This window comes from Eretmochelys imbricata, chromosome 8 (assembly GCF_965152235.1).
Source record: "Eretmochelys imbricata isolate rEreImb1 chromosome 8, rEreImb1.hap1, whole genome shotgun sequence".
Taxonomy (NCBI): domain Eukaryota; kingdom Metazoa; phylum Chordata; order Testudines; family Cheloniidae; genus Eretmochelys; species Eretmochelys imbricata.
Genome location: NC_135579.1, coordinates 9,546,275 through 9,690,453, shown reverse-complemented (window position 1 = coordinate 9,690,453; position 144,179 = coordinate 9,546,275). Strand labels below are relative to the sequence as shown.

The 144,179-nt window shown below is 41.5% G+C and overlaps 3 protein-coding genes across 5 annotated transcripts; 2 read left to right on the top strand and 1 right to left on the bottom strand.

Annotated features, from left to right (window-relative positions):
- The first annotated feature begins 839 nt into the window (after positions 1–839).
- MYOT (myotilin) lies at positions 840–15,168 on the top strand. 2 transcript variants are annotated; one of them, XM_077824796.1, is made up of 9 exons: positions 840–1,276; positions 5,272–5,422; positions 7,189–7,290; positions 9,717–9,766; positions 10,439–10,574; positions 11,946–12,153; positions 13,585–13,750; positions 14,333–14,466; positions 14,996–15,168. In XM_077824796.1, the coding sequence occupies exons 1-9, from the start codon at positions 840–842 to the stop codon at positions 15,166–15,168; spliced, it is 1,557 nt and encodes a 518-aa protein (XP_077680922.1). The 2 variants fall into 2 exon arrangements, with proteins under 2 accessions (XP_077680922.1, XP_077680921.1); XM_077824795.1 differs by having other exon boundaries at positions 5,269–5,422.
- Positions 15,169–21,663: 6,495 nt separating this feature from the next.
- Positions 21,664–41,582, top strand: PKD2L2 (polycystin 2 like 2, transient receptor potential cation channel). The gene is made up of 14 exons (XM_077824680.1): positions 21,664–21,748; positions 22,914–23,015; positions 23,966–24,099; positions 26,396–26,652; positions 27,606–27,827; positions 28,472–28,700; positions 30,358–30,528; positions 33,140–33,321; positions 34,073–34,193; positions 35,315–35,416; positions 36,597–36,688; positions 38,446–38,527; positions 39,462–39,586; positions 41,465–41,582. The coding sequence occupies exons 1-14, from the start codon at positions 21,664–21,666 to the stop codon at positions 41,580–41,582; spliced, it is 2,022 nt and encodes a 673-aa protein (XP_077680806.1).
- Positions 41,583–50,584: 9,002 nt separating this feature from the next.
- FAM13B (family with sequence similarity 13 member B) lies at positions 50,585–128,452 on the bottom strand. Of its 2 annotated transcripts, XM_077823720.1 has the most exons (24): positions 128,192–128,452; positions 113,418–113,584; positions 111,935–112,125; positions 111,231–111,443; positions 106,383–106,560; positions 105,718–105,862; positions 98,899–99,056; positions 88,386–88,427; positions 86,821–86,976; positions 83,123–83,258; positions 72,534–72,601; positions 71,743–71,797; positions 71,142–71,289; positions 67,245–67,310; positions 65,887–66,097; positions 60,896–61,025; positions 60,131–60,212; positions 59,590–59,819; positions 58,993–59,076; positions 56,970–57,065; positions 56,240–56,323; positions 55,981–56,153; positions 55,409–55,510; positions 50,585–54,066 (listed from the first exon to the last, which is right to left on the bottom strand). In XM_077823720.1, the coding sequence occupies exons 3-24, from the start codon at positions 112,089–112,091 to the stop codon at positions 53,943–53,945; spliced, it is 2,838 nt and encodes a 945-aa protein (XP_077679846.1). In that variant the 5' UTR covers positions 112,092–112,125; positions 113,418–113,584; positions 128,192–128,452; the 3' UTR covers positions 50,585–53,942. The 2 variants fall into 2 exon arrangements, with proteins under 2 accessions (XP_077679846.1, XP_077679847.1); XM_077823721.1 differs by lacking the exon at positions 67,245–67,310.
- Positions 128,453–144,179: the final 15,727 nt, after the last annotated feature.

Below are 144,179 nucleotides of genomic sequence, written 5' to 3'. Positions count from 1 at the left end.
GACCTTAAAATGAGGAATATAGCTATAGTCCTATAATGACAATTCTGAAAAGTTTTTAATTCTTTTGGTTTATTTTTTTAAAAACTTATCTACTATAGTTAACAAAACTCTAGTAATCGGATACAGACCCCAATTCATGCTTCACTAGCAGTGTAGTGAATTGATGAATTCCATAGCAAAAATACTGAATTCTGTGCTATACAGAAAAAATGCTAGATTCCGGGGTGCAGAATTATATAGACCACAGTTCCTTGATTGAGCTGACTGTGGCAGTTCACACCTTCTTAGAGCTATCACTTCAGGATGCCCGCAGATTCAGGCAGGCGGCACCCTCAGGTCATGCTTGGTTCATGTTTTCAAGATGATCATTGCAACTCCATTACTTTGTGACAGAACTTAACATGCTGTTCCAGAGAAGACACCCGTGGTGACCAACGAGCTAAGCTTGAATGGGGGAGTAGAACTCCATATGATGATCAGAAATGTATTGTTCATATAGCTCTAGAATGGCTTAAAATAGAAAATTCAGACATGGGTTATTGATTTATTAATATTTAATAATCAATCTAAAGAGTATGATGCTCATGCATCTGAGTGACTGCTCTCTGCTACACAATACTTACAACTCAAATTGTAACATACAATTTATGTTATTTGTATTGTCTTCCTAAAGGAATAATCCACATCAAGACAGCCCCTTTCCATCGAGCTAGGGATTCCATTCTACCCAGGAACCTACCCAAGAAAGTTTTTGTGGCCTATCATCTAATTTTTACCAGCCACCAACCCAAAGCCCACTGTCACCTACAAAAAGCCAGGACAATCACGAAACCTCCCCTATGAGTGTCAGTAATCTCCCATCCATGTCCTCAGTGTACCAACCAAGCATGTTTAACTACGAGCGTCCAAAACATTTTATCCAGTCTCAGAATACGTGTCAAGGGAAACTGCAGCCTCCGGGACCCAAGACATCTGCACTGTCAAGCAGTCAAACCAAACAGTCATCAATTCTAATCCAGCCTCGTAACTCTAGCGAGCAGAAGTTTTCTTCGTCTTCATCGCTGAGCTCCCCAATCTTTCTCTCCTCGTCTTCCCATAGCTCCCATAAGGAATCTGCATTTCCCATCACACCTGCATCTGCACAGTCTCCTGCTACCTCCTCATCTGGGCAAAGGCTTTCATCCATGCATAACCAGTCCCCTGCAGCATTCCTCTGCTCAGTGTTGCCCTCACAGTCTGATTATAATAGCCAAGCTCCTTCTACTGTGGAATCTAAGTAAGTATGTACAGGCTTCTAACTTTCCCCTGCTTTGAATTAGTTGTGTGTGGGTTTTGTGCTGCTCCAGGTTTTGACCATGTCCATATATTGGGTGAAATCCTGGTTCCAAGGAAGCCAATGACTAAACTCCCATTGGCTTCCATCCCTCCTGATCCTAATTGCTTTACTCACGCAGGCATGGGCCCATGGTGTCTGGGTGGGAGAAGTATTTGTAAATTAGAAACTAAACTGCAAATTCTTTACATACCCCTCCACTGTGCATTCATTTGTTAGCACGAGAGCAAATCTACACTTAAATGCTGCATCAGCGCAGCTGCATCACCTTAGCACTTTAATGAATATGCTCTAAGCTGATGGGAGACAGCTCTCCCATCTGTAGTTAATTCACCGCCCTGAGAAGCGGTAGCTGTCAGCACTATCTACACGGGGGGGCTGATAGAACTATGTCGCTCGGGGGTGTGGATTTTTCACACCCCCGAGCGACCTAGTTATACAAATATAGGTCTAATGTAGACCAGACCTGACATGAGCAGTCTACTTTGTCGTTATGGTGGAAACTAATCCCATAAGGGCAGCCAAAGCAAGGGTTGGGCACTCATCTTAAATTGCCTACATTAAATTATTCTCTGATTTCATTCAATTTCAGAAAACAGGAATTCTGTGCGAAAAGAGTGCTCCTTGTGAGAGAGCTCCCATGCAGTAACTATAATGTTTCATAGCAAAATACAAAGGTATCCCCCAAGTCCCTCTCACTTTATGTATCCAGAGGTTGAGAAACTGACCCATGGTAACACTTTTCAGGAATCCCATTTCAATGATTCTGAGGTGTAAGTGACTTGAGAGCTTCTCAAAGTTCTATCCCTTGAAACTAAGGACCAGCGTCTCCTCCCTGATGTGTCTCTCTCAGATTCAGTGCCATGCTGAGGCAAGACACTCAGTGACCTCACTGGGAGCTCATATGAAGAGCAAGGGAAGAATGTGCCCTAGCAACTGCATTGAGGAAAATGGAGGGAAGTGTGTTTTGTTTGCTATTTTGGGCATAAAGCTGGATTAAATGCTCGTATTCATGAAAACTAAAGCTACCAGCTTCCTTGAACCACAACTGTGGTGTGATTGATAAAGTGCAGGTATTATTAATTAGGTTAGGTGTAATTCTAACTAGCCCCATACTTCTCCTGAACTACACTGTTCTAATTATCTCACTGTGTGAGATAATTAGATACGTGCCTGTGACGACCACAATTATACAACCGAATACTTTGCAGCTCCACTATGTCATATGTCTGTGGATATCTAAATGCTTTACAAATAGTAAATTCAATACTCCATGAGACAGGTAAGCGTTATCCCAATAATTTTACAGATGGGTAAACTGAGGAACACTGAGGCTGGGTAACTTGCCACGGTCATGCAGCTATTTCAAAATAGTCAAGCATCAGGAAGAGATATGTGAAATCCAGGTTCCACTTCCCCTGCTCTGACCACTAGGAAGTACTCAGTGGGGGAAGAAGAGCATTTGGAATGGTGTGCACTGAAAATAAGCTGTTGGGACTCTTGCTCTTTATGGAAAAAACATAATATGAAGGAAATGTAGGGGCATGATGGGTTCCAAATACCCATGTTAGAATATACACGGTCCTGCTACACACTTACACTGTTGCTCCGGTTGTATTCTGTCCGCTTCTACAACTAAAGCACCACCAGCGAGCTCACAAAATTATTCCAAGGGACGCTACCCTATTCCTAGGTTTCAGAGTAGCAGCCGTGTTAGTCTGTATCCGCAAAAAGAACAGGAGTACTTGTGGCACCTTAGAGACTAACAAATTTCATGAGCTACACAAAAGCTGATGCTCAAATAAATTTGTTAGTCTCTAAGGTGCCACAAGTACTCCTGTTCTTTTTACCCATTCCTATGCCCTACCCAAGCCTTCTAGCAAGAAATGACCAGAAAAGGACATTGCCTATGTAAATCATCTCAGCCTTTGCCAATAGCCTGATCCTGCAATCCTCACTCATGGGGCATCCTTGCCCAAAGGAGGTTAGTATACTCCACCTCAGTGAAGTTTGCAGGATATGTCCCCGAAAGGGACAGAGACTGCTCTGCAGAGGCTTGGGTACTGTATCCCTGAACCCTAACATTTTACCCCAGTAATTCCCTGGGTAGTGAGAACTCAAACGAAAGGCACAACCACATCTCTGTGTGTATATTCACTTGTTCATCTGGTTGTCACTTGAAGGATCACTAGATGCAGATTTTTTTTCCCCAAAACACTTGTCCAGCTGTGGATTTACCCTACAGAAAGAGTTGTGGTAAAAATGCACCAAGACAACATCCACCATTAGAACTAGGTGGAATATAACCATATAGTCCTTCCCAACCTTGGCCGTAACTGACACCATCTCTGAGCCGTCTCACACAACCCAGACTATGGCTGGGTATCAAACTGTAGCCTAGGAAAAGAATGGCCCAAGTTCCTCCTAAGGAAGGAAGATGTGATGAGTGGAGGGAAGATATCTCACTTGTGTCAATTTTTTTTTCTCTCCTCTACCTTTGGAAATATACAAAGTTAGGTTTTTAACCCTTTCTTGGGTGTGATATTTGGGGTTATTTCAGACCCTCCTCCAAAACCCCTGGGAAGGGAACAGAGGGGAACCACATGATGCAAACCTCTGTTTCTTAATGCTTCCTTCATCTGGAGGGGTGGGGGTGGCACGGACAAGTAAATCTGCAAAGCTCAGGGATCTATGGGTCACTCTTCTCCCAATCCTTCAACGTCCTGTGTCTCTGGTCCCCCAGGGCTGTGGAGTAAAAGCTGCTGAGCAGCCCCTGCAGCTGCTAATCCTGCTCGTCACCACTGACATCCACTCGTGGCTGGTGGGCCCCACCGCAAGAAGAGGGGAGTGGTTGCCCTCTCTTCCCTCCCTCCCAAAAAAACCCCTTGGTCCCCTCTACTACTATTTCTGAGCTACACAACTCCAGCCACTTGGGAACTCGCAGCAGGCCCTCTGCCCCACCTGCAGAGAGGGGGGTGAGCAATGACAGGCGTGCCTAATCCTCCTCCCTGCTATGCTGCCAGCCCACGTCTACCTTCTTTTTGCTCCCCTTCTGCCCAGGTAGTCGGAGGGAGCTTTGGGGCCCCTGATGGCTTTTAAGGGGCAGGAAGGGGATAAAGGCCTTGCTTACACTGGCAATACATAAAGAGAAAAGGCCCCCATCTTTGATATGCCAATAATATACAGGATTGCAGTGAAACCCCTACCTCTGATGATTGGTTCACAAGGGGTGTTAGGAGAATAATTTAGTCTTTGGATTATTCATCCCACACAGTATATTTGGTGACCTGCACCCTATTCTCTTTGCCCCATGGATCTTGCCGTGTGCGTGTGTGTGTATTTCCTGCTGGCTGAAGGCATGCACCCGCATTAATTTTCATGCCACCTGTACTGATCTAGTTCTTCCTGGCAGTGCCAATGGCAAGCTCTTGCCAACTATTGTTGAATTAGCACTGCCCACCACGAGAAGTGTTGAGTCGATGGGTGCTCAGGGTGCAGAGGGACAAAAAGACTTAGATATGTCTGGTAAGATTTCTCCCTGTACAGACCTGCAATGATCAAGGAGATCAGTGATGTGTATGCAGGGAGGTCTTCTAGCCTCACTGCACACCTGACAGCCCCACCGAGGGACCTTCTACAAGGTTCAGGTGATAAGGGTGATCTATGCATGTCTGGTACTTGTGTTGTCTACCAGGTGACTTGGCCTAGTGCAGGCCCATTTCCCTGAACTCTGTCTCAGTAACAATACTTGGCATGTATAATGGTTTACCTGTCCCAAGCACTTTACAAGCTGATTCATAGCCAATGTTATAGCTAATGGACGGCAAATATAAATTTGAATATTTATATATATTCTCTGCCTAGATTTTATGCAGTCCTAACTCGTACCTAGTCTAGCTCACAGGAGTGACTTTCTGTCTGTCTCTTGTATAAAGTAGTTACTCAAAGCCAATGTATACCAAACAAGCTAGCACCAAGCCAACATACAAGACTTCAGATCGAGAGATACAAGGAACAAAAGAAGCCCTCATTCAAGACCTGGAAAGGAAACTGCGAGGCAAAGACAACCTTCTTCACAATGGCAACCAGGTAAGAGAGAACCTCTTAGTGCAAAAACAATGAGGAGTCCTCGTTGTTTTTGTTTATACAGACTAACACGGCTACCACTCTGAAATCTGTCTAAGTGCAAAGAATCCACTTACTCTGAATTTCATTAGAGGACTTCTGGCAATTCAGAGACTTACATTCAACTGCTTCAATTAATCACATGTTGGTTTTCATCTTTGCTAGCCCCTAGAAAGCAACTGTTTGTACTAGAGGGGCCAGAACTACTTCAGTCATAACTGCAATGGCTGCAGCTGACCAGAAGCCCCAGCGAATGTTAGCTTTAGAATGTTTATCCTGGTTTCCAGCTGTAGTTTATCAATCTAGTCAGTAGTGTTTAATTAGTAACACTGATAAGTAAAAGTGACCAGTTGCCCTCTGATAAGTGGCTGCTGTCTTGTCGCAATCTTCCCTAAAGCTCTTTTTAAGAGGGCATCTAACAATGTCCCACAGTGCTTTGTATTAGCTTACTGAAAAGAAACTGAATCAAGACTAATTTTCTTCAGACAATCAGAACACAAATGTCCGGGTATCTATTTCAAAGGGAAACCATTTTCTGTAAAAAAAAGTCTCTTCATCCCAGGCATACATTTGCCTAAATTCAGGAGGCTCAAAATGCAGCTCTCCTGAGCCATGAAATCCAAACTGTAGAGGGTTTTTTAAAAAAAAAAAAAACCAAAACTCTCCAAGTGCAGTGTCACCAAGAAAGAAGCAGGCAGACCTGTAGTGAGCTGGTTCTAATGTGTTGTGGAAACATTCCTATTGGTCTGAGAATTGGTAAAAGCTTAGCAGGTAAAGGCTTGATGCTGCTCTCATTGAAGTCAATAGACGTTTTACCATTAACTTCAATGGGAGGGAGAGCAGGCCATACAGATCTATAATACAAATTACAAATCTATTTGGGGAGAGAGAGAACCTGAATCTTTGGCCCAATCTGACCTAAGAATGTCCCTTGGCAGAAGTGCGTCTTGCAGCATTTAATCTGGCTGAGTATGAACACTGCACAGCTTGACACCTGCATTACCATTACTGCCTAGCAGCCATAGGCATAGACCTAACTTCTGTTTTAACGTGGCTTCTAAACTTGGGGGGAACTATCAAAGTTCAAACCAAATTCTGCTTTTACTTACCCAAGTGTAAATTGGGTGTAAATGCAGCCACGTCAGCCTCTCTGCTTCTACCGTGAAAGAATTTAGTCCTTACCTAGTTAATATTTACTCTTGCTCAAGAGAGAACACGCAGCACTTCACAGGGTGGATTTTTTTTGGTTGTGTGTAGGTTTTTAGCACCTACCACACAGTTAGTGCCTGAAAAAGCTACACAGCTGGCGGACTTGGAAAGGCGTCCTAGTGCTAATGTAAGGGGACCCTGGAAGCTTGTTCTGATCTCCCAGTTAGTGTCATCGGTGTTAGTTATTAATCATCCCTGGCCATCCTCCTCTTGAAGGTTCTCTGCAACAACGGGAGGAGTGGGAGGCCAGAGATGGCATTTCCAAGACCTTGATGAAAAGACAGTTTAAACATATACGTGTTTGGGTGCTATATAAAATTGAGAATGAGCTCAGCAGATTCCAAGACATCAGATCCTTTGGTACAGCCACAGGCATGCAGCAGCCACTTTCCTTTCAACAGCTCCATGAATGTTTGGCATATTAATGTGCCCTAACTTGACTGTGAGTAACCTGAAATTGTAACAAACTCAAGTGATAATAAATCACCTTTTAACCAGAATTGCTCTCCCACTGCTTTCAGCGGCTAACCTATGAAGAAAGAATGGCTCGCAGGCTGCTTGGACCAGAAAATGCTGCTTCTGTGCTTGTAACGCAAAATGAAGAAAATGTACAGAACTCACAGGTAAATGAAAATGGTCCAAAACGAGTGTCCATTGTCTGTTTAAATTTTCAGTCACTTGTATTGGAATGGGGTAGGGGGAATAGGTCTCTTTATGGAGTACAAAAAAGGAAAAATCAAGACATCTATACTGATAAAAAACTTCTGTATAGCATCCACTATCTGAGGATTTCAAAGCACTATAGGAATATTAACTAAAGCCCAGTCAGAGGTATTTAGGTGCTTAACTCCCAATGGGAGGTAGGTGCCTATAGACCTTGGAGAATCTGGGCTTTAACCCTTATATCACTCATCAGGTAGGAATATACAGGAATTCCATCTCTGGGGAGGAACATAACAGCTGTTTCACAACAACATTGTATGATTGTTTCGGACAGGAGTGATGACTAATACAATAATCAATTTAAATGGCAGGGGGATTCAGGTACCTAGTATGTAACTGCCCGAGTTAGAACTTGGCTAGGACATTGGGATTAACTAGTGTTATGAATAGTGACATGACCACAAGAGGTCAGCATCTGGGTTTTTTTTTTTTTTAAACATCCTATCCAAAAGATGCATAATTAATGCTAGCTGCTAGGATGACATTGGATACAAGGTTAATACAAGGAGGAAGAAAACTCAGTACCCATGAAATAAAACCGAAGAGGAAGATAGAAGAATGTGTAAAATACTGGATACTAGAGAAGTTGATCCTGTATTGGGCACTGCAGGTAACTGGGGATGTGTAGCTAAGATGTTAAAAAAGCATATCTGATTTTTGGATTTGTCTGCTCCCCGCACAAACAATATCCATTGGCTGCTATATCATACAGAACAGGGTAGTCAGACACTACCTTCGGTATTTCTCTGGTCCAGATTACTGGAAAGGGCTATGGTGTGCCACCAGAAATCTGCATACCCAGGAGAAACCATCCCAGTTTCCAAGGATTGCCTTCTGCAGTATGTTACTAGGGTAACCTGCAATATATCAGCTGAAATATCAGTTTCATCAGAGAAAACTGATGATTAGGAGTCCAATTGCAAAACGTCTATAGACTTCAATGCAGAGTAGAAACCATAAGCTCAAACACTGGGGAAGAAATCCTGATATGTCTGTAATAAAGCTAATTCCCACACCCAATAGTTGTAGAGAAGAGCGCACCAAAGAAGCATGTTACAGTGTTGTTTCCCATCGTCTTGATCAAAAGACCAAGAAAGTGATTGCCATCAATCCTGGCGCAGCTAGTTCTGCAGCAGTCTGGGGCATGCTCTACAAAGAGCAGATGGGAGGTTGAGTCATGACGGCGAATTCGGTGATCTTGCATGCATGGCTTCAAATTGTTCTCAAAATACCCCTAATCGGTGACCCATCCAACCACTAGTATTCGTTTTACTACTTCGGCCAGTCTGTAGAAACTGTGGACAAACTGATGCTTTACAGCTGAATCTTAAATGAGCATGTATTAAGGAGGACACTTGCATTTGTAACCAGTGGGCATGGAGTGTGAAAGTAGGGTTCAGTCCTGCACGGTACTGAGCAGCGTAGCCCAATCTAGTAAAACAGTTAAGCACAGGCTTAAAGTTAAGTTGTGAGTAACCCACTAAATTTAATGGGACTGGTCATGTGCTTGAAGTTAAGCACATACGTAAGCGAACCACTGGATTGGGCTAACAAACTTAGCACTGTGCAAGATCAATGTCTTACTGCTTGACTACTACTGTGATGGGAACTTAAATACCTAACTTTCTATATTGTCATTCCTATATTTAACTGGCTCCACTGCTAAAATGGTGGAAATTCTCTCACTTGCTGGTATTAAACACCATTGTATCTGTTCCTCAGAACCCTAAAATAGAGAAGTCCTAGTAGGATCCAACCTTGGGTGCTTGTACTTTTCTAGTAACTTGATGGGGACTTATCCGAAAGCTTAGCTGGTGCTGTGATCTAGCAAGGAAAGTATTTTCCATCTGAACACGTGTTCATGGGTATTGGTACCATTTGTGAGCAGGCACAACAAAGCGTTCTTGCTGGTACCATATCAAAGTGACTTCATTTCTATTCCTGCTTTACTGAAGGACACCCTGTACCTAGCTCCCGTTTCAAATATTCCAGTGCGAATAATCCCCTCTAACAGAGGTTATAGGTTTGCCAAAAAACTTTCAGCCGAAAGAAATGATTGCACTAGTCACCTGTGCAATGTGACGGAAAGCTGTTCTAAACCATTAGTAGCGTTTGTTCCTAGCCAAGGCAGTACTCTGGGATGAAAATGAGTAAGTGTATTGACTCATGATGTCCATCTCTTTATATTTTATAATAAAGACTCCAAAAGTGCTTGCAACAATTGGCTTTTGAAAGGCAAACTGCTCTTTATTCAACATGTGTTTTCAGTTCAACCTCTTGGTAAATTCTGCATTGTTAACTTATTTTGATGTTTTGCTTTTCCAAGCAGCAGAATTCAGAAAACACAAGACTACAGGTTCCTACACCACAAATCAGGTAATCTTTGAATCTATACCCAGATACTTTTGTTACAACATCCCCCTCTCAATGTTTCCATGAGATGTGAGTTCTGATCCAAATTGTGTGTGTGTGAGAGAGCGAGAGCGCTATTAAATCAGCTACATTCACTTCCTTTCATAGGCATCAGCATAAAAGTTTAGTTAAACTTCAGTTTGTAGAATAATCAAGGTGACAGTTATTTCAGTTATTGGAGTAACTTCAAAGGTAGGTTGGTAACCCACATACGTCAAGCCAAACTATCGGCTAGGGATTCTAGAAAGTACATCATACACCTTCTGTGTAGTGATGTAAGGAATAACTGTAGGGTATGGGATATGATGCAAGAATCTTTGGGCCATGCTGTAAATGCTTTGAGACCTAAGGCCAAAGATAACTGCTCTTTTTTGTGAAGCATGTATGCTGACTGTTCTATTCAACACAGTCTAAGCTAGTCAGATAGCTGGTTGGCTATCATAATTCACCAAATAGAAAATCGGGGGGGGGAGAATCCACCCTATTGTTTTGTCTTTGGAGGGATAACAACATTCTTGGGTCTATTAATATAGCCTGAGTCCCTTTTTAAAGGGTTTTGTTTTTTTATTTAAAGGTAACATGTCCGTGATCGTGTGTATACCTTGTTGTAAGGAACTGTAAATGTGCACATTATAGGAGCAGACCATCCTCAAGAGGGGAGAGGAATGAGCAGGGCTCAATCCAGGAGAAGTTTTTTCAACCACGTTTTGTGCAAGTGCCTGAAGACAAAATAACTGTTGAAGAGGGACGATTTTGCAGGATTGACTTCAAAGTAAGACCGATGTTCATACAATCAAAACTGTAATTTGTCTGTTGGTAATTACTATATGCAATACATACAGGTGTCACTGCATCTCAGAGACCTCAATCCTTATGAACTGGAGTGCTACCTATCTAATATGACTGGCTGTGCAAGTACAGTATCCATTCCAAAGAGCTTTACAAATTCTAGTAATGAGAGAAGTTTTGCAATCTTCACATTAGCTCTGGAAAAACCTGAAATTTGACTGAGTGTAGCCATATCTTCACTCTCAACTAGGATTTATGAGGTAGTGGCTAAAGCGGAGTATGCTCTATAAATATATGAACTGCTGTCCTGCAAGAGGACTTTTTAAATGCTACTGCCAAAATTAGGGCCCTAATTCAGGAAGGCATGTAAGCAGGTGCTTAAATGCTTTGCTGAATAGGGGCCCTAATTGACTCAGTGGGATGTAACCAGGTGCTTAATTGTGCCACAAATACGAATAGACTCCTGAATTGGGGCCTAGCTGCCTGCCACTTAAGAGCATTTAAAAAGTCCTCTTTGAAGCTCGAAATGTCATCTTGATTGAGCATAGAAGGCATCTGCTCATAGAAAAAGCTATTTTTGAAAAAATAAATAGTTGAAACATTTTATTAATACATTTAAAGTGAAATGTGCATAACAATTATACTTCCACAAAGTTCTTCTAACAACTCTATGGTAAGAAAGTTAGCTCTTGTGTTGTAGGCCATATTTAATGCAAATGTTTTGTGTGCTGATCCTATCTTGTTTTTTCTGATTCTGTAAATGTAAAACTGGAAGAGGCATCAAGTAGAGGAATTTGAAGTAACTTTCTCCCAAGTTTGACATGAACTCTGACACCTCAGTATGAAAGGCTGTTCTTAATCTCTAACTATCTTGGAGATTAAGTAGTTGCAGTTGAGTATATTCCATTACTATAGCATTGTATTTAATGATAATAAAACTGGTTCAAAATGTGGCCTTATTGAGGACCTTCTTAGAGACTTCTGAGATAAAATGGTAGGCTTGCCCCTGTGAATGCACACCCACAACGAACCGCACTGACTGAAATGGGACTTCACACGTCATCAGGAACAACACAGGTTTCTATGAGCAGACTCCATTGTCTCATAACTAAAGTTCATGTCTCCAAATCCACCAGACTACTCCATAAGCTTCATAATTTACAAAGAAAACCAGTCCTGGCTGGAACTTCCAAGGGTAGAATCCTGGCTTGGTCCTCTAAGCTAATAAAACTTTCCGTAGTGGAGGGACATAGATGGCTTTAGATTTAAACATGAACAACTACAGTACCATAATGGTTTAAGATTGTATTTGTTCATGATTGTGGGTTTTTGTTTTTTTTTTCCTGCTTCACAGGTCAGCGGGCTACCAGCTCCAGATCTGGTATGGTATTTAAATGGAAGGTTGGTCCACCCAGATGACTTTCATAAAATGATAGTGTCTGAAAAGGGCTTCTACTCACTCATTTTTGAAGTGGTCAGAGGCTCTGATGCAGGGACATATGAATGTGTAGCCTCCAATCGTGCTGGAGAAGCCTCCTTTACAGTACAACTGGATGTAACTGGTAAGATATATGGCTGTGATGGCTACCTGGAAATCTTTATTCTCCAACTGTGTGTGCCCAAAAGTCTACTAATGCCTTTCTTCATGTACCTGAAAGACCTTTACAAACTTATCGGGATGTCTGCTTTTAGCTTTGAAAACTTCTACTTCATGATGTCCAGGTTTAAGAACTACTGTGGAAAAATTCTTCGTACCAAATGTGGGGCTTTGGAAAAATTCCATCCCAAGTTGATTTTTTTTTCTAAGTTCTCAGCATTGATTCAGAGCTAGGCCAATGTTAAAACTCCCATTGACTTCAATGGGAGCAGAGTTAAGCCAGTGCTGAGAACTCTCGAAAATTCCTCCTTGGCTGTTTATTTCATCAATTTCATATCTGGAAACGGCAAAAAAATTTTTTTGCCCAAAATACAGAGATCTGATCATCATCCATACCACACTCATTTTCCAAAGTTATTTATAAACTAATAACGTTTGAACATGTTGAAGGAAGAGATTAATTTTTCAGAAGATATCTTTACCTCTAAGACAAATGTGCATTCCAGGCAAGACAAGTGGTGAAATTCTAGCCCTGCTAAAGCAATAGCAAAGTTCTCATTGGGTGAAATCCTAGCCCCATTGAAATCAAAGACTGTTTGGGCTCACTTAAGCCCCAATCATGAAAAATCTTATTCACATAAGTAGTCTTCACTCATGCAAAAAGTCTCACTGAGCGCTGATCTGTGGCCTTATTTATGTCTGCATGGATTACTGCTTTCTTCATTTGTGTGGGGTTGAGTGCTTTTAACGCAATTTTGTCTCTGATTCCACCTACATTGTGTCTTCCAATCACACCTTAATATTTTTCCATTCAACTTATGCTCAACAAATATTGAACACCGTTTGGTTCCATTGCATAACCTTCTTCCTACTTCCTTGCATATAAGTAGGAAAAAAAAAGAGTTGAGTTAAAACCCACTTAACTTACTACATTCCCTTGCTGGGCAAAATTTTCTTATTTAAACACCATTCTTCAAACACATGGTCCGATATCCTCCTCTAACATCACGAACTGTTGGATAAGTAGTATATAGCCACAGTTTCAACAAACCAGAAGGAAGCAACTTTGTTAGGAAACTTAAGAACTTTGCTTACAAATTCTTTCCCAGCGCAGATGTTGCTGGCATGATTCGAGCTACAGCATACACAGGGCCTTCATTTGCTTTCAGGACCGTATTCACAGCTGGTGAAAGCTGGTGCAATTCCCTTGCCTATTTGCCTCCCATGGAGTTAAATCATCTGTGCATTTAGCTCTCAATCTGGACTACCTGGTGACTACTGCTTGGGCCCTTAGGTTAGGGGAAGGAGACTTTGGGAGATGGAGATCAAACTCGAACAACACTTGCAGGGGTATATTTTCATGCAATCTACTACAACCTTCTCTCTTATAACTTAGCAAAAGAACATCAGAAAGCTCCAAGTTTTATCTTCAAACCACAAAGCAAAAGAGTTTATGAAGGGGATTCAGCCAGACTGGAATGTCAGATTTCTGCCATCCCTACACCACGGATTTACTGGAAAAGAAACAATGAAATGCTACAATATAATACAGACCGAATAAGGTATGTAACTAAAACTGGCCAGTGGTGTAGCAGAAAAAATAGCCAATATATGAAACACAAATAATCCAGTCTCTAAAGATGCAGCATTTGCATTTACCAGCTGCATGTGTCCGTAGCTCGTGAACAACAAACATGGTGAACGGGTTGGCTGGGAGTCAATCCCACTGTGGTGAAGATATTCCACTTGAATGGAGGGAAAGAGAGCTCCCTCTGACCTCTTACTTTATAAATACACACACCCAAAATGCACAACTTGCTCACTAGCAAGCACAGATTTAAGACTGAAATACTTTAACGTGTTTGGCTGTTATCTCTGTTTGTACAGCACCCACAAAGGAGCCCTGATCCTGACTTGGGGCCTGTAGGTGCTACCATAATACAAATAATTAACTAATCAAAGAATAGCAATAACACTTGTCGAGAGTATAATCCAGTGCACCATTTTTAAAAAAAATTTTTGCATCACTTTTGATCTCTAGTCTCCTGCAAAAATTGTTTATTGCTCTTTAGGGTCTTCCACCATGAAAGACATCCCTTAAGTCAACTTATTTCTTTGCCCCTCATGCATTTTTAATTTTTCAGTTTGTTCTATGATAATCCTGGAAAGATTTGCCTCCTAATCCATAACGTAAATAAGAAAGATGCCGGTTGGTACACAGTATCTGCAGTCAACGAGGCAGGAGTGGTCACATGCCACTGCAGACTGGATGTTGCAAGTAAGTACTGTATATAAATGTCAAACTAGAATTTATATTATGAGTTAATATGATGGGTAGGAATTCTTCCCCCTCATTCAGAACAGATCCAATCAAGTTGTAAATACTAGATGGACGTGTGTTCCCAAAGATACTATCAGACACACAATACCCCATAAATAATGACTCAAAGCAGCCAAAGAAACTTCCCCCATTAAAAGAGCACCCAAATATACTGGGGATGGTTCTTCACAAATTGCAAATATTCTGTCACCACCACTCTCCGTGCATTTTTGTTTTTAACTATCCCCAATTCCCTTGGTATCAAGGGAGGGTGGGGTGGGGAGACTATGATCCCTTCCAACTTCCCTATCGGTCTTCAATGTCTGAGAGCTGGGACTTGCAGTTGCAGGTGAGCTCTCCCTCAAGGGCCTATTCAATTGTGCAAAGGACAACAGTTAACAACTGAGCTGGCATGCTGCAGCTCCTTCTCTTTTGGGACTTTAACAATCTACAGTAGCCGAATGAGGCATCTCTTGGTCTGTTTCAGCTCATACATACAGGCCAGTTCCAACCCCCAAGCAGTTGAAGGTTCGACCGACTTTTAGCAAATACCTGGCATTCAATAGTAAAGGACTGGATGTGAAACCAGCTTTCTCACCAGAAGGAGAGTTTGAACGGCTGGCTGCTCAGTCTGGACTGTATGAAAGTGATGAACTTTAATGTGAAAAGAGGAGGAAAACGCACTTATGTAACAGACCCATATCATAACTCCCCATATATGTAGTTAAGTGGCGGTTGCTCTAACTAGCAAACATACCTACATATTTTATTTATAATTTGACTCGTGCACATTTCCTGCTGTTCTAATTTACCAAGGTAGTACTCTATTTGTATGGATTGGTGAATATAGCAGATAATGCTCAAATGTTGTATTTTAACTGTAAAGCCTAAGAAACCAGGGCAGTTGGTGATGCTGAAAGTGTAGGTTTAACTACATCTTTGCTCAGTTACAAGGAAAAGCATGTTTATTTGTACTGCTTTCTTAATATCACCACTCTCAGTAATACAACAACTTTGCTGCCTGAATACTAAAACCAAATAGATTTGAATGTTTTTATGTGGGTTTATGTCAAATGCAAATAAAGTACTAAATATAAAATACAGCTTGTGACTGTTCTGATTTATTAAAACCAGGAATTTTAGAAGTTCCGTATCAAACAGCTAGTAAGCTTGCAAAGATGGAATTTTTATTCTTTATCCCCACAACACTGTAGCTTCTTTTGGCAATACAAACTATCTAGTTACCTGCCTTCTGACAGTGCTTTGTAAATAAAGCTGCAAGCACAGTATTTGTGAACATTTGTTCAAGTAAAAAGCCTTCAGGATTCACATCCCTTCAGATTTGTTTTCCTTGAACGTTCACAAGTGACCTAGTTGCAAAAATGATTGTGGAAAGTGGCAGTCTCACAGATTTGTGTACCTATTAACCAAAGGTTAGAATTTTAATGTAAAGTATTTGGGGGCCATCTCGAAACCTGCTTTTGCTCTGCCTATTTGAGTTTCAATCATCCAATAAAGCAGCAGAAACAATATACCATGTGACTTGAATGACCAATCTCACACTCCATAAACAGAGAGGAAATAACTGATTACATACAGTAGACGACTTAGAATTCAAGTAGCCCACAGGGCTGAAATGTGTTGCATGTTGTCCACAACTTGTTCAACAAAAACTGTGTTTCATGCCTAATTCACAAACTGTTTGAACTCTGCCCTTTTCAAACTATTAACTTTTTAATAGCAGTTGGCGGATTGAAATTTTTTTTCTTCTTGGATCCATAGAGTAGAGCTAGACTTTGTACTCTGCAATTTCCACCTAAACAGATGAACAGTATTCATTGGAAGGGGGGGGGGTCAAAACTACTCACAGAATAGAATATATGGCGACCAGGAAGTCTGCACCGTGGGCTGCATGCTCAGTAGTGGTAAAAACCACTGCACATGCTGTGACAACAGCAACACCGTACCTTTCCTTCCACCCCACTGAATGGGCTGTTAAGTTACAGCAGCTCAAGTGAGCCATTGCTCTTTCTGTTCTCTAACTATGGCTGGCCCTAGTTGGGGAACTAATCTAGTGTAGACTGTTGTATATGGGACTTGGGTTGTGTTGTGTGTGGATTTGGTTTTTGAGAGGAAACTTAAATCTTTCTGTGATTATTATTTGTATTACCATAGTTCCTAGAAGCCCCATTCTTGGATCAGGATTCCATGGCACTAGGTGTTGTACAAACAAAGAACCAAAAAAAAAGGTAGTCCCGGGGAGTTTACAATCTAATGAATAAGCCACTTTTTAATCCAACTCTGTCACTGCAGGAGAGATCTTTGCTGTCTGTAAGACATTGTCCATGTCCCACTCTAAACACTGCAGTCTCTCTGTTCTGTTTTATACAACACCTAGCACAAAGGGCTTCTGGTCCATGACAGGACCACCTAGGTTCTAACTCAATACAAAAAAAAAAAAAAAAAAAATTATGTGCAGGCTCTATCTACATGCATATAATTTCTCTTCTAGGCTAGTTATTAGACATTGTCTGTCTGATTCTGCTATTGGAAAATGAGATGTCCTCCTACTCACCAAACGTTTTGTTGGAATTTATTAATCAGCAACCGCCAATTCTTGGCTTTAGAACTGGAAGGACTAGTTCTGCCAAACTCTGCTCTGACATCTATTCAGACAGAATTGAGGACGCTGGAGCAGGCAGCACACGAAACAAAAAACCCTGTTGGAACAAAAGTTGCCAAATGTGGAAAGTGTGTTTTTAACCTTCTGAGGAAATGACAAACTGATATGGTGTGCGCTTTTATGAAAAGGACAAGCCCAAAGCAATGGTTTGTATATTAAGAGCCCTTCACTCTCACTGAAGTCGGCTTGTGCTCTCCTCTCCTCCTCACTCTGTCACTACACAGGATTTTCATAAGTCGTCTGACCTTCTTGAAATTGAAAAAAAGGCACCCAATCTTAGTCCTTCAGGCTAAGAAATAGTAGGTGCGATGCTGAAGCTCAGATAGATGATAATAATGGTCCCTTCTGGCCTTAAATTCCATGACAAAAATCTTTATTCCTCTTTCCCTGTGGTATTGCAAAAACAAAACCAGACACCCACCCTGAAAACAACTTAAAATCAAGTTTCATGATAACATTGACCCCTATTTCACTCATCAAAAGTAAATGCTAGCTGGAGCAGGAAACGGGTGATTTCATCAATGACTATTACACAGGCACATTTACGCAATAAAAATTACAAGTATTTTGATGCCCGAATAACTTTTCCGAGAGAGTGAGCTGATGCTCTGTGTTGTGCTAGCTCATTTTTATGAATGTACCAGAATAGCAAGTATTTTTTACTGAGGCTCAATTATTTGGATTAAAAAAAAAAAAAAAGAAAAAGAAAAAGACACACAGCAGATAGGGACTCAAACCAAGTTTCTCTCTCACATGCTGGTCTTTTACCATTAGAGATGGCTGTTGAAACAGCATATATATGGTAGACAGAATAGTGATTTCCTAATAATGCAGCTTATATCAAACCGAGAAAGAAGTAGCCTGGAAACAAAACTGTAAGAATGGGGGGTATTTTTGTGGCACTAGCCTGTATTGTGGAGTCCAGACCAGACCGGCCTGTCTGATGGGGCACCCCAGAAGGTATGAAAATTCCCAATTATTCATTTTTATTTATTGTGCTCTAAACAGATAAGCCATGGGGGCTACCTATTCACCTGTATCACAGTAACTATACCAGGACCCTGAACGCATTACAAGGTGCTTAAGCTCATTGCTTAGAATGTATTTAAATCTAAGGAAATAAGTTTGTTAATCACCACATGGATGTATATTTTTCCAGTTGCTTTGTGCCTTTCATCTCAATTCATTTTATGGTTATGGTCTAGACTCTGATGATACTCCAAGTGTTTACAGTGGGGTAAACAAGAGCTGAATGTTGTCCTATACCATTGATTCTCCAACTTTTGTACTGGTAACCCTTTCACCTAGCAAGACTGAGTGCAATCCTTCTTAAATATATTTGTGTTTTTAATTTATAACACCATTATAAATGCTGGAGGCAAAGCAGGGTTTGGGGTGGAGGGTGACAACTCACTCCCCCCATGTAATAACCTCCCAACCCCCAGTTTGAGAACCCCTGCCCTATACCATAACCCAGGGGTCAGCAACCTATGGCACACATGCCAAAGACAGCACACAAGCCGATTTTTAATGGCACACTGCTGCCTGCCGGGTCCCAGTCACCGGCCCCGCTCAGCCGGCTGCCGAACCCAGGCCGGGACCCCGGCAGGCAGCAGTGTGCTATTAAAAATCCTGTCTGCCCCGGCCTGCTCTTCTCCACCCCCCCACAGGGTCAGGGTGAAGAAGCTTGGTCCTTCTGGCTGCTGCTACAGAGCAGGCAAGGTCCCCCCTCCCGCGCCTCTTCCCCCAGGGTGGTGGGTTCCTGCCCCATCTCCTCTCCCTCCCTGCCGCCAATCAGCTGATGGCCTTTGCAGGTGAGGGGGAGAAGCGGAGCTGCAGCGCACTTATTGCTCTGGAGAAGAGGCGGAGAAGAGGTGGGGACGGGAACGGGGCCATGGGGAAGGAGGTGCAATCAGGGCATATCCCCTCCAGCCCTGTGCCGTGAGCCGCTCTGGGAGCACCCCCAGGACCCTCGCCCACACCCCCAGCCCTCTGCCCTGACCACTGCACCCCCTCACACACCGCATGCCCTGACCCCTGCACCCCCCTGGCCCTCTGCCCTGACCCCTGCACTCCCTTACATACCGCATGACCCCTGCACCCTCTCACACGCCCCCAGCGCTCTCCCCTGACCCCTGCACCCCCCTCACACGCCCCCAGCACTCTGCCCTGACCCCTGCACCCCCTCACACGCCCCCAGCCCCCCCACATTCCCACCCCCACCCTGAGCACCAAACAGGAGCTCCTGCACCCCCCCCCCCACATTCCCACCTGCACTCCTTGCACCAAATGGGAGCTGCCCAGGTAAGCACTCCACATCCAAACCTCCTGCCCCAACCCTGAGCCCCCTCCCTCATTCTAGCTCCTGGCCACACCCTGCACCCCAACCCCCAGCCTGCTCCTTCACCCCCAGCCCTGTGCTCAGTGCACTCCCTCCCTCAGCTCAGTGCAGAGAGAGAGAGGAAGAGGAGGGGGTAGAACCAGGGAGAAGGTAGGTACCCACTCTGTGTGGGCAGGGCCGGGATCCCAGACCAGCCGCAGTCTGACTGGGGCCTGTAGCTGGAACCCCGGCTGGCAGGAGCCAGCGGATGGAACCCCAGACCAGCAGCAGGCTGAGTGGCAGTGGGCTGAGCCGCTCAGGGGTCCCGGCCGCTGGCCCCGCTCAGCCCACTGCCGGTCTGGGGTTCTGGCTGCTGGCCCCTTGCCAGCCGGGGTCCCGGCCGCTGGCCCCGCTCAGCCCGCTGCCGGTCTGGAGTTCTGGCTGCCGGCCCCTTGCCAGCCGGGGTCCCGGCCGCTGGCCCCGCTCAGCCCGCTGCCGGTCTGGAGTTCTGGCTGCCGGCCCCTTGCCAGCCGGGGTCCCGGCCGCAGGCCCCGCTCAGCCCGCTGCCGGTCTGGGGTTCTGGCTGCCGGCCCCTTGCCAGCCGGGGTCCCGGCCGCTGGCCCCGCTCAGCCCGCTGCCGGTCTGGAGTTCTGGCTGCCGGCCCCTTGCCAGCCGGGGTCCCGGCCGCTGGCCCCGCTCAGCCTGCTGCCGGTCTGGAGTTCTGGCTGCCGGCCCCTTGCCAGCCGGGGTCCCGGCCGCTGGCCCCGCTCAGCCCGCTGCCGGTCTGGAGTTCTGGCTGCCGGCCCCTTGCCAGCCGGGGTCCCGGCCGCTGGCCCCGCTCAGCCCGCTGCCGGTCTGGAGTTCTGGCTGCCGGCCCCTTGCCAGCCGGGGTCCCGGCCGCTGGCCCCGCTCAGCCCGCTGCCGGTCTGGAGTTCTGGCTGCCGGCCCCTTGCCAGCCGGGGTCCCGGCCGCTGGCCCCGCTCAGCCCGCTGCCGGTCTGGAGTTCTGGCTGCCGGCCCCTTGCCAGCCGTGGTCCCGGCCGCTGGCCCCGCTCAGCTGGCTGCCGGCCTGGGTGAACGGAACCCCAGGCCGGCAACACGCTGAGCGGGCCTGAGGCATAAGATCAGCATTTTAATTTAATTTTAAATGAAGCTTCTTAAACATTTTGAAAACCTTGTTACTTTACATACGACACTAGTTCAGTTATATAATATATAGGCTGATAGAGAGAGACCTTCTAAAAAACGTTAACACGTATGACTGCCACACGAAACCTTAAATTAAAGCGAATAAAGGAAGACTCGGCCCATCGACCCCTGCCACAACCGCTGAAATTAAGCCGCCTCTGGCGTGAGAGGGCAGAGAAGTAACTTGCTGCCCAACAAGGGAAATGGTGACTGAGGGCGCTGTGGAAAACTCCAGTCTTTTAAGGACATTTGGCACTTCTTGCAAGTCCACAAAGAGCCTCATTTCTGGCTTATCTGAAGGATCCACAGCCGAGAAAGTACAGAGCCTTCAGCCTATTTACCTTGGCGGCCGGGAGGACAATCAAGGCACAGGCTCACAAGGAGCCCGCTTCCAAGCCAGCAGGATCCAGCCCCAGTGAGGGCGGAGCACAGCTCATGACCCCAGACAGCAGCCAGGGCAGACCTACGGCACGCAGGGAGCAACTTCTTCCCATGCCTAAGAGGGGAAAGGGGGCTCCGTGCGGGAAGCCGCCCCGGCCCCGGCCCCGTGCGAGCGGACGCGGGCTCAAGTCGCCTCCTGACACCACTCAGCTCCCTCTGTGCACGGCTGGGTCTCCCCGACCATGGCTGCTGCCTGGGTGTGGTCGCTGGCCAGCCCTGGCTGGCGGGGTTCTCCAGAGGTCAAGTCCGGCCTCCTGCGCTGAGGCGGGACCAAGCCAAGCGGGCCCAGCCCTGGCCGGCGTTTGCCCAAGCGGGTCTTCAAAACCGCCGGGGATGGGGGATGCCACCGCCGAGGGCGGAGCTTCGCTGTTTGGCTCCCCGCCCGGCGGCGCGCCTCGCTGCGGGCCAGCCCGAGCCGCCGCGGGTTCGGGGCCGGGGCCCGGGTCAGGCTCGGCCGAGCCCGCACAGTTCGGCCCGGTCGCCGCGCGAGCCGCGGGGTGGCGGTTCGGAGCCGAGTCCCCGCCATGGAGCACCCCAGCGGGCCGGTCGGCCTGGAGGCGGCGGAGCCCCGAGCCGAGCGGCGGCCCTCCGGGACCCGCAGAGTGGGCGGTGGGTGGCTGGGGGGGCGGCGGGGCCCAGGGCAAGGAGCCACCGGGCCCAGCGTCCCGCGGAGCTCAGGTCCCCCCAAACAGCCCAGGCCCCCCCGTGCACCCCAAGCTAGCCCAACCCCCCCCACCAGCCCAACCCCCCCGGGCACCCCAAGCTAGCCCAGCCCCCCCGAACAGCCCAACCCCCCCGTCCACCCCACGCTAGCCCAACCCCCCCACCAACCCAACCCAGCCCACCCTCCGTCCACCCAAGCTAGCCCAACTCCCCCGTGCACCCCAAAGTAGCCCAATCCCCTCAGTCCTCCTCCATACACCTCAAGGTAGCCCAGCTCCCCTCCCACCCTGGCATTGAGCTAGCCCAGCCCTGGCCCTGTGGACCCCAAACTAGCCCAATCCCCCCCCAGCCCCCCTCCATACACCCCAAGCTAGCCCAGCCCTGGCCCCAGGCACCCCAAACTAGCCCAGCCCAGCTTCTGTTCACCCATCTAAACCAGCCCATCCTTGATGGCTACCATGTCCCTTCACAACCTGTGGGGTCTGTCCCTGCACCTCCCATCATTGTGAGCCCAGCTCAGCCCAACCCTGCCCGGATCAGTCTGGAAAGAGCAACCTACCCATCCCCTGCTGAGCTCATCCAGCACCCTTCAGACCCAGCCTCACCCATGGCTCCCTCTCCCCCATGCCCTTGGCCATTCCAGGCCTTGCACAGTCCAGCCTAGTCCACCTGTTATTGATTATTGTGTTTGTATAGCAACAACAACATGGTAGGCATTCTCGAGCTAGGTCCCTGACTAGGTTTAGAGGGACAGGGATGACTTAAAAACAAAGAAGAGGGGATGGGATGCAGCCAAAGCAGTGTCCACCCCCTTCCCATTCCTGCAAGTGCTTCACCTGCCATCCCATTCTTTGAACAATCCCAGCACTCAAAGGGAGGGAAATTCCCCAAGCATGCACATTCCTCTGATTTGAAAGCTCCTTCTTTCACTGCATATAAGAATTTCAAAACATATTTAGGAAACCTCAGGATTAAAAGGGGTTTCACTTTACAAATGTTAAAAGGCCTGGGGATTTTCTCTGCATAGTTGGAATCTGGTTTTAATTTTATTTTTTCTTTGAATATGTATGCCCCTCCTCTCCTTCCCTGCATTTTTATTTCACATGGTTAGGTATTGTGAAACCTCGTCTGACCTATAGCAGAGAGCTAGAAATGAAAACTACCCTTCAGGAACTGCTAATCTACATCATTTTCCTTACAGATCTATGTATATGTAAGTCCACCAATGAGCTAAATGAATTATAATGCATGGTTTTCAAATATTTTTTGGCTTACAAAGCTAGAGCTACACCTCTTTCAATGTATAACATTGGGCTAGGAAGGCTGAGAGTTACCACCACTCAGGGCTGGTCTACACTATTGCTTAAGTTGATGTAACTTACATTGCTCAAGGGTGTGAAAACGACATTCCCTGAGCGAGGCAGGTTAGGTCGACTTAAAGCGCCGTCCACACTGCATTGTGTTGGCAGGAGACGCTTTCCCACTGACACAGCTTCCGCCTATCACCGCGGTGAAGGTGAGATAGCGTTCTCCCGTCGGCAAAGTACGTCTTCACCAGACGCACTACAGTGGCTCAGCTGCGCTGATGTAGCATGGTAGTGTAGACATGCTCTCAACCTCCCACCCCTTTGACTTTCAGCTAGTGGTGTGGTTTCATTTGCAAGTGCCCCGCCAAAACTTTTCTTCCAGAACAACAGTTAATGAAGATAGTACCCCATTGTAAAACTGAAGTAACGCTTAACTGAAGTACCATCAGAATCTGGACTATAACAGTAAAATGAATTGAGATGAAAGGCACTATGAAATTGGAAAATATTATACACCCCTCTGGTGCTTAACAAACTTATTTCCTTTGATTTAAATACATTCTAAACAATGAGCTTTGGCACCTTGTAATGCATGCAGGGCCCCAGTATATAGTTACTGTGACAAGGTAAACAGGTACCCCAGGTGGCTTATCTGCTTAAAGTATTTTAAATGAAAGTGTATAATTTTCATTTGCTTTTAACAAACCAAAAGTACCTCCATTTTTAGGTTGTTTCCAGGCTACTACTTTTCCAGTTTGATGTAAGCAGCACTCTCGGGCTATCACTGTGCTACCGGCAGTTGTCTTCATCCTCAGGCCTCATTTTACAATCAAGCCCTTTCTTTCTTCCTTGCTAGTGACATTTGGCATGGTGAACACGGACATGTATTACCTGAACAAAGTTATGTCAAATCTCTTTCTGGAAACCTCTGGGTCTGAAACAGATAGAAGTTCCTTCAAGACCATAGGCAGCATGGTTGATTTCTGGAAGGTAAGGTTCTAATTTTAATTTTTTTGTTGGGAGCTGACTAGGAGGGCAAGCTTTTAGTGTTATTGTGCAGCTTCCAAGGTGTTAGCAACAGTGGAACATTTTGTATACAAGGCTTATCCAGACCAGAAGAGGCCTCGTGGTACAGAAACCTATGTAGTGTCTCACCAGCTAGAGAAGGGTTGAACTACTCTAAGTTTGTAAAAGTTCTGAGTACAAATATAAGCATTTCTGATAGACTAACTATAGGAGGGGATGTTCATAATTGTTCTTTACTACTCTCGGTTTTAGGACTGGGATAATCAGAGGAAAATAGAAAAGGGATTACTTTGATTTTACAGTTGTCTCGATTTTCAATTGCAAAGAAAGCGGCAAAGAGTCCTGTGGCACCTGACGAAGTGGGTATTCACCCACGAAAGCTTATGCTCCAATACGTCCGTTAGTCTATAAGGTGCCACAGGACTCTTTGCTGCTTTTACAGATCCAGACTAACATGGCTACCCCTCTGATAATTGCAAAGAAGTGACTTTCCTGGGGTAGGTTAGCACAGGACAGGTCCTAACAGCTCAGCCAAGAGGAACATTCCCCTTGATTATCTGGTTTGCCACTGGGATTCCACCTAAGGTATGTCTACACTGCAAAAATAAATAAATTCCTGAAGCAGCGAGTCTTAGAACTCGAGTCAACTGTCTTGGGCTTTCACCATGGGGCTAAAATTAGCAGTGTAGATGTTCCCTCTCAGGCTGGAATGCAGACTCTGAAACCTGGTGAGGAGGCAGAGTCTGAGAGCCAAAGCTCTCCGGTCTGAGTGGGAACTTCTACACGGCTACTTTTAGCCCCATAGCACAAGTCAACGTCAGTTGACCCAGGCTCAACTGCTATGGATTTTTCTTCAGTGTAGACATATGCTATGGCTATGGGTATGTCTACACTGCAGTAGCACACCTGCGGCTGGCCCATATCAGCTGACTTGGGCTCACGGGGCTTGGGCTGCAAAATTGCAGTGTAGATGTTCGGGCTGGGGCTGGAGTCCAGGCTCTGTGCCCCAACGTCTACGCTGCAATTACATAACCCACTGCCTGAGCCCTGCAAGCCCGAGTCAGCTGACACGAGCGAACCATGGGTGTTTTATTGCAGTGTAGACATAACCTTTGAGTCTAAGCTTTCATATAAAGCTGGGTGCAAGATGCTCACACAGATTTTTACCACTAGATGGGGGACTCAGCTCAGTTTGCTGTAGCGTCCAGGCAACATTAGAAGACACAAAGATTGTAATTCTAGGACTATTTTTTTTTCCTAGTTAAGATTTAAAAGCAGTGGAATCTGATAACATCAGTATGGGGGACCCATGCCGCACCTTTGATCACTAGTTGGATCCGTACAATTCTGAGCTCCCCCAACACATGTATTAATGCAAAGTCTCCGTCTTTCAAAAGACAGAGCAAATTGTAATATGCATTCTAGTGCCAGGCTGCATCAATCATATTTTTATTGGTTCTAATTAGCACTCACCTAAGCTGTAACATTCTTTATCAGCAGCTAAGTAGCTCTTAGAAAGGGGGGGAAAATTCTTTCCTGCTTTCAAAAACAAAGTCTGATCCTTTTGATCAAAGCTCAGTTGATTAATATAAGCCAGGAGCAAACCCTTAAGTACATATCAAAACTGGTCTTTGGAAAGTCAGATTTGATCCCAAATAACCAAATGGTCATTACAGAACTACATGTAAATGTCACAGTTCAGGGCAACTACACCCATATTCTCTCCATGGTCCAGCAAGGGCAACCACTCTAGGCTCCCAGCCATCATCTCTCTTGGGTGGAAACCTGCATCTTTCTCCCTCCTGACTGAGGTTTTTTTTTTTCCAGGCAGCACAGTTCCCTGCCTATACTGTGATATTCCCAGCAAGACAGTGTGCCCAATCATGCTAGTATCTGCACTTTGCTTTCTCTTCGAAGGCCATGAACAACATGATTGCCAGAAGCTGGGAATGGGCGACAGGGGATGGATCACTTGATTACCTGTTCTGTTCATTCCCTCTGGGGCATTGGCCACTGTTGGAAGACAGGATACTGGGCTAGATGGACCCTTGGTCTGACCCAGTATGGCTGTTATGTTCTTACAACCTATCACACTCCACTGTTCTTAGCTTTTGGAGAACAACTAGGTTTTCTGCCTTAACTTGTAATTTCTAGCCTTTTATCTGAGAGCTCTATAAGGAAGATTGGTATCTTAAAAAACTTGCACTGAAAGTGGCCTTTCCAGCTCCTCTTAATTATCTAATCTCATTGTGTTATGTAGTTTGCAGAAGGACCCCTGCTTGATGGTCTGTACTGGGACACATGGTACAACAACAACACATTGACTAGCTACAGAAACAGTAGTCATGTTTACTATGAGAACTTACTTTTAGGAGTAGCCCAGATTCGTCAGCTAAAAGTCCGCAACAACACATGCGCCATCTATCCCTATTTCCGAACATTTCTGAAAGAGTGTTACCATGAGTACCGCTATGTAGCTGAAGATAAATCTGATTTTGGTTTAAAGAATGGGTCTGTGTAAGTACTGTAGTCTTCCACTTTGGATTTTCTTACTATTTACTTTGGATATAGGTTTAGAAGACATGTAAGGTTTTTAAAATCCCATGACTTTCAATGAGAGTTGGACACTTAATTCCCTTAGATGTTTTTCAGAATTCTATCCATAAAACCTAAAAAATGCTCAGTGCAATTTCCATTGTCGTTGCTTTACTGCACAGATTATCTCAGTGATCTAACCTTGTTATTTCTAAATTGATACAATTACACACAAAATGGGACAAATTCTTCACTGATTTACATTGGTGCAGCCCCACTGATTTGGCACCACAGATGCACAGTTAAAAAAAAAAAAAAAATACTATGGGCTATGGACTATGGGACCATGGACCAAAAATACTATGGGACTATGGACCAAATTCAGCACTTGCATAAGATGTATGTAACTCCATTGATTTGATTGGAAAAGCATCAAATTATGGGAGGCCACTTCTGGTCTGATACTAATGCCATGCAGACAGAGGTAAAGCTGGCTTTTCAGACCTCCAGAAGAATTCTTCAGCCATTACTACACATTTTATTTTGGATCATTTAAATCCATTTAAAGAGAATGTAAACTGGATTACTATAATAGCAATAATCTGTGTGCAAACATGAGATGTTCCATTTGGATATAGAAGGTGTAAGCTATTATTTCATCTGCTTTATCATGGGAGAAATTCAAGCTCATAAGTGCATCTGTCTTTGAAGAATGTATTGACAACCCAAATTAGATATATGTAAATCTTCCAAGGCCAAGTCTCTATTCCATTTTTCCTAGTGAGGAAAGGATCATTTAGGAGCCTGGATTACAGTCCAAAATACAGTAGTGGTTGAGTGAAGCATAGGAACTGGAAAATAATTGGATACATTAGAAACTTCTTCCAATCCAATTTCCCATGAGCTGAGCTCCTTTATTTCCTTGTCTCCCACAGATGGACGTATTCCTCTGCCTCCTCATTAGCCCCCTGGCACTGGGGAGCTATTGGCCTTTACAGCGGCGGAGGATTTATGTTCACCTTACCTAAATCAAAGAGTGAGAGCATAAGGAAGCTTGCATTTCTCAGACGTAATGGCTGGCTCACTAGAGGAACAAGAGTCGTATTTATTGACTTCTCAGTGTATAATGCTAACATAAACCTCTTCTGTGTAGTCAGGTCAGTGCTTACATTTACTCCATCTGAAATCCCATTTACTAAGGCATTATACTTCTTTAAGAGTGAAATAAAAGGCGGTTTACCTCCAGCACACCCTGTTCTGGGTTTCTCACCCAGCAGTTGGGAAGACAGCTAATTCTTAAAACAAGAGCAAACGCTTGTACCCAGTCCTGCAGAGGGTGATGCCTAGCTGTATAGCTGATTATTCCCATGGGGCAGGACTTGACTGAGTAACTTTTGCACCATCAGAGCATTGGGTATTAGTCTTGTCATCAGCTACTGAAGGAAAAACACAGAATCCTGAACTTAGGAGTTGGCAGAGTGTCTGATCTGCTCAGACACCATTTAATTAAGATCAGTGCAAACAGATGGAATATTTTAACTGACAGCACCTATTTGGATTGCGTGCCACATGCTTTTCTTGTTTTGTCTTCAGCCTATTCCATTATACTCCCTTTCTGGATGACTGAGAATTATCTTTTGAGGAAGAGTTAATGGAAATGGGAGTTGTTAAGCTTGCTATTTTTACACAAGCATTTTCCCTTATTGGATCATGTTTTAATTTTAAGGACAAAGACTTAAAGTGATGCTGTCTGATCACTGAAACCAGTAACAAATACAATCCTGTCTAAATCACTTCACAGGTTGGTAGTGGAATTCCCAGCCACTGGTGGTGCTCTTCCTTCTTCGCAGTTTTACTCAGTAAAGCTTCTCAGATACGTCACTTACTACGATTATTTCCTTGCCTCTTGTGAAGTCATCTTTTGCCTCTTCATCTTTGCTTTCATCATCCAAGAAATTTTAAAAGTTAAAAAACTGAAAACAGAATATTTTAAAAGTGCCTGGAACTGGCTGGACATGCTGCTGGTGTCGGTGAGTACTACCCAGTCCTGGCTTCTACCTGCAGGTTTGAGATCTCCATCGGAAGCTACGAGTTTGGAACAAATGGCCATTGTGAGATGTGACACAGATGGCCAAGAGAGAAAACAGTCCTGATTCAGTTCTTGGTTACAATGGATCTATCCAATTTAATATAGTGACAAGGCCATGTTATCCAATGGGTAGGGCACTGAACGAGGGTTCAGGAGAGCTGGGTTCTCTACCCAGCTCTGCCATGGATGTGCCATGTAACTTTGGGCAAGTCACTTCCCTTCCTTGTGCCTCTCTTCCCTCTCACGCTGTGTTGTCTTGTCTATTTCAACTAAAAGCTCTTCAGGACAGGGAGTTTCTCCAGCTGTTTGTACAGCACCTGGGGCCTCTTGACGCTACCAAAATGTAAATCAGTGATGCTCAGTCTGAGGCTCGCGAGCCGCAAGTGGCTCTTTTCAGCACATGATATTAAAACACTGTGATTTAATTGTTAACCAATCAGGATGCTTTTACTATATTATTAACCAATTGTAGTTGATAAAACAACAATACTTGATCAGTCATTTTGCTGTGAGAATTTATATTTTATATATATTCATTCATTGTTTCATTTACTATTTTTATTATAATATAAAAATAGTAAACGAAACAATGAATTCACACTACTGTGACTCTTCTGGGTAATGTTGATTACTAATTTGGCTCCTGAACCACTGAGATCTGAGTATCACTGATGTAAATAATTAAAAATAAATCTGATAATACAGTTTCATAATTAATTTGTGACCAAACTAAACTAGATGTGGTCCGTGGGTTTCTGAAGCCTGATCCAGACATAAGTGGGAGTTTTTCCATTAAGTTCAGTGGACTTTGAATAAAGCCCCTGGCAAGCTGCCAACGCAGCCCTCAGGCAGGAAAATTTGAACATCCTTAACATACAACCAGAATGTTAGTTTGTTGTGGGGCTAAATCCTGAATCTGTGCTCAGGGCCGTACTGGCCCACGGTGTGGGTTTTCCCCACCCATACAACAGAAAACACAAGTCTCCACTGACAGAGTTTCCCTTAAAGAGTTTTGTTGAAGAGGTGGTTATGGGGTGTCACACCCCCACCTGACTGGTAGGGAATTCTGATCCCCCTCAATCCTCCACACTGCTTCCTGGTCCAACCCCAGCCCGCATAGGAGCCTGGTTCTGATAGGAATCTGTCTCATATGGCTCCCTCGCCCCAGATCCTCTATCAGAAGATGGTCCCTAGCAGACAATTCAAGGGGGAAGTAATTTAGTACTGCCTACTTACTCATCCCTTATACGGTTGGTGGGGGACAGTGCTCAGAATCATGCCTGTCTGACCGTCCAGAGCCTGGTCCTGTTGGGACATCCAGGGAGGGGCTTTACAAGGTCAAGAGGGCAGCGGTGAAGGAGGAGATGGCACAGAGGTGACACTTCCCCCCTTCAGTGGACTCCTTCCCTGAACATGCCAGCTTGACATCACACTTCCAACACATTCCTGTACTCATGTTTCCATTCAGTGTTCCTGATGAGTCTTGCCAAGCTATATAGAGTTTTAGGCTAATGATCATGCAGCTGGGCACGATTAGAGCATTGAAGAGGAGAGGGGATATCTGGACCATAGTCTGACTAGCCTCTGCTTTTATTCAGCTGTCTATCTTTGCCATTGCCTTCAATATGTATCGTACTGTAGAGGTGTCCTTGCTGATGGAAAGCCTGCTCTCTAATGCCTATGTGTATCCAGACTTTTATTTCCTTGCATACTGGCAAACCCGTTACAACAACATGATTGCTATCAATGTCTTCTTTGCATGGATAAAGGTACCAGTTCTCCATTTTTCTACATTGTACACCAGAATCATAGTACAGTACTGCTAAGTGTATTGTAAATCTTTGCTCTTACATCTTCAAGGCTGAACTGCAAAGGTAGAGCTAAAAGTGACAATTCTGTTTATAAGATTCTAGAAGAAAAACAGGGTATCTGGCTGTTTAAGGAACCATCCCCAAGGGCCAGTCACATGCTCAATCATTACACAACCGTTGTCCTTCTAAAGACAAGTTTCACATTTTGGATCCCATGGCTAAAAGGCCTGTCTCCTATACAGAATCATTGGCCTGCTAGACTAAGTGGGGAATAATTGTGCGCAAACAGTGTTTTAAAACTCATTTATTCCCTAGACCTAGTTTTTACAAGCTCTGAGCTGGCCTATACTGATGGCACAGCCATGATAGCTGAAACTGTATTTAAAAGCTATTTAAAAATAAAGTTCATTTTGTAGTGCACATAAGGTCTACTACTAAGTACAGTGCTTTAAAAGAAAGATATGGGCAAACTGGAGAAAGTCCAGAGGAAAGCAAGAAAAACGATAAAAATGTTTAGAAAACCTGACCTATGAGGAAAGGTTTAAAAAATTGGGCATGTTTATCTTGAGGAAAAAAAGACTGAGGGGGGACCTGTTAACACTCTTCAGATTAAGGCTGTTACAAAGAGGATGGTGATCAATTGTTCTCCACCTCCACTGAAGGTAGGACAAGAATTAATCAGCTTAATCTGCCGCAGGGGAGATTGAGGTTAGATATTAGGAAAAACTTTTGAACTATAAGGATAGTTAAGCTCCAGAATAGGTTCCTGTCAAGGTTCCTTCTTCACTCTGAACTCTAGGGTGCAGATGTGGGGACCTGCATGAAAGACCCCCTAAGCTTATTCTTACCAGCTTAGGTTAAAAAACTTCCCCAAGGTACAAACTTTGCCGTGTCCTTGAACAGTATGCTGCCACCACCAAGCGTTTTAAACAAACAGGGAAAGAGCCCACTTGGAGACGTCTTCCCCCAAAGTATCCCCCCCAAGCTGTACACCCCATTTCCTGGGGAAGGCTTGATAATAATCCTCACCAATTGGTACAGGTGAACACAGACCCAAATCCTTGGATCTTAACAATGAAAAATCAATCAGCTTTTTAAAAGAAGAATTTTAATTAAAGAAAAGGTAAAAGAATCACCTCTGTAAAATCAGGATGGTAAATACCTTACAGGGTAATCAGATTCAAAACAGAGAATCCCTCTAGGTAAAACCTTAAATTACAAAAAGACACAAAAACAGGAATATACATTCCCTCCAGCACAGCTTATTTTTACCAGCCATTAACAAAAGAAAATCTAACGCATTTTCTAGCTAGATTACTTAGTAACTTAATAGGAGTTGGAAGGCTTGCATTTCTGATCTGTTCCCAGTAAAAGCATCACCCAGACAGACAGAACCCTTTGTTTCCCCACCTCCAGATTTGAAAGTAGCTTATCCCCTCATTGGTCATTTTGGGTCAGGTGCCAGCGAAGTTACCTTAGCTTCTTAACCTTTGCCTCTGGCTGGGAGGGATTTTATAGCACTGTATACAGGAAGGTGGTTACCCTTCCCTTGAAATTTATGACAGTTCCCAAGGGAGCATGGCAGGGACATAGCATGGGAATACCCATCACTGGAAGGTTTTAAGAAGAACAGGGTGGACAGATACCTGGCAGGGATGGTCTAGGTTTACTTGGTCCTGCCTCAGTGCGAGGGGGAAAGAGGGAGGAAAGGGGAGAATGGACTAGATGACCCCCTGAAGTCCCTTCCAGCCCCGCATTTCTAGGATTCTATTATTCTAAAAGTGTCTGGGCCAGATTCTGTGAAGGCCCTGAGTTTGGCTTCCATTTGTACAGACAAAAATTACTCCTGTACTTTTCACTGATCTATATCTCTGGCTCAGACATTTGTAAAGTACCAAGCACTGTAGTAGATAGGTGGCTACGAATCAGAAGAGTGCAAGCATGAGGGGAAGCACCGGGAGAATAGAAACTGCTTTTTTTAAAGTCAGGCCCCAAGCATTTAAATAAGCTACAGCAGACTCTCTAATTCATGTGCCATTAATGTAAAGAGGGGAAGTTTGTGGCTCTTGGTGCCATTCAGTCCGCCTGGCTGCTGAGCATCACACAAGAATACAAATCCGCTTTTGAATACATGACTTGTCATCTTAGAGACTCAAACATTTGGGGGAGAAACCTCCTTATCAGCACCCCCACACACACACTCATACATGGATCGACCCTATTCTGGAGGCCTTGAATCATGGCTGTTAGCTGCTGCAAGCCAAGCTGTCTTGCCAGGAGTCACCATGTGCCACAGACTTGATTACAAGCCTCAGCATCCAGTAGGAGCGCAGTCCCCCTCAGTGAGCTTTACTGAGCAAATGTATTTGGCCACCAGCCCACAGAGCAATCCTTTCCCCACAAACACGTCCAGTCCAGCTCTAACTGAAGATTCATGCTATCAGTATTGATTGGACACCAGACTTAACCCGTAAGTAACTGTAAACAGGCAACACTCCAGTATCGTATTAAAGAATGTACAATATGTTTTGGTCACCTCCCAGTAATAACTTGATCTGTTCTCTTCCAGATATTTAAGTACATAAGCTTTAACAAGACGATGACTCAGCTGTCCTCCACTTTATCCCGCTGTGCCAAAGACATCATTGGATTTGCCATCATGTTTTTCATCATATTCTTTGCATATGCACAGTTAGGCTACCTGGTCTTCGGGTCACAAGTTGATGAGTTTTCCACTTTTCAGAACTGCATGTATGCAGCTTTCAAACCTTTGCAGTGCAGATACCCCATTTACTGGGCATGCAAACAGCCTCCCCTCAGCAGAACTTAAAAATACAGGCCCCCTGCCACTTATGCTACTGCAGTAATTGTACTCTCTTCAGGTAATACGAGCACTGCAAAGCTCAGAGCCCGGCAGCCCATCCACAACCCCTTCTGGATTTCCTCTAGAAAGGCATTCTCAACCATCTTGCTGCTGCTACAGCAGACCAGATCAGATTCCAGTTGGCACCTGGAATCAGGTTTACTGCCTCCAGTACCCAATATGCTTCCAAATCAACGGTATATGCAGAGTCTTGGCTGAAAACAGCCCTCATTCCTGACAGCAGGAATAATTTGTGCATGGGCATGTGGATAGGACTGTTGCCTGATCTGCAGCCCCAAATGTACTCAGAATCATGCAGAACACATTCCCTGACCTCTAAGCCATGCTCCATTCTGCCCTGTGGGTAAAAATCAGAGAGAACCTGCTGAGTAATCACTCTGATTTTACAGGTGCCAGAATCTTGGCAATGAGTTTCCATCCTGCACTGCCTGTATCAGCCATAATTTTTATTGCATGGGCATACGCACAGAGCTAGCCAGTGTTTGGCTTCTCCCTTTCTAAACATTTATCTTCCAGAAGTTCTTTAAATCAGTAATCAAAATACCTTACAAAATAACCCCTTTAAGACTTTAAAAGAAGGTCACACAGTCACAATATTTCTGTTATTTTTTCTCCAAGTTTTACACAGTTTCGCATAGTGCTGGGTGATTTTAACTTTGCAAGCATAGAGCAAGCCAACCGAATTCTCGGCCCCATTTACTTCATCACATTCGTGTTCTTTGTGTTCTTTGTATTGCTGGTAAGTGGTGTTTTAGTTATGAATAATAATAATACATTTACAATGAACACAAGTCATACTCAACCCACAGACTTCACTATGTGAAAGGAGAGCACACCAGACTTGGCCATGTCACTCTTATGGAGGGTTTTCATGTGACAGTGACTGCTAGGGCCTGCTGTGTCTATGCAAGCCTCTGTGTTTGCTTCAGAGTTAGCCCAGGTTCTTACCGTCGTGTTGCCTTTAACCCTCCTCCCATCTCACCTGAGTTTAATGGTGGTTTCAACCCAGGCTAGCTAGCCCAACCGGAGGCATGGGTTAAAACTCTGGATCCTGGCTTTCATTCGGGCTGGTAATCCACCCACTTTGCAGTGAGTGGACACAGATTAAAACACTTGAGTGCTGATAGTCTTCCAGTGCCTTCGCACAATTGCCCGTATTCCCAGAAGGAAAGAAGATCTCCCACAATTCACAGGGAAAGAATCAGAGTGACTCAGTTTACTGCAGCACAAAGAACAGTAGACCATGCCGTCAAAAGTCTATCAACACACAGAGGAGTGCAGCACCAGTGAGGACACAGTAACTCTGGTGTAGCTTTGCAGCACAGCTGCTCACACCATGGGCTAGGTTAGCCCAGGGCTCAGTGAAGACAGACCCTTGCTGAGCTAGAGCTGTCCTCCATCAAAGAACATCACAGCACTGAATACAGGGATAGAGGTAGGAAGAGGCAGTCTGTAGTTCCATCTAGGGTGTCACACCCTTGGTATGATTCTCCTTTCCTTGATCCTCTAGCTGCACCTTTGATTGTGTCTGTTACTTACACCAGTGTAAATGTCAGCAGAATTTGGCCCTTTTTTCTAACCAGTAATCCTTAATACAAGGACACCGGTGCCCAAATGGGCATAGTTGCTACCCCTAGTTTTCTAGAACTCTGCTGCAGCAGCATCTGAAGCTGACTTTAGTGTATGTCCCTGCCAAGCTCAGCACAGAAAGACTCCTGAGCACATCAGGGAAAAAGAGAAGCGGAGTCAGAATAGGGAAAGAAGGGTGCTAGATAAGAACCTAAATAGATCTGAGTAGACTCAGAGAAGCAGAAATAGAATTTACAAGAGAAAATCTCCAAATGCTTCCTTTCTATGCAGAACATGTTCTTGGCTATTATTAATGACACATATTCAGAAGTGAAAGCTGACTTTGCAGTGATACCAAGTAAAGAATTTGAGATCAGTGACCTCATTAGACAGGTAAGTACATACCTCTATAATGCTCTCGTTTAAAGGGTCACACTCACAATAGAAATATTTTTTCCAAGAAAAAAAAAATATCCACAGAACTGGTTAAATGCCTGTTCTGAAATCAGTTAGTCTGTAACTATTTAAGCATACTCTGAATGTGTTTCTGCAGTTTTAACAAATAGATGAAAGCTTACAGGGTACATCTCTGAGACCTCTAATGAGGGCCCTCGTGGAAAACTTGGGAAGACCAAACAAGCAGAAATTAAAATCTTTAACCCCCACCCTTCAGCTTTCAGGCTATTTTTATACAGCATAGAGGAGCAAAAAAGGGGTATAAACTGCTTTCAGCTTGAACTTTTCAGGTCACCTTTAGGCCTGAAATTAAGACCTCTTCTTCCCCTCCCAAAAAGGATGCATGTCAAGGAGAATACGCTGAACATTAAACAGTTGTGTAGGGATGATCCAGTCGAACAGACGACCCCAGGAATGGAATACAGCCATCCTGAGATCACTCCTTTATCAGAAAAATCACTATCCATTGGGATAAGGTTTGGGGTCTGCGACTGAGAATTTGGTCAATTGGATGTGTATGAAGTGTGCATTTTCATGGAGCTCACTGCAGGACCAGGGCTTCCAGCCGTGTTTGCTTGAGCTATCTGCATATATGTGCAGAATTAATTACTAGGCTCTTGCAACCATTCCATTTTCCTCTGGGGTTTTGTTGGCTTGAGTCACTAATTTCCCTAAAGCCGGATTCCAAAAGGGAGCTGGGTGCTCAGCTTTGCTGAGGAATTGGCCCACAACATGTAAGAACATTTTATACTAGGTTGTTCAGGCCCCACCAAGATGGCTTTATAAATCAAAGTGGTTTAGGTTCATAATTAGAGGGGAAAAGAGAAAACTTCTTAAGATTAAATCGAACATAGCAGAAGAAACAAGAGGCTAACTGGATTCACTTGTATATTGTCTTAGTGGATCCCACGAGGCCTTTGACTATAAAAGGCTAAATTTTCGGAGCTGAATGCAACACTCATAGGATTCATTTCTAAAGTGCCGATACCTCACGTTGAATTCAGGCATTACAAGCTTTTTGTGTCATGGCTTGTGAGGAAGCATTTCTCTCTGTAGAAGACCCGATTAGACTTTAACTCACTTGGTGCATTTTCCCCTTTCTTTAAATTGTGCTCAGAGTTACAATAAAGCCCTTGTGAAACTCCGGCTGAAGAAATCAAAGATGGAGGATTTGTATCCAGCAGGTGGAAGCTTGCAAAGCATGAAAACGTAGGAATCCAGCCCTGGCATTTTTTTCTTTAACTTTCAGTAAATTACTTTTAATCCATCTACTTAATTTTCAAATACACTCTAATATCTGGAGAATAGTGCAGGAGGAAGAGTGAGTGAACTCTGTGACCCAGATCCTCAAAGGTATTTAGGAGTCTAATTCCCATTGATTTCAGGGGCACGATGTCCTCATTTTCACTCTTCGTTTCCTGGGTACGACTCGCAATGATAGCAGCAGGAGGGCAGAATGAAGCTCTAAAGGTGTTTCGCACTGTAATTTGGTGATCATAGAAGTCAGAGATGGGAAGATCCTGCCTGTGCTAAGGGGGATGGACAAGATAAGATTGCTCCCTGGAGTATATTTTCATATGATCTCAGCCCTTATCCCTAAATCAGCCTTAATAGTCTTATTTAAAATAAAAAAAAAAAAATGCCTAGCTCTGTTATAGTGCTTTTCATTCAGCTCTCTCAAAGAACTTCAGAAAAATGATACCATTTTACCAGTGGGGAAACGAAGATTAAACATTAGATTGAATGAGTTAATAAATGAGACTATTAAAAGCTTTGGTTAAATTGCAGTGGTTGCCATTTAAGTAGTAAATATTTTCATCTGTGAAGAACAGAAAAATATTGTGACTTATTTGCACCGTGATATGGGGAGAAGAATCTTCCATTTTTAATAGCAACCTCTGCATAAATACTTACTGTAGCAACTATTGCTAACTCACTGTGCTGCCTACACCTTTCAGAAGAGCCCACTGTAGTCTTTGGCTGCTAGGACACACAGGGCCAGCTTCAGAATGGTTTCTTTGCTCGCACAAAGGAGAATGCATGCTCAGACATGCATTCATGTGGTGTCTGTGATGATATGCGGGCCCTTGGTATGAATGGGACTCTGCATGGTCCTTCAGTCATTACAAAATAAACTACTGATTTTCATCCTGAAGGATCTTAATGCTCTAACATCCTCACTGCCAGGAGTGAAGGTAAGAGTTCCCAGACTGGTTCTGGGGTGTTTTCTTTTTTCCCGAACAATAAAAAGGTGAAAGGAGCATCTACTCTCTCTCCTGAATGAAAGCTCGTTTCTGGCCTGAGAAGGGACAGCTGATATCCATCTCCTTGGGGAGCGGTTAAATATTGTCCCTTTCTTGGGAGTTTCTCATTAAAAGGCCTTCTTAGCACACTAGATGGATTGGAGCCATATTATTTATGTGGACCCATAGCCAACCAAGTACTAAACACTCCCCACCCACCCATGCCTTGATCCCCAAGTCTTGCGGGAAGCCTGAGGTCTTCAGCCCTGAGCAACAGGGCTAAGGTTACAGGCCCCCCAACCTGGGGCTGAAGCCCTTGGACTTTGGCCCCGCTGCCTGGGGCAGTGGGGCTTGAGAGGGCTCAGGTGTCAGTCCTTCCCCCTGGGATTGTGTACTAATTTTTGTTGTCAGAAGGGGGGGGGGTCACAGTGCAATGAAGTTTGAGAACCCCTAAGCTAGGTGGTTTTAGCTCTTGCATCTTCTCTGTCAGTAAAGTCCTCCTATTGGTACTATGACTGCCAAATTTCCTCTATTCAATGGCCCGTTCACTGTTATGAGGACTTACAAAGGTCCATCAGTGTGTCTTGTTCATTACTCTCACAAGACAAATAGTCCAAGCCATCAATCCATCTCACAGACCCGTCCTTTTTCTTGCTAGAGAGATTTCCCCCCATACCCTCCTGAGCCTCAAAGGCGTACTCTGACATGATTTTCCTTTTTTAGTATGATGGATAGCAAGGGGCATTCTGCCTCCAAAACAGATGATGCTCTGAAGCTTTCCAGAAGATCTAGTGTGGACGAGAAGGTAGACTTTCTTTCTCTTTTTTTCTTACCAAAAGGCATTGACGTTATTTTAGATTTTACTCGCAATGGTCACTAAGTGGAGAACATGAGGAGGGTTTCAGTTGTATGTTGATGTAACACGCTAACATTTTACATAATGGAAGTAGCATTCAAACTTGAACGCGGTGAAATGAGTTTTCTAGTTGTATTCTCTAGCCCTCAGTGAAAGGTCATCCACAGTGCCACTCTGTTCAGGGGAGGCCAGGCATCAGAAGAGCAGAGCTGCTGCCAGCTTGAATTAAGTGCCTTTGCAGAGACCGTAGGCTGTGGGAACAGGTTCTCAGCTAATGAGTGGATCATTTAACCAAATGTTGAAGCAATACAAGAAATAGAAAGCAAAATGCTATATAAGGGGCCTGACTGGATCAGAGCCCCGATCTGCTTCCAAGCATCAGAGAGAGCAAGTGCTTCCACAGGTTTTATTTTGTGCTACAGAAGGAAGCGAAGAATTCCCAGGGGGCTTGTAAAGTCCCTACTGAGGCAATAGAGGGTCACTGCTTCATTGCAACCTTGTTGCCTCCCCTTGAACTATTTAAGAGTCCATAAAAATGGAGCTTTGACAGCTGCTTAGTGGAAACTGCCTTGCCCCTGAAAATTCTTTTATTTTCTCTACTCATTTTGTAACATTCCCTCTCCAGGTAAAGCCATTTTGGGGCCTCTCCTAACTCTGAATGAATATTTATATTTATACCCTCCCCCTCCCACAGTTTTGGAAAGATCTGATGTAGAATTCCCTTTAAAAAGAAGAGACGAGACCGCCAAAAAGCCAGAGAGCAATTTTCCCCCTACAGCTGCATGCTTCCTCAAGTACCTACAGTGTGTGCGTGGGAGACAGCTAGCTCTTTATACAATGGGGCTTTTCTTCTGGAAAACATACCCTTTCCTCTGTTGAGCAGGGTTATCTAAAGTCACCACAGCTACAGCAGTGGAAGGAGAAGCTTAACCAGAAGTATCGCTCTGCTGAGAATAAGGAATTGGCCGTGGCTCCTCAGGACCAAGTCTCTCCTCAGGAATTTCAGCAGTATGTCTTTGTCATAGTTGGACAGAGTAGCACTAGCTACTGTGTCTGTTCTAAGTGGGAGGAGGAGGTAGAAGTGCTGGCCCCTTGCAGAGGAGCCTGGCAGGCTGCGGGGAGAAATCAGCTTGGCTCATCTCCCACCTCACTACACTTTCGTTTTTAATATTCATTCAGCTGAGGTGCAGCAGCCTATTCTCAATGGTCACCTGTGCCACTTTTTAACTGGGGTTTTGTACCAAGTCACCTGAGGGACAAGTAATCAGGTCAGCACCCGTTAGAAAGAGATTGTGCAAATGCACACAGGCCTCCTGAGAGAGAGAGCAGAAGGGGCAAGTGGGAAGATGAGCAACTTCTAAATCCTGCCCTTCTTAAAATCTGTGAGGATCAACTGACGTGTATTGTAACCAACATGACCAGGATGGGGATAGAACTCGCCACCTTCACTTACACAAGCAGAGGTTTCTAATCACCAAAGTTCCAGTACTATTCTGTGAGCAATAGTACGCGGCTGTGCCAGCGGCTAGACACCCAGCTTTGCATAGGGGTTGGTCTACACGGGAAAGTTAATCTAGTAGAAGGTAAGGGGTAAATTTAAAAACGCTATAACTATTCCAGTATAGCTTATTCTGAAGTAGTTACTCCAGTCAGTTTCCTCAAGTCTCTTCCACCAACAGAAGTCGGTGCAAAAAAAAGACATCACCTCACCCACCTGGTCTCTCTACAGCCCTAAGTTTGACATTCCATCCAGCAAAGGGCAGGGCAGTAGTCTCACTCACCGTCGATTACACCCACGCGGCTTAGCTACACGAGAAGGTTTTGCTTCTTTAAGCATACCAGCATTGTTAAAGCAGGAAACTGTAAGCAGTTACGCTGGTGCGTTTAAAGGTGCTTATTCTGGGCATGGCTTATTCAGGCTCAGGAATCTAAATCAGCTATACCCGGTATAAGACACCTTTATACTGCTAGAACTGCATCCAGAGGCTGGGTTGTACCAGTAAATCAGTTAAAACACACACACCCTATGCTGGAGTCTGAAAATCATGCTGCAATAAATAAGGACAGGAGTGGCTGAAGAATTCCCCTCACCATGGACCAGGTCCAAGGCCATCTGACGTTAACAGAAAGAATCCCACTGGTATCAGTGGGTGGGGATCTGGCTCACCATTCCTCATTGCCCATGTTTTACGTTTAGTTGTGGAGAACAGCAAGTGACAAAGAGAGAGAGGAACAATTTGGGGAACACTAAATTATTGGGAGTAAATAGATGTTTTATATCTACTGTACCGAGAATACGGGGCATAGGGGGTGAGGTATACCTCAGCGCAGAGACTGGGCAACTCCCTCCCCTCGTCGGCCCCGACACACCAGGCTCAGCAGGGAAGCAGCACAGAAGCTTGCTGTCCTGCCAGGGCCCCATTAAGTGTTGTGGGAAGGGACCAATATGCAGAGGTAAAGAAAGGGGTCGTGGTGACATCCCCCCCACCTCCCATTCGCTTGGAAGTGTCACAGTCGCTGCCTGGAGAGGTAAGCTGAGATTGTAAGCTCTTTGGGACAGGGAATGTCTTTCCAGTCTGCATTTATACAGCACCAGGGACAGGTCACTTACTAGGATCATCTGAGTATCTTTCACTTAATCAGTTCCCTGCCACTGCAGCGCTGTAAGACTATGGTCTAATTATTGTCTATGGCAGGCTTGGTGTGGAGGTGGCTGCATGGCCTGTGATATACAGGAAGTCCCGTCTGGCCTTGAACGCTCCTGGCCCATGGCTGGGATTACCACAATACAAATAACGAGGATGACTTTTACAAACAAACAGAGTTCTGAAGACCAGACAGTGCCCCCTGGGTACAATTTATCGGTGCATTTTTATTCTGTGCTAGACTTTTCAGATACGCGACGGAACTGGAGAAACGACTAAACGAGGTTAACATGAAGCTGAGCAGAGTTCTGAAAGGCATGCCTGACCTGAAAGGCTCTCCAGACAAGAAACCGAGATAGTGAGGTATAAAGGATGGGCCTGTTTGTAACCCCAGATGGGCTTATTTCTTTGCTGACTGAATTTCTGAGTCATCCACAGGAGTCTCTCTCTCTCTCCTAAGCTCCTGCGTTTCTAGACAGGAGGAACAGGGACCATTTCTCTTAACATTTTTCTTAAGTTGAAACAGAGAAATTCAGTGTTAACCCCCCTACCTCCCTGTAATTGTGAACCAATGTGTTCACCAGGACTGAGTGAAATTCATGCTCCCCCAACCCCCAGTCCCACTCCCACACAAACACACCAAAAGCCAGAGTTAGTCAGGCTCTGTTCAGGAATCTCTGATCCCCAAGCTGCAGGCAGGGCATGGAGCTGCAGGAGAACCCAGCTATGGCTGTTCTAGCCAACAGGCTGGATCAGGGTGGCTGCCTTTTCATATCCCCTAAAAGACATTTTGAGTCAAAGGATCCATGTAGTTGCAGATCCTACAGTCCCACTCTGGTCTGCATTCTACCACCTCCCCCCTTATATGGGGGCTGCCTGGAGACAGCCTTCATGGGGCCGTGGCTGCAGAGACTTCCCCGGTAGAGCTCCACCACTCAGAGCACTGGTCCGGGACTCAGCGAACCTCGATTCTATTCCTGGCTCTTCCATAAGCCTGTTGGGTAAACTTGGACAAGTTGCTGCAGTTCTGTGCCTCAGTTTCCCCCATCTTTGAAATAGAGATAATGATACTGACCTCCTTTGTAAAGCACTTTGACATTTACCGCTGATAAGAACTAGATAAAAGCATTACAGACTTTTCTGTGTTACAGCAGATCCTGCCCACTGAAAAGGATGGCCTTCCTTTGGCTCCCACCTCTCACAAATTAGCTTTGTCTCACCTTGTCCAACAAAATCTGATTCACCTATAAAACATCCAGTCCTTCTTCAGTTGAGCCAGTAGGGGGAGCTTTCCTCTTTGCTTGCCAAATCAAAGCAGCCAGCATCGATTTTAAACAGAGCAGCCTGTCTTGGAAGGTGGATTAGGGATTTTTTTTTGTTGTTGTGGGTCCCCCCCATGTATTTGATGCTCATGGGAAGTGCTGGATTGATAGTCCTGGGGACAGAGGTCTCTGTCCATCCATTAAACACACACCACACAGGCAGAAGCAGCACAAGCTTCCCCACTCCATTCTAGCCCAAACCTAATCTGGAGGGACCAATGCCAGGGCTCAGAAGATGCTTCCCTGCCTGCCTTGTCTCTCCCCACCCGCAACAGCTCATTCAGGTCTTTGCCATCAGTGGTACCCATCAGGGTAGACAGACACCACCAATACATTCCCCCATTGGATGGCTCAGGTGCAAGCTTTTAAAAAGAAGCCAGAGGTGGTTCACTTAAAACTAGCTGGTAATTGTGATGTGTTTGTTTGTTCCTGGTTACAGCTGCAGAGAGACAAATTGCACAAAACAAATCATAGATTCCAAAGCTTTCCAAGCATGCTGGCAACTGGCTCTTCCCAGCTACCTCTGAAAGGACAGAGACGCTAGGGAAGATGGAAGGCCATTCAACTACAGGGCCAAGTTCCCAAATGTCATGAAAAATAAAATAAATAAATAAAATCAGCTGATTTTTATCTGTATGCCTGCTAAATGACTGGCTTATTTGGCACACAGGATTCTGGCTGGCGGTAAAGCTTTCTATTGTTATCTAGTATCTAAATTTAACACGTTCTGACTGCCGCAGTTTATAATTCAGAGAAAGGCTAAAGCACTATACAGGGTGGAAAGGATTCGGTTCCAAGGTCAATGGCACTGGATAATCAAGGCAAGTTACACCTTACAGATTGTTCAGCGATCATGTCCTCTCTGACACACAGTCGCTGCACCAAGAGAGTTTATAGACAATCTCCATTGTCGTTGGTCTGTGCAGCACCTAGCACAATGGGGCCTGGATCCTTTCCTGGGGCTCCTAAGGCCTCACTCATCCCAATATTACAATCCCTGTCGCTTAGACATGCTCAGTGGTTCAGAAGTGAGGCAGTTAGAGGCAAAGCACATTTTAGAAACATTTCTCAATTTTATCTAGTGTGGAAATCCTCTTTACAACAAGGCTGCTGCTTCCGTTCAGCCTGGCATTTAACGAAGGTTTCAGGCACAGCCACAGCTGGTGAAATAGGGACTAAAAGGGAATGGACCATCCATCTTTGTTCAGATTAACCGAGTTTTTAAATGAGCTCCAAGACCCACATTTCAGATGGGAGCCTAGGAAAGAAACCAACAAGGAAACTTAAGTGAATGTCGGTTCACATTTCTCCTTTGCTGCCATGGTGGTTAATGGAAAAGGGAGCCCATCAACAATGGGGCCAGCCAGGAAGAACAGAGGCTAATTCCCAGCAAGGGAGGGATGAGGATAGGCAGGACCCATAGGAAGCAGGATTGCCACTCCCATACTTGCTTCCAGCCCCTCATGCAGAAAATCAACCAGGCACAGGTGTAACCTTCTCCATTCCTGGCACAGCCTGCACAACAGCTAGTCTCAAAGGCTGCGTGCAGTGTTGTTAGGACCCTGACCATCCCAGAATATTAGAGAGACAAGGTAGGGGAGGCAATATCCTCCCACCTCACAGGGTTCTACAGCTCGGGCTCCAGCCCGAGCCTGAATCTCTGCACCACAACTAAACAGCTCGAGTCAGCTGGCACTAGACAGCTGTGTGCTTTTAACTCCAGTGTACACATCCTCCTGTTTCCTAAGGGTTCCTATGTATTTTTCTCCTGAATGCAGGAAATCCTCATGGCCAATGTTCCCTTTACAGCCTGAAGAGAGACTGACAGAGCCTAGTTTCCAAGTAGGAATGTGGTGACTGACTCTGGCCAGACAGCAAACACACCAGCACCGAGCCAGGCTCAATGAGAGCATGATCCATTCCCACTCCACTCCCCGGTGTATTCCAGCTCTAGGCTCCTAGCCAGTTGAGGGTGCCAGTCGCCCCAAGGCCTGGTGCATGAGTGAGAGAGACAAGCATCCGCAGTCAGTAGAGAGAGAAAACACCAGCTTCAACTTCAGTTCTTACCTAAGCTAGATTTGAGCTCAGGCCTCCAAAAGTGAAAAAATTAAGAACACAAAATTCAGTAAGTCCTGGGAGTGCCAGCAGACAACTGCAACTCAGTACTGGATATTATCTAATCAGAAAGCCTGGTGAATATAGATTCAGGAAAACTAAAGACCTACTTTCAGAGTAACAGCCGTGTTAGTCTGTATTCGCAAAAAGAAAGGGAGTACTTGTGGCACCTTAGAGACTAACCAATTTATTTGAGCATAAGCTTTCGTGAGCAACAGCTCACTTCATCGGATGCATACCGTGGAAACTGCAGAAGACATTATATACACAGAGACCATGAAACAATACCTCCTCCCACCCCACTCTCCTACTGGTAATAGCTCATTTAATCTATTCCCCAACATTGCAGACTTGTTGCCTCGCGGTGTTTAGTAGCGCTTTGTCCAGTATAATAATATCTGACCCAAGCAACATCGTTACGAGGCTTAATGAAGCCCTGCCCCTAATACTTTACCACCATGCCATGGGATTCCATGCCCATTATGTAACCTTTAGAGTTTTAGATCTTTTTTCACTGTCTCTGCAAACTTTCAGGGGTGCAGTGTCACCCACTCAAGTTAAAAAAAAAAAATGAGTTAGACCCCACTTCCCTCCCTGCCCACAGTCATAAGATTCAAAATAAAATAAAAACCAAAACCTAAACTTATTATTTACCTTCTGGTTTTTGAGCCTTTAGGAAGCACGAGGATCATATTTCAAGGTTTCCCCTGGCAACTGTAGCCAGACAGCCAGCCCCCCTCTCAGACCAGCATTACTGGGAACACAAGGGAGTCAAAACAACAGGGCACTTAACATCAATTCCAGCACAGCCTTTGAAGCTGTGAGAAGCACAGGTGTGCTGCTACAATGTGCCTCTGGGAACATATACAACGATTAGGCTCACAGCAGACAGAGAAGCTGTGACAGACATGGCTCTTAGCCCCTACTAAATAGCGTGATGCACACACCCCAACATCCTAGGTGGGAAAATATTTACCCTAATAAAAGGAATGTCCAGTAGTCGAAACTTATTGTTTCTCTCGCTGGCAAGTGTAAACTACTCTTGCGAGAGCTGGCGTCACCCAGACAGACCAGCCCCAATTTGGCATAAGAAAGGAGAAAGAAAATAAAGGAGTACAGAGGTATAAGTATGGGACCTACAGCACCATGATTTTGGAGTGCTTTCACTATCTATCTGCTGGTCAGATAAGTGACAGCCTCCCAAGGCTTCTGCAGCTAAGAGGGTCCCTAAGCCTTGTCCCTTATTCGTCTTTCCGCGGAATTGAGTGACCGATCCTGGCTTGGCACCGATGGAATCGAGAGATGCAAGGAGGGTAAGAAGCACCCACACCTGATCTCCTATCTTTAGTGTACACATATTTTGAAATAGAGCTCTATACTTTGTTTTCTTTCTTTGGGATTGTGGCTTCAGTTTTGTAACTTGTTTGTGTGTGTAACATCTCTACATTTAAATAAGTAGGCCCTAGCAATTTTGTAACAACATGATTAGAATCTAGTTTAATAAATTTTGGTAACCATTTGTGCATAAGCCTGACTTGTTTCTCTGGTTTACTGTAAAGCAGCCAACACAATTAAAGAACCTCAGCCATTTTGGCTCTAAAGCCTGGCCATTAGGTGAGAGTACTAAGAGCCTAGCGTTGAGTTGTGCCGCCTCCACGGGGCAAACTCTTGGGGCACCTGTCAGTCAATCCTGGCTGCCCGCTGCGAAGGAGCTCTGAGCTCTAGCAGTTAAAGTCACGGATGGTATAAAACGGGCATAGCTGGCACCTCACCAAACATCCTTGTCCATCAGCTAACAGCAACCCAGGGGAGCTAGAAACTGCCTTCTCTTTTTAAGTAGAGGAGATTCTCATGTATTCCTGTCTCCTCCAAAAAAGTCAAAAGTTAATTTGCACCCAGATGCTACAGTGATTGATAAGCACCTGAATTAGGAAACTAATTCTCTTTCAGCTCTGGCTGATGGATGGCCTGGTAATGGCTAAATAGCGAAGTGCTATATAGCAGTAGGTAATTATTAGAATTATTAGAGAAGAATGAACTTTGCTCTCCTGTAGAGATGCGTCCTGTATCCAGGAGAGAGGCTTACCAGGTGGCCTTATGAACAGATGCTGTAAGTGGACATAAATCTGCCTTTTACTTCAGTTTTCTGCTGTAAAATGCAGCACTAACCCATTTAGAGTAGTTTTAGGTCTAAGCAAGAAGAGGCTGCTCATTAATCACATCTACCGAAATGCACCACTGGTTTGCTGGTTCCTACCTGAATATTTATAACCCAAGTGGTGTTCTTGCTAAAGACAGCATGGTACCAGCTATGGAGACTGCTCACACATTGAAGCACCAGTCACATTTCCCTGCCCCACCCCTCCAAGGGCAGGAAAGTTTGTGAAAACGACAATTACTCACTAGCTAGAGCGGATTTTAACCATTATTTCTTCATAGTTCTGCTGACCTAATCTTCCTAATGCCCCACTGTGTATACAAACACTGATGAAAATAAGGAATGGCCTTTCTCTGAGGCCACGCATCCCCTTCCACCCCTATCTCAACCAAGCAAAGTCTTCAGCAGCACTCCAGCCCAGTCAGCTGCCTGGCATTAGTGAGAATCCCACCATGAGTGACCAGAAGGAGTAAAATCCAGTCATGCTCATCAGGCATTTCTGTTCGCTCTCCCAGTGCATCCTGTTAATGACCCAATTCCCGTTATGAAGAGTCAACTCGACAAGGAATGCAATTCCTCCTAACAGGATCACAAACCCTTCACACACACACACAGCGAACAAACATTTACTACCTGTCCGGCCATCCCACAATTTTCTAATCTGCAAGTGAGGGAGGAACATATACACCCCTTGGCAGCAAGATTTTCCTTTTCAGAAGCAATCAAGGCTAAGAACCACCATTAGCAATTTGCGGTGCTCAGCTGGAAAGGAAGGCCAGCAGCTGTTTGCCTCATATAAATCACTGCAGCATGGCAGCTCAAAGCTATCAATTCCTGGTCATTGGGAAGGACACCTTCCTGGGTCATCAGGCTGAGCTGAGACTTCTCCTCCTTCTGGGGCAGAGGTAACAATCCTCCATAACAGTCCTTCCCCTTTGCTGATTGCCCGGGCTACTTCCTGGTCATTGGGAAGTGTCATTAGGGTTAACAAGCTTTGGCACAGTGCACCTGCCCAGTGCACCTGCCCCAGAAAGATCTGCAGTGGTGGGGGTGTCTAGGAGCTGAAACCAGCACTGGGATTAGTAGCTAAATACCTGAAGTACGAAACAGCTGAATGCCAGGAAGCATCATCTGAATCTTTGGTTTGGTTCTTGCCCCACTCCCCAAACAGCAAAAACACTGGAAATGGCCCAGACTCCTCTCCCCAGATTTGTCTTTATTACTAACTTAAACACTGCCAAAAACCTGAGGCCAGCCATTGTCCCAAGCCGGACTGATCAGGATGAGAGGGGTTGTTATCCTTCACTGGCAAGGACCAGAAGAAGATCAGCTCATATCAGTAACACCATCACCAGCCCAGTTTAAGAGGAAACCTAACACTCCAAACCCTTTCTGTTCCTACCATCCACTGAGGTTTTCCCCTTAATAGGCTTCTAGGGACAGGGCCTGGCTGTTCTTTGCATCTTGCCCTGGGCTTAAATAATAAACAACAGGGCTTGTACTATTTCAGCACCGAGTTACTGCTGTAGAACTGCCTTAGCTGTTTCTGGAAAAGGGCACAGGAGAAGCAGCTATGCATTTTAGTACCATATTACAGAATTAGGAAGGCATCTGCAATAGGGTCACTTACTTCATCCTAGTGTCAGGGTCGAGCCATGCCTCAGTTTCCTCTCGCTTTGGGTATTCCAGTGAGTTGATGATTCGGCCTCAGGCTGAGCTGAGACTTCTCCTCCTTCTGGGGCAGAGGTAACAATCTTCCATAACAGTCCTTCCCCTTTGCTGATTTTCCGGGCTACTTCCTACAACAGCCATCTCCTAAGTTGTAGGCCTTCTTTCCCACAGTCCTCTGGTCTACAGATCTCTCCAAGCCTTTGGCCACAGCTGCTTTCACAGGGCTCTCCCTTGGGCCCCATGCTGAGAGACTTCCAGGCGTTCCCTCCACTGTGGTTCTCCAACTGGTCTGAGTAACATATAGATCTTTTTATAGCCTGGCCCCCTTCTCCCAGCAGCCCCTGCTGCTAGTCTTCAGTCACCTGACCTTTATAAGGCTAGAACTTGCAACAAGCTATTTATTGTATTGGCCCAGGTCTGCCTTACTGTGACAGTCTCCTAGCACTTCCCCACCACCACCAAAGCATGAAGTGGTAGATTTATAGCTGGGGATTTCCCTAGTCCTGGATACTTGCCACTATCCTTGGCTATTTTTGTTTTTTCCCTTCTTGACTTATTTTGCTTTAATAGAACATTGTTACTCTCCACCTCAGGTGGTCTCTCCTCGCTACATCCCCCCAGTAGTCTCTCTGCAAGCTGCTTGGTTAGGGTGGCCAGATGGCCCTATTTTATAGGGACAGTCCTGATTTTTGGGTCTTTTTTTTATATAGGCTCCTATTACCCCTCCCCTCCCTCATCCCCATTTTTCACATTTGCTGTCTGGTCACTCTAAGCTTGCTGCCAGTGGCCATATCTAAGAGAACCTGGCAGTATTGGGCCCTTGGAACCAGTCAAGCCGCTCCAAGTTTATGAGCCACTGAGTGAATTTTGCAAAGCCCTTCTTTAGGCATCAGACCTACATTACTGCCTCATATTCAAAATACTGCCCCAAACACCAGGTGTTCAATCATGAGGCAAACATCCTAGGTTTTTTTAAAGCTCATGATTTTTAAGCCAATCACATTTTTTAGATTTTTCCCTCCACTTTTAGGGGAAGTTGCACAGGGTGTGTGTGATCATCACAGGGTCAGTCTGCATGCAAAATATGCAGCCTCCCTGTTCACTGACCAGCTGAGAGACTGTTACCCTCTCTTACCCCCTGGGCTGTGGGAACTACCATTTACTTGCTCTCTGACTTTCCATTGGCAGGCAGAATAGGCACCTGCTTGCTCATTCTTCCTGCATATTTTTTCAGTCTTTTGACCCACATTTGGCCTGTTTCCTCCCTTTCCTTCCCACTCTCCCTCTCCGCCCCATTCCTCTGCATGCCCCTTCCAGCTCTCCCCACCCATTCCCCCAATACACTCAATCCCCAGCATTCTCCTTCAGTCTCCCTCCCACCTGGTCCCGATCATGTTTCCCCTCCCTATTGCCCCCCAACAACCCCATCCCTACCACCTCCACATTCCCCTGGTCCTTGCCTGGCTCTCACATGGAAATTAAGGAGTCATCATCTGTCCTGAATTGACCCCTATTGGAAACAATAGGAGATGGTATCAGTCTTGGCTGGACAAAGTATCATTTTCATTGACTGAAGCCAGAGGCCTGCCCTACCATGGACAGGAATAGGAGATAACAAGTATTTTTGCAAAGGGTAGCCCCTTAGGGTACATCTATACTGCAACAGGAGACCTGTGACAGTCACAACTGGCCCAGGTTCTCATGGCTGCGGCTACACGGCTAAAAATTGCCATGTACACATATGGGCTCATCCCAGAGCTTGAGCTCTGACACCCAGTGGGACGAGTGGGTCTCAGCCCAGACTCCAGCCTGAGCATCTACCTGGCAATTTTTAGTTCTGGAGCCTGAGCCCTGCAAGCCCAAGTCAATTGACCCAGGCTCAGGGTCTTGGTGCTGCTGGTTTTTTATTGCAGTGTAGTTATACCCTCAGTTACACTGCTGCCTTTGATGGGTTTTACACCTGTGAATGTAGGCAGAACATGGCCATCACCACTGTTGTAACTAATAGCTGCCCTTCAGATCTACTCCATCTTTCCTGCTGTCATTTTCAGAATATCACAAGTATCCAAGAATAATTTCAAATAAATGAAAACAGTCAATGTAAAACTGTTTTGTTTAATATATTGCGCATAATCAAGATCTTTCTAAATACTATGCATTTTGTACTTCAAAGGAAATCTGCTATAGATTATGGATACTATTAAAGCTTTGGATTTTCTTAACATAAAAGTATTTCAGTTTTGACAGAACACTTTCAGAAAGGTGTCCACATTAATCTGCAAATATTTTATGAAGTTAAATTCATTCAGCATGTTACTAAAACATTTTCAAAACAAAATTAAAAACACAACTAAGTCTTCTGGAAGTCAAGACTATCTCAAATATTAATTTGGCAGCATGGTGCTAGTTTTTTTTATGCTGTTTACCAAAAATGGCAAAACAATGTTTTTATCCTTCAGACAGTTTAATTGGTTTCTCATGTATTAAAGTATTGTACTTTAAGTGTAATCAAGGAAGGTTTACTATGTGAACAGACTAGTAGATTTTAAGTTGTTTGACTGTGTATTTCAGAAGTTTCATAGTTGTTTTAATTAGTGTGAACAGGACTCCAGAAGCTTAAGGTGGGAACCAAGACAGTAGGTGACCTATTTCCTTAAACCTCAAGATACATGAACAGATTTGTATCATTACAGAAAGAGGAGAAAGTGTGATTCTGGAAGACCATGATCAAACGGTACAAGTCCTCAGAGACAAAATCCCGGTTTGATGAATAATCCCATGCAACAAGTATAACAGAATGGCTTGTTCACAAGACCAGAATACAGTCAAAGATCATCTTAGGTGTGATCGTACACAAACAGATGCTATTAGAAACCATCTCTGTAGAAAAAAATCCCTATGGTGCTTACACAAATGTACGCAATGGCTGTATTTGATGGCCAGGATGAAAGCAGGAGTGAGTAAAGTTGGGAGTGCATGTTTTATAAGTGAATACTAGTTCTGACCTCACTGGCAGGTGGTGAATTGTTTGACAGAACTATTTTTTTTTATCAAAAGTCTAGTCTAAGATTAAGGATCAAGCTAAGGATTGAGTGAGAATACAGGGTGAACCCAAAGGAATGTTAAAGGATCCCGCATTCTTTGTAGGACCTTGTATTGAAGAAAAATATCATGAAGGAAACTACTGCAATGGAATAGGACAATACAGGTTAAGGTACTTTTATTATAAAAGTTTATACAATGAATGCCAGACATAGCAATGCAATTATATCTGGTTTATTTATATATATTTATACATATATCTATATATTGATATATAGATATATAGTTTTTACTTGTACCAAAGTAAACCTATGTTATATCACAAAATGCCTAATTCTACCATTTATTTATTGCTCAACAAGGATGGCACAAAACACACTTGTAGCATAACTGTTGCCATGCTTATCTACTATACTGAATAAACAGCCAAACACTGCATAACACACACAAAGCAGCTGTTAATTCTGAATTGAAACAAGTCTGATCATTCACTCACTTATAAAAATATTGGAATCATATAGATTTAAGCATTATAAAGGAGGAATATATTATTTAAAACATTTAAATAGTGCATATTGACATTTTGCATGTGGTATATATAAAACACAAACATTCATGTACAACACCATACAGTACACATTAGTTTCGATGTTTGGATACACCCGCGTCTGCAGACTGAAGAAAAATAACTGAAGTGCACATTGCACAATGGAGTTGAATAAAATTGATAAATGGTCTCAAGATTAGTTTAACCTCACAATTCTCTACGGTCCACTAAAAATCAGCTTGCTGTATAAAAAGGCAAATCCACCACTGCACAACTAGTTTAGTTCTTTCTTCCAAATTCCAAAGTTACATGCCAATAATCACAGTAAAAAAAAAAAAAAAAAAAAAAAAAAAGGTATTTTATTCCACGCAGATGGCCTGCTGCACTAGAAATCCCATTCTGAACCTACTCCATGTGTTTACATGACAGAACTACTAATCTAGGAGGTTACATGCTAGTCAGTTCTTAGTAACTTTGTGAAAAAAAATTCATTTTTGGTCTTTTTTTAAGCAGTGTGAATAATATCGGTGTTGGCATTAGCTGGTCATAAAAACATGCAGTGAGAGGAGGTGCATGCAAAACATGGCCACAAACAGCTGATGCACACTGAAAAATCCATAAAGCACCAGTTAAAATTAACAGTTTTTGCCGAATCAAAAACCATTGTTGATGGCTGTTGTATTGTGTAGCATAAGCAAGCTAAATAATCATTCAACACAGTGGATGTGATAATCAAAACATTGTTTTAGTATCAATTCTGAAGCTGAATCATGCAAGGCCCATGTACTATTTGCTTATATCACAAGGGTTAAACCACTTATTTTTGTTCCCCAGCTGCATAACACGTTGTGATATACAGCAGTAATTTTTCCCCACTAAGACGGACACTGTCCATTCTCAGGTGCATTTTAACTACAGTGATTTTAGCCCTTCATAAATTTGTTTCAGATACAGCAAAATTATGTAATTGACCTAAGCCAGCTCTTATCTGCTGGAGCTGTAAATGTCTGAGCACCATCAGATTTCCCATAAACTGATATGTTTGTTTCTCAAATTTTCTGCAGGGTGAGATGCAGTATCCAATTCAGACAAAACACTATGTGACCACTATTTGATAAACAATAACTGATAAAATGAACAACAGTAACATAAGTCCTGTAGGCAGCATGTGATATAACTGTTCAGTTTTTCCAAGTTTTAAAAGTACACTAAGCAAGGTCACTTTCTGGTTTGTCCATTGTCATCCTTATCGATGAGGAAATGTGACCTCTAAGTAGCAAAATCCATTGATCATAATACATATTACCATGTGACAGATGTAATTTAGAATACCAGAAATCAAACAAAGTGTTCCACAGCAGTTCTTTGAAAGGAATTTCTGTTCACTTTTGGTATTCCAGGAAAAGAGTTGTGTGTGGAATTTTTTGTCATGTTTTCCATAATAAAAGGCAACAGGAGTAGTTGAGTGTAGCATTAAGATATAGATATATACCTTAATTCTTCAGTAATGCAAACAGCTGGTAATAACAAAAAGTTGATAACAAAAAATTGACTCTCCAAAGTTCTTGAATGCTTAAAGGACAAAATTCTATAGTCTTTCTGGAACAAGATGCATCTGTAATATAAAACGTTGAAGGAAACTATGTGTTTGCTAAAGTTGGACAGGGCAGTCTCTTTATTTAGAACATTTTATTTGCTCTCTAGACAGGACCTACTTACCCTTCAAACATTTTATAGTGGCACCATAATAAAGTGCACAAACTGGGTTCTTTCAACAGTGCATGACAAAATGAACACAAGCACCTGATAAGTACTATGGTAGTATGAGGAAACATGATGTTATTCAGTGTTTTTAAGGAACAATCTATATTGATTTCGAAAAATCTTGTTTGCTGATAAGGACTTCTAAAAGCCTGAGCTTGGCCTTAATTTTCTTGTACTCCCTGTACTCATCAAGCATTGGAGCCCGATCTTCTTTCTGTACATTCCTATAAAGAGAAGAAAATATTTAAATTCCAAGAAAATCCTGTACATCTCAGAAAGTCAAACATCACACACAGAAGTAGTATGAGTTAGCTATATGATTCTGGGTGACCTTTTTGGCATGCAGCCTGTTGACAACAGATATACTGCAACTGCCCCAGGGCCAAGGAGTTAAAGTTAGCAGAATAACTGACTAAAAATACCTGGGAGAGAGAAAAATCTGAAGAGATTAATTCAGCACAATCACCGGCAGTATATTTACAAAATGTCTCCAGCTTTTCCGGAAAATTTTTCCATAGGTGAATTTTTTTTTTAATCATATTGGTAATAAATAACTTCATGGATAGCTACAAATTATAATCCAGTTCTGAGGTAAGAAAAAATAATAAACAGATCTAAAACTATAATTAAATATTTAGAGTTATTTACCATTCACTATAGACCTGATCATTCACTCACTGAAGTCAATGTCAGTTTTGCCACTGACGTCAATGAGCACACAATGAAGCCCTATTAATGGAAATTTGTATCTACAGCTGCCAGTGAGTTTATAGCTGGCCAAATGGTAAATATAAATCTTAGTTAAGCAAGATAAATTATGTTCTATTTATATCTGGGTGTCGATTAACTATTACCTTGAAAAAACAGCTACTGCATTTAATATATGCACAGTAGCAGGTTATGCCAAATTTGCAACAATAGACACCTAAGCAGGAAGATTGAAGGACTAAGGAATATATATTAAAAAAAGGTACAAAAATATGCCCCCCTTCTTGTTTATGAAGCAATTACTCTCTGTTTAGAATGGGCTACTGGAACACTAGAAAAGTAGATGTTTCTTAGTAGAAAAGTTTCACTGGATAAAAACAGAGGGATTATCCTGTTTTTATAAAATGAGATAAATTGTTCTTTTGATTTCCAGTCACACTTTACGGGGGGAGGGGGAGGGAAGACTAAAGAGTGCATCACCTTCACTATTAAAATGCACAGAAGAATCTGGATTATTTTATTACCTAGTCCTACATTAAAATGAGTGTCCCTCATGAGACTATGCATAATGAAAGAGCACATACACATGGATTGTTGATGTAAAACAGATTAGACTCCATTTGCTAGGTTTCTTGGTTTAATATGGAACGAGCGGTAAAACATTTTGATAATGAATACTTTACTGAAATGCACGAAGGTTGGTCATATTTAAGTGGACATTAAGATGACACTCTGCTACAAAAATTAGTGCCTCAGTTTCTCAAACAGAGTTAACTTTTAATATGTCTGATATATAAAAAGCAATAGTCAATGAAAAATGAAGCACCAGCCTGATATTCATTCTTCTGTTAAACTAACCTCCCATTCTGTTGATAAAACCCCTCTTCAAATTCTCGTAAAGTTTTGCGTAACTTCTTTTTTTCAGCTCTGGCTTTCCAAAGTTGCTCTAATAATTCAGGCCTAAAAATTAAGAAAGAAAGAAAAAGATGTTGGCCAAGTAATAAGAAGGAAACCCTCATCTGCCCTCTTAAAAACAAAATGAAGAATCTAGGTGTATTGATATTACATTGATTTTGCTCAGAAGTAGTTTAGTATCCAGGATATGTTTGATGGGGGCGGGGCGGGGGGGACACCAACATAGACATAGGCTAATCATTAATAAAAGAAGTACAATTCTTCAGTCATCATCCCAAAATCATTTGAAACAACTTACTAAGAGAATTAAACACTTAGCTGAACAGTAGAAGGTCCGAACTGGACGTTCAGATGACTTCCTTTTCATTTGAATCACTTAACACACACATTTGTTGAGAGATACAGAAAGACAACTGCTTATATTAAGAAACTCCACATTTGGTGTTATAGTCTTAAGTACATTCAGTGTAACTCTCACAATAGTACAGTACTAATTACTTCCTATTCATACGCACATAGAAGCTGCTCGGATACTTGATAGTCGGAGGTCCCGAGTCAGCTTTTCTTGACCTTCTTCAAGCTCAGACTCCGAATTTTCAGCTGGGCTTGAAATAGACTGTGTTTGGACAGCAGTTTTTAAGATATCATTAAATTCTGATGACAAACCATCACCATCCTCCTCTTCTTCCTGCATGGTGAAAAAGTAGAAGTTTACAACACTTTCTCTTGAATATGCAAGGAGGAACTGAAACATTTGATAAGTGTTTTACTTACCTTAATTTCTTCAAAGAAGTGGGCAGTTTCCCCTTCTATAATGGGCTGTAGCATCTGACTCCGCCTCTTAGTTGATGGTGACCCCTGCAATATTCCACATTTGCTTTTTGTTATATACAAATGGATGTTGCGTATTCTAAGCTCTTACATAAAGAAATGTCAGTAATACAATCTGCATAAAGTTCAAACATTTGCCTTCTGAATTTCCATTCACACTTTTACTCTTGATACACATACAAAATCCAAAGTCCATTAGGAAAACACTCTCTATATCGGGCTCGATCCTCAGCCTTTGGAAAGATTACTTTGTACCATCTAAGTGGCACAAAGGAACCTTATGCCAGCCCTAAAAAGGAGGCTGATGAAGATTCCCCCAGTATGGACGACCCCTGAGCTTGCTCAAAAGCTAGCACAGCCAGCCTTTCACCAGCCGTGTCTGGCACCCTGGTGCAGACAGCACACTGAGGCCAGGTACAGTGCTGCAGGAAGAGGCAGGAGTGCAATATGGCTGTCCCCAAGGGTGGGGCATGTGTAAAGGTGGCTTAGAGCTACCTTTGCCATCCCACACACTCAACAGCCTTGAGCACAAGGATTGTGCCCTATAGTTTTTAAAAGGGAAACTCCAGCATGGCGCACTTTTATTCATGATAAGTTTTGCAAATTAACTATTTGAAAACATTTGTCAGGTGATAGTCTGGTTAATACATGAAGAAATATTTGCTTTACTTACAAGGATGGGAGTAATGCTTGCTCTAGTCAACATTTGTTTCACAAGTCTGTATCTATCATAGAGAGGTTTAACAATATGCCTTTCTTCTCTAGTAACCTAAAGAAAGAGAAAGAAATATGTAACAGAGTAGCATACTTCACACAAACAGCCATCAGCTCAGACATCCTGCTCAGTTAGGCTTTGTAATATAGTGTGGTTTATTTTTAACCTAACAGCATAACACTTAAGAGAAACACACACCAAAAAGAAACACAGCTTTCAGGAATGATTTAAAGAAAAACTGATGGGAAGAATTCCCAATAGACAAGGCAGCTCAAGTAGAAAAGTAGCTTCTAACTGCAAAGAGCTGTGGGAAAGAGAAAAAGGGACCAAGATTGGAGCAGTGGCAGGCTGAGGATGTATTCTAACAATTCTCTAAAAATGGTAAGCAAAGTAAGAGAAAGATGCTATTGTGTTAGACCATTTGGTTTTACTGCAGATTCTCAGTCACTACTCTGACAGCATAAAGCAGCCAGAAAACTAGTATAAATGGCTAGCTAAGGATTCCCTCCATAGGGGGAAATCCCTGAGTGATGCAGGGCCAGCATAGCTAAACTTCTACACCATCCCCTTCCTGGCCTATAGCATAAGGGATCTGACCAGAGTACCACAGCACACCGGTAATCCACAGCTGGGATACTGGCCCCTTGAGGTGGAAGATAATAGCAATTTGAAATGGGCTTGGGAACATCCAGTGGTTGGACAACTAGTGACATCAATCAGCGACACATATAGGGAGGCAGGTTAAAGGCAACTGGATTGACAGAAAATCCATCAAGGACACATTTAGAGTAATTAACTATGAATAAGTGGAGAGAAAAATACTGCTGCTGAAATCATCTAGCAAGAAAATGCAATAAATATAGAATTTTAGATCTAAGTCTTTCCAAGGTTATAAATAGAGTATACAAGCCCTCTTGTATCATATCCTCAAGTACAGACATTCAAAACTAGTACATTTTACAGTTTTCTTGTTGCATTTCATTTTGGACATTTACTGTATCTTAAAGAACTTGTGAGTGGTTTAGAGGATATTTGTATCACTGTTTCATCAGCTCCAACTACACCTCTTCCAAAATGCCAACACCAAAACAAACAGAGAATGATGCAAAAATATTGCTTCCAACTTGTATCAGTTTGGTTTTTCAGCACATCACAATTTTGATACTTTATCATGAACAATGATGGAACGGCTAACTTCATATATAACCGGACATATGAAGTAACAACTACAAGCAACAGAACTGTTTCCAGTATAGTAGTTCCATTTCACAGCGGAACAGTAGGTCATGAGTTTTGTTGTCCTTAAAGTCTTCCAAGCTAGATCTAAAATCTTCATATTATATTTATGCAAAGCACTGTGTCACATGTTAAAAGCAGTATGCAGGCTGAGAGTTATATTGCAAAGACAAGTCACAGATCTGTTCTAGCTTCTATATTGGGAATTAGATAAAAAATATGCGATATACTTATAGTCAGCAAGACAACAATACATTAAATGCGTGTGCCTTTAGAATTTTCCATTTTTGTGAAAAAATTAAAAATATTTGGCCATGAAAATTTAAGTGAGAAATTCAGTGATCTGAATCACAATGAACTGATTTGAATCCTGGCAAAAAGGCTTGAATCCCCAAAACACTGGAATGTGTTTGCAGAAGATTTCTCTCTTCTTTGTAAGTCAATGGGCAGAATTCTGCAGCTTCAGAACTATACATACATTCCATTCCATAGCCTGCCTTCAACATAAACATTTTGCTTTAGAAAAAAAGCCCTACATAATCAGTGAATGTGATCATGTTAGTTTTAAAACTATGTATAACTCCACAAGAAGCAACGGTAACAAGGAAATTGATGAGCACAACTGATAGTTTACATTATTTCTTGTTACAATAACTGTGCTAACAGTCGGGGTCCTCACTGCATACCAGTTATTGCTGCCTAAGTGTATTTTAGAGTAGTTTTGAGGAAGTTAAGAAAAGATTACCGGCCGTCCATGTTGACTTTCATAGTACAGAAGACTTTTTTGGAGAGATGTTTTCTCTTCTGCCAAATGGTCTTTTGTCATTTTCTGTTAGACAAGAATAATTCACATCTATGTCAAACATACAAGTACCTCTTTTCAATAGCTTCTCTACATTAGGCAACTTGGCAAATGATAGGCATCTTAGCAAATCAGAAAATTTAGTTATATTCCATATATTCTGTCCTTATCTAAAGAAACAGAAATAACATACACTTGAATATTTTGGCAAAACAAACTAATGTGCTGCAATGATGCATTTTTGGAAGCCTAATATATTAGTGGCTTAAAAGAGGACATTCCTGAGAAGAATTACAACCATCTCCTTTCCACCGCAAGTACAAACAAGAATATAGTTAGAAGAGAGAAGTTCTGAATAAAAACATGGCTTTACTCAGAGACATCCTCAAAATTAAATGATATCTGAAATAAATCTAATGGTCTTGCCAGACTGATAAGCTCACCTACTGATAAAATTACATCTCAGATGACTGATGTTTTATTGCTCTTTTAGACAGTATTTTAAGCTGTTGTTTCTAAGCAATGTGAATTTAGACTTACTTTTATGTCTTCTGGCAAGCATCTTTCAACTCGTTTCTCCTTCAGTCTTTTCAAAATGAGTTCAAGCGTAGCCTCCTTCGTAGGCTTCTTCTCTTTCTGCACAACCCGGGGTTCATCTTCATTTTCTTCATCTTCATGGTCAAGAGAAGAGCCAAAGCTTTTTGGAAGAGTGTTACTTCGTGGACGTGTTTGAGGTATGAATTCTCCATCTGAGCATTTGTGCTTTTCATCTGGGATTAAGAAAATTGCCCCATCCCAAAGAAGAAAGATTTCAAAAACTATTTAGAACAGACAGATGACAAAAGAAATGATAGGATGACATAATAAATGTTATTTATACAAACTACTTTCAATTAACCCTTCCTGATGTCTCAGAGACAAGTGTAAACTACTCCTGATTTTGGAGAAGAAATCAGGAGGATCCAGAAGTTAAATGATTTCTACTACCCCCAGGGTTGTTCTTGAATGTGTAAATTATTTCAGTTTTAGTGTGAGACAACTTATCTTGGTCTGAAAACAAAACTCGTGCAACATTCCATACCTTTTATTTGTTTTCTCAGTTTGGTAAGCTCTGTCATCCACTTTAAAACCTTTGGATTGGCTGCAATATCACTATAGGAGGGCTGGGAAAAAAATACACAAGCTACATTTGCACAGGGGCAAAGAGAACCACAACATGTTTGTTCTCTAAAGCTTGTTGAGTGAAATCTTTACAAACATTTTACATTTTTACACTAGATAGAGCATTCTAATTAAGCTGTTCTTGTTCCTCTCCTTCTCCACACCCACATTATCTCATCTGACAGCTCCACCTAACCTGCATGCAGGTCAGTGCCGGTCCTCCTTCAGTCTCAGCACTGGCAGCATGCTGCCTACTATAGATGTTTTCCAGTCTGAGACAGGAAAAGAGTGGCACGGCTACAGGTAACATCAGAAGAACAGAGTGGAGAAGATGGGTGAGTTCCAGTAGGAGAAAGCCCCTGCAGGGACTCACTGAAGGATACGGTCCCAAATTAACTTCTTTCTATCTGCCAGAAGCCCACCCTCCCATCATAGCACGCCCTATTCATAGCCCCTACATAAAAGCTGGGCAGATATTGCCAGAATGTCACCTTTATTCACGTTGGAGTTGTACCTTACTCCACAAGTAGATGTTAATTTTAATGGAACTGCTTGTGGAATAAGGTAACTTTCAACGTAAGTAAGGGTGACAGACTTTGGCCTTGAAAAATTTAAAAAAAGGGGGTGGGGGTGATATATTTTTTTAAACATTGTTAGGATGCTAACTTGCAGACTAACAACTTACTTTACTATTTTTGTCCTTTTCAAATTGTTCCTCAAATTGTCTTATTTTTTTCTGCAACTTCTTGACCAGCTGATATGGTGTCCTGTCTTCCCTTCTGTCATCTTTTGAACTAAAGGATGCTCTTCGTGTTCTGAATTAATAGTGAAAAAAACAGTCAAAAGTTTTGCACCTTTTAAAGATTGTAGCACAGCAGTTCCCAAACTGTGGGTTGTGACCCCAAGTGGGGTCACTCCAACACCAGATGGGGGTCACAGTAATCTTGAGCGTGCAGAGGACGCCATTTTACAAAATGGTGTCCTCCACACAGCATGACTTCACATGCACCATACATGTGCAGTCATAGCACATGGAAGATGCTATTTTGCAATACAAAATGGTGCCCTCCATGTAGCATTACCTCACACACCATACCTGATGTCACTCTGTGTAGAGAATGCCATTTTATAAACCAAAATGGTGTCCTCTATGCGGTGTGACCTTGTACATACAGTGCATGCAAGGTCACGCTGCATGGAGACACCATTTTTAACTAGTGTCTTCAATGCTGTCTGGAGTCACACACTCAACACAGTGGAGTTTCACAGTCACATGTGAAAATGGGGTCATACAGGGAAAATATGTTTCAAAACTACTGCTGTAACCAGTACAAGCAACTGTATATTTACATGCATTTCACAGGTCACATGGAATTCTGCAAAAGGTACGGATCTGTTTTTATGACTAAGCAGAATGAAGAGGAAAACATTCCTACCTATAAACTTCTTTTCTCTGACATTACATTGCCACTAATTGTCACTGTAAGGTTGTACTCTGCTCAGATGAAAACATGAGCAGTTGGAAAAGTTACCAGTCAAGTGTGGAGTCACATCTCTTGCCACAAGATGATTTCATCCCAAAAGCTGTGAACTATGACATCTAAAAACTATTATGCTATTACAGAACCCACTTCTACAAGGAAAACCATAATCTTTCCTTTAAACACAAATGTAAGGATCAGGCTGGTGAAAATGGTACCTCCAAATAAACAGGCAAGACATTTCATTTATTCACAGAGAACACGTCCATCAATCCTCACTACAGAAATAAATTAACAGTAAAACCACAAACAGGGAAATAAAAGAATATAAAAAAATATTCTTATTCTTAGTGAGTTCTTCAAGAGATTTTCCCTTGACCAACGAGTTGCTTCAATGCACACTTATTACTCTCAGGTTGGTGTCTGCTACAAGTGTTATTATTTTAGATTGCCGGAATGCCCAAAATGTACTGAATTCTTTATAAATACAGAGGAAGACATCCCTGCATCAAAGAGCATTTGTTCTAAAAACAGTTCCTTTGATGGATTTTGTAGCAGAGGCCCCTGCCATACTGTTCCTGGCTCATCCATAACATCAGTGATTCAGAGACTGACTGAAACTCAGATTAGAAAATACAGGTTAATTTTTTGTATGACCAACTGTACAGGAGAAACAGCATTAATCAGAACAATTCAGGTGTGTGCACGTGTTTAAAAGAACAACCCTCGTCTTACAATACCCGGAGATAGGGATTCTCTTATCTTGATGCCCTGGGTAGTGATAAGACATTGAGATAAGAGAATCCCTAGCCCCCAAGTACTGTAACACTAGGGTTGTTCTTTTAAACATGCACACCTCTGAATTGTTCTTAATTAATGCAAAAATAACGATTCTGTAGTACGGTGACCCACTCTTTCAAAGCACAGATGATCACTCTTCTAATGCCTAACTGAACTCCGAGATGAGAGATGATCTGACTGGGTTAAAAAGCTGTTCTTTCTTCAGATTATCAACAAACCCATTCATCTCAAATCCTAGATTATTCTTTGGAGTTATTTATTCTCTGAAGTTTTCCTTGACCAAGATGCTAGTTAAGAAGGGAAAACAAAGATTCCCCTGTTAGACTCAGTGATAGCACAAAAACACAGAGCTGCTGAAAATAAGCTATCAATTAAAATACTAGTAAGGATTTTACCAATTAAAACAGCTTTTAAGTTTCACATGGCTATCAAGATACGCTTCCACCAAATATATAAACCCTACAATCCCTACGGTTTATTAATGATATATTTGAAGATGGAGTCCTCATGCTGCATTTGGATTTCCTTGTGCATTTGTTCAGCTTCTTGGGATCCAATACGGCTGAAACTCTTCCACGCTTCAAGACCAAGAATCAGTAGTTACAGAATTTCCACGAATGCACCTGTCTGTAGTATACAGAACAGGGTATCATTTCATAGCTAGCAATATTTGGGATATCTGGTGCCTCAAAGATTTCACATGCTTGATTAGTGTTACGAAGGGTATATATTCTTATTCTGTATAGATCTGATATGCACTTTTCTGAGATTGTACTCATCAATTTGCACCATAGTATAGGTCTTTCCCAAACTTTTAATTTTCTCTTGACTTTGGTGAGGGAATGGGAAGAGACAAAACTTTTCATGTCAAAACATTTAAAGCTGAACGAAGAGTTAGAGTCCCATCTGGTCTTTCCTGTTCTCAGTTTCTCAAGTCCTGGAACAACTATTTTCAACACACATTCAATCACTTTTTAAAAAACTACTTTTCAGAGTAATAGTATTGGACAGAAAAGGACACTGAATGATTGGCTCTCTTTGAGGGTCATGCTCCCCTAAGCAGATTACCACCATATAGAGAATTCGCAACTCCTTGAGTTGAAACTCAATCATTCTTCACAGCAGAAAATACTAGGGGTTCAGACCCTACAGCTGAAGATCTTAGGGATCCAGTGGAAGTAAGGATACCCATACAGAACCCAGGTGCCTTCACATTGCTGGCAGCCTCCCATCTTCCCAGTATCTGCTTGACAGCATGATTCCTTCAGAAACTGTAGTGTTAAGTGCTCCCCCTAACCACTGCTACCTTCCAACAGTTCTTGGGAGCAAGGGCTTTTCCACAGCGCAGATGCAGAACCTAAGCTGTTATTGCAGGCTTGGGCTGAACAAGCTTGTACCATTTTGCTCTTCATTGGGTGTGATGGGTATGCCACATAAAGCAGCTGTCATACAGCTCTGTCTGCTTCCAGACTGTGAACCTAGACTTCAGAGAATGCCTCTGCTTCCATAGGGTTCCGGTCAAGTTCCATGCATTAAAGCTGGCCCTCCTACCTTCCACACTTCCTTGCCCAGGTCATGTGCAGGTTTTGATTCTCCTGGGCGCCAAAAAGCATAGGAGAGCAAGAGGTCCTTTGGCTTTCAATGGACAAAACAAAATTCTAACTCAAGCACCTTTGCCTGCAATTTCTTCAACAATTTTATTTAATAAATTCCCTCTTGAAAGTTTTGCTAATGCAAAAAAAATTCTTCACACACATAATGCAGGGTTCAAAAGACTACCTAGGGAGTACCTTACACAAAAGAAGCTGCCAAGACTAACATCTCTCTTCAGAAAAGTCTTTTCAGATTGTTCCACCAAGCTACCATACCAAGGCCCTTGAATAAAGGAGGGTATAAAAGTCTGTATTGCTGATGCTTCAGTACTTCAAGGACTCTTCAGTCTTCATGCACATCTCATCTTCAAGGCTAGAAGGCCTTTGCTGATTGCATCCTTCTCCAAGGTTACAATAGTAGCATTCATTTTAGAAAACTGCAGACAATGCAACTTCAAACATTAATTATCTATTCAGATGCTAGCCCTCTGAAGCTCTCCAGTCTCAAAGATAAGGCTAATAGAAAGTAGTACTTTTTCTAGACCCTGAAAAAAAGCACTCTGGTGATTTCTTTAGTGAACTCAGGACATTTCTTTGCCTGCTTCCAGAGACAGGTAAAATACATCTCTGTTCCCGCGAACACAGAGTTGAAAGATGCACTGCAACCTAGAAGATTTGGAAAAAAGTGTTATTCTTCACCCAAGATCCCAAACTAAGGAAATAGCATCTTCTTGTCAGATTCTAATAAGACTTTCCACTGTAGTCAGAAATCTTAAACTAAAATAAGCTTCACAAATATAGCAATTTTAAACTGCCTTTGCTGTCCATCATGGAGAGAGCTTGTGACAAGAACAGGAAGGTGCAGGTCCAAGAGTCTTGACTGAAAACTTTTTCTAAACTGCTCTTCTATTTCAGCAGAGCTGGAAGCAACTTTATAGTGATGATTGGTCGGCCAAACTATTAGGGGCCTCTTTCCACTTACAAAAGCATCTCTCACAACTACAAACTACATCTTTCAAAACCTCTTGTACTACAAGGCACATTAGAGCTAAACTATGCAGCAACAGCCAGCACAGAGGAAACCCTCACTCACTACAATGCCACAAACCTCTCTACCCTCCAGAGAGTAACCTAGGGCTGCTCTCCCCACAACTAGCCTCCTGTAAGTCTCATCCAAACTGAACTCCCGTTCCTCCCCAAGTGACACAAAGTAGCAGCTGGGAAGGAGGTGGAAAGTCTCCAAGTCAGATCGGTCTGTGGGGAAGTCCAAAAGAGATACAGTTGGGGAGCTGTTAACATTAAAACCAAGCTGAGGAATGACACAAGGCAGGCACATCCCCTGCTGTGGGGATCTTACAGTGCACAGAAGCATCAGCCTGCCCTGCCCCTACTCTAGAGGAGCTCCAAAGCGTGCAAGAGGAAGCCCCTCTTTAGCAAGCTCACCAGTTGGAGGAGAAGCCTGTTCTACAGAGCTCTATAGCTCAGTCTTTGCAAGAACTCTGCAGGACAAGCACTTCTTCAAAAAGCAGTACCCCAGCACCTGCTGCCTTCTTCAGTTTGATCCCTTTAAAACAAAGCTCCCTGACCAACTAGTTTTGGCATAAGGAGACACTTATATAGCAGTTTTACAAAAGGGAAAATTATGTGATCATTTGAATGGCCACATAACCACATAATACACTTGGACCTTCAACTAGTCAACCAAGTCTTGAAAAACTTGAGGATCTACAACAGAAAGCTGAGATACAACAACAATTATTTTCATGCTAACCGTTTTTTCCAAATTACACTAATATACACACCTAACAAAAGAAAGTGCTTTTGATGAGGAGTCTAATGTTTCTGGATCATGCAAGAAACGCTGGCTTTGTCCAAAATCCAAACTACGATGTGACAACACTGGGTGACAGTCCTCCTCCAAAGGATGACTATTCATTCTTCCAGCTTGTGGGGAAAGCTGAGCTTCTCCAGATTCACTGTCCTCCTGCCAAGATTTAAAGGCAGGAAATGGCTCTACAAAATACAAACAAGAACACAAAAATGGCACTAGTCTATTAAAAGAGTAATAAAACAACAGTGTCAAAAGGAAAAATAAATGAGTATCCAATGCTTAATCTTGTATACTATAAACAATATGTCACACACAAAGTGAATAAATATAGTGAAATACATTAGAAAGCTACAAATTCTGTCAGGTATTTCAAAATATATCTAATGGGTACGCATTTGTTTTGCAAAATCAACAGCACATTCGTGCATTATTTCTAGACTTAAGCAACTTGGAGACTATGGGAAGTATGCATTTTCGGTAAGAGTTGCAGAAAAATTACAGAGCAGATGGATTTCCAGAGTACTTGACCAATTTATTTATATAGTTATCCTCTTGACATTTGAATAGTGCTAGGTAAAATGGACACTATCAATTAGTTTAGGAGCAATATTTATTTACTTAAATCCATCTCTACAACGATGGGGGGGGGGGGTTAAATTAATATTTATGTAGGCGCTACACAACTCCAGTCTTCTCCATGTGTTGATCTGCAGTCACAGTTCAACACTACTCCTGAAGCTATGCTGTGCTGGCAAAATTGTTTTTGTTGTGAACAAACAAGGAGGTAAACATAAAGGAGTTACAAATGTCAAGCTCCATCAGAAGCAAGGAAACTATTTGTTGGAAGAGACTGCTTTTAAGCAGGGGATTACAAAACAATAGAGAATCTTTAAAAGGTTTAAAAAGTTAAAACCTTAACAAGTCAGTTGATAGTGTCCTTTAAAATTCTGAAATATGTTTTATTGCCCAGCAGTTTGCTTATATTTCTAAAAAATATTTCATTTCTCTTTTCAAAAGGTAACAGAATCTGTATTTTCCAGTGAAAGTCTGGAATTTGAAAACTGAGTTCAAAGTGTGCAGAATGACAATAAACCCACAATGTAACATTTAAAAATAACCCTTGTACCTGCTTCCCATTGAAAAAGAAATTCATAATTGTTTGAACAATTGACTTGTAAACATGAGTGTAAGATACAAAAAGGGAAGCTTTTTCACTTGAAGATCAGAATTGTCCCAAAATATGGGGAGAGCAGGTGAAGGGCTAGTTAGAAAGCAAACCATAAACCATCAAAAAGGCAGATAACTGAACATATGGTGAACCATACTTACCCTCCCCTTCTCTCTGCAGATGCATTGTTTTGAAATCAATGAGGGGGAAAGTGATAGGGCATGACGCTAATAAAATGAAAAAGAATGGCAAAAATACTAAAGTGAACACACAGCACAGTCAGAACAAACCATACATAACATGTAAAGCAGGAAGATACAGTACCACAGGAAAGCATTCCCACTGCTCAATTACTCATTTGGGCTAGGTCCTGAGAGCACTTAACTCCCAGTAACTTCAATGGCAGTTAAGGGTTCTCAACACTTGCCAAATGAGGCTGTTAATCCAAAGTCTTTACAAAGTTTTAAAAGAAGAAAATCATTTTTGACTGCAATTCAAATAAAAACCCACATTGCATCTCCACATTTTAACAAACACACATGTTCAAAATACAGCTTTTGTTCACAAGTAAGTAATGGAGATCAGTAATCCTTATACACGCAGGACAAATGTGGAAAGCTTCTTCTTCCACCTATCACCCTCCAGTGATAAGATTAAATGATTTATGTCCCCGAGTTTGCTTTTTTCACTATTAGAAGAGCAAGCTTTTAATGCCATTTAAACAAGGCAAGAATCTGACTGGTCACAAACCTTTTAAGATTCTGCCAACAAGATATTATAATGAAAATGAATCCCAATCTTGCAAACAGTTGCACTAATGAAGACTTCTGCATTCACAGGGCCTGCACTCATTGGCTTAAAACAGGATGCCAAAAAGGTCTGCACCAGCATGAGCGCTTGGAAGATTGGGGTCCTAACAATAATTCTAAACAGGACCAGAGAACTAGACATTCCTACCATCTTAAAATAATTTACGCAAAACGGATCAAAAAATTATCTTAAGAACTGGATATATGAAATTAAGGTATACTCTATATATAGAGAATTCATGAAAACAAAGAAAAATGAAAGCCACATAGGTTTTATAAGAATATATAATGAAAACAGATTAACACTGACGTAGCGTACAACATAATATAAATAAGCTATTGCGAATGAAAATGTGAATTACTTTCTTTAACTATGCACAGGCCAAAATGTTCAAACTTGGATGCCTAACTCTGAGCAAAGATTGAAAACTTGGCCTCAGGGTCCTCAGCATCCTGCGCATAGTTACTCCTGTATCAAATGGTATGCCCTCCAAACTTAAAATTTTACTAGCACCCAAGAGCGTAAACTGGCAACTAATCTAAACACATAAATAGAACAAACAGTTTCTTTTGGCTCAAAGCTAACTATTTTGCAAGGTATGGGAGGGAATGTGTGGATTCATGCAGGAAATTATTATTGGTGGAGACCAATTACACGCAAATAATATGCATAGGTAAAATGAGCATTATCAAACAGATGACAAACTATAGTAGCAATTATCTCAAATGATTATCACTGTTTGATATTCTGAGTATAACTTTATACACTAACTGAGATGTGCTATATCTGCTTGATGAGTCACTAATTTATGTACACTTTAGGAATATTTCATTAAGGTTTAAGTATGGTCACAGGGCAACAAGGGAAGGAACTATTTCCCTCTTGCAAGTTTGCAATCTATCAAAGATTGCTTGTGATTTATAAACCATTCAAACTTTGTTCTCAAAAACATGTCATCAGAACAGCTTGATGAAAATACAGCTTTACTCCCAACTGTTTGTATTAGACCTTGTACTAATCTGTAAAAAGCGCTGTCTACTCTTTGGTTTTTAAAACAAAAAAGTAGAAGTACATGGACTCTGATTATACTATTATTGATGGCAGTGAACAATATTTTCCCGGTGTCTCAATTCCATTTAGCCTAGGTGTGGGTGGTTTGATGAAAATTCAGATGTATCAATATCAGAGGAGGAAAACAGATCAAATCCCAAGTTAAGACAAATATTTCAAGAAGTGATGCATGAAAAAGTTACAGTTTGGGGTTTTTGCATCGAATCGAGAGAAGAAATTATATTTATTCATACATTTTAAAACACTTTTGTTAACTCCTACAAAACCCGAACTTCTGAAAACTTGGAAGAAAAGTTTTTAAAAAAATGTTTAATACCTTTCTTCAACTGAAAGCTGAAAAGCTCTCAATACACAATTTTAGGTCTTCCAATGGAACAGGGAAGACAAGACCTGACATTCCTGATATTTCTAAGGTAAAAAAAACAAGTAGATTTTTAAAAAACTTTCAGGTCTAATCAAACGTAAATTGTGTGGCTAGTGTTTAATACCTTAGTTTTGCAATTCAATAAAATGTAGAAAGATTTACTCTTGCCTTAAATCACTATTAAGGGCAGATGCGCTTTAAGTTAAAAAAATGTCATTCACAAGAAACTACTTTGCTTATATCATTTATAACAGAAGATTAAAGCAAACATTTTCAAAGGAGCCCCAGGGACTTATGTGCCAGGGTTTTGGCACATAAAATCCCTTAGGATTCTTAGAATATCTCTAGTCTAAACTCGGTGGTTTGCTGCTTGGTTTTTTTTGTTTGTTTGTTTCTTTAAACTCCTGCACAATTATTTTTTTCTTTTCGATTTCTAAAAGTCCTTTTCTTAACTGGGCTGTAGATTGGCAATGACCCCTGGGTTCAGCAGTTTAAAGTCCTGTACATGGTGGTAGTCATACCCAAGTGTAAATAGGCATTCTTCAGATAAAACTGAAGAACACACAAGCATGAGCAGTCAGATAGCTAGCCTCTGAATAATGAAAATGTCTTACTTATAGGGCTGTCAATTAATTGCAGTTAACTCAAGCGATTAATGCAAAACAAACTAACTAGATTTGTTAGCTTTCCTCTGGAATGGTGGTTGAAGCATTAAGGGGCATACGAATGTTTAGCATATCTGGCATGTAAATACCTTGCAATGAAATTTACAGCAATGCCATGTGAATGCCTGTTCTCATTTTCAGGTGACATTGTAAATAAGAAGTGGGCAACATTGTTTCCCATAAATGTAAACAAACTTATTTGTCTCAGGGATTGGCTGAACAAGAAGTAGGACTGAGTGGACTTGTAGGCTTTAAAGTTTTACATGGTTTTATTTTTGAGTGCAGTTTTATATAAAAAATTCCACATTTGTAAGTTGAACTTTCATGATAGAGTAATTGCTCTACAGAACTTGTATGAGGTGAATTGAAAAATACTACTTTTGTTTATATTTTTCCAGTGCAAATATTTCTAATAAAAAATATAAAGTGAGCTCTATATACTGTTGCTGTATGCTGTGTTGTAATTGAAATCAACATATCTGAAAATGTAGAAAAACATCCAAAAACATTTATAATAAATGTAAATTGGCATATTATTGTTTAACATTAATTGCCATTACAGTATATACTCGATCATAAGCCGGTTCGTTTACAAGCTGACACTCCCCCCCCAAGATGGATAAGTAAAAATGGTAAAAACTGTATGACCCTTTCATATTTCAGGGGTTGGCAGACTTCGGCTCCCAGCCCGTCAGGGTAAGCCGCTGGTGGGTCGGGACATTTTGTTTACCTGGAGTGTTCGCAGGCACAGAGCCCCTCACCTCCCAGTGGCCGTGGTTTGCCATTTCCAGCCAATGGGAGCTGCGGGAAGTGGTGCCACTTCCTGCAGCTCCCATTGGCTGGAAACGGCAAACCACGGCCACAGGGAAATGCGGGGCTCCATGCCTGAAGATGCTCCAGGTAAATAAAAAGACAATGTATTAGATATTCAATTCAATGATTTCATAGAGTTTAAAATCATCAAATTTTGGTGTAGACCCGTTTATAAGCAGACTCCCGCTCTTTGATGAGTCACTTTTTTACCAAAAATATTTGGTTTATGAATGAGTATATACGGTAATTTTTTTTAATCTTGTGATTAATCTTGATTAATTTTTTCATTTATTTTCATGATTTTGAATACACTGCAAGATCAGAGTAAAAATTACCTTCCCATTTGTCACCATCAGATACATTCTTCAGATCTAGATGTGGTACTTGGATACATACTGCTTCCTCAAGAACATTAACACTTCCATCTCCTGATATTTCTGATTCAGTGTTTGCATTCAGGTCACAAATCTTGTTACTAGAATCCTGTATTTAAATAAACAGTACATTTATTTTCATCATCTGGTAACTGGGCACCAGGAACTAGCAATTGCCAATTCTAGTGCTGCCATTAGTTTTTTTGTGTGGCTTAATGTCTCTCTGCTTCCCTACCTGAAAAATTAGCATATTGTCATAAACCTTCAAACTTCTTAGAAGAGTAACTAAAATTTGTACAGCACTCTGTATAGTTCTTTACATTTTCAAACAATTTTTAAAAAAAAAGGTTAGCCAACCAAAGGTTTCATTTTTCATGAAAGAATATTTTACTTCTAGAAGACTATGCATAGCCATCCGATATGGTTTTCCACTAACACATACCACACACACACATTAAATTATCAAAATCCTAACCCAAGTTTGTCGACACAGTGGAAAAGCTGTTGAAAACTTTAGTTTACAAAAATAAGGAAAAAGCAAACGAAAGAAGCAATTTCTTACCAGAACCAATTGTGAAGACATTTTATCATTATCATCAACTGATTCACAATCTTGCCTAAAAATAAGAGACAGACTGGTTATTGTTTTAAATAAAGATTGTTAGCTGATAGTAACAGTTGGTGATATTCTGCTCTTCACAAATAATGACAACACTACCCTAGAGAGAGAGAGAAGGGGACATCTAGGAAACTGGCAAATCGTTAGACATCTTTGTGTGCGGGACTTTACACCCATCGTATAAAGACCATCTGTTATTCTCTTGTTTGCAATAATTGCTAGAACTGTAATGGGATTTCTGAAAAGAATATTTTGCTGCATTGGTGAAAACAACTGGGTAGCAAATATTACTGAACTTAGTATTTTAATTCTTCATTCTGCTCTTCCCCAGCCCAGCACTAAAGATTTGAGCAGTAACAATCAAGACAAGTTCATTTTGAAAAACTTAAAAATATATGTCAGTTGCATTCCCAGCTGCACCAAGGCTGCTTCTGACACCTTCCCCATCTCTCCTTCCCAGAACACGTAGCTGTGCGAATACGCAGTCAACCAATCACGTTTTTGCCTTGAATCTCTCTTTTTGAATGAAAAAACAAGTTCTCTGAACTTTGGATGCCAACACTACAGAAAGTTTGTGCACCTCACCTTTCATATTTTTAAGTGGCAAGTTCATAAATGCTTCTTTTTGCCTCTGTGTGTTATTGCATTGTGACCAATTACCATAAACAAATAATTCGCATTTTAAAAAACAATCCACAACTTCCAACTGATATTAGTGAAACTGAAATACATACCTTTCACTGTTGTTTTCTTCATCAACTTCTGCATCTTCATTACATGGCTTCAACAATATGCCAACAGTCTGTGGGTAAAAGATTAAGTTTAGACATTTTTCAGACAGATATTTTGTAAAATGAAAAATCTTCCTGTAGTTACTCCCTGCAAAAAACAAGCCAGAGCTTTTTATGGATCATGTAAGTCAGGTCCAATTGAATGATTTCTTCATATTCAAATGAAACCAATAAACCTTTTACACAAATAAATAAAGAGAGAACACACAGTGCACAGTACTAGAAGTACAGCAGTAGCTTTCCATTTTCAGCACATCCATAAGGTTTTTTTGTTCATCTATGTTTGTTTAGGATGTGGGCAGCATTATTCACTGGAATGTGCCAATCGTAGGCCAAATTTTGGGTCTGAACATTGTTACGACAGCAACATTACCTAAGTCTAAGATAATTATGTTGGATGAAGGCTTCTGTTCAGTATGTGTAAAATGAAACATGTCTGATGGACTTTCTAAAAAGGGACTATTAATCCCAGTTACTAAATAAAGCTACAACAGGGCTGTAAAGTGGTGAAGAAATCCTGGCAGTTACTGTGACACTAACTCAGAAAAGAATGTTAGATGGATACACATCACCATTTTGTTTGTTAAATCCTAATGCAGGTAAGACTGATTGCTCCAACTTGGAGTTCACTGATTTTTAAAGAGTAGATGCTACTGTAACCAGGTAAAACAAAAACAAATGTCCACAGAAGGTACCCTTTTAAAAAGCAAGTGGCTCATTTGGGATGGTTATTCAAAACAGTATGAAATATAAGAAAGACCCTAAATTACCTTAGTGTCTGAAGCGCAAAGTTAATAAGCAGCTCTCAAATCAAATGAAAACTGTTTAAACAGAATGTTACTCAATACAGCTTAGTAAATACAAATTCATGTACAGCAACCAATTTTGCAAAATAGACAGCCTTCTATCAGATAGGGCCACTGAAGAGGCCCTTGTGCAGGAAGGGAGGTTCGAGATGCTTGTCCCTGTGGGTGCTCCACTTCAGGTGTCCGTGCGCCCCTGCGCTCGTAATCAGAGATTTCTGATAGCAGTGCCCAGTTGGGTCGCACATGCACAGTTCCAGTCTCAGGCCGCTTCAGGCGGTTAACTGGCGCTGTGTGACCAACCCCTGCTCTGTTCCTTCTCTACCGCAGAGCCTAGTAATGAACTCCGAAGCAGAGGGGAGGCGGGAGGGTAGTGGAGCACCCAGAGGGACACACATCTGATCTCTAAGAGCCTCCGTTACTGCACAAAGTGAGTAATTTTCTCTTCTTCAAGTGATGTCCCTGTGGGTGCTCCACTTTAAGTGACTTCAGAGCAGTGCCCTCTGGTGGAAGGAGGGGGCTTCGGCATTGAAGTTGCAGCAGATGAGAGTCAATGTGACAGAACAGGGTATTGTAAGATGCATGTTGTTGCAAAGCATAATGCTGGGTAAATATGCGTAGTGCGGCCCAGGTTGCGACGCTACAGATTTCTATGATGGGAACATTGTGAAGAAACACTATGGAGGCTGATAGGGCTCAGGCAGAATGCATGCAGATCCCCGTAGGGGGCTGTCGGTCATGCTGGAGGTAACAGGATTTTATGCAGTCCGATATTCATTTGGATAGCTGTTGTTTGGATATGGCATTGCCTTTTGATTGTTCGGTGATTGAAAAACAGTTTTGGAGACTTGTGAAAAGATTTTGTTCTGTCAATGCAGAAGGCTATAGCCCTGCGGACATCCAAGGAGTGTAATCTGGACTATCGTCTGTCCGTATGTGGTTTGGGGAAAAAAACTTTGGGAAGTGGATGGTTGATTGCGGTGAAAGGATGAGACAACTTTAGGTAGAAAGTTGGAATGTGGTCTGAGGGATATTTTATCTTTGAAAAAGATTGTGTAAGGTGGGTCTGCCATGAGAGCTCCTTGAAGTTTTCTGTTTCCGCCCCCGATGTTCATAGTATCTATGGTGTTGTGCATACAGAGGGGATTGGAATCTTTGAGAGGTTTGATAACTTCCCTGTCTTCTTTTGATCTCAGGTGTGTGAATGCCCAGAGATCACAAGTCACCCTCGAGTCCTTGAGCATGTGTAACGACTCATCTTTGTTTTGTCTGCAAAGAGTTTGGATCCCTCAAATGGTAAGTCTTCTACAGTCAACTGTACCGGCTATAGGAATCCAGATAGATGGAACCAGGAAGCCCTCCTCATAACCATCGCAGTTGCTATAGATCTCACTGCTGAATCTACCGAGTCAAGAGCGGCCTGTAATGCTGTTCTGGTTACGAGTTGACCTTATGACAGATTTGTACTGTTCTTTTTTGTTGTCTGGAATAAACTCAGTAAATTCAGAAAGACTTGAGTAGTTATTGTGGTCATACTTTGCCAGTAAGGCTTCGTAGTTTGCTGTTCTTAATTGTAAGGTCGCAGCAGAGTATGCTTTGCAGCTGAAAAGGTGGAGCTGTTTCTAGTCTTTGTCATACGGAGTATTTCTGGAGTATTGTTGTCTACCCTGTTCATTGACCGTGTCAATCACCAATGAGTTTGGCGTTGGATGTGAAAAGAGGAATTCAGTGCCCTTCGCAGGCATGTAATTCTTTTTAAATCAGACCTCTTACAGGTAGGTGGAATCATTGCAGGGGTTTGCCAGAGCCACTACAAAGGGTCCATAACGGCATCATTCATTGGAAGGGAAATTTTAGATGAGGTCCATGTGTGCAGTATATCTACTAATTTATGTCGAGACTCCTGGACTTCTTTCAAAATAAATGTCCAGTGAGGTGGCAACTCTCTTGTAGAGGTCTTGGAATTGTTTGAAATTATCACCTGTGTTGGGAGGTGGGAGCATAATCGTGTCATCAGGTGAGGATGAAGAGAAGTGGACTTCAGGTGCATCGTCCTGGTCAGAGAATTCCTCCTCCTCTTCAGCCCCATTCTGAGGTGTCAGACAGTCCCTGTGGTGTTAATAAAGGTGATTGATGTGTGCCAGCTCTGGGAAGACCGACAAGTACACGTCATTGTTGTTGTGGATATGCTGCCCACGGGCTCCAAAATGGCCATTGTGGTGGGAAAGGCATAATTTTTTTTAAAAAATCGAAAGGATGGGGATAAAGTATTAATGCTAACTATTCTAACAAAGCGAGAACTAAGCTACTCAGAAGCTGCAAGGCACTGCTAGTTGCTCCAACTCAAGCCAAAGGCAGTAGAGAAGGAACTTGGGGGTTGGTCACACAGCGCCAGTTAACCGCCTGAAGCGGCGCAAGATGGGGACCGTGCATGTGTGACTCAACCGGGCACTGCTACCATAAATCTCTGATTATGAGCACAGGGGTGCACGGACACCTAAAGTGGAGCACCCACAGGGACATCACTCGAAGAAGACTGCATTACTCTGTTTACATGCATACAGTTTCAGCCCCAACTTTCTGGCCCCATTCTAGTTCAGGGAGATGATTTCTGCCAACTAAGTTTCCCTTTCAGTTTCAGCTGGATGGCTAAAGCCCCAAAAAACACTTATACAGGAATATAGAGTTTTTGGCATACGAGGACAGATATGTTTTCACAATGGAGATGAGTTGTCACACCACCTCTGCTGTATAGTCTTATAAAGCTGCTTTGAGATGAAAAATGCCATGTAGATTTTCAAATGATATTTCCTATAATAGTACATTATATTATTATAATCTGAGCCATCATGCTAATGAGGGGCTATAAAACCCTAATGTCTATATTTAAAAAAACGTTGCTCTTGGATACACACAACACTTCCAATTAAATAAACGGGCACAGTGCACACTTATCAAAAGGCAAAAATGGCCAGAAGATCTCCACTGCGCTGAACATCAGGCACAAAAACAAGAGTTCATCTATGTAAAAGGAAGTGATTTCAACATATTTAAAAAGAAAAAAAAATATCAAGATTCCCCTCCAGGTTCTTAGTATCTGTACTTCAGATACTGGAAGGGAATGTTTACTGTAAAAAGAGTACAAATTAATTAGTTACCCTTCAGTAACTCTTGTCCTTCAAGATGTTGTAGTCAATGCAGATCCCACTGTAAGTACACAGGCACCCCATACGAGCGAGACCAGATTATTTTTGCTAGCAGTGTCCATCAGGGCCATGAACAAACCCTGAGCCTCCTCGTACTCCTATAAAGGCATAAAAGGGGGGTGGGCTCTGAAACCTCCTCAGTTCTCTCGCAATTCCTGTGAAGCTGAGGACTCTGAAAAGCAGAAATGGATGGCAGATCTTGGAATCCACACTGACTACAAAATCTTAAAGACCACAGTTACTGTAGGGAAGTGACCATACTTTCTTCATCAAGTATGTGTCACTGTGGATCTCACTGTACGATATAGGCAAGCAGTAACCTTATGGGGATGGTGGGTATGAGGAGTATCGATGGTGTTAATCAAATAAAGATTGATGCACTCCCCTTCCAAACTTGGTGTCTCCCTGGCTGACATTTCAAGTGCATAACATTTAACAAAATTCAGAGCGTTACTCCACGTAGCTTCCTTACAAATCTCTGGAACTGGCACATTTCTAAAGCAGGCCGATGGGGCTGCTTGTGCCCTGATGGAGTTCAGCTTCACATTCAAAGAGAGAAGTTCACAAGACAATTAGGAAGAGGGGGAAGTGCACTTTGTGATGTACTGGAAAGTTTGAGAAGACTGCTGAGCCTTTTGATACAGCTGATACGGCCACAAAGAGATGGGTAGAAAGCTGGAAGGCCTTGGTTCTGTCTAGATAGTAGAGCTGAGCTCTGGAGAAGAAGTCCAGGGTGTGAAGTTCTTTTCTTCTTGGGAAGACAACTAGTAAGGTGATTGAGTCGAGTGAAATTCTGAGACTACTTTGGGAATGAACTTGGGGTGTGGTCTCATCACACTTTGTCCCTGTGAAATGGAGTGTCAGGCAGTTTAGCCATAACAGCTTAGATCCTGCTGATTCTTCATGCTGACGTATGACAACCAAGGAAACCACCTTGATGGTAAGGTAGTACATTGAACATTCCAATAGAGGTTCGAAGTCAGGTTCCATGAGCCACAAGTGGACCACACTAAGGTCTCAGGTGAGAGTTGGTCTCTAACCAAGGAATAGGCATGGAGAAGGTCCTTGATGAGCCATGAGAAAATGGAATGCAACTGAACTGGCGCATGGTGCACTCATTACTGTTAGATAGACAGAGTGTCTTGACTGTTTCAGAAGCAGCACATAGTCCAGGATCCTGGGGTTCAGAGCTTTGCCTGGATTCACCTTGGTTTGAGTCACCCATATGGAAAACCTTTTCTGTTTCACAGAGTAGGTTCTTCTTTCCTGCTCTGCATCAGAATTTCCTGTACTTGTCTGGAGTACCTGTCAGTGATACTATTTCAAGCAGTATCCGGGCCATCAGGCGCAGGGACTGTGAGTCTAGGTGCATTATCTGACCCTAGTTCTGAGACACTATGTCCAGGCAAATGGGAAGTTGGTTGGATATCTAGAATAGATCTGATAGCCAAAATTGTCTCAGCCAGCATGATGCTATCATGATAACAGTAGCCCTGCCTCATCTGATCTGGGTATTATCCTGGGGAAACAGAGGAATCTGGGGGAACACAATGGAGCCAGTATTCTTGAGGCAGATTGTCCTATAGTACCTATGAAGCAATGAGGCCACTTCTGTTTGTAAAAGGCTCTCATGAGAATAGTCCCTGAAGAGGCACGGGGAAAACCGTGGGAAGAGTAAGGAGAGGAACTGGATGGTACAGTGGTCAGTGATGATATCCAGCACCCATTTGTTGGTGACAATATCTGACAATGCCTGGTGAAATGAGGCAAGATAGCTTCCGAAAGAAGTACTGCTCATTTGACTGGTCATGGTACAGCTCTTGAACAAATCATTAAATTTGCTGCCATATGGATGGATGATGTGCATGTGGCCTGAGTTGAGGAGAGTTGACAGGCTCTACCATATCTCAGCTGCTTCTTAGACTGCTAATCTGTCTATGTTATGACTTCATCCACTGTCTCTGCTAATGTTCTTGTTGTGGTATGATTTGTGGTATACCAGAAATTTATAGTTTCCTAAGGACCATTTATGGGGAAAGCAACATTGGTTGGTCCGTGAACGGTTTGTCAATTTATGAGATTTCTTGGAGATGACTGAGGTCTGTGATCTAAACCAGGAGCTCTTGGAATACTTTAAAATCACCCCATGGATATTTGGGCTGGGCTGACTGTCAGCTGATGAGGAGGATAAATCATTAAAGGGTACAGACAGGAGCTGCTGTGCTTGTAACCCTGGACACTGTTCTTCCTGGCAGTCAAGCAACAGTGGCCAAGCCAGTGATGCCATTGGGGAGACCTCTCTCTGAGTGGCTCTTTGATGCTTGGGACAGTAGGTGCTGGTTGTGGTCACACCTCTGGTGCAAGGGTTGGCAGGGTGCTTTTGATACGAATCACAGTGCCAGTGTAGTCTGCTCCATCTCACTTGCTGTTGAATGAAGCCTCGGGGGTATGTCTGGGTCTCTCTGTATGAGATGATGTAGAGCTCTTCCTTGAGCTCCTCCCCTGTTCTAAGAGTTCCCTTTCACAGCCTTGCTTTGAGGTCTGGGGCATTGCCTTTGATGTTAAGCTTCTGGATGCATCCAACACCATGAATGACATCAATGTGTATGTCAGAGCCAACTCTTTGTTCAGTGCCAATTTCTCTGCCAAAGTCTTAGGCATCAACTGCCTACGTCAGGGGTGGGGAACTTTTCTTCTAACCAAAGGGCCATTGATCCACAGGAAAAAAAAAAAAAAAATCAGTTGCGGGCCACACACAGCCCTGGGGAGGGGCGGTTCCTGGCCAATGGGAGTTGTAGAACTGGCGCTGAAGGCAGTGCATGGAGTTTCCCTGATCACTCCTGTTCCTAGGGGCCGCAGGGACATGCTGGTCGCTTCTGGGAGCTGTGCAGAGCTGACCAGACTTTTAATGGCCTGGCAACCCTAGCTTCCTCCTGCAGCAGGGCAAGCCAGCGCTTGCAGTTCCAGCCTCACGGGGTGGGGAGGGCATCAAGGCTTGGGGCTTCCAGCTGCAGCACGGAGACTTGCCTCGCACCAGATGAAATGAAGCAGTGGGCTGCATCCGGCCTGTGGGCCACAGGTTCCCCACTCCAGCCTACTTGATGGTCCATTGGACTGTGCTGGCTTAACCAGTACAGGGACCTGGAACCTGGGTCTTCAAGGTCCAACATGACTCTTTTACGGGTTTAAGAATTGGAGCTTCAGCCTTGTCTCTCTAGACTTCTTTTCAGGTCTGGGTGGAGAATGAAAAGCAGACTAAGTACCTGCTGGGTAGGTACCTGCTATGTCAAGTCTTCGAGCGGAATTCAGTTCATCGCAGGATGTGCAAGGCTTAAAGCCCATGGATTTTGAGTCCACCATCTTGAATCCTTGTACCAGAGAAGTGGGGGTGTCAGGTGAGCAGAATTCAATCCAAGTGGAGTTTATTCAGTCCAAGATTTTAAAATGAAGAAACCAAAGGCTGTTCTGAAGATTCTTCAGATGAGCTGAACATTTTTGACAAGATAGCGGATGCTAGAGTACCAGCAGGTAAGACATTTCCAAGTTCCATCTCACTAGCACAGGTAGCAAGAGGTAACTGGAGGAGCAACACAGAGATCCCACCTTTTATGCCCTCATGCAAGAGCACAAGGAGGCTCAAAGTGCACGTGTGGTCCCAGTGGACACTGCGAGTGGAAAGAATCTGGTTTCATGCACATGAAGCACATATGCACCTACAGCAGAACCCACACTGACATACTTGAAGAAAAAAGCTTGCACTGAAATTCAATTTTTAAAATTGTGGACACATCTCTATTGATCTTCAGTTAAACAAAAATCCTAATTTTACAACATATAGCTTTTGAACTTAATTTAAGACCTTCATCTTGCAAAGAATAGACACCCATGCATTATGTTTATGAATAAATTATGCATATGTGCAAGTCTTTCCAGGTCTGGGGTCCTAACTGGCAATATTCCATTAAGATATTGCAAATATTCTGGTCTCTAGAAAGTCCTATTTCATGGTATGGACCTCACCAGCATGAAAGAGAGCCTTCTGATGGTATCAGTAAAAAATTACTTTTTAGCAGTCTAGCTAAGATTTCTGGTATTAAAAGTGATTTTTTGATATTTTATTAATTTAAATAACTAGATTTACAAAACTCAGCCTGCATTTTACCAACAAAATCAAAATGTTAAAACAGTCAATATCAGAAAAAACACTCCCTAGCTACTTTAAACCATAAATTATTTTGAATAAAAAAGGCTACCAGTGGGAAGGGGAATTAATCTGTTTATAAAAGATAGAAGACAAGAAGTTCATGTTTTCCTTCTGGCTAATTTTAAAATCTAATTTCACGTTTTAGTTTTTACTTCAGTGGACAGCACTTCACTAAACTCTTTAAAGAGATTTAGTATTAAAACTTAACGAAAGAATCTGGAGAATTGGTATGTTCAAAAAATTTATTTATCCAAAAATAACACAAAAAAAAGGAAAATACTGATATTGCTACAATGGCATAAAGAGAGAAAATTAAGGGACATCATTTCGTAAGACATCAAAAATAAATTCAGTTCCTTAGGTGATTTAAGAGAAAAGTAATTGAACAGCAGCAGTTTTGTGCGAGAGCAGGACATTTAGATGAAGAATACATTTAGATATTTGATTACATTAGTAGCAGCAGTTATTTACACTACAGTAGTGCTGAGGAATTCCAATCAATGGCCAGAGTCCCATTATGCTAAGACCTATGGGAACATGTAGGAAAAAGAGAGTCTTTGTCCAGACATTTTATAATCTAGATTTATATGGGAACAGGTGGAGGAATCCCAGAGTGAAGAGGGATGGACAAACTAAAGTTAGCATATTTTTGCATAATAAACAGTACTGTTTACCACCTATCCAACCATTTTCAGATGGTAGTACTATTGCTTCAGAAGCGTTTATCATTTGTACAGCCTGGACAAGTTATGTTCTGCATAGTACAGTCAGCTGTTTTGGTTTTTATCAGTGCATCTCTTTTAACAACATTGTTTGATCTCATAAGAATACAAAGGAAAGGGGGAACCTATGCTCCACTGGAAACAAAACAGCTGGTAAGGTTTAGGATTATGAGTTTGGAAATTTCAGGCCATACACCAGACCATCCTTGATCCATGGCTTTGCATGTGTGTAACTAGAGATTTAATATGCAGCTCATAAACCAACACAGGGTGAAGCAACAAATTCTTTAAAACCTTTTCCGTAGTGTTATGCTTCTGGTCAAATTTACACAGTGTTGGTTTTGTGTGATTAATTCAAGTGTAACATACAAAAACCAAATTTTTAGTCTATTGCCAGCTGATGTCTGCAATTTATTTTATTTTTGAAAATTCATTTTTATAGTTACTTTCAAAAATTCCAAAGCCTGCAGATACTTTAAGTGCTGTAATGTTTTTGAGCAAAATAGTACTAAGAATAAAACAATACTTAGGAACTTTTTTATATTATATATATGCTATCAGAGCATCCCAAAGCACTGTCCAAACACTTATTAAAGTGTGGCCTTTTCCCCTCCAGGATGAGAAAACTGCCAATCTCAGTTTGCTTAAAGGAAGGCATTAATTTTATTTTATGTTAAGCTCTGGACCCTTTAGGGACCCCAACTGACTTTCCCTTTTCTTCCTCTTCACAGGTAGAATTCTCTCCCTCTGCACAGATAAGTTCATACATCAGCAAAGATAGAACCAGCTGCCACCACAGCAGCAGCACCTGGGGCAAGAGACTGACTGAAAAGAAACAGAGCTGCTTCAAAGAGACTGGGGAGGAGTGTTGGGGAGAAAAGGAAGGAACACATATCCCCACCACAAAAGTCTGTGGGAAGCGTGGAGGAGGGTTGGGGTGAAAATTAGGAGTGTGGGGATGATGCTGGGGTACAAGAACTCAACAGGCCAGTTATAAACCCCCACTTTCCCCACAAAACCATACCAAAGGCCTGCCAGACACAGCTGCAGTGTTTCAACCTCTGCTCAACTCCTACTGCTATCTAACACTTAGGACTGATGTTACTGTAACTGACCGAGTGGGCTCCCTGGCAGGACCCTCCCCAAACAAACAAAAAACAAACTAACACCACTCTCTCCACAGCCTTCCTCCTAAGCCTCCTAGTGCTGTTTTTTGAGAAGGTGCATCTTCTTCAGGAAGCCTTTGCTAACCCAGGTGCTACTCCAGCTCGCCCTATCCCTGTTGATGCACAAACCCATATGAGCAAGAGATAGGGCTGCTATCTGTGAAAATGAAAAAAAAAAAAAAAAAAGAAATGGTGAGTCAAGGGCCCCTTAAGATGCAAACAAATTAAATGTGATCAGACCTACACACATATACTTTAAAAAGAGACTGAGTTTGGCAGAAGAGGCAAGTGATTTTACCCAAGGTAATACAGCAAAGCGAAGCAGTGTCACATCAATAAGTAGGACCCAGGTCTGCAGTCCAACTCTTGTGCTCTAATCACAAGATCACACTGCTCTAATATATAGAAAGCATACCCTCTGCTCCTCTTACCTGATCATTTTCTTCTTCCTCATATACAGAATCAGGCTGTATAACTGCACTGTCTAAATCAGTGCAAGCCAATGTTTCAAAGCAGTCTCTAGTATTCTCACTGCTATTAATACCATTATCTTTAGTAACATCATCCCTAAAAGAGACAGAAACAAGCAGCTCAGAAGAGCTTACAATAGCCTATGTCATGGCTTCACATGTTCAAAAGAGTTATTGAAAGTTATTTTTATGTAAAAATCCTGACATCTTAAATAATTTTGCAGATTATTTGCAACAAAACTATCCTGAAACACAAAACTACTGGCACTACCCGGAGAGTTATGTAACTTGTCAAAGGGTAATACATTTGGAGCTATTTTAATAAAACTATTTAGAACAAGGAAAAACAACATTTGTTGGAATAGTATTTATTTCATGGGTATATATGTATTTTATAATCGGTTGACATTCTAATGAGCATTTAGTAGTACACACGCTGGCATAGATGTTTCTTCTATAGGAAGAATCTTACACAAGAATTTTGACCATACAGCCAACCAGTTATCCATTGATTGATTTAAGTTTAAACCAATCATTTTAGGTAGGATAACAAAAGTAGTATCCTTCCAGTTATTAATGGTGAGATCTGTAGTACTAATCAAGGTACTGGCAAGCATTTTTTACTTTAAGCACTGAGGCCAGACGTACATTCACTACCCGCTACAATGTGTCCTAATGAATAATGGCAAAACTGAAGGCCAAGAAGACAAAGGGTTTGTATACACAGTGGATTAATTCACACCAGAACGGTGTAAATTCTGGTGCGCACTAACATGTTGTGCACTAACTGGCCTGCGTGGACCCTGCCGGTGTGCACTGAAATATTCTTAGTGCATATTAATATAGTACTGCTTGAAATGGAAACATTAACACGCACTAGGGAAACTGTCATATGGACCAGTGGGTGTACTAGTCTGCACCAGGGGGTGTAAATACCAGTGTGCACTAGCATGTTGCGCATTGTGTATACAAGCCCTAAATTGCTGACATTCACTTCCTAGATATCAGATTTTGGTTTAAGATATAAGAATTGGATTAAACTAAATAAACCATAGATTAAAAAAATATCACTAGGTGAAACCTTTTACTAAGTTGGTATTTGAGACTTTCATGTTTCACCATTTAGAAGATTAGCTGTTTCTTCCATTTCCAGCAAATTTGTCACGCCTTGTAAAAACGAGGCATGGGGTTTTGAGGTTTTAAAAAAAAGTCTCTCAAACAGAACAAGGATCAAAATTGATCTGAGAGAATTGGGATGATTAACTGTTCATTCAACAGCATTATTAAAGCAACTGTTAATTACCTTAGGACTACACCCATTAAGTTTGCCATTCACAAAAATGGAGGGGTTGGTTGTAGACCCAATCTGGTAGATGCAAGTCCTCTAAAAAAAGCTCAAAAAAATTCTTCTCATCTTCCTTCCATTTACTAGAACTGTGTGCAAAGTATGTTACATATTCAGATATACGCTTCTAATAAATTGTGGAGAATTAATAAAGAATTGTGAAACACTCCAGAATTTTTGAACAGAGACAATTGGTTACCCCACATATACTGCATATCTAGAGGCAGAGTTCATGTGATAAACTGCAGAACTATGTGATAAAAATATATCATGAACCTTTGGCTCCTTCACCTTCTCTCTTTCTACCCCTCTGCCTCCAGGGGCTTATTCCAACACAGCAACCTGCTGAGCAGCTTCCAACAGCCTCCCTATATCAGATGTCCAACAAGATGGGTTGAAAGTTTAACAAGTAACTATTCTCTTAGTTTTTAAATTAAGCTTTGTGCCAGTATTCTAAGTTTTCAATAATATGTTCTCTGAATGATACACTTTTACTTTGCATGTTTTCTCTGTGTTTTGGCCTTGTACGTAGTATAAATAATCCATTGGCTGCAGTGTTTAAAGGGCTCATGATGCCTCTAGAAGGAATGTTATCATATGGTGTCTATTAATCCTCAGTGACTAGGATGAATACAAGGGTTGAAATGCAGCACCAGTGCCAAAAACATCTATCGGTTTCAAGTTTAAGATAAACAAGGGAGCCTGCACCCCTGTGATGCAAGCCTGGCCATCCACTAAAGCGCTCACGATGTATCAAAGGGGAGAAGCTTGTGGACAGAAGGACTTTCAGACAATTACACAGTTTTACTTATAAACTAATCTATGGAACTTTTAGCTTATAAAACTAAAATTCTGTTATAATCATTTGTCTTTGGAAAATATAAATTATTTATAATTGTCCTCTGAAGGTTGTATAACAGAGTACTGAGACAGATATTGCAACCACATGCAGTATCTTTGTTTTAAGATCCATTGTTTTAAATTAATGGTTAATGTATGGCTGTGTTCCACCCCACAGAGGAGGGCTACCATAGCTCCTCCAGGAATCAGAAACAGTGGGTGGTGAAGGCAAATCAGCCAGGCTGTAAAACCCCACAGAGGTTTACATATACACACTGAAACTAGATTCTTCAGAGAGTAGCAGACAAAGAAAGGATTTTTGAACGAATAGCTTGAGTTTAAACTGACTCAAGGCCTTCCTTCTCATCCAGCAAATGAATAGGACCTTCTGTCCAACGGGGGGGCCCCAATGTATGCATAAGAGTTGGAAGGACTTGACTTACTCAGCCCCGTAAGACTGATGGGTGACATCTGGTAAGCTTTTTAGCATGTGTGTAGGTTATTTTGTTGTTTTAAAGTAAAAAGCATTACAGAGAAAAATATATTAAGAATAAATGTGCTTACTTAGAAGGAGCTGTGTGGTAACTTATAACTGCAGGCAACAGACACGTCATAGACTTCAGAGAGAAAGGAAAGTGGAGGCCCTGGCCCATTTAAGCAGTCTGTCTTGGTGGGGATATTGCAGTGCAATTCAGGGTGCTGTGCAGTCTGAAAACCCAGGCCAGGCGGGAGCGAAACATGGTGACAGCTAGGAGCCAGGAGCCTAAAATGGGTGCCCTTGGTGTACCACACAGTGGGAATACTAGCACAGTTACCCTGAAACTATGAAAATTATTATCTCCAGTCCCATGTATCTCTGTGGGTTGTGATTTTTTAAAATGAGAAATTTTTTTTAATAGTAATTTGGGCAAAAAATAATTTTAGCTTGTGTGTGCGCGTGTGAGAGTTTAAAGCAATTTACTGCTCATGTGAGGTTCTAGATTAAAAGTGTGGGCAGAAGTGCAAGCTTCCACACACTGCCTTGCTCATCACCTCACCTGGAATCAGAAGAGACTTCTGCCAAGAATGACCAAAGCTAGGCGTGACAGAGCAATTTAGGCTTTATGCCCACTCAATCATTAGAACAAAAAAAAAAAATCTACAGCTGAGGATCATAATGTCAATTATGATTTGTCATAGCTACATGTAGCACCTAAAAAAAAAAAAAAAAAAAAATCTAGAAATACATAACTGCCTCCCCATTGACTTGTGCGCATCGTACCCTTGAATGCCTCTCACTTAAGTACAAAACTTGCAAGGAAAAATCTATTAAAATACTTACATTTAGAGCAAAGAACAGCAACGAATGGAATTTGAGTTCGTTTAAGGCAAATTCAAGTTTATAAACATACAAAACTTCTATTGTGACTTTTTAGCAAGTCTGAATTCAAATATATGTCCCTAAGCAACGCATTATAGAGATAAAAATTCTTACTGGTTGTTAGATCCTTCCTCATCTCTATTAATATTTTTTGCTTCATTGTTACAGACCAGTCGGTGTTGCTGTAAATTCTTAAGATCATCATCTATGCTGCTCTGCAGATCGAAAAGGTGCTGCTCCACAGCTGCTCTAATTGTTCTTTCTAAAATGCTAACAAATAAAAGTCAGAGAATTAATGTTAAAGACGTATTTTTACTTTTCTTGGCATCAGTGGATTTGTGTGGGCAGAAAACTAGAAAAATCAGACCCTTAGGAGACATGTAAATCTAGGCTCCCCAATACATCAAGACAAGACTAGACAAAAGACTAGCAAATCTCTCAAATACGACCACAGCAGTAACTGGAGTTAATTGCTTACTTAATAGGATTTTAGTTACGTACAAAATGATAGGCAAGAAATTTATATAATTTATTATATTTACAGCATGGTAAGATTCATAGATATTAAGGTCAGAAGGGACCATTATGATCATCTAGTCTGACCTCCTGCATAATTCAGGCCACCGAATCTCACCCACCCACTCCTGCAATAAACCTCTCACCTATGTCTGAGCTATTGAAGTCTCAAATCATGGTTTAAAGACTTCAAGGTGCAGAGAATCCTCCAGCAAGTGACCTGTGCCCCATACTGCAGAGGAAGGCAAAAACCACCCAGGGCCTCTTCCAGTCTGCCCTGGAGGAAAATTCCTTCCCGACCCCAAATATGGCGATCAGCTGAACCCTGAGCATGTGGGCAAGATTCACCAGCCAGACACCCAGGAAAGAATTCTCTGTAGTAACTCAGATCCCATCCCATCTAACATTCCAATAGGCCTCAAACAGACAAGGACCTCAGAGGGCCAGACACTGTATAAACACAGGTTATGAAAATCCCAGCCAGAAGGGCTTATGTTAAAAAAAGACAAGACATAACAGGTGAATGGGACAAATAGGGTGGAGAGGTGGGAGAGTAACAAAACAGGGTATTTTAATACAGACTAGCTGTGGCAGTAAGTCTTTGCCAACTAGCAGAAAAGATGCAAACTTCTAAAGAAGGGCCCCTAGCGGGAGTCACAACATTTTTTTCTAGACTCCTTCACACCCATCTCTTCTGGAACACTTTGTGTTTACTTTTCACCTGCAATTACATTTGCAACCCAGTTGAACTTGGGCTCACGCTACCAATTAGAAGAAACTGTAAAACTGCTGGCGTGAAAGCAAGTACCTAAAGACAATTTTGGAGTTACACCAGAGTTTATCAAGTACCTACCCAAAGAAAGCGGGGAAAAAATGCGAACAGGATATTTAGGAGCATAGGTATTACCATACCATGAAAACCTATGGTTCCGTGTCCAGTTGAGAACAGCATCCATAAATACAATGTGCTTTTTTTTTTTCACTTGTGAATGCTGAATTACTTTTCATAAAGCATATATTCAGCACTAAAAGTTTGGAGTATAAACTATTGTGGTCACGTGTATTTGACTTATCTGTTTTGAAAGCAGGCATGCTAACTATGGCACAGACTGGTAAAAGCAAAATACTGGGATACACAGATTTTATATATTAGTTATACTTACTCTGCAGAGGCTGGTAAGATGCTTATGGGAGAGAGATGAGCACTGTAATAAAGAAGAAGAAATTGGTTATCTTCACAAAGATTTTCAACACTACACAAATATTCTGGAAGACAAAAGGGAGCTTTGAAGATACTAAAAAATTGCATCAGCTCAAAGAAATACACATATACATGCAGTAAACACATTGGCCAGCAACAGTATTGCTATGTGCCATGGTCCCAGCTTCAAGGGAAACAGGGAAAAGCTGGATCAATATTTGGATCGAAGAGGTCTTAAACTATATATTGCAGAAAGTTGTGGCAGCAGCAATTCTGCAGTTATAAGTAATTGAAGAACCCATACCCCAAACACTTCGGGGCGCAGTGAGCTGCCGTACGGGCAGTCTTTCACATGAGAGGTACTAATCACTTACTCTTGAAATATTGTGTGATGCTTTACATAATATAGATGTTAACCCCACAGCAAATTCCAAAACATTCTGCCTACCTTGCTTCCCTCTAGAGTTCCAGTTCACTAAGAAAAGGAGTACTTGTGGCACCTTAGAGACTAACCAATTTATTTGAGCATAAGCTTTCGTGAGCTACAGCTCACTTCATCGGATGCATACTGTGGAAACTGCAGAAGACATTATATACACAGAGACCATGAAACAATAATGTCTTCTGCAGTTTCCACAGTATGCATCCGATGAAGTGAGCTGTAGCTCACGAAAGCTTATGCTCAAATAAATTGGTTAGTCTCTAAGGTGCCACAAGTACTCCTTTTCTTTTTGCGAATACAGACTAACACGGCTGTTACTCTGAAAGTTCACTAAGGTTTTTTGAGGCTTATTATTAAGCACTTTGCATTTTGGTGCTTTTCATTCATAGATTTCAAAGTATTACTGTGAGCATTGTTGAATTCAGTAGTATACTAAATTTCTGAGCCAGGTACACCCCACTCAACCAAACACAAACATTTTTTCCTTTGCAAATTCTAATTACAAAGCTTCAATTTTGCATACTATCACAAATAAAATGATTGTTCCAAAACAATTTTTCAGACTTGCATAAATATGCTTGCAGTGAATTGAAACAAAACTAAGTTCTACTTTAAATGACAATGACAATCACCGCCTTATTACGCCTTTCTCATGGTCAGTGATAAGGATATTATACATACACAAACAAGACTAGAGAGAGATGCCAATTTTATTTAAACTAAAAGAGGATGGGGAAAAGGAGAGGGCACTTATCCCAAGCTTTAGGCACTCCACACACTATACATAAAAACAAATTCCAGTAGCTACTTCACCATATAAGAAAAATGAACCAGCAATCAGAAAAGATTGGTGATCTGATTCCAGATACAACCAAGATGTACAGTGCAAACCCTAATGTATTCGTGGAAACATTAGTACACTACCGCTCCTTGCAATTATATTAAGAAGATTCAACTGAAATCCCACCAACATTGGTCAGCATTATGCGGCACCAGTGTCCACTCTTAGCTCAGACTATCTCCCTATTGACTTTACCATAGGATGAATACATCTGGGAGTGCCCAGCTCAAACTTGTTGATACTGGCTAATCATAAGGTAAGTATTATACTAGCTAGCTGCTTAATACCTACTGTCACACAGGTTAGTAAGTAGCTTGGACTAACTATCCAAACAAGTAAAGATTTCCTGTACTTCCTTCCCCCAACAAGATGTGGTGGAAAACAGGATTACATGCAGGAAAGGACTCTCTACCTAAGATTGTCAGACAGAAGGAGGGGGGGGGAAAAAAAAACATTTTTTTTAAAACAAAGATGGTTTTGACCTTATTGCTAGCTAAGATTGATATGACTTGTATATTGTCTGTGTGTAAATACAATACTTCAATAATTTAGCTAGCACTGTACAAGAATGGGAATTTAAACAAGGCTGGTGCATGGGTTAGCTTTTAAATTTTTATTAAAGGGTAGTCAATTTTGCAGGCAGTTTAGTGTGTGATATTTTTAGTGAAAGGAAAAAAAAATCCATTCCCAGTGTGCTTAGACAATTCTGGTGGTTCTGAGGTACCATTTTAGACAGATACTCCCATTAAGCTCAAGAAAATTAAAACACATCTGCTTTACAGTCTTGATGCCGCATCCACTGATTTCAAAGATGCAGAAACAAGCAATATATACCCAAGCCTTCCAACATTAAATTTCTTCCCAAAGCTTTTGGGTGAAAGAGGCTAGTTTTGAATTTATTTTTTAGGTGCACAGTTAAATTTCATTAACATGCAGGGGAACAATAATTCAACTCAACCCTAACACCCATTCAAAGTGTTTTGAATTTTTCGATCAGCAAATTTTATTTTGACAATATTTAAGTAGAAACATTTGGAAAACAAAGCAAAATTGATATACAGTTGGGGAAGGAACAGGAGAACAAAATTGGGAGAAATTAAGACCCGTGACAAAAATTAGGTAGGAGAGGAAGATAAGCAACGATTTCAGGGGTGAGAATGATAATAAATAAAAACACAAATATATTTTACTTGACAATCACTACAGAGTTTTTGTAAAAGCTATTTTACAAGAACAAATTAGTAAACAGCTCTTTTAACAGATATTGATACATTTTATATTATATACTATCCTTCATCTTGAAATGTTTTACAAATAATAAACAAATCAGTTCACCATTAAAATATAGTCACCTCTAGGATGGTGGGTAGAAGCTAAGGAGACAATGGGAGCATAGCACACTGCAAAACACTAGTGGGAGGAGGGAAGCAAGGAAAATTTTAGTCAAGGGCTCTAGCGCAAGTACCATCTTATGAAACTGTGATGACTAGGGGATCTTTAATGTGCACACAGAGCTTCTTATAGATTTTTGTCTGTTCATCTTCAAATTACAGAAGGCTGTGTCAATATTTTTGGGATTCAAACTAGTGGTTCCAAAGAGTCCAAATTATTTCAGACATGATGCTGAGACCACCAAACCCTTCAGCTCCAAAGGGCAACCTTCACGACCTCCAGGACAGGCCACTTTATATCATTTAGTAGTGCTCTTAATACACATCCAGGATGCACTGGTGTTACTCAGCAAAAGATGTGCATAAATCAGCACTATTCCAAAGCCTGAAGAATCCTCTTATTTGAAAAGGAATCTCTTATGGCTCCAACTCTAATCAGTTTAGCAAGTTAGCACTTTTTGAAAAGTGTATCAATATTAGTTCAAAACATATCACACTTCAGAACCTGCTACCACAGTCAAAGAATTATTTCGTGTTGTAAATGACATGATGGCTTGTGCACAAAGTCTTAGTGCAGAATGACACAGCAAGAAACCAAAAGTAAACATATCTTTAGTTTTGAGAGTGCTACCATATTTTGGCAACTAACGAACACCTAATAATTGATACCGTTCCTCTGTTCCTGTCCACAAACAGCCATGTTAAAAAGAGAAATGACATACAAAAATGCAATTATATAACTAGAAAATAAATTCAGATTTTTCTTAATGCTTTTTACTGATTGCATTTTTATAGTTCATTATATTCTTACACAACATTGTTTCATACTGTTTTACAAACCTCCCCTGGAGTAAATATTTAGTCTTTATATAGCATTTCTAACTTAAAGGAGTCTGTTATTTCGCATCATTCTAAACTAGCATTTTTAATTCATTTACCTGTGCAGCAGAACTTTGCAGGCCATTCTGATTATTTTTGCTATTCCAAACGAGCACTTCATGTAAAAATACTTCATTTGAAAAACAATAAAGTATGATGTTGGCTGTTGACTATGCATACTGCTTGTTCGATTTCTGTGGCTGCTTGTCAGACGGTACTTCTGGAGTGCTGCACTAAACCCTGCAGTCTAAATAGAAATAGACTGCAACATGAGGTCACTACTGACAATAAGCTGCCCAATCAACACACTTTAAAGCTTTCCTAGTGTATACTTCACACTACTTATTCTGGGCGTGAAACATGGGCTCTTGTTGTATGTTACTTAAGTAACAAATCTTGACCTAAATATTATAATCCATTTTCTAGATTTTTTTTAATTTGGTCAGAAACAGTGTAAGTAGCAAAGCAAGACAGTGTATTTATTCAATATGCCCTATTCCTCATCAGCCAAGGGCAATATTAAATTGCTTTATTAAAAGTGTCTAACGTAATAAATACCACGCAGTTTATAGGTAAAAGAAGAGTAACTTCTTTTTGAATTTTATGCAAAGAGGAGAGATGTTCTAGAATTTACTATCTGTCATGCATCTCTCTTTGACAACCCCACGGAATTTTACAGCAGTAAAAACAGAATGAACCTAGAACTTTTAGGAATGAACTGCAAATTTACTAGATGAGGAGTTTCGTGATTATCTCAGTACGGTCTCTCTAAAGTTAGTTTGTAAAAGTGAGTTAGCAAACAACATATGAAAGGCAGCACTGCAGAGTAGATGAATTGAAGTGCCAGGGTGATAGGCTTCTGATGATGCATTAGAAAGAGTACAGAAAGAGGCTTCTAAATATGTAGTGTCACCTAATGTACAAGTGTTCCTCTGATTGACTAATAACCCATATTACCCAAGGATTATTTGGATGTTTAATCTAGGTACCATTTTCAAACAGTCACTAAATCAGGCTGTATTAGTGATGGCTGTCCATGTTTTCAAATAACACACACACAGAAAGACCAGAAATAGCATTAAAGCCTCACATTCAAAAGAAAATAATCAAAAAGGAGTAAGAGGAGGAAAACAGTGCACAGCATCAATTTAATTATAGCACGTTATATTCAAGATTATTAAAATGAATTTCCAATTAATGGAGTCTAACGTAGGTGTCACATTACTCTATATCAAGATAGCTAAACCTTAATCTGATGAACATACCACCTCAGCCTCCCTTTCCCTCTCAAGGAGTTTTTGCAGATAGGCTATGAGGCATAATGTTCAGCTGTGATCGTCAGTCTTTGATATTTGGTTCCCAAAAAGCTAACAAAAACTCTCATTCAGAAGTTTATCATGTTTTAAGGTAAGTTTTTTTCCTCTTAAAAAACCTGATACAACAGTGAAGAAAAAAAACTCAAAATAACTAAGACAAATACTAACGGTTTAAAAACCACACACTTTATACATGTTTTAGATCCTCAAAAGAGGAAGACGTCTGGGTATATCAATGTTTACGTAGCTACAACACAAGAGTACTAAGCACCAAGGAGGAAGAAAGGGACTGGAGAGTGATACATTAATTACTTGCACTTTTGATGATGAAGTAGCCACTAGCTGGTTTAGTGTATTTATTATAAGCAGAGCTGGTAGCACTGCCTATTAATTGTTATCTGACATTTGCCATTACAAGACCCAATTTTCAGTTGCTTATAAAACTTTGCCAAACTTTAATCATTTAAGCTAAAATTTTCCATTCCAGGTGTCTGCTACAGGCTGAATTATTTGGGAAATTTTCAGGCAAAATTTTCACCTCTTTCCAAGAATGAGGCTAGGAAAAAATATGTTTTTGCCCATGTTAAAGAATTCTGGCGACCTTTTCTTTGGTAAGACAAATCAAAACCAATCTCTTGTGCCCCCGATCTGGAGCAGGGACAGGAAATTTGGTAGGGGGTAGCCTATGTATCAGGGATGTGCCTTTTGCTATTTCCATGAAAGTCTACCCTAATTTGGGCACCTCAGAAGTATTTGAAAAATCACAGTTCATACATGCACAGTAGAGATATGCTAGAGCTTAACAGCTAAAATCACCCAAGATTCTGTTTACACAGGACATAGTTCAGCCTGAGGCTGAGAATTTCCCTGCAATTGCAACTCTGGGCTGCTGCAGACTATTAGGTTCTTGGTCCTGGCATCTGAACTGACAGCAGGAGTTCATCTCTCCTGTGTTCTCAGTGACACCATCCAGTATGGAAGAGGAAATTGCCTGACTCAAATCCAGAAGGGACAGGAACTGGACCTGCAAAGGAGGATGGATGGGACTAGAAGTTGGGGTGGCTGGGAGCTGGATGAGAGGGAGAACACTAGGCACTGATAGGTGGAATGGGGGGAACAGGGACTGGCTGGAGAAGGAAACTGGGAGAGAGAACCAGTAGAGCAGGGGGGAACAGGGGAGAGAAGACAGAGCTGACAAGGAGCTGAGTGCAAGGGGAGAACTGGGACTGAATGGCAAAGAGACAGACAAGGAGCTTGGAAAGGAGGTAGGAGACACTGAGATTGAATGGGGATCCGAGGGTAAGAAAGAGCAACAGATTGGGACTGGGAGCCAATGGGGACAGAGAATGTATGTGAGGGGCATGACTGGAGGCCAGGGTTGTAAAGAAAGACTGGTTGTGGAATCAGGAGGGGGATGAGACTAGGACTGGCTGGGCAAAAAGACTAGACTGAAAAGCCTGAAAAGTAAAGACTGCGACTTACTAGGTGAGGAGACTGGGACTATGCTGAGGGGCCAAGGGGGACAGTCATGCTGTTGTCAGCGAATATCTGTGAAACCCGTTGCCAATCTGTTGCTTCCACCTCTAGTGCTAGTCCACAAAGAGGAAGACAACGTACTACTGCTATGAGTTACCTACGGAAGAGCTCCACGTAAACTCAAAAGCTTGGCTCTCTCACCCACAGAAGTTGGTCCAATAAAAGATATCTCACCCACCTTGTCTCTAATATCCTGGGAACAACACAGCTACAACAACACTGCCTATATCAGTTACTCTGTTCACTCAAGTGGTAGAGGTCTGTGGGGTGGATCTGAAAAGTTCCAGCCCTGCTGATGACCTATGCGGGGGTCAACATGATAGAATGTCTGTTTCCAATTTGTGTGGGTAATTTCCTAGGGTTTTTTTTTTTATTTTTAATTTTTTAAAGAAATGTTAAACATTAAAACTTGCTAAGTCAAGTTCTCAGAAGTTAGGAAATGGCAGAAGTAAGGTTACCAATGCAGCCTGGGTTTGGCCCCTTGTATGTCTGCAGTCTTACATGACCGCACACTATTTCCCCACAAGGAATAGTGGGATAAAACTGCTGCAAAATTGTATACCCCACACTGCATGAAAAGAAACATGGTGACTCACAGGGTAGTCTCTTAAAAACCCTCTTCAGTTCAACACGCAATGAAAGAATTGGAGCAAGTATTTTTTTTTTAATCCCTGTACAATCTTTTTGATATAACATGAATGAGCTAGTATCTTGCGCAACACAAGACACCTAGACACTTCAGAATGCATTTGCTTGAAATGACAGAAAGGTCTATATTCAGGAATGGTATTATCAGAGCTATGTCCTCCTTACTAAAATGTTCAAATTGCCTCTTCACACAGACAATCCATTTCTTCGGTCCAGTTAGACTGACAGTTTAATAACCTCTCCAGTTTTACTAGAAACTGTACATTTTTAAATGTAAACTATGAAAAATTAGTTTTAAGAGTCTGGTTATTTAATTGCTATAAAAATAAGCGTTTAGAGGATGCTTCAAAAAGGAAAATTTATATAAAACAATCCACATTTTATCCAATATTAAGGATTTTATTTTTAGCACACAAAAAAAGACTAATTAGCAATATTAATTAATTTTTAAAACAATCCTAAAACTTAAGAGTCAGATGGAATTTGGGAGCTAACACAGAATAGCCTAAAGACAAATATCTTATTACACTACCTTCATATTTATAAACTCCAAAGACATATGAATATCTTATGAATAATACTACAATCACTTTAAACCTCTATTGGAACAAAGGATATTTTTGAAGAAATTAAAAGTTGCTTACAGTACCTGTCTAGTCAATGGTTTTGGGATTTTTGGGGGTGGGGGTGCTTGGGTTTTTTTTTTTTTTTAAGCAAGTTAAGCTACTACAATGTGATGGATAAGAAATATTAACAGCACAACAAATGTCATTTAAATTACAAAACAACACAAATGAGTTTCTTTTTAATTTGGCTGTTTTACCATCTTTATTAAAACCACTGATTTTAGCACAAGCATTCTTTCTATGAATTACTACAGCAAGTATGTCAATGTAGTTAAAGTGACACATCAACCTGAAGCCTTGCCAGTTTCAAAAGGTCAGTTAAAAGGTCAGTTTCTGGCACGAACCCTGTACCTAAATCTCCCCCTTCACTGTTCTTTTGGTTTTTCCTTTTTCAGCATGCTCTTCTCTCCCCTGCTACCATGTGAAATACCCCAATGGAAAACTGAGCATACAGAGGAAGTTGTAAAGCCAACTACACACACAGTGCTATCAAATGCATAAAGTAAAACTGAAAAAGCACAGAAAAATCCTAGACATTACCTGTGACAACTGTAAGTAAATTTTCTGATAGAAGGGTGATTTTCTTTTTTCCTTCCAGCAATAATTTTTTTAAAGGTAGACTTAAAAAAAATTAATTTGAATTTTACAAAATAGACCTGTAATTGTTGGCAATCATTACACATGTAACTCCTAGAGGTGGGAGCAGCATCCACCTCTGAAGTCTGTAACAGGGGCTAAGTACCTATTATTTTTTGCAATGTTAACATGCATTTTTTAGAGAAACTTTAAGTGCTGTACAAATACTAATGAATAAAGCCTCAACATATTTCCCTACTTCACGAGGGTGTTTTCCCCTTTTACACTTGAGCAAACTGTGCTATCGATTAAGTGACTTGCCCAAAGGAGATACAGCAATTTTCTATAATGGACAGGGCCCAGGTCCATTAACACAACCCCACACTTTAACTATTAAGACCACCACCTCTTTCTCTCCTAATAATAAAATGAGTATATAGAAGTTCAAAGGAGTTCCCCTTCAACAAACACTACTCAATTTTCTTTTTGTAGATATACTAAAAATATGGAACCATAATATAACACTACATATCATGCAGTATATGCATTCATAACATACCATCTTGGCATAAGAATGTATTTTAATTACACACAAAAAACCCACATTAAAAGAGATTGTTAAGGTTGCAAAGTCAAGCACTCAAGTTTAGAAAAGCCAGAATTAAGGTTGCCTTAGTTTGGTTTGCCCTTAGTTTGGAACCCTTGATTGTATGCATTATGGCACAGTCTTTAATTACATGATAATATACTATTCGACAGGACTCCCACCTCATTCAGTGTGCAGGAGGGACTTTTTCTCAGGAGGAATAGGTGATGTGCAATAAAGGAGGATCCTACCAACAACATGGCTCTGTTGTTGAAGTTGGAAGGTATGTAGTGAATGAAGCAGGGAACTGCAGGAAGAGAAAGAATAGTTTCATGGTAAGGCAGTTGAATGCTGCCCTGGAGAATGAGATTCTCTCTCTGCCACACAGTTCCTATGTGAGGAAAATCACTAAACCAAATTTTCCACAGGTGGCCACCAACTGCGTGTTGCTCATATTCTGTGTGTCCAAACTCAGACCAGGGGTCCAATTTCAAGAAGTGCTAAGCATTCATAGCTGCAAGTAAAGTCAATGGGAGCTATGATTTGAACACAAAGTGCTACATGCTGCTAAGTATTCTGAAAAAATCCAGTCCTAGGTATCTCAGATTGGGTATCAAAAATCTGTGGGTTTTTACCCATGAAAGCTTATGCTTAAATAAATCTGTTAGTCTTTAAAGTGCCACCGGACTCCTTGTTGTTTTTGTGGATACAGACTAACACAGCTACCTCCTGATATCTGTATAGTGTAGACATACAAGGCAACCTCAATTCTGACTCTTCCTAGCATTTGAGTGCTTGATTTTGCAACCTTAACATTCTTTTAACAATTCGTGGGCAATTTCCTAGGTTTTTAAAAAGCAAACTGAAAAAACAAAACCTAATTCCATCATGTAGCATCATATTGACACTGACAAGGTTCACCAGCAGGGTTAAAACCTTTAGATCCACCACACAGCCCTTTGCTACTAGAACTATTGGAACTGATAGCAATAGTAGTTTGTTATCTTCTGCGTAGACCAGCACAAGAGGGGGATGAGCCACTTGCAAATACCTGTGAAACACTTTAGCTATATATAACAAACCCCTGGAAATAATTTTCCTTATCGGATCCCTTCTCCCCACAATCATATGGACAAAAAAATTAATGTGGCATTTCTTACACACTAGGCAGTCAGCTTTGGTTTTCAAATAATTTAACAGATACAAACATGTACTTGTATACAGACTTTGTAAATAAACAAGAAAAAACAGGGCAGAATTAATTTGAAGCTATCAATCTTCAGATTTTTAATTTACAAACCATTTCAAATAAACATTCACTCTCAAAAAACTAGTTTACAATTTCCCTCCATTTTCCCCCAGATTTATGGAATTTAGCTTAACTTTAGTTCCATAAAATCATTATTGTAGAAAATGTAGGAAGAGTTCTCATTCCGCCCAGGTTTTACCACTACCATCGCTAGAAATTGGCAGAATCTCAAGTCTCCTTTCATAAATACTGCAAACAAAATGAAGTGTAAAGAATACCAAATTCCTGAAATTTCAACAAGAAAAAACTTCACCAAATGTAACTATTAAAATAGCCATCATAAAAATGTTAATCTTAGACGATGGGGTGGGAAACATATGTCTACCTCGTTGATGCTGTAACACTGCTGGAGTCCAAGATGCTCTCTGTCATATCATGTACCATATCTGGCTTTTCCTCAGGTTTCTCTGTGCTATCTTCTGGAAGTTCTTCAGTTTGCTCAAGCTTTATATCCTCTTCCTCCTCCTCCAAGAGATCATTTATCTACAGAAAGATCAATAGGGTTTCGATAATTTTTAAAAATCAAATATTAATTTTACAGAGCTGGAAATATGTGGTATTATGGGATATAAAACAGTTTAAGAGAAAAACATCTTTTCAAATTTTTAAAAAGTTACAAAACACAAACTAGAAAGGAAGCAGCCCAAACCACGCCTTCAAAAGGACAAATGCAGAACAGTCTCCACTGCTAAATAAGCCACTAAAAATTTCATTAGAATATAAATTGAAAGGAAGCACTGTAAAGCAGTAAATCAAAGGATGAGGAGTGAGGAGATCTGGTCTCTATTCCCTTATCTGCCACCAATGTGATGTGACACTGCGTCCAAGTTTCCCATCCTCGAAAATGGGGATGGGAAAATGCTTACCTACTTCACAGGGTTTTTCAAGATTTATTCATTAGATGTCTGAAAAGAACCTGAAAATCCCAGAAATGCTTGGACTTCTATAGCACCTTCAATCTAAGGATTTCAAAATAGCGAACACCGTTTGTAATACCAATTTCAAGTGCAACAGTATAAAGACATATAGTCTGTTTTGTGATTTAGCAGGATATCAAGGAACCCTAACAATTTCTTTTTCTTTCCAGGTGCATACGATGAACATATTAAAATCTGGCAATTAAGTGTGAATATAAATATTCAGCAGGTGCAACTTGCTGTATTTTAAAGACTGGAACATCTTAACATATTGGATTTTCTAATACTTGCATATGTAAACCTTGCTCTTAAAGAATTTGTTTTTTTCCCACTTGACTGATACAGCAATTTCATATTTAAAAAACAGCTGTCAACCCCTATCCAAAGACACAGTTACTTCTTTTGAATTGAATATGCATGGTTAGATTTTCAGTTAGTTGAACAAAACATTTGCCCAATCAAATCACAAATTAATGCCAATATTTATTAGTATGCATTAATTTTCCATTTCCTAAGTTCATAATATCTTGTCTCTCTACCCCAAAAAAATTTTCATGACTCTCTCAAAAACAGATTTTTTTTCAATATCCACATATACATATGATAAATAAAGATGTTTCATTAAGAAACAAATATCAATCAAATTTCTAAGTTCATTTTGAACAGCTACTTTGTGGAAAGTAAGGAGGAGAGTAGTTATGAGGTTATAAAATTTTGTATGGGTCTATACTGACTATATTTTTTTTTTTACCATCCCAATCTTCTGTACATTAACAGAACTTATCAAATCAGCGGCAAAATGTGAGTGTATCCACAACAATGACAGCCAGTTTTTCTTTTACACAATAGGTAAAATGAATGGATCAAATACATAGGAATATTTGGGACTGCAGCTCAAGTGGATCTGCATTTGTTCAATAAGTTGCCCAACAGACTGGGCAAATATGCAAGTATGTTGCTTGCTGGAACTTGGAGCCAAGTGACATTATCATTGGAATTTGACTAAAAATCCTTTTTCATTTGCATAACACCACACCTAGATGCAATGATGTTTTCTATTTGCAAGAAACCTTTTACTGATTGGCTGGTGATCACAATGTTGCGTGTGTGCAGCCAGTAGCTTCTAGGACTAACAGAAAGTTCACTAAGCAGTACACGAATGTTACCATTTAACATGTTGTTAGAAAAACTATACAGGATTTCTTCTCTCAAGAGCATCATTGATACATTATGGTAGTATGCTTTCGGTTCTATATAAAAGAAAAATAGTAAGATTTGCTTCTTGCTGGAATGCCTCCAGGAGTTCTTAGGAAAGATTCTAAACTAAAAAGCTAAGAATTTTGCTACTTCGGGGGGGAGGGAGGATGTAAGCAGACTAGTAAATTAGTGATGGGTAAAATTAAAAAAAAGTTTTGCTTCAGTTTAGATACAAATACTCCATGCTGTCCTGTAAGGGTCAATTTTCAGCACTGTTTCCCTTCTAGATACTTCCCCCCCAACACTCCATTTTATAGATAACTCAAACTTTAATTATAATTTTTGCATTATATTGGTCCGTATATCTGACACCTTTAATAACTTTACACGTCATCTTCTTGATTAGGTAAATTTATGACTCAGTCTTTCATCTTGACCGATTCTAACTGCCTCCACTACGCCTAAGTTTGGTATTCCCCAGGCATTCCCGACACTGAATTCTCCTCCTCCATCTAGATCTACAGAGAGTTGCCTATCACCACTCCACCTCTTCAAAAATCCAAGCCAACGTATCTTATACCTTTATTAAATTCTCTTTTCAGTGGCCATCCGTTTCAGCTAGCCAAATTCTAATGTGTAAAATGCTGCTTTCTCCTACATATCAAGGCTGCATCATCCTCACTGCTAAACAAGTGCTTTAGCCTCCACATTCATTTCAGAATATGCTTTAAAATTGCTCTCCTTATATCATCTCTAAGCTACATCGAGGATTTAGTCTCTTTTCCCACCAGCCTTCTCTTTATTGCCACAATCTCTCCTACCAAAACAACATAGTTCCTGTCATCTGTAACTGTCTTGTGTCTGTGTCTCGCTGACTCTTCATCTATTTTCAAGTCTTTTTCCTGTAGTCTCTCTCCCTACATTTAATTCCAATAAGTATTTAAAGTTACAAATTATATGGAGTTGTTGGTACAAAATAAAGCTATGTTGTCTCACACCCTCAAGGCTAATTAAGGGGTTCACTCCCTCCCCAATTCGCCTAAATCTGCTCATCTTTTTCCAGGACCCGCTAAAACACTTTTCCTAATGTGACAAGGTGGGCGGCCTTCTAAATCCTAAATTAAATACAATGAAATCAACCTAAAAATGAGCACATATTTTTGTAATTGCCCTTATGTGTTCTCAAAGAGAAGTCCAAGTGTGTAGCTGGATCTCTGCCACCCCACTCTTTTCTCCAGATCTGCTGAAGGATTCAAAGATTTATGCATGGGTAGTGGTGCACCTAATTTTGTAAGAGACCTATATGCCAAGTTACATGAGTACCAATTGTCTGTGCATTTCCCTTTTTTGGGTGCAGAGTTTTGAAAGTTTAGTCCATGTAGTAAAGCGAAACCACAAAGTCAAATATGTATTTAAATGCAGATGTTCTAATATCAAAAGATATACAGTACTAATGACTCAAGAACCCCTTAATGCCAACTGGCAAGGGAATTACAGGAATGTCCCAATTCTTGTATGTACACTCTAATTCACCAATGTCATGTGAGGCCTTAAATGAAAGGTGACGGTCACATTGGTCATCCATATCATTGTGAAATGTATATACAGATACTATATAAGGAATTCTGTATATATACACTGAAAATATGTTTTTAGATTGTGAATCACAGCACAGGTGGTAAACATAGGTTTTTTGTCAGACGAGATATTTATTCACCTGAGTCTCTGTCGAAATGTTATTTAAGCATTGAAAGCCAACACAATGGATATCCATTACACCTGGGAGAAATTCTACACCACTGCGCATGAATTTATGTCCCCTGCATTTCTTGGTTTCCCCACAGAAAAATGACTTTCTGATGCGTAAGCAAAGGGAAGCTACAAGAGTGGTCAGGCGACCCTCCCCAGCATTATGTTTCCGGTGCCCAGAGAGGTAAATAACTATGGGGCAGGGGGCAGGACTGGAGAAGACCCAGCTGGTGGCTCCTACCCTGCACCAGGCTCAGCTGCTAGTCCCAGCTGGGCTGGGCAGGACGGGACTTCCTCTTCCCCTGCACTGCATCCGGGGCCGGGTCAGACCCACCCCCAGATTTCACCCCAAGCTGCAGGAAGCTCTGTAAACTCTCCCCCTGCCACTTTCTGAACTCATTGCTCCTCAGTGGCAGGGGGAAGGATCCCTGTAAGGGAATGGCTCCCCCATCTGCCTAATCCCCATGCATCCAGACCCCCTCATATCCAGACCCTCCCGCTGAGCCCCACTTCCCCTGAACCTGAACCACCCCGATGAGACACCTGCACACAGACCTCCACCCCACCAAGCCCCAGTCCCCAGCATCTGGACCCCCCACACCCAGACCCCCCCTGCCAAGTTCTATCCATCCGCCCCCCCCACCCTCCTGCTGAGCCCCAACGACCTTTACCTGGACCCCCCTGCAGAGTCCCATTACTGTTACACCCAGAACCCCCCTCAACAAGTCCCTGTGTATCCACTCCCCTCTGCACCTGGATCCCCACCTGAGCCGCCTGCTCAGAACCCTCTCAACCCACACCTGGATTCCCCCACACACTAAACCCCTCCACACTTGGATCCTGCCTTGCTGAGAGTGCTTGCCCACACGGGGTGTACCTGGCATGGAGGTGTACCTGTGCCCACACCGGGCGTACCTGTGCACCGTATTTTTATTTTTTGGTGCAGAATGCCCTAAGGAGTAACTCATTACATACAAAGTCAACAGGGAAGCAGCACAGAGGAAAATTAAGCCACAAGTGGCTATCCTGCCTCTGGAGTACAGACAATGAACTTTGGGGAGTGTAAGCAGAAGACATAGAACACACCCCTTTATCCTGCATCTAGGAAGTAAACAGGCAGTGAATTTTCATTCATGAACACAGGATCTTCACCAACCTTGGTTGAAATGCTGCAGAGGACTTTGGGGATGAAAAACTTCTTTAGACAGGGGACGTTAACCTATTAGTTAAGTTTAGTCTCTACAAAGTGTGTTATGATTGTTTTATATGTAAACATTTGTTTCCAATATTCTTACTCACTATCACTTGAATATTTGAAAGTAAACTTATATTTATACTGAAGACCAGATTATCTAAGAGCTGTGATATTAAGCAAGATACTGATCCTGAGTTGAATCATATAAGCTAGTGTGTATCCTGTTCCTCTGGGGACAGCAGACCTGTATTTCTGTGACTCTTCAATTCTGAAGGGGTTGTACACTAAAGGAGGAATGCTTCAAAGGGATTTGGGGTAGTGGAGTACATCTACTCTTAACCTGCAAGGCAAAGTAAGGGCTGGCATAGCCCAGAGAAGAGTGCTTGGGTGGTTGATTAGCTGGGTGGAAGCAGGAAGCTGACAACCAGTTAAACACAAGCCACACTCCCTCACACTGGAGGCAGAGTGTTAACAAGTGACTTGCAGTCCTGGGTACCCCAAGAACCACCACAGTAATAAATAGGTTTAGATTGTGTTAAAATCTTGATCAGTGCCTGGCGTATTTTTCAATTCTAGAGCATTACCTTCAGAATCCAACAAGAGCTGAAAAATTTTGTAATGGACTTTAAATTTTTTTTCTTTAAAATTAAAGTTTTAGCCCTCAGTTTTCAAAGACAGTCCAACTGTGAACAAAGTATAGACAAAGTGCAGGGATATCTTCCTGAGTCTGACTGACAGCCTAGACTAATAGCTGTGGGAATATGTTAATTCAAACTGCACAAAAACAATTTAAATGTGAACTGTGGAGGTGGAGGAGAAATTGCACAAGTTGTTGCTTCTGCAGGACAAGCTCATGTATCCCTCCATCTCCCCCGCACCGCCCACACACCCCAAGCTCCCATACCTCTCCGTTTCAGGGAATCACTGCACTCCCACCCTCAAGCCAGAGTCTCTGCACAACCTCCTTTTCCCCCTACCCTCCATTCTCCACTTCTCCCTTCCATCCTATACCAGCGTCCTCCATGGTCTTCTACCTACTATTCCAGAGGCTCTGTGTTCCTCCCTTCCCCCCCCCCAATTACCAAGGTCTCCCATTCTCAATCCCCTTGCTAGGGGCTCTGCGTGCACCCTTATGCTCCTCTTATTCTTCGGACTTCTCTCTCTTTCAAGGTGTCAACTGTATTGGGAGGATGGCAGAGTTAAGATGAGGAAGTTAATATGTTATGTTGAAATATGTTAATAGCTGCCCTCGATCAAGAATTACAAACGTGGCTGAAACTGGTAGCTCTGCTAACCAGATAGCAGGGGCTCCATACATCCCACATTTCCCTCTTTCATTTTTCCAATGTTCTCCAAAATCAATAGGGTTCTGCCCAATGATGACTATAACATTCCCTGAGATTTTGGAATTGATCAGATACAAAATTCAAAACTTATGTCACATCCACAACAGAGTAGTGCCATCAAGCAGAGCATAAGGCCCTACAAGTTTGGGCAAAAAAAAAAAAAAATAACGCCACCACCTCACTCTTACACAGCACTTTTCATCCTTCAATCTCAAAGCACTTTACAAAGGAGGTATCATTATCCCCATTTTATAGAGAGGGAAACTGAGACACAAAGAAGGGAAATCATTTGTCAGTGGCAGAGCCAGGAACAGAACCCAGATCTGAGTTCCACTGAGGCCACACACTTATCAGCATAACCACTAACTTTGTGGTTCTGAACCCATTTGCTAATTAGCTCTCCAGCTCTTTCGCATTATTGCTCCACAGCTAGTTATGCTTTATATTTTTCATTCAACATGACACGACCCACCTCTTTGTAAGGGTAAGGTATTATTTTAGTTCTAATTCTATGGTGTACCCGTCTCCTATAAATACGAACTGTGAAACGGATCATTTCACAAACACAGCTACCTTAACTAAAAAATAAAGAACTGAGATCAAGTTTTAACAGTATTCACTCTAAAAAACTATAATCAACAGTACATTAAAGTTAGTTTTATTCCAACACATCTTGAGAAAAATAATCTGCTGTAACAGAAGTTTAAAGTGACAGAATACTTCCACTTAAATATACTCACCTGCTCAGTTATTGAACTTAAATCATTAGTAGATGAAAAATCTTCCTCTTCATTTTCAAAGAATTCATAGTAGTTCTCCAGAAGTCCCGCCATTATTCTGCTAACTATTTCTTGCTCTTTCAGATCCTCCACATCTGTGTAAATGCTAATAAAGATTCCAAACTATCTTAGTTTAAAGACTAAATCCACCTAATTCTCAAAAATTTCCTGTGAATGGCTTTTATGATCGACTAGACAGCCATTCTTTATTCTTTACACTGAGTCTTGTTTCATATTCTGAACACACAGAATTACAATTTAAGTCCCAACTTCAATGATGTTCCATAAGAGCTCTGCCTGCAAGGGATGCATTGTAAGAAGGGGCATTACGGTTTTGTTTTGGATAGTTTACACTTGAAGGTTGATTAAAACAAGCTTATGTAACTAACATAATTAAAAATCGATCTTTATACAGTAAAGAATGGCACTTTCCTGATACAGAGGAACTATTATGCAATCAAGTTAATTTAAACAACTTCCCTCCCTATATGTTTTATACTATTTTTAATATTTGTATAAATACACTATATAAGACAATATTCTTACAAATAATGATACAACTAGAATAATACAGCAATTATGCAGAGTCACATAAAGGATGGAATGAATTTGTAGAATTAACTTACTGGAAAACATCTGGACCAAAGACTGCAGCCAAAGAACTCGCAGACCAAATTTCTTCATGATGCGATGCTACATTGGCTAAAAATCTACACAGAAACTTTAACAAACTGTAATTAACAGGCGGAAGCTGCTGCAAGAGGAACCTCAACTTTCTTCCAAATTCATCTTCGTTATTATAATCTGTAAAATGTAATAAAAGGATTTTAATCTAAATTAATATAGTTCAGATATTTTTCACATTTGATATTACTATGTATCTTAAATTTTGACTAAAACTAAGCCATTTCACCTCTGAAATTCAAACATATATACCAATCTACAACCTGACACCCCAAGATTTGAATTTCATTTGCTGCACCAGGACTTCCGACTCCATGCTCCTCCAAATACAAGAGGAAAAAAAAATCCATCACGCAAATTGGGGTGAAGAATGGGGTGGGGTCACTGTGGTGGGGTGGTTGTTCCAGCCCTTTTGAGGCTGCACAGACAGGCAGCCAATCAATAAAGGCCTGTGGAGGGCCAATCAGGGGAAGGAAGAGGCAGCCAATCAGGGCCGGGCGAGGCTCTATATAAAGGCTGCCTAGCAGAGAAGAAGGCAGTCTCTCTCTGACTAGAGAGGGAGAAGGATGGGCTCCTGAGGTTGCCAGCTCTTGAGGTAAGGAGCCAGCACCTTGGACAGAGCAGTGTTGGGCAGCATTGGGGGAGCAGGAGAGAGCTCAAGCCCCGCAACCTGCCAGGCTGCGGCCCCTGCTACAAAGGGCCAAGAAGGTGCATGGGGCCGAAGGGGAAGCGGCCCAGGGAAGAAAGGCGGACAAGAGGGGAATGAAGGAGGGCAGAAAGAGGCTGCCTCTAGGGAGTCCTGGATCCCCCCCCTTCCTCCCTTATACTACACCTGGCCACAGTGGACTGTGGCCAATATGGACTACAACTTGCCCCTGAGCTAAGGGGCTAGACTTTGGGTTGTGGTTGGCCACTGAGGCAGGTGCAAGTCCCAAAGACTGCAGTTAACCCAGCCCCGGAAGGGGGTGAGTCTGGAGTAGTGGGTACTGCGGGAAGGCAGTGTCCTGAAGAGGACGCCGCGGAGTGGGGAGCAACGCGGGTCCCAAGGCAGCAGAGCAGACGAGGGGCAAGACACCACGCCCAGAGAGTGCTCCATGACTGGACAGAGCTAATTCCCGGAGCAACCAGCGGGAGGCACCAGCAGTGGTGAGTCTTGACCCTGTCAGAGGCACTTTTACATCCACCATCCTTATAACTAATAACATTTCTCTATGGTTTCCCCTCTCTCTCAATTCAGTCTCTGTAGTTGTCCTCTCTCCTTACTATATCAGCCTCTCTCAGCAAGAACTTTCACATATTCCTGCAGAGTTCCTCTTCATACCATGGTGCCACCAGAACACTGAAACATACTAGTCTACATTTATGTGATGCTGTCCGGTGACACTTTTTTACTGTAAACTGGCTTTCTGCAACAAAGCATTTGATAATCTGGACCAATGGGTTCCCCTCTGCTGCTTAGTTATTCTACCTAGCAAGTCCAATCACCACCTTCCAAGGTATTTCCCCCAGAACACACACCCAGTTGCACTCCCCTCTGCAGGCTAGCTCCTACCCTTTCTTCAGATGTATTCTTCCTTAAATATTAAAACACTTGTGGACAAGTTCAATTAAAAGCAAGAGACTATAATATTTTTAAAATCACCATGAAGTCTAACAACTAATTATCAGCATCAAGATATAAAACCCTACAGCGTTCCATATTGCTGAATGATTAGTCAGGGAAACTCCTTTTACAGATAGGAAAAGTCATATAGGAGGAGGAGCAGCAGCAGCAGCAAAATTGGTCACAACTTGGACCAAAACAGGGTACTCTTTCTTCTCTGACAGAAACCCACTATACCTTTTCTATTCTGGGTAGGGAAATCGAGGAGTTGTCTGAAAGTTAATGAATGGACACTCAGTCAGCAAGACCAAAAAAAATAAAATAAAAATGATGGAAACATGTTGGTTTGAAACATCAAAAAGTAAAGCAGAAAGCACTATTGTGTAAAAGCATAAGTGCAGTGGTGCCATTTGGTAATTCTGTAGGATTCTTCCATTTGGGGAAAATGAACATGGTAAGGGAGTGGTAAACCTGTATTATCTGAACCCCTGTGCAACCGGCTACAGAAGAACAATTAATCTCATCAGTGCAGTACAACAAAGCTGAATAAAGTGGTAATACTTTCTTTTAACATATAACAGACAGTCAACTTCACTTTAGACTAAGTTTAGGAAACAGAGCAATGCAAAGAAGAAAACTTTCCCACAAAAATCACAACCGGTTTTGCCCTTTAAAAATAATCTGTTAGTCTGTCTAAAATTTAAGTTCTGAACGACACAGTCAAAGACCTGAAGTGAGAAAGTACTTATCTGTAAGTGAAGTCCTCTGAATGTAGTCCATGGATACACACTTCTGAGACACATGGCCTATGGCATCAGGGTCAAATTCACACTTCAATTAGTAAAGACACTTGCCTTCGAGGAACCACCATTAGGCCTGCACAGAACGAGCCTTAAAGGGTATATATGCCACACCTTGAAACATAACTTGCAGTTATATAACAACCTACAGAGCAGAGTGAACCAGTTCAAGATAGAGGATGCTACAGAAACCCATGTACCAAAAACCACTAACATCTTCTGATAACTCTGCTTATTTCAGTCATTCCTTTCCTAAATTGTAATTGATTTATAATCCTGGAAATTAAGTAGAGATATGGGTCTATTAGACATTCAAAAAGTAAATAAAGCATGATAAAATGCTGTTAAAAACCTTCAACCTGAAAAAGGGGAAATCAATCTTTCTAATTAAATGTTTCTCCTAGTGGCGTAAGTATTTAGTTACATCCAGGAAACAAAAAAGACACTTTGAAGAGCTTCATGAAATCACTTGGGGTTTTTTTTTAAATTTTTAAAGAGGGCAAAATTATGCACTTTTTTCATCTTAAACATATAATTCTCATGCATGTGTACTAATATAAAAATAAACTAAGTACCAAATATCCTGTAATACAACAGATCCTTAAAAGTTTACACAAGATATGGGGAATAGGGAAGGTCAAGACATACAAGAATCCCAAACATATATAAGCACGGGAATTATGACAACTGAAAATAGCCCATATACTGTATAACGTGAGATGGAATCCCTCCAAAATCTGGTCCATGATGAAAAAAAAATTAGTTACAAATCTGATAGAGTAACAAAGAGAAACTGGGATGGACAGCTGTATTAGAGAACAGAACTACAGCCATTAATCTTTCTATAAATAAAATAAGAATCCACAAGGTATATCGCAAGTCTTCCCAAATAATGTGATTCACCATTAGCTAATCTGTTGAAGTGAGAAATTAGCTAAACACATTGAGACAAAATAGCAATCATCGTAAAAATAAAATTTAAATCTACTGCTGTCCACCTCAGTTTCTCATTATTACTATGGGACTGCTGTTCAAACGAATGGTATATGGGTGCCTAATCTTTAAGACCATCTTTAAGACTAATCCATTCAGATCTGACCCAGACTATCAGTAGCCAAAAGTTATCATCTCAGGGATACTGGCATACTATATGAAATGAGTTGGTGTGCAGTTTCTATGAATCAGCTATCCAGATACCCTCACTAAAATGTTGAACATGAATTGGTTATCTGCTAAATAGGCATGGAAACTGAACTACCGTCTCACCTTTCAGCATTGATATACAGGGGCAAAACAATGCTGGGAAACTTGACCTAAAACCCTGCCCCATGCTGTATCCCACTATAAACCAGTAGGGCTGCTGCCATGAAAGCTGTCAAGCCTATGCTTGTCATAGCACTAAACTCAAAACATGGAAACTTAAATTACTTTAACCTAACAGAATACATAAACGAAAGAGAAAAAAAAATCATACTAGAAAAGAACAAGGATAAACAGTGAGTAATGTTGTCAAAAGCCTATAGATGACATTGGGAACTATAGAAAGCACCCATTAATTTACAAGGTGTGGTACAATTATGCCTATATACCCTTTGAGGAACGCACAATGTGTTACTAATAGCAGTGCTGCAAGACAAAAGCTTTTACTAGTCAAGTTATGAATTAACTCCTCCAACGCTACACAACACAGCAAAAGGCCAAGACCCAGGAGAGTGGATACATATAGACAAAATTTGGGAATTAAAAAAGGTAGCAAATATAGGTGACAATTGGAACAAAAAGGGTTCTATGGCAGACAGAAAGCAAAATTAGCTGTTACATGCTGACCACCACACCTTCTACAGGAATGGAATGTAACTGAAGAACACACTAAAAGGGTAAAATTCACACTAAAGAGGGTCTGCTCAAGACTCCTCCTCCTTGTCACTAAAGCCCTGAATCAAGAGCATGGTCAAACCACATGCAATCAGTGGGAAGGAAGCGGGGATGGGGAGAAGAGAAAAGGTTTCCATCCTGATTCTCAATTGATCATGATGGAGTGGGCTGTTTGGATCCAGTAGCCCTGCCCAAACTTACATATCCAACATCCCACAAATATGCACAGGATGATGGGGGGGGCTTGGAAAAAGGTGGATATGGAGGTTATCCAGCTGCTTAACTGTCTGCCTGCAAGCAGTTGGTGAATTCCATCTCTCAGCCCATAAACAGTTATTTGAACAGAGCCTATTTACTTGGAAGGGAAAATTGTATTCAAAATAAAAGAGTATTGATATACATATAGAACACTAAAGGAAAGTCTTGGAATCACTTAAACTTTTTGATTTACTGAATGATGCCTTAAAGCCACTTGTTACAGCCCAATTCCTATTCAAAATAATTCTCATTACCTTGAGAAAGTTGCATCAAATGAATATGCAAGCTGCCTGGGATCACCGGCTCTGGAAGTTCTTGAAGAAAAAATCTAAGAAGGCTAATAGCTGAGGGTACATCTGCTTCTTTAACCAAGTCCACGTCTTCTCCATTATCATATCTTTTCCGAAGCCACTCCACTGTCTCAGCATTCCCATTGACTTGAAAAAGTCCTTCTTGTTCCAGACCTCCTAAATCAGTAGGAAGTTGCAAAAATAAATTCAGTCCCAACTCTTGGTTTATCTGATGTTTACTATAAATCCATCATTTTTATGAATTACAATTGATAATTGTAGATTCAAGATTAAACACTTGGATTTTACAAGATCATGGCAAAGCAAGTTATTTCGTAGAATTTCTCTGAAAACCAACCCCCAAACATGCCTGTACCTTATTTGAAAGTACAATAGCCAGATAAAATATTCTCCAGCCGAAAAAGATAATTTCCTACAAAGTACTGTACTTGGTTGGTTATCATTTCTTCTAAATACTGTGACTGAATCAAAGGTAACTGCACAAGTAAAGGAGTGAAACACACAACACAGAAATTAGAAACTTAAAAAAAAGTTTGACCCATGAAAACAGTTTCTCAAGGCAAGAATAAAATATAAAAACAGTAATGCTAATTAAAATCAATTAAGACACGTGTTCCTCATTTAAAATACAGTAGATAAATACATACCATGTTCCTCAATATAGTCCACAACATGGCGGACTATGAATGGAACCTCATTGTCTGGTTGCCCTTCTTGCTGCAGCTCATCAAGTGGAATTCCAAATATTTTGTTAGCTAGAACAGAGTTGCAGTTACTCAAGGAAGGGGAGGAGCTCTTCCTCATATCTTTTTGCAGCCAAAAATCAAAGCTGTCTTTTCTGTCAAATGAAAGGAATTAAAACTAAGACAATGTTCATGATGGGGCTAGAAGACTAAGAAAATGACACTGATATTTTACATGTAAGTACGTTCATTAGCATTTAAATACTTTCCAACCTCTGTTGGATCACAAGTACGAAACATTTTCATTAGGCTCATTAATCCAAGCACAGTAGAACATATGGGGATTGTTCCTCTTGATCCCTTCTGTAGATATGTTTTGATCAAATCGGATAAATCAGCAGCAAAGCTGGTTGACATTCAGGAAAATTCCAGTTACTGGACAATTATTCAAGTAATGGTCAACTTGCTTTAGAGAGTCTGATTTTCCCCACCCTATTTCTAACTGAGCTTGTTTGTAAGCTTTGGACAATCCACCGGAGATAATTTTCTGAGTATATTAAATTGAACTTCCATGCACCAAACTTGATAAAGAGGAACACAGCTGGATGAGACTACCAAAAACTGCTGGTATAAAATAGTCTTGTCTAGTTTTGTTCTGTCAACATAACTATGCAAGATGGAGCTATATGAAAAGCTAAAATCTGGTGTTCTACAGCTGCAGTACCACCAGAATTTCTACGGAATCTGAAAACACCGCAGCCTATGCAACTCAGCTTCCATGAAATGTATTTGCAAAAGACTTAAAAGTTTATTTAGAAATTGGTTTGAACGTTAAATGCCTGTCTCGCTCTTAAAATATTTTTACTGAAAATTCCCATGAAAAATCTCTCAGGTTGACCAGTGACCTAGTAGTAGCATTCTTCCTACCACGCAGAAAACTGCTTGCTGATCTTTGCTCCACCAGTGATCTAACAGGGATTGAAAATGTTGTGGAGGCAGTGTAATTTGATCCTAGGAAGCAGCTACTGATCCAACGTCTTAAGTTGAGTCATTGACCAATACAGGCACAGAAGGATGGTGTCTTAAAAGTACACTTTTAAGTAAAGTACTAGTAAAGATGTATATAAAATAGGTGCATACTATTGTTTCAGAGTTGTCTCAAAATAAGCTACTTTTGTTATAACAGAGGAAGTTGCCCTCTTCTGGAGAAAGAACAGCAAAAGAAAAAATATGTTTGGTTAGACTCAGGTGGCCACTCAAGTGCCCACTGGAAAATACTATATATACACAGACTATTACTAAAAGTATGTTTTACATGCAAGTGGATTATCCTTAATTTATGAGTGGATTGTCAAACTGTAACACACCAGGCAGATCAGAATCCACAAACTTTCCTACTTCAATTTTAAAAAAACAAGACTGTTAACAGCAGTGTAAGGAAACTTACCTCAGAGTACTTAAACACCCAAGTTTAAAAAATATTTTCTACGCCAGCTGCCCTCACTGACCAAGCATTCTTTTGTCATTTACGGTTGTTTGAGATTATGGCAGAAGATCAGCCGGTAGTTCCTCATTGAAGAAGAGCAGAATTCGATCAGTACTTCAGCAGTTAATCTAAAAATATGAAAAATATTGTAAGGTCCTTCATATTTTATTTTTTTAAAAATACTTGCAAGTCTAAATATTAGTTTTGAAAGATTCTCGGGGTCAATAAAAAACAAATGTGACTTAAGAACCAACTTAATGCTTCCTCCAACCTGGCTCACATGCAGCAACACTCAGATATGCATAATCCATTTTGTTTACACAGTAGTTAATCAAAGCTTAATCATGAAGTTTTAATTAGTTTTAATAATCATGAAATTGAAGTTTAAAAATCCCATTATCTAAAACATTCATTTTTTCTTATGCACTAATCACCGTGGTGTAAACATTTGAGAATCATGTGTTATAAAGCACACATCAGAATTGACCCCCATTTTAAAAACCAATAACTGAGATTTTGAGTTAGGTATTCCAGGATAGCTCTCCATGTGGACACACTGTTCAGGATTAAAACTGATTTATTCCAAATAATTACTCCATTCACAAAGCGGAATAATTATTCCAGAATAAGGGTCACTTTTCTTCCTGAACAGTGTCCACACAGGGAGCTTTTCCAAAATAGCTACATTATTAAATTGCTAGATCGCTTATTCTGCAATAGCTATGCCGATCAATTTCCCTGTGTAGAGGAGTCTTCACCTTCAGTTAAACCCACTGAAGTCAGAAGCACTTTGACTGTAAATTTGAGGGAAGGGATTTTTTTTTATTATATGCTAGTACAGTGCACAGCACAAGTAACCAGAGACAATATGGATGCAGTGAGCATTAGACAGTGCTACATATGTGCCAGACACCTCCTAGCTGAAGGACTAAACCTACCAGCCGAAGTAAATATGAAAAACAGGATTAGTGAGCACAGACCACGTAGGTACAAGGACAATGCATTGGAAGACATCCAGCCCAGTCTGCCCACGGCTTGGAAAAGTGAGGCTTTATAGCCATGCTTAGAAAGTCCATCTTTCATATCTGCTTCTGGCTTTTAAATACATGCATTTAAATCTCCACTTCCCTCCACCTTCTAAAAGGGGAAGGCATTCAACCCTTCTTCCCATCCCCCACCTCTGTTTCTTAGCTGCTGGGGAAAGATCAGGGTACTCCACTATCCTCCTCCTATAGCCTTCATTTTATGGATCTTTTTTCTTTTAAAGTCTGTCTCTGCTGCTGTTCAGCTTTCCCAAGCAGCAGCTTGACTGTGTCATGATTCTTGACAGTGAATCACTAGGTCTTGATAATTTTACTCTATTGGTATTTAGGAAAGCAATGAGCAGCAGCAGAGATGCTGGAGCGGTCTAACCTCAGAAACATAAGTTTCAATTTTCAATAAAGTAGATTCTCTCAAGTAGATAGGCTAGGGAAATATTTTTAAATGGAAGCTTAGCTCTGCAGAAACTGATGGCTTCAGCACGTTCATTCACCAGGGAAAGTTTCCCACACATCACTAACTAGCAGTTTTTCCAAGCTCTGCACACATCTCCTTATAGCACTATATGAAAGTGAATGTATGTTTCTGAAAGCCAGCTCAAAAAGTTCCTTTCCACTTTAACCCAAATAATATGAAAAGGTTTGAAAAGCAGTCCACTCAACAATGATCCTTTACCAAGTAAGTATTTTATGGACATTTTTAAATGCCAGGTTACACAGGTTAAGAACTTTTTTTCTCCTTAAGAAGTGTTATCCATATAGAGGTATTATCACTATATAAGTAAGTTCATATTAAAGGACTTCTTTAAAGGCACATTTTTCTCCCAAAGTCATAATGGAATAAACAACAATACATTAGGTGACCATTTGAACCCAATTTTTCACCTTTTAAAGTTATAGGAGTTGCCATGTATTTGCTAAATGAAAGATGTTTACCTTCAACACAATGTGGTTATTCCTGTTCATGGTAAGCTGTTCACAGCTTAGTTTATATGTAATGTGCACAAAAGGAATATTTTTGTAAAATTTGGCAAAGTTACTGTAATTTTCCCCAAACAGAAAAAAGTCACTAGCTAAAAACACAATGAAAACCCAGTGAAAAATGTCACTGAATGTGAAATGAAACAAAAACCACTATGCAATGCACATTATAAGCATTCCTCAAATATAAAGTACACATTGTCTACAATGAAAAGCTTGCAATTCTATAAGAACACAATAATTAAATCCCCAGCCTACTAAATACAGGCTTACAGGTTCGTTGTTTCTATCTTCAAACCCAGACACAGTTTCACCAATTTATTCACTTTTCCAGCCCCAATCCATTATGAAATTTCAACTAGAACAATCCAAATATGTTAAACTATGCTTGATTAATACTGAATTGACTGTCCTCCCCCCATGATTTTTCTTCTAGAACTTTTGCTTTTGTAAAGCTAGATTTGCGGTAGAAGTCTGGATCTTTAATTCTGAATACTAGCAAAGAAAAAAGGAAACTTCAGATTATGTTCCCACAGCCATGTTTCAGTCTTTTCTTTACTGTTCTGGGATCAACCTCTGAAACGGTTAGGGGATCAGTCATATTACTACATAATGGAAAGGCTCCATAATTTTATGAATCATTTTCAATTCTGTCCTTATGCAGTTCTTAGTCATTAATTAGCTCAAACCAGATTTCCACCAAGACAGTTACAGTAGTGTCATCTACCTGTAATATATCAAATCCTTACAGAAACTCTTGATTACTTTTGTAAATTTGGCAGTTTGTAAAATCCCTTTGTGTAAAATGTATGTTTTGATCAGTCTTCCTTCTCCATGTAAATTTCAACAGACATGGTAGATGGATGCAAACATACAGATATAAAGACACTATCACCTGAGTTCATTGGGAATATGGACTATCATTCCTTTTTCAGTCAACCAACCAAGAGGGCGAGGATAGTTATGGAAGCAGTTTTGAAATTTCAGCATACTTTAAAGCTGAGTTAGGTGGCATTTCTTTCTCAAAAAAATAAGAAATGAAATGAAGAATCAGGAGTTTCAGATGACTGCATCTGAGAATCTGTCAACTTTTGCATTCCATTTTTGCTGTCTGAGCAAACGACAGTCCTCCTAGTCATAGTTCCCTCTGAATTCTTAAACAACCTCAGCAGCTTAGACAAAATTTTCTGCAGTATTCCTTTTCAGGTGTAAAATCAGTAATGTTAAAGAGAGAATGCATTTTCTCCTGTATAGATGAATACCTTTAGGAATGATCTAGCCAGTTCTCCTGTTCAGCCAGCCATCTTTGAACTATCAATGCTGATTCTTATAGGTTCTTCCTTTTCCTCTATTTTATCACTTGCAGCATCTAATGGTAATCATGCAAGTTTAAGCCTGCCTGGAAAAATATATCCAGGACAAAGCTTCAATCATCTCTTTATATTGCCAATTTTGTGCAACACTGAAAGTGATGTTAGTATAAACCAAGGCTACATTTTTCTCGTGTTCAAACCTTTACTTTTATGTTCTAATCACAATTTTATTTGTCATTTTTTAGGTGGCCAAGACAAAGAGAGGTTGCTCCTGAATGTAGCTGATAAAGAGTTGCTGAAGGCCTAGGAGAGGAACATCCATTACCAGGGTTATGTTCCAATGACGATTACAAAACTGGCCAAGACAACTTATCTCACTTTCCTACCAAGCATGTTGCATTGGATAAATCCATAAAAATTCAGACTGCAACACCAACGTTGGTTAATTAAATGCTAGTTACCTGTTTGCAATATTGATCAATAGCCTCCAAATTTACTTAAGTTACAATCATGAACCATCATCTGGCACTTTTGACAAAGAAGTGTAAAAATTATTATTATGAGATATCTAGCTTTATAGAGAACCATACTATCATTTTCTCTGCCCACATTCCAGGAGATTCTAGCAAATCAAGTCCATCAACTTACAGCCCCAGCCACTGCCTTCTCTTTTTCAATCACCAATGACTGCACTCATTCCTCTTCGTTTGCAGGCTTCAAGATTCTTATTATGAATAAGATTAAGAAATTAGAAATTATCTTGATGTTCTCCTCATCTTCCTTTCAAAGTTTTTTTAGAATAGAGTGTTTCAGTGTTAAATTTTCAAGTATGTTAAATTCATGAATCATGTATGTCTACTTTCATAGCACCTGGGAGCCTCACACCAGAACCTCAATATACTAGGTGATGTACAAACACAGAAAACAGACAATCCTGCCCCAAAGAGCTTAAAATGTAAGACGAGAGAAACAGATGGACAGTCAGTGGAGTACAATGAGACAATACGCCCATATCTCACAAACCTCATCTGGCCCAACTGATAAATTTGATAGTCTCTAAGGTGCCACAAGTCCTCCTTTTCTTTTTCCAGATACAGACTAACACGGCTGCTACTCTGAAACCTGATATATTTATGTAGTCCACATGATATTCAGGCTCTTCAGAAACTAAGCTTTCATAAAAAAAATAAATAATCTAGCCTTCATGATTGTGAAGAAAAAACTTTCCAAAGTGAACAGAGAATAAACCAAGGTTCTCAAAACGGACTACATGTACCACCACTGATGTGAGTTTGTTGCAAGTGCTATGCTAAAAGCTCTTAACAAAACAAAAAAAACACCCTTTCCATTTCAAACGAACAGATGTCGCATGCACTGCAACATGCCAGAAAATGCCTATGAAGCAAAATGCACTCTCTCCTGGCCACTTTAGGCCATAATGAACAACACTTGCAGCGTGTTGTGCACTGTGGCAGCGCAGCTGGGTGCTGTACTTTCAAGAGGCACACAGATGACAGGCTTTCTGCTAGGCCTAGCCTTCACTTTCCGTCAAGCTGCATAGTTCAAGATATTGAGGTGAACTCCCGAAGTTCCATACCACACCATCGGAAACAACCAATGGATGCAAGCCCAGTTCAGAGTGGCTGAAAAACGTCTGGTTGCAGGCAGCCCCGAGATCTAAGGGCTCCCACACACAGGAAGCTGCTGCAGAGCAGGAGCTCCCTCTGCACTCCCGCCCTACAGAGGCTGCAGCCTGCCTCTGCAGGGCTAGGAGACGGGGGGTATGCATGGGGAATTCCCTCTTATCTCCACAGTGAAGTTGGGGAGTCACAGTGAATAAAAACTTCGCTACAGAACTAAGGAGACACACCTGGTTCTTCAAGCAGGAGAGGAGCTGGTTGGCTGCAATTTGAGTCTCTTCCCAGGAGGAGGAGCCCCTGTGTAGTTTGCCTAGCAGTTCAGACATCCAGGACAGGAGCTGATGGGCAGCGAGAGGCCTCCTGAAGTGGAAGCTGCCTGATGCCTAAGTAAAGTCCCCCACTTTCAGCAGAGTCCCCACTCCCCCAAAGGCCCACTGGCCCTTTTACACACACACTCCACCCTACCATTAATGGCACTTCCCCAGCCACCCCCCTATTCAAAATGTTTTGTATTTTTCTTTATTTCAATTTTCTAAAACAGGAAGCACAGTGAACTTTGGTTCATGTTCAACAATAATCTAGATAAGGAGGAGGAACTTCAAATTTAAAAATTAGCCAAGTTAAAAAGTCAAGCTACAAATGCAGTTCCGCTACATACCAAGATATATCAAGATGTTATCTATGACATGTTTCTGGTAATTTGAATCCTACAAAAGACAAATAATGATGTCTGCTTCGTTGTGTCTCTTTTTGCTGCATTGTCTAAAAACCTGAGATGTTTAAAAAAGGACTTTATAATCAAACATTTTATAGTAAAATAAATGCCTAAATAAGCCTGAAGTCTGGAAATACATAGAATAAGCCTATGAAGACCCAAAGTAAATGTGCACTAAAAGGAGAAGTTTGCTTGTCATACCTTCAAACATTTTTTTAAGAAGATGGTACATGAAGCAATAACTTTTGGGAACCACCAGAATAAGATGATGCAATATTGTCTTCTTGACTATGTGGACAACCTGAAACAACAACCCATAAGTGTTAACTCCCTTGCTCCTCCATTGATCATACCAGGGTGTTGACCCCAAAGCCTACAAATCACACTTTAAATGCCTGTATTATTTAATTCCCAAGCATTTTCACAGTCCAGATGGGGAAGGGAGAAATTAGGAGTTGAATCGAGGGGGGGAAGATAAAGATGAAGCGGAAAAAATAGCTGTGATCTTAAAGATGAAACACATTTCCCGCTAAGGGATGCCAAACATGACAAGATACTGAACAAATCAGTAAACTAACCAAACAAATTCCACCCTTGATTTTTGTGCAAACATCCCACTGTCACTAGCAAGAGTGCCATTGCGGATTAGGAACCGATAGTACCCTGAAATTTTCACCTCATCCCACATATCAGAACTAAAATGGAATTACGTCCTCTTCAAAAAGGGTAAATGCAAATACTTCAGCATAACACACTAAAAACATGTTAGGGTGTGTTTTAGTGGGAAAAAAAAGTGGGGTTTTCTCCAAATCTGGAATACTTTCTATATTGTGAGGATACGTTTTATATAAATCACCCAAAAATGCTAAAGTTTCAGTTAATCATATAAAATAGAAAGACTCATCCTGACATGACCAAGTATTATAGAATATTACAATATTAGAGAGATGAAAAACACTAAGTCACATTAAATATATCAGCTACAATATCATATCAGCTACACATTAGGGTGAAATAGCATGTATCATTCTGTACTTTGATCTTTATGACTTATCTATTTGTATATTATATTCCTTTTATGGTGAGTGAATACTTCACAACGTCTGCTAGGGAAACAGCATTACAGTCCTTGCTTTTTGTAATCTTAATGGCATTTGCTTATCTTGGCAACAGAATTACAAGTATTCCACACCCACTAATGAAATAATACTTTTTAAATGAACTTTAGCGTGCATGAAAAGGTAAGAACATTTTAGAGTTGATTTTGTGTTTGAGAACTGAATAATAAGTTATGTTACTTACTGATCTTTTTAAAGCATTTTGAGATCTAAAGATGAAAAGCGCTATATAAGAGTGCATAGTATATTATAATTATTTCCTATTTGCAGCTTATGACACATCACCAGTAGATACCAGTGTAAAATTCAGTTAACAGGTCTCCAATTAAAGGCTTGTGTTCAATTATAGTTGTAGATCTAACAGTTTGGTCTACGTAAAACCTGATTTATTAAATTTGTGATGATCTGAGACAAGCAGTGGTACAAAGTCTAATGTATGGGTTCGTAAGATGATTTTTACAGCTTAGTCAGAAATGACTGCCTTATCAAATAGATACTAACATTTCATTTCTCGCTCTGTCCCTAACCTGATGATTATTAAACTCACATGTTCCTTATCTAACTAGTTAACAGGAATACACTGGCTGTAAGGAAACAAGCCTCAGCAATTTTGCACAGCATCAAAAGAACTAGAAATATCCACACTGATTATTCTTTCATTATAAACTTAGTATCAATATATACACAAGACTAGATCTCTACTGAATGACCCCAAACACCAGATTACCCTGCCATGAGTTTTTCCTGCATAACCAGACAGCCTCAGAAAGTACTTAAGCCTTCTAGTATTATAACAAAACAAATATAAGCACAGAATATTTTGTGTTAGAATGATGGACTTGTCAGAAATAAAAATAGCATTCCCATAGTGACTCTTAAAACTTGCAATTAGAAGACAATTTGGCACTTATGTCAGTATAGGGAAGAAATTGTCTCGCAACCACAAACAACCGATCATAGTTTTTTAAACCACATAGTAATAAAAGTATTATGTAATACCTGTTTGGAAATAATTTTTAACAAAAACAGACTAATGATGGTGAGTGTTTCTATATGTATTTTCTCCTCTTTACAATTTAGTCTACAGTCATTTGATTTTAAGAGGATAAATCCGTATTACATTTTCTTCACAAATCAAACAAAAACAGGTCTTAATCAACACTGCCACAATCTCTAGTGGCTATCAACAAAGGTACGTTACTGCTTACAATAATTACACTAAAAATTTAGAAAAATGTACAAGTCTTATCTCAAATACTTATTGTACGGTTGTATATTCTATTTGTAAACTTAGTAAAAAACAAAACCAATACCAACAAATTTGATTTAAATGTAAGCACTAGGTTGCAATTTTACAATCATTTTAGAAAGAATACACTGATGAAACACTGCAATCTGTTCGTCTGTTAAAGACTAGTCCAAGCACCACTAAAAAAAAAAAAATCAATCATTCTGTGAAAATATGCTCACTAATATATTAAAGACATAATTTTATTCACTTACTAGCTCAAATCCAGAGGAATTTTAACAGCATATCTCAGCAACTTAAAAACAAGATTATGTAATTTTATTTTATCAATAAAAATGAATTAAACCACCACATATACCAGAAAACAAAAGTGGAGGTTTCTTGCTTGCTGCTTTACACACACCACTAAACGCTGCCAGATTCTCTCCCTCAGCTGCTGCCAGTGCTCATGTGCAGAAATATAAAGAAACTTCCTAATAGCAAAGATCACATCTCATTCCTAACAGCCACTAGTTAATAAATAAAAAGCCTTTTGTATCTTGTGTAGGAGCTAATTATGTTGGTCTTACTTGCCCTACAATAATGAAAAACAGCACTCCTTAAAACAAGCACCTGTACTTACCACCCCCCATCAGATAATACAGAGCTAATAAATGTAATGGCATTATAAAAATAAGCAAAATTGAGTAACTAATATATTAACAGGAAGAAAATATCAGTACAGCTATGCAATTCAAGAGATTCACATTCTGTAAACAAGACTATTTAACAATTATTGTTACTGCTACAGACTGATTCCTGTTCAGAAGTCCAGCTATTTCACATGGCTTTCCCCCCGCCCAAAAAAGGCAAATAATGTAAGTACATAATGCACCTATAATTATAAATATTATCCCATTATAGAGATTTGTCTCTATTTCTCCCCCTCTCAGACAGCTGAACAAAAACACATGTGAACTCAATGCTTCACAAAATGTGGTGCCTGGTCCACTTATGATAGGCAGCCTGCCTCTATTATGATGATGACCATATGAAACAAAAAGGTGGTCCTTCAGTCCCAGAAAGTTTTGAACACGCATGCATGCACTGCTCATACAGAATTCCATTCCACAGCTATGTCTATTTGAGCTGCTGCAAAGTAACGAACAACTGTCAATGAGCCATGTGGTTCAGTGTTTCTTAATGCAACTTCAACCACAAACAAATTTACAAACACCACTAAAACTGAAAGGGTAACAAATACACAGGATGACACAATCAAACTAAAAGTGACCTGGAAAGATTAGACCAGTGATGGTCTCAGGCAACGACAGACTGGATACTCATGAAATGTAAAGTCCTACACCCAAGCAAGAAAAAAAAGCAGACACAGTATAGGTGGTGGGGCAGAAGGAGAAACAAACCAGCTGCCACTCCAATCACAATACGTTTAGCTTTATTTTGTCTCCTTAATATTATCCAAGTATTATATTATGTAAACAAACACATATGCAGCAAAGTTTTAATTAAAACACTGCAGGGAAAGGTGGAATGGAAAGGGAATCTGTATGAGCAGAGAAGCTTGCAGGATAGAATGATCACTGTTAAAATCTTTACAATTGCTCTTTGCAAGTAATTAACCTGACCAACACAGTCTTATATTTAATAGAATTAAATGGGGCTCTGACTAGGCCACCTGCCCATGTATAGTTTTCAGAAGCAGGGCCATAAACTTTACTGTAGTGACAAGAATTTAAATGTGATGCAATAATTATAGTTTAAATTCAATTTTTCTCCCTTCCAAAACATATATTGTACTTAAGACAAATATCCAGAATACCCAAATAAGATATTAGAACACTTTATGCATACACAGGTGAGGGATCATAAATTAAGAAGAGAATAGCTATTAACTGCCATATCACAATAACACTCCTTATTTGGCTACAGCCAGAAGGCAGACCTAGATACAACTACAACATATTGTACATTTCTAACATTACACTGCTCCACCCACATACTGAAAATAAAAGATGTACTCATTGTACCCAGTTTCTAATGCATTTATCTCTTTATGAAACTGACATACAGTATTGTAGAAACTATATTCTAACTACAGTCCAAAGAAAATATATAATAGAAGTTGCACTGAAAAATAAATCTGTGATTTGATCTGTATGTATTCTCAGAGCATTGTGAAAGTCTGGTCAACTCCGATTCAATTACCAACAACAGACCACGAATATATTCCAGAAATCAAAACTAATCCCTAATTCTACCAAGGAATACACTATACCATTCTTTTTAAAGAAAATGTGTTGAAATGTGCAGAAAGACATGTTCAGTGAGAAACAGGCACAAAGAGGGGTTGCAAAAGGTTAGCTAGCTTCTCACAAAGTGAAAGAATACTTAGATTCTAGGTTGGAATCCAACTTCAGCATGAAAAATTAAAGAACAGATTATTCAGCAGATCACTATTGGAACGGCATACAAAAAAAACCAACCCCCACCATATCCCTTCACATTCCTCAAAAAAAAAAAAAAAAAAAGGCATGTGAGTAGAGGGGAATATCAACTGTTCAGAAGGCTTGCATAAGCATTAAATAAAAAAAGTTTCTAAAGAACAGCATCCATCCCTAGAGTAGCCAGCAAAAACATAACTGGCTCTAGAACGGTACACCCATTCTTTCAAAGTTAACATCACTTTCCTTCCTCACAATCTAAACATTTAGCAGCCTTGCAAAAAATAATTTCTCTCACCCTCCAATAGTGAGTTACTAATTATTTCTTTTAGCCAGGTGTTTGGCCAGCAGCAAGGTTATTTGGTGTTATGTGTAGAATTTAAGCAGTTTGTCATTCCATACAGATCTCTCTTCTTCACATCCACAACTTCTTTTTCAGAAAAAGGATTACCAGACTCACGCTCCTTTCACACCTCCAATTTTGAAAAATTCTATCCACCCACAGCGTGGGAGTTTGCACTGCCCTTTCAATGAGCCTCAGGAGGAGGCTTGTGACCCAAAGGTAGCACATCTTCAAAAGGTTGTGTATTCAAAGAGGATGAACACCCAAAGGAACTAAAAAGAAAAGGAGTACTTGTGGCACCTTAGAGACTAACAAATTTATTTGAGCATAAGCTTTCGTGAGCTACAGCTCACTTCACGAAAGCTTATGCTCAAATAAATTGGTTAGTCTCTAAGGTGCCGCAAGTACTCCTTTTCTTTTTGTGAATACAGACTAACACAGCTGCTACTCTGAAACCTGTCAAAGGAACTAAGGATCATCAAGCCTTCCCACCTTCTGTTCCAAGTGCAAGGCATACTTCTTCCACTTTGTTTTCTATAACAAACACAAACTCCACTCATTCACTTGTCCAGGATATGTAAAACTTTATTTCATGAGACTATAGTATATGTTACTTCTATTCTTGCAATCGTGTCAAGAGTGGAGGAACAGATTTTCTGTCTGTTCTAATGAATTTTCATTATTTTTTCCTAGATTGCCTTAAAAGGGGGTGTGAAGCTTAGATTTTCAGGGAAGTCATTTACTTAAAACAGATATTATGAAAGAATACAAATCACTTTTTGCCTGACTAGTACAGCTTGCACTCATGTCAAAGACACGAAGAATCCCCATTTAAATGTCAAATATCTGTTTTTGGCAGGATGGATAGCTTCTTATCTTTTCAGTACTTCCACTGTGAAATGTAGGGTTTTTTTACATTTCTGTTTCTATCATTGTTGCACAGCCCAGAGTATTGAGGGGACAAAAATACTTATGTAAATGACATTTTTAAGTCAGGATGAATCCTAGATTTTTTTCATTTAACAATGACTATTACAGTGTAAAACTAGAGAGTGGTTTACACTGTATATTTTCTGCTGAAATGGTTGTCACAGAATTCACTAAAATCTGCTGCAGAATTCTCCAATAACTTAAGGTTCTTTAATAAGCCATATTTCAAATATCCGTCTTCTCCTATTTCTGATGTACAGTGAATAGTGTAAGATCCTGAAAAACAAAACATATCAGTTGCACCATTTGTGCTTATAAGCAGGCAAGCCAGCACAAGTTATCTCAGTGCTCCTGGGCATCATGCCACTGACCTTCCTCTCAGAACTATGCATTTCCAAAAGGTACACATCACAATTTTCAGCATTATTCTACATAAAACTTGTTTAAGCAGATTAGGGATTCAATATCACCAAAACATCTTAACGGAAGTCTTCAGATGCCTTTAAAAAAATCCAAGACTTTGGCTAATGCCTTTTGTTTTGGAAAGACTTGCCAAGATTGGTAGGTACAAAATCCAGAGGGCTTCAGACCCTGCGTTTTAGTTTATTTTAAAATTATCTCCCCTGCCAGACACCAGAAAACTATTCAGGCCATGCTCCATTTATTGCTATTCCTATAAAAGACTAAGCAAACTTTCCAGAGATGGGTAAGGAAGATACTTTCATACGCCAGAGCTTTGCTACTTCTCTTTTTCAAAATATTAATGAAGGGAGAAGTAAATCTTCCTGCTTGATATCAGAAAGGGACTTGGCCTAACAAGAAACAATGCATCCTTAAATTAGGGTGTCTGAGGATTTGTTAAATATACTTATTGAAATCCACCAAAATCTTAGTAAAGATACAAGCAGGTGGACCAGAATGTCTAATCTGTCATTCACAGTCAGCATGAGAATCTTGGTATTATCAAAAATATTGATGTGCAACCAAAAGTAAAAACAGTAATTACTGGGTATCTAAAGACAACCAGACTAGAAAATATTAAGTAGCTAAATAGACAAGAATTCCCCATATTCCAAATGACAAAAAGCTATTTGCTTTCTTTCCGAGTATTGGCACATATGCCTACCTTTCATGGAAAATTTGCTGTAGGGGTCTGCTATGCTTGCTGGAGGATTCTCTGCTCCTTGAAGTCTTTAAACTACGATTTGAGGACTTCAATAGCACAGATATCGGTGTGAGGTTTTTTTTGTAGGAGTGGTGGGTGAAATTCTGTGGCCTGCGTTGTGCCAGGAGGTCAGACTAGATGATCATAATGGTCCCTTCTGACCTAAATATCTATGAATCCTCACCTTCCTACCTTTCCTACAGAGGTGCTACTGCACCTTAATTGCTCTAAAAATCATCCTGTTTAAAGTTTACAAGTGTTTGGATGCCCTTCAATTTTTTGTCATATGTTCCATCCTTGAGTACTTCTCAGAAATATAAAGTAAAACTTAACAACTAGCTTTAATAAGTTCAGTTTCACTTTCCATACACAGAAGGGGCTGAAACATAGCCAAGGAACAGTAGTACTAAACAAATCTCGATCATTTATTGTAGTATATTTAATTTCCAGCTACTTCACTCTCTTTCCCTTGTGCTTACCAGCAGCATCAAAATATTTTCAAAACAATGTGCTTTTCCCCCAGAGGCTGAGGAAACTGCAATAAAGATGACCTTGCACCAACAGCTTTATGTTGCAGCGCTGACTTCCCTATCATAGAGGAACATGCTAGCATTGAGGGGCCACGAATATCAACTCATTTCAAAAGGAACACAGCACTTTGGTGCCACGATGCGCCTACTTGGGGCACATCTACACCACAGATACTACAATGAATCAGCTACAGTGCTGCAGCTGTGATGCTATATCATAGTGTAGATGCTTCCTACATTGACAGAAGGGGTTTTTCTATCAGTGTAGTTAATCCATCTCTCCAAGAGGCAGTAGCTAGGTCTATAAAAGAATTCTTCCACTGACTTAGCCGCATCTGCACCAAGAGTTAGGTCAACCTAAATACAGCGGTCAGGGTGAGAAACTTCTTTACAGGCCTAAGCAACACAGGTAGGTTAATCTAATTTTTAACCAGGCCTTAGTAATAAGTTTAACTCCCTAGGGAGCTCTCAGTACCAATAAAGGACCCACACTGACATGTTCCTTCGAAGCTGAATTTAGCATCAGACTAAAAGACAAATCTCCAAAACAATATTCTCAGTGCTGATGAAGCCTCAGAGCCCATAGAAGACTTAGACACTACAGCCACAGAGCCCAAATCTATCCAGTACCAACTTCATCAGTGTAAGTCCCTGATTTGCCTAGTTTTGAACTCAAATGCAACCTAAGTTCCTTCACAGGGGCATAAGGCTGATCTGTTGTGGGATGGAGGCATCAAGCTCAGAAGGCTGTTATGGTGAAGAAGGCAAGAAGCCTCTGCTGGCTTGAAGTATGAAGGCTGTACCCTGTGACTAGGGAAAGAGAAGTCCCAAAGCAAAACAAACAGCAGGTTCACACATCCAACTCCAGGAACACAACTTAAATCCTCTTTCTTCTCCCAGAGGCCAAGCCTCAAACAGTCCTAGGCACCACCCCGCACTTCTGTAACCTTGGCTGAGAAAAAAAGAGCAGTGAGAAAGACGGAAGTTACATGTCCCCAACGGGCTGCTTCCAGAAGGCGCCTGAAGCTCAGCAGAACTTCCCACCACAAGGGCCAAAGGGTAAAGAAGCTGCATTTCAACCCCCCCCCCCCCGCAGATGTGGTCGATGTTATAACAGGCCGTGGCCCTGAGCAGCTCCTCGGGCAGGTTCCAAACAGAACTCGATTCTACCCCTCCCCCCACTTCTCTCCCCCACCCCAGTCTGACTCCCCCACAGCCCCCCTCCCCTCAGACCCTGTCCGTGGCGCATGCGCGGTGCCAGTCCCCTCACCGTTGCCAGGTGATGACTTTCCCTCCCCGCCGTTTTCAGCAGCAGCAGCAGCAGGTTCCTCCGCCTCTTTCTACCCCGGGGTCCGGTGTGGGCCCCGCCGCTTTCCTCGGATTTTCCTCCTTCCACAGCTGCAGCTGCTGCCGAGCACGAAGCAGCAGCCCGGCCCCGACACAATCTGACCCGCGGGCCCCTCCGTAGCTGGAGCTCCTGAGCTAGTAGGGTCCCCAACGGATTAGCAGCGGCGGCGGCAGCAGCGACTGGCGGAAGTGACGCGCTGACTGACAGGTGCAGCAGCGCGCGCGCGCGCCCCCGCCCCCAGGGTCACGTGCAGCGGGAGGGGGGCTGAGAAGGGAAGCGAGAGGCGGGAGGTGGAGAGGCGGGGTGGAAGGCAGGGGAGTGGGGACAGAGCAGAGAGTGGGCGGGGCGCCGTGGGGGTGAGGGTGAGCTGAGGGAAAGGCGGGGAAACGAGGGGTAGAGAGGAAGAGGGATGAGCGGGGGAAAATAGGAGGGAGCCGGGGCTAAGAGGGAGCGGAGGGTAGAGAGCAGGGGGGAGGTGGGGGAAAGCGGGGTGGACGATGGGGGGAGCTGGGGCTAGGACGGAGGGGAAGAGGGAGCTGAGGGTAGAGAGGAGGGGGAGGTGGGGGAAAGCGGGTGGACAATGGGGGGAGCTGAGGCTAGGTGGAGGGGAGGGGGGAGCTGAGGGTAGAGAGGTGGGGGTGGACGATGGAGGGAGCTGAGGCTAGGACTGAGGGGAAGGGAGACTCGGAGTGAGATGGGGAGAAAAGGAATAGATAATAGACACAGGGGGAGCAAGGAGAACAGTAGAAAATGTGCTGTGGTGCTTCAGCAGTGATTATCAAGCCCTTCTCTGTCTGCCTCTGACACCCCAGTAAAGTCCCCAGGCAGACAGCTCTGTTTCTTTCTAAATACTTCCCAGGCATAGAGTGACTTCCAGATATTTTTGAAATGTAAGGAATGCCCCAGGAAAGGAATTTACCTGATGTGCATGGCATGGAAAGTCAGAGAGAAACATGTTTGTGGCTCTCATCGTGTGTAATACAAGGCCAAACACGTTGCTAATAGGGATCTGAGCACCTGTTCAGATTGAGCAGACTCAACTGTAATCTTTTAAGAAATGATTTGAAAGAACCTCACTCTTTAGGTAAACTACCAAAACTCTGCCATGCCTTGAAATCAAAGTAGGATTCTTGAACACACATGTTAAGGCTGTGTCTATACAAGGAAAATTAACAAATCCATTCTCACTAAGTCAGTAGAACCAGGGGGATTGGGTTTTTTTGTTTTTATTTTTTGGTAAATTTTCCCAGTCTAGACAAAGCACAAGAAAAGCATGGCATTGCACAGTTAGGATTACTCAGATAACTAACATGGCCCCGCGTCACTACTTTCAGAATGAAGTGTAGAGGTAGTGTTATCCGTTGAGATTGAAACTTGGGATAATTTAAGCAATGACCCCATGAAGTAAGAATGCATCTTTCTAGAACACCTTCTTGTTAACCATACAGTGATTGTGACATCCAATAACCTCAGTAGGGCTCCATGCAGGTTCAAAGCTCCACCCACAGAATTGAGGCCCAAGCCTTCATTAAATGTATAAATTATTTATATTTACTATCATAGGATTTCTGCCCTTTTTGATCTGTAGTGTACAGAAAAACTGCATATTTTACTATTTTCTGAATCAATTATTGAGAACAGTTATTCTTGAAAAGTATGCATGTCACCAGATTACAAGAATGTTATTTGAACCAAAAGCTAGCATATCTAGGAATTAAAATTTCCTAAACCCAAATCTCAAAAGTCCTTTAAAGTAAGGGCTTGTAGAGATTAGTGTGCTGACAGAGGACCACACTGAAGACATGAAAAACAAAACTCACACCCCAGTCCTTTGAAATAAATAGTTACTCTCAACACAGAAACTGTAAAAGTACAGCGGCTTTTCCAAGTGTAAATTGGCTGTAACCATGTGCTGTAGATTTATTAAAGTTAAGGAAGTTAAAATTTACTCAAAAATCCATTCAGAAAAGTCCTTGTTCAAAAAGGACAACATTTTACAAAGATCATATGAAAGGATAGCAAGTTAGCAGTACAGAGCAGAATTAAGATTGTTCGGGTGAGATTAACTGCATATTCCATTGAGGAGTCCGGTGGCACCTTAAAGACTAACAATTTTATTTGGGCATAAGCTTTTGTGGGTAAAACTCCCATCTTCTTCAGATGCAAAGTTGTCCTCCTTGTTTTTGTGGATACAGACTAATACAGCTACCCCTCTGATACTTTGCATATTCCATACTTTCCACTGTTTGGGGATCTTTTAAGAGGAATATTAATTTTAAACATACTGTATGTATTTTCATAAACCTGGTCAATGTTTTGAATTCAGAATTTGACAGAAAAAGTCAAATTTTCTTATGAAATTTTCCCATTTTTAATGCTCTGTCTCTCTCCAAAAGTAGTATAATGATATTATTAGTTCTGTTTTTAACATGGTTATGGTCAGGGGAAAATGACCTCTTAGTGGGGGTGTATGTTTATTCACTGTCAATTGGCTTCCACAGCAGATTTTCCCACTTTAACAGTAAGATTTCTCACTGTATAGAACTGAGCTCACCCTGGTGTATGAAATTCAAGCTGTACTCTTTCTGATTTGTACAACCTCATAAGCAGCAATAAAGATATTGGAATCAGAACTTAGCTGGCTGTTTTGTTGATGATGCACAGGAGAGAATGGACTCCAACTGACTCTTCTGCAGCTAGATTGGCCAACTGACAGCAGTAAAACCAAAGGAAATCTGACACCGAACAGGTGGTGAGGGAGATAGTGGAGGCTCCTCCCGTCAGACAGGTAGGAACAGCACTGGCTTCACTGTTTTGGAACTGAAACAGTATATTCCTACTCTAAACTGGTTCTGAGTGCACCTTTTTGTGCCAGTTTCTCCTATCTCCTTTCAGATATCTTCAACATTCTCTGTAGGGGAAAAATATATGCAGTCCTAGGCTGCTGCTCTTAGTCTGGTGTTTTTCTGCCCACAGTCTCATTTGTTCACCAGTATGCTCTTTTTCTGTCCTAATTCCCTATTTTCAAAAGTTTTGAAGGGAAAGAGGGACTTCTGGTGCTTCATAATCTTGTTGAAAATCAGTGAGAACATACGGGGAGAAGAATGAGATTGTTCAAAGAGGCAAAATGACAACTAAACTGTGTCTGCAGTCTCAACCATACAGGTATTGAAAATATCACACAGCAGTGCCAATTGTAAAGCAGCAGGTGTCACAGTCGCAGGGCTAGCTGCAGCTCAGTATCCTTTCTGGCCTCTCTGAGTGCACCTCCTCAGATGTTAGACCTGAAATTCTCCCACTAGGCCCTGGGCTACAGTACTCTCTGTGTCTATGGTTCTTACCCTGCAGGTCCAACTGAGTTGGAGTACCTGTGGTTCTTCCTTTTGGGCGTCTGTGACCAGTGGGCTACAGTGATCAGACAGTCCTCATTAAACAAAAAGTATTGTTTATTTCACAGTAGGAACAAAGCATTAGAGAAAAAAAGGATTTTATGACCCACTGCCTACATGCATGTCTGTCTTACCTAAAAGGCTCCCCATCCCTGATGGTAACCTAGGAAGGCCTAATTTCTTAAAACACTCTCAGCATGTGCCCGTGTCTCAGTCTGGTTCCCCCAAGCTACCAACCCCCTCCAGAGAAGAGATTGTATCCTTTTAAACGCCAGAGTTCATTCATTCTTCTCCATTCCTGAGCTTTGGCCGGAGAGGCGATAAAATTTTTGGAACTAGTAGTTCAGGCATTGTCCCTTACCACCCCAGAAATGTAAACAGAAGGGTGGCTATCTTGAGTCATTCTTAACCTTCCTGCATGTTTCTTCTGACAGCCCCCTCTTATACTAAATCAATATTTTCATACAGTAACCATCCCAATAATAGGTCAAATTGCAGTATTAATAAATTACAGAGCTGCTCCACATCCATATTTATAAAGGGGAAAAATACAAAAATGAACAAAAAGGCTTGAATTACTAATGAATACACCCTTATTTCTTCTAAGTATTTGTAAACAGATGATCAGCTACATAGTCATGGGGTTCCATGTCAACTTCCCAGGTCAGGAGACAAAAGATCATGAAAAGTGTGTAGTTTATTCCATATTTAAACCTATGTCCTGTCTCATTAGGTCTACACTAGCATTTTTCTTAAACTATTCCACTGCTGCTGCTACTACTACTGGTTCAGCTCTACTAGTGGTAGCAATGGAGAGAGAATTGGTATAGAGAAGGTGCCACCAGCATTATAACCATTATGTAGAATAGGTCTTTTCTGAGCAGAGTTAAATAGCATGGAGGATCTAAGAAGACTTGCCAGTATTTAGAGCTAAGATCAGTTTTCATGTTTGGAGACTTATGGCATCCTCTACAACTGCTCAGCCCAAGAAGCCTGCAGCGCTTCCAGAGCTAGGCATCCACAAAGTGTCTCAGTAGGTCGGATTCTAATCTTACCCTGGAGCAATTCCATTGATTTCAGGAGGAGTTACTCATGTTTTACACAGGGTAAACAGCAGAATTGGGGGCCATTTTGCCTCCACTGATTTCAGTGCTCCAACCTAATATGGCTTTCACCATAAACTCGCTCTGATGCACTCTCTGAAAACTTTAGCTTTCCAGACTCAGATAAGTATAGTCTCCCAGAAATATCCCCATCCAGTTCCTCACTAGGGATTTGGAATAACTGAAAGAGATTATTTGGGGATATGCCCAGTATAATACAAAACCTTGTGGAAACTAAGATAGGATACTTTGGCATTTTAATCAGTTCTACATTAACATCCAATCATGTACAGTTTATTCAGTAGCACTGCTCATTCTTTGTCTTCATACTAAGTCATTAGTGTACTGAAGGACCGCAGAAATCAGAGACATAGTAATAAACAAGATATGTTGTCTGTTATAATATCCACAGCATATCTGCCAGCTGTTCAGATTTGGGAAAGACAATCCCTATTAGTAAAATATTTGCCATTTTTGAACTTTGTCCATCTACAGATGTTTCTGTCGGAGGTACTTCATTAGAGTTAGGAGTGCCCGGTTTCTCTTTTTTGGGTGCCCAGCTTGGGATGACTTGGGCCTAATTTTCAGAAGTGCTGCAGCTCCTATAGTCTTCATTTAGAGGTGTGGGTGCTCAGCATTTCCAAAAATCTTGCCTAAGGCATCACAGTTTGAGCACCCAAAATCAATGTCCACTTTTGGAAAGTTTGGCCTTTACTAACAAAGCCCCACAACATCCCAGTGCATAGGTTAAGTACATATTATCCATGCTAGTCACAGTTCATTGCACTGCGGTATAGCAACAGCGGGAGTCCAGGTATAGACAGCCCTGGGTTCAGAAGATATTTGTAGACTGTTTACACTAGTAAAAAAGCTCAGAGCATGTCTAACTGTCCTGGAGCTAAAAGCAACAGCTAGAGCAGTAGGGCTGTCTACACTAGGGCCTGGTTTATTAGCACCAGTGGAGATGATAGACAAGGCTTAACAGTTTAGTCAAGGAAACAATAAGAGCATATACTTGCCTTCCAGTGTCAGTGTCAGGTGATCTAGACATAGCAGTACTGCATCGTGACCAGCCTCCTACCAGAGAGAGGGATTGTTGCCTCAGCTGCACACCCAGAATTCTTTGTCTCAGGCTGGGAACCTGTCTCTGTTCCCAAACATGGATATTTTTACTGGCAGCAAGACGAAACAAAAGGCACAACGTGATCTAAGAAAATCCTTTCAGTGAAGCTCTGTTCTGTTTTCTTTTTCAATCATGCCAGGGACAGAGCAATCCTGGCAGGTGCTGATCACCCTCACTTGCATTGAAGCCAATGAGAACTGGAGTACCGAGCACTCCATAGGATCAGGTCCAGCGTTTCTGGTCTTGAAAATAAAAGGATATGTTTCTTCTATAATCTCAAAATTAATCTACTTTGAGCACCAAAAATAGCATAACATTTATGAAAATAAAATCACTTTCCTAGTTGAGTGGGTGTGTTATTTTGAGACAGCACTAACATAATAAAATCAGTTGTCAGTTTATTGGCTCAGTTACAGACTTTGATCTGCCACCACATCTATTCCTCTAAAGTGCTGCATTCATTAGGGTACCTTGTCCCCTTTTGTCTCCACACAGAAAGGCTAGCAATCCAATTTCCATAATCATATCAACCTCCTCTGCATCCATTATTCAAAGAGAAACTGTCCATCTCTGTTATACTGAAACTTGGTTCCTCCAGACCTCACGTCTGATGGGATGAAGAGGGCTGAACATAGCATCTTCCAGGACCTCTGAATGCAACAACCCAACTGGCCAAAGGAGTCAGTAGAGGGTGTTTCTGACAGTGACTGAGTTCATCCATTCCAAATCACTGCAGCCCAGGAAACAAGCCCAGGAGCAAAGAGACTGCCGGCCTCATCAATCCCCCCTTAAACTTTCCTATTCACTTGATCCCTCTTTAAATCTTTCCTTTTCCCTATTACTGCATCCTGATAGTCCTTCTAAGTAGCCTTGTGCAAGAGGTGATGGCTTAGTGCTGTGAGTATCATGAGAGCTATGAAGCACTGGAACCTAGGAAGGGCTGACTCAGACTTTCATCCTTCTGTGGTAAATTAAGTAAAATGCAGTTTTTGCTGTATAGGAGGTGGTTCCCCCCACCCCCACTCAAAACCTTATAAATAAGGCCATAAGCAAGTTTTTGTGGCCAGTAAAGTTCCCATGGTTTGGTGCATGTGTTTGTTTTAAATAAGAGGAAGGATTTGCTCTGTTGGACTTGGCAAAATTTCTCCTGTCCCTGGTTGTTGCGGTGTTCTGTGCGTTGGTCAGTTTACACTCCACACCCCAGAGATTGCTACATTTCACTTGTATAACAATAGCTTTGAGAGCTGGTAATTCTCTGCCTCTGTTTCATTTAAACTATTGCCTCTGAAACCTATTGATGATTTCTCATAGCAGTATCATTAACTATTTAACTGTTGATCACATTAGCAAATACAACCAACTCCACTGGAATTTCAAGTTTCACCATTCACCTTCCCTAATATAACCCCTGACTGTACCCAACTCTATGAAGTGCACTCTGGTCTGCCCTTCCCTCAGATGTTTTCTGACAGACTGTACACAAAGATTTCTATGTGAAAATAAGTGACATTGTACTGTGTACAGCATCCAGAAACATAAAAGTGATGTTTGAGTCCAGTACATTTGTTTCACCATAGCGAGTAATGTCCTAACAAACTGTGGAAACTTAGCAGAGGCAACATGCAGCAGCAAAGGTGTTACCCCTGCAGGTGGCTGATGATTTGAATTCACAGGAGGCATGTTTCTTCTCATAATTACATAATACTACTAGCTAGTCCTGCTACAACCAAAGGGATGCCATCAATTTGAAATCCAGTCAGCTCCCCCTCAAAAAAGTGTACCTGAACCTATTTTTAATACTAGACCGACGCCAAAATTCTCATACCAATTTGTGATTTTACAGTGACACAAACAAAACAACTCTCTCCTTTTTGCTCTGTGAAAGACCTATACAAATAGCATGGGTGGGACTGGGGGTTGACTGACTATGCAGGAGAAACAGTGAAACTGACTGTACACAGGAGACCAGATTCTCCAAAGTGCTCAGTCAGATTTTCAGAAGACCTCAGTGCCTACAACGGGGGGGCCAGATTGTCAAAAAGCTCCCATTTTCACACCTAACCCATTGCTCTGCACGTGAGCTTCTGGGAGTTCAGCAGTTTCGAAAAATGCGTCACCCCTCTTTGGAAAGTCTGGCATCTCTCCAGGGTGCTGAGCCTGTCTGAAAACTCTGGGGCCAAAGTCCTGTCAGATGCAGAACCCCAACAATCTGAAAAACCAAAATGTTTCCCCCTCATTTCTTTGAATTGTAACAATCGTAACTGCTACTTGAAACAATAGAAGGTAACATATTTAAGTGTGATTCATAGATTTTAATGTCAGAAAGGACCATTATGATTATCTAGTCTGACTACCTGCATAATAAGACAAAGTTGATGCGTCCCTTTAAAGGGACAGTCAGGTTGTTCAAATGCCAACTCTTAGTTACCATTAATAGTGAAGATTCCAGCAGCCATCTGCTTGTTCATTCTCACCTGATATTATGTTCATGATTTTAATGTCGGTGCATCTTGGCCAAAAGGTTCGGGCACATTCTTTATAAATACACATTATTTAATTTTCCTCAGTGCACAAAGGGAATTTGCATTAATGTCAGTCTCCAGACTCATCCAGGGCCTGAGCCAAAGGCTATTGAAACCAATGGAAAGACTCCACGTTGACTTAAATGGGCTTTGCATCAGGCTCCAAACAGCTAGGAATTCTTTTTTTCAATCAATAACTTTAAAATAACGGGATTGAGAGTAGCCAGATTGAACAGCAAAATGGATTATGCAGATGATATTGTACAGTATGTCCAGGGGTGCAGCTAAACCGCCTTGACAGTAGGATTTATCGTCACAGAGATGCTGCTGAATCGAATCCAATGGGATTGGCAAACACTGCTGTAATGCTTGGGCCGAGCTACGTTCCACATGCTACGTGTTCCCATTCAGCTACCCTATACAATAAAATGCATTTCAGGGCTGAGCAAAGTATCCTAAGGAGTTACCAACCACTCTTAATGGTTCTGGGGTGGGGGGGAAATTCCAGTAGTTCAGAGACATGATAGTCTACGCAATATTAGTTTATCTCTGAAGCTAGGGAGTTCCTCTGGCAGCAGAACCAGAGGGATTCAGTTACACGAGAGGGGAAGCAGGGGGAAGGCTACGCAAGCTTCTTGTACCAACTGAGTTAGGGTCCACTCATAGGCAAGTCTCCTGTTCTCCTTCAAGGGATTGTGGGGCGTCTCTTTAGAGATTAGGTTGAAGTAGCCTCCATGTAGCTTTGTAGCCCCTCCATGACTGGGAGAGAGATTCTTTGTCCCTCCCCTCCAACACATATTCCTAGCAGCCCTAGTCAGGCCATTGCTGGTCTCTGGATTTGGTCCTAAATTGTTTCCTATATCCCCAATTCAGCAAAGCATTTAAGCATGTGTTTAAGTTCCATTGACTTAAATGGGGTTTAAGAATATGCTCAGGTGTTCTGCTGAATTGGGACCTAAATACTATACTATGGTACATACCCTTATAACTGTGAATGCTAAATTATAGGATAACTCATGATCCGGGCCTCATAAAACAAGTGAAAGATGGGGAGAAAACTTTAGCTCTATATATCTGTGCTCGAGTAGCTTAAAAATCAGAATTTAATCTCATTTTTGTGCAGGTTGATTTTTTCCTTAATGTTCCTCATCTCTTTTTTGCAGCAACGGTCAGTGGTTTGCACAAGGGCTGAGCTGGCCTAGCAGCAAACTAATCAATATTAATAGAGATGGGAGGGAGAGGAGGGATTAGCATGACCTTCTTAAACCCATACTGGCGCAGTCATGAAGCAGCTGAGGAGAGAGTAGCAAAACCGTAACAGCATGTGGCTTTAGTAGCTTTTCATTTGTTGTGCCTGTGAATATTTACTTTTGTTGCTTCAATGCAGATTGCATTAAAAGCAGACAGTTTTAAGGAAGGGATAAGACAATTTTATCTGCAATCTCTGAGACAAATCCATCCATGATGGAAACTCTATTGAAGTCAGTGAAATTACATACAGGATGACTTTTATCCTAAATTTCTATTCTAAACAACAGCAGTTAGCACAGGAGAGTGTTGACAGCGAAAGTGTTTAATACAGGTACATTTGCTGGATGTTTATTAAAGGAAAATCTAATCAAAAACATTGAGCATGCAACTTGAATATTGAGTGCAGGAGCTACAAAGCATTCTGTGAACCAGTCCTCCTATTGTTAAGCACAACTGTTCACACCAGCTAAGCCAGAAGTGCATGTATATATTTAAAATAGGCTTCAGGGAAGTAGAATTTATTTTTTTTTTAAATTCCAGTCAGTAAGAAATCATATTTCAAATTATTTGCTCCTATTGGATTTGTGGCTTCACTGTTGGTTTACTGGTAGCAGATATTCTAGAAAATATTGGTTTGTGCTAAGTGAGAAGGGTGATTATCGTAAATTAATGCATGGTCTTTCATTAAATATAAAGATATTCTTAAATTTTCATTTTTTTTAATACTTTCTTTACACACTGATTCAGAGACAGCTATAACTTTCTTCAGCTGCTTGTTCTGAAAAACTGAATTCTTGGGAGACTTATCCCAGAATGACTCACATTAGATTGATTTTAAAAGTCAGCTTTAAATTATTTACATTTTTAAAGCAAAAAATGTTTTACAGTGGCGGATATGGCACCAGCTAACAAAACTGCGGACATGTTTTTCCTTCCTTTGTCAGAACCCATCATGTCTGACAAACCAGATTTTGCAGAAAGTGAAATGCAAAGAAAGTGAGTGCATCTGAGGTTGATTGGACACAAGGCAACCAGCAGACGGTGTATTCCACTTAATATACCAAATGAATACTAATTAGGGGATTAATGACCCAAATCCCTTTCTGGTATAACTCTTGATGAGGGGAGTTACACCAGGGATTAAGTTGGCCCTCTGACTACACAAGTCATTAACTGATTTTATGTTTTGTCTGCACTTACATGTCGATCTCCTCACTGTGAGACTGTTCCTGCCCTTATTGAAGAGAAGGGAAACATTCTTTGCCCTCTCCTGCCTATTGTGTGTCCGACTTGCTCAAGTGTAATTCTCTCTCTTGCTGTAGATGGGAGAAGCCTAGATTGCAGGGGAGACCTACTCCACCCTCAGCTAACCAGGACTCTTCTTTAGCTCAGCAGCAGTGCCCTGTGTGGCTTTTTTGCCCACCCCACAGAGCAGAATTCAGCAAGCCCTCTCCCTGCATGTACGTAGTTGCTTGTAAACGTGGTTTGTATATATCTTTGAACTGTTACAATGACAGCCATGGTGTGCTCCAGGAGCACCTTGGTGAGTGGTTCTCTTTAGAGGAGGATGGCTGGGCAGAAAAGTAACCCAGGTCTCGTCTTTTGCAGGAAGTCCTGGCCTCCATCTAACAGCATCCAGAGATGCTATGGTGGAGCCAGACTTCCTTTTAACAGATCATCTGAATGGCAGCACTTCCCCTACCACCAAAAGCCTTCTGTCTGGATATACAGCCAAGTCCTGGCTTGAGACAGGGACCTCCTGATGTGCTGGCGTCAGGGCCGGCTCTAGGCACTAGCAAAACAAGCAGGTGTTTGGGGCGGCACATTTCTAGGGGCGGCATTCTGGCGCTGGCCATGCCACCCCTAGAAATGTGCCCCCATCACCCCAGCTCACCTCCACTCCGCCTCCGCGACACTTCTCCCCTCTCCCTCCCAGGCTTGCCACACGCCAAATAGCTGTTTGGCGCAGCAACCCTGGGAGGGAGAAGCCTAGTGGCAGCGCATTCGGGGGAGGCAGCGGTGGTGGAGCAGAGGTGAGCTGGGACGGGGAGTGGTTCCTCTACCCGCCCCCCCCGTTACTTCCTGCGCTCCCCTCCACCCTGCCAGCTCCCCTGAATGTGCTGCCTCTCCCTCGCCTGAGAGGCAAGGGGGAGAAGCGGAGGTGCGGCGTGGTCAGGGGAGCAGGCGGGACAGAGGTGAGCTAGGGCCGGGGGGGAGCTGCAGGAAGCAATTGGGGGGGGGGAAATGCGGCACGCCCGGGGAGGAGTCGGGGCCGGGGATTTGGGGAAGGGGCGGGGGGAGAGGAAGGGCACACACACAAAAAGCATGGGTAGCCAAAAATTTTTTTGCTTGGGGCGGCAAAAACCCTAGAGCCGGCCCTGGCAGGCGCAGTAGTGCTAGCCACCACATCAGGGTTAATCCCACCAGCCAAGCACTGTCTGGAATCCTGGCCTCATCTCTCCACTGCACTCGTGGTTCAGTTGCAAGAGGAAGGATGGTTTGTATACCGCACCCTCCATTCTCAGAGGCACTGCTTTGTGGCAGTATGGGGGATCTGGGGAGGAGATTTAAGGGTAGGGAGGAATGCCCAGTGGGTCTGTGACTGCAGAACTGCATGGCAGAGGGTGGCAGCGCCTGGCCTCCTATAACAGTGGTTGCCCCTGCGTAATGAGAGGATTCATTCCCCTCCAAGCCGACAAAGCGATCCCCTGTTCAAAGCAACAGGCATACTGGTCCACAAGCCTGTATAAAGAAATAACATGAGCTCTATGCGAAAGGAAAGGACTCAACTTCATCATATCAGAAGAAAAGGCACAGATATCCCCTCTTGACGAGTGTCTGTACAAATCTGCATTTTGCAATCTGATCAAAACAGTACCTTATTGACACTTGGTTTTGTTCTCAAATCTGGCAGCTATTGAACAGAAAAGCAAAGTAAGCACATCCTGAATGTAAAACTGAAAAGATGACAGGCTTCTCATTCAGGGAGGGGTTGCTCCCGTTCTGTTTTTTCAGTTCACTGTTAGGGGCCTGTTTAATTGTTTAAACAAATGTTTGGTTTTTGGTCGGGGGGGGGGGGGAAGGAGGAGTTTTAATTAAATATTCTGAAACCGATGAACTCTTGCTTTTACAGAGTCCTAGAAAAACTGTGACTCAAAGTCCCGTATGAGCCTTCTTACTTGCAAAAAGTGTCCATTTCCGTGTTGAAGAGAAAATATCGGTCTTTGAAACTTACCAACACAATAGGTTTACAACTCTGAAATCCTTCCGAGTATTATTCATCGTTTGCTTTAAACTAGCATCTGCAGGCCTCAGCCAGGTTGGAGCCACATGGTGGTAGATGCCATGTAGACCTACGACACTCTGTGCTCTGAAGAGCTTACTGTCTGTAGCAGCTGAGTGATTGCAGGCTGTAGTCACAGTATACTGAAGTCTGACACAAAACCAAGCCCCAACCCCAACCTCCCCAGCATTTCCGCCATCGTGGTGCCTGCTTGCACAGCTCTCCCCCTGCCTGTGCAGAAGGGAAGGAATGCCAACCATGTGGCAGTTTAATCCCCATCAAAACCCCTTAGGCGCTGCAGGGTTTGAGGCAGGGCTGAAGAGAACCACTCCATGGTACCATCCTTTGTACTGCAGCATGGAATTCAGGGAGAGAGTCAACATGGCTTAACTCCTTCTGGGATTGCATTCCTCCCCTGGTTGAGGAAGGAGCAGTGCCTAGGAGCTTCCCATGCAGACAACTCTGCAGATGTGGTGTTGCCTTTACACAGAGATCCCCTGGAGGAAGAGCTGGGAGGCCTTGTTCTTTTCCCACTCAAGCGCTCCCACCTCTCCTCCTCCCCGTGGGAACCACTGGGCAGTAACTACAGGAGTTAAATCTTGCTGCCTCAATGGAAGGTCAGTCTGACCTAAGATATTGTGGGAGGAATTGTTCTTCTCTAATTCTGCATTGTTGCTATACCACTCGCTGCATCACTGAGAACAAGCATATCCATTGGCCCATGGATGGGTTACTGAAGTGGATACTGGGCCAAGTTCTGGTCTCATTTACACTGGTGCTGTGACTTCTTTGCAGTTACTTGAAATGTATACCCATTCAACAACAGCATACAATCTGCCCAATATTTGGAAAGCCTGGATAAAGTTACTGAGTGGGGGGTGTTTGGCCCATTATATTTAACTACAACGGTACTATTTCATTTCAGTGCCTCTAAAATAAGGCAGCTCCATGAATTATATTCTTTGCCAATAAGTTTCCATTAGAGCCATGTCACAGATTATCTCCAGTAACAGCAGAAAACCAACCAATGCACTGTCTAAGGGGAGTATGGTGCTCTCTGTCTTACAATACAGAGGTCCAGGGATCTCAGTTATACCAATCTAACTCCACTGACTTTCCTGGAGTTATTCCAGCTTAACTACTGTAACGGTGCAGAACGTAGTCCACTATTGTCAGTAGCACTGAGATTTTATCATGAGGCATACATTGCTATTTTAACCAAAAATCACATACACCCTCCTCTGAAGACCACATTCCCCATAGACACCTGCCTTTGGAGTTGTTTTCCATCTTAGCTAGAGTTTAGGATAAGCAACTATTCAAAGCAGAGGTGGGAAACTCAGGAGATCAAGAAGTGAAGCAGAGGCAAGCCGTGCTATGTTCGAAAAGGATAAGGCAAAGAGAGTCACTACTTCATTCCTGGTTAACAAATCACAAACACCTTACTTTAAACATCCACTAGATGCTCCATATGAGGATTCCTCAGTGTGACATTAAGTTTTTCTACTAGTAAGAGAAGCAACGGCTCCCAGAAACAAACAAATTCCACTCAGTCAGATAAGCCATTATGGTTCGCTGGAATTGCTTAGGCAGCATATCACAGTCCATCTAGTGGGAGGCAGGAGAGAAGTTAACTCAGGACTTTTATACATGGGGAAAGTGACTGGCATAGCTATGTCTGTCAGTGTTCCATTGGGAAACAGAGTAATTCTACTGTATAAGAGTGATTTGTATTCCAGAACAGGATATCCACATGGTGAACTATACCAGTATAGTCCTATATCTCTAAAAGCCATGCCAGTCAATTCCCAAGCCCTGGGACTGAGTTTTATTTCAGTTGACAAGTCTTGCATTCTCTTGGCAGCCTGGAGATTGTATCTGGAGCTTTAGAAGTATTTGTACTCTTCAAATTAAGTTGTGATCACAAAAAAATTCCTCAGTAGCAATTCTCTAAACATTGCAGGAAAACATCCTTCCCCATTCCTCTGGGGAAGCCCACATTCTAGGCTACAGGTTTGGCCACTTTGCTTTAATAGATGTACTTAAGTATATTGGTGGTGGAGCGGGGGGAAATCACGTGTCCAAAATAGGAAAGTGAGGAGGATTTTTTGTCTCTGTGAATTTTGTGCTCACAAAGCAAAGGATTAGTATTACTGACTAGGACCAGGCAGAATTCAGGGAGGCTCCATGCAAGAGCTTCACGGCACAGCCCTCCTCACTCCGGAGCTGGAAGATCTTCCTGTTCTAATACTGGGGCCCATCTGCACAGCTTTGCTCATGAGCCTCAGACAAGAGCTACCATGGTCTGTGGGCTCAATCTGGCTTCCATTGAAGCCGGGGGAGTTTTGCCATTGACTTCAGGGGGAATCAGGCTCAGGAACCGGAGGCCAAATCCTGCTCACCTCACTCAGACAAGTACCCCAATGAAGTGAAAGAACTACATCAGGGAGTTAAAGATCAGCCCCAAATCCTTGGGTCTCTCTGGAGCAGACACCAAGTTTTGCTGAATTGTGGCAGTTTTGCAATATGGACAAATCTTGAGTTGAGTTTCACCTTATTGGCACTGGAGCGACAAGTAGCATAAGTCAAGGCAGATGGCAGGGGGTTCCCCCTTCCATTAGGGTCTATGGGAGCAGGAGCCAGCCTATGAAGCCCTGCCTCCAGAGGTGAAAGGAAAGTGTGCTAACTCACTATAACATCCAAGCCCTCTGGATTTTGGGCCCAATGCTGCTACCATTGCAATCGGTGGGAGCTTCACCACTCACATCAACAAAAGCAGAATTAGGCTCCTACTATATTGCTGCTAATAGAGCAGTACAGGGAGGAGTTTACATTGACTGGGGCGGGGACTTGCTTTCCCTCATGGCCTCCTCATTGGTTTGTTAGCTTCCTGCCATGCAGGAATTGATTGCTTCACACAACTCTTTCCTTTATGAAATGCAGCTCTATCAAGGCTATATAAATCCTAACCTCATGACTTCTTTCCCCGACCTAGGAGTCTCTGCCAGTTTTGAAGACACTGATTCTGCAAGGGGTCCTTTCTGCTGCTGGATGAAATCCCTCCAGTCCCATAACCAGATCAGGAGATTTGGCTAATTTGAATTTACGAACGCCAGGGACAGATATAGGTCTAATTTTCCCATAATTCTTTTCATCCTCTTATTCTTCAAATAGTTCTATCACTAGTCAGTCACAGGAAGGTTGGATTTTGACACACTGGGTTACCACACAGAGAAAGC

Excerpts from the sequence above, each read along its gene's own strand:
- MYOT (XM_077824795.1), top strand. The coding sequence starts at position 840 with ATGAGTGTCAGTAATCTCCCATCCATGTCCTCAGTGTACCAACCAAGC. Across the intron at positions 9,767-10,438 it reads GTTCCTACACCACAAATCAG|GAGCAGACCATCCTCAAGAG; the intron begins GTAATCTTTGAA and ends TGCACATTATAG. Across the intron at positions 10,575-11,945 it reads TTTGCAGGATTGACTTCAAA|GTCAGCGGGCTACCAGCTCC; the intron begins GTAAGACCGATG and ends CCTGCTTCACAG.
- PKD2L2 (XM_077824680.1), top strand. The coding sequence starts at position 21,664 with ATGGAGCACCCCAGCGGGCCGGTCGGCCTGGAGGCGGCGGAGCCCCGA. Across the intron at positions 26,653-27,605 it reads GGTTTAAAGAATGGGTCTGT|ATGGACGTATTCCTCTGCCT; the intron begins GTAAGTACTGTA and ends TGTCTCCCACAG. Across the intron at positions 33,322-34,072 it reads TCCACTTTTCAGAACTGCAT|TTTTACACAGTTTCGCATAG; the intron begins GTATGCAGCTTT and ends TTTTTCTCCAAG.
- FAM13B (XM_077823720.1), bottom strand. The coding sequence starts at position 112,091 with ATGAGGAAGAGCTCCTCCCCTTCCTTGAGTAACTGCAACTCTGTTCTA. Across the intron at positions 105,863-106,382 it reads TTTGGTCCAGATGTTTTCCA|CATTTACACAGATGTGGAGG; the intron begins GTAAGTTAATTC and ends AATCTTTATTAG. Across the intron at positions 56,324-56,969 it reads CAAGCATTACTCCCATCCTT|GGGTCACCATCAACTAAGAG; the intron begins GTAAGTAAAGCA and ends GGAATATTGCAG.